The sequence below is a fragment of the Athene noctua genome, chromosome 12 (genome assembly GCF_965140245.1).
Source record: "Athene noctua chromosome 12, bAthNoc1.hap1.1, whole genome shotgun sequence".
Taxonomy (NCBI): domain Eukaryota; kingdom Metazoa; phylum Chordata; class Aves; order Strigiformes; family Strigidae; genus Athene; species Athene noctua.
Genome location: NC_134048.1, coordinates 3,477,279 through 3,615,378, shown reverse-complemented (window position 1 = coordinate 3,615,378; position 138,100 = coordinate 3,477,279). Strand labels below are relative to the sequence as shown.

The 138,100-nt window shown below is 53.4% G+C and overlaps 9 protein-coding genes across 15 annotated transcripts; 3 read left to right on the top strand and 6 right to left on the bottom strand.

The window, feature by feature from the left end:
* Positions 1-8,726: 8,726 nt before the first annotated feature.
* LOC141964947 (protocadherin alpha-6-like) lies at positions 8,727-11,500 on the bottom strand. Its single transcript, XM_074915890.1, has one exon. The coding sequence runs from the start codon at positions 11,442-11,444 to the stop codon at positions 8,832-8,834; it is 2,613 nt and encodes an 870-aa protein (XP_074771991.1). The 5' UTR covers positions 11,445-11,500; the 3' UTR covers positions 8,727-8,831.
* Positions 11,501-24,244: 12,744 nt separating this feature from the next.
* On the bottom strand, positions 24,245-27,236 carry LOC141965182 (protocadherin alpha-2-like). The gene has a single exon (XM_074916369.1). It carries the CDS (start codon positions 27,178-27,180, stop codon positions 24,577-24,579), a length of 2,604 nt encoding a protein of 867 aa, XP_074772470.1. The 5' UTR covers positions 27,181-27,236; the 3' UTR covers positions 24,245-24,576.
* An 8,870-nt stretch (positions 27,237-36,106) lies between these two features.
* On the bottom strand, positions 36,107-39,005 carry LOC141965179 (protocadherin alpha-6-like). The gene has a single exon (XM_074916367.1). It carries the CDS (start codon positions 38,947-38,949, stop codon positions 36,346-36,348), a length of 2,604 nt encoding a protein of 867 aa, XP_074772468.1. The 5' UTR covers positions 38,950-39,005; the 3' UTR covers positions 36,107-36,345.
* Positions 39,006-51,974: 12,969 nt separating this feature from the next.
* LOC141965111 (protocadherin alpha-3-like) lies at positions 51,975-54,740 on the bottom strand. The gene has a single exon (XM_074916238.1). The coding sequence runs from the start codon at positions 54,682-54,684 to the stop codon at positions 52,072-52,074; it is 2,613 nt and encodes an 870-aa protein (XP_074772339.1). The 5' UTR covers positions 54,685-54,740; the 3' UTR covers positions 51,975-52,071.
* A 12,799-nt stretch (positions 54,741-67,539) lies between these two features.
* Positions 67,540-92,388, bottom strand: LOC141965112 (protocadherin-10-like). 3 transcript variants are annotated; one of them, XR_012634422.1, is made up of 5 exons: positions 88,370-91,435; positions 87,104-87,162; positions 86,911-86,999; positions 75,767-75,914; positions 67,540-67,662 (listed from the first exon to the last, which is right to left on the bottom strand). XR_012634422.1 is itself a non-coding variant. In XM_074916239.1 (5 exons), the coding sequence occupies exons 2-5, from the start codon at positions 90,854-90,856 to the stop codon at positions 86,402-86,404; spliced, it is 2,895 nt and encodes a 964-aa protein (XP_074772340.1). In that variant the 5' UTR covers positions 90,857-91,105; positions 91,764-92,388; the 3' UTR covers positions 85,212-86,401. The 3 variants fall into 3 exon arrangements, 1 of the variants encoding a protein (XP_074772340.1); XR_012634423.1 differs by lacking the exon at positions 67,540-67,662 and adding an exon at positions 73,938-74,034; XM_074916239.1 differs by lacking the exons at positions 67,540-67,662; positions 75,767-75,914 and adding exons at positions 85,212-86,661; positions 91,764-92,388 and having other exon boundaries at positions 88,370-91,105.
* Positions 92,389-101,061: 8,673 nt separating this feature from the next.
* On the bottom strand, positions 101,062-111,284 carry ZMAT2 (zinc finger matrin-type 2). Its single transcript, XM_074916354.1, has 6 exons — positions 111,173-111,284; positions 108,118-108,211; positions 107,509-107,632; positions 106,292-106,365; positions 103,430-103,575; positions 101,062-101,905 (listed from the first exon to the last, which is right to left on the bottom strand). The coding sequence occupies exons 1-6, from the start codon at positions 111,188-111,190 to the stop codon at positions 101,762-101,764; spliced, it is 600 nt and encodes a 199-aa protein (XP_074772455.1). The 5' UTR covers positions 111,191-111,284; the 3' UTR covers positions 101,062-101,761.
* A 67-nt stretch (positions 111,285-111,351) lies between these two features.
* On the top strand, positions 111,352-117,008 carry LOC141965057 (histidine--tRNA ligase, cytoplasmic-like). Of its 2 annotated transcripts, XM_074916146.1 has the most exons (13): positions 111,353-111,423; positions 111,496-111,561; positions 111,656-111,775; positions 112,247-112,342; positions 113,065-113,190; positions 113,348-113,455; positions 113,632-113,730; positions 114,051-114,144; positions 114,300-114,427; positions 114,505-114,747; positions 115,535-115,651; positions 115,938-116,084; positions 116,333-117,008. In XM_074916146.1, exons 1-13 carry the CDS (start codon positions 111,367-111,369, stop codon positions 116,387-116,389), a joined length of 1,458 nt encoding a protein of 485 aa, XP_074772247.1. In that variant the 5' UTR covers positions 111,353-111,366; the 3' UTR covers positions 116,390-117,008. The 2 variants fall into 2 exon arrangements, with proteins under 2 accessions (XP_074772246.1, XP_074772247.1); XM_074916145.1 differs by having other exon boundaries at positions 111,352-111,561.
* Positions 117,009-117,147: 139 nt separating this feature from the next.
* Positions 117,148-132,703, top strand: HARS1 (histidyl-tRNA synthetase 1). 4 transcript variants are annotated; one of them, XM_074915834.1, is made up of 13 exons: positions 117,148-117,247; positions 118,117-118,206; positions 120,084-120,203; positions 120,398-120,490; positions 121,054-121,179; positions 123,214-123,321; positions 124,837-124,935; positions 127,511-127,604; positions 127,760-127,887; positions 127,988-128,230; positions 129,532-129,648; positions 131,000-131,146; positions 132,191-132,703. In XM_074915834.1, the coding sequence occupies exons 1-13, from the start codon at positions 117,170-117,172 to the stop codon at positions 132,248-132,250; spliced, it is 1,503 nt and encodes a 500-aa protein (XP_074771935.1). In that variant the 5' UTR covers positions 117,148-117,169; the 3' UTR covers positions 132,251-132,703. The 4 variants fall into 4 exon arrangements, with proteins under 4 accessions (XP_074771935.1, XP_074771934.1, XP_074771937.1 ...); XM_074915833.1 differs by having other exon boundaries at positions 120,395-120,490; positions 132,191-132,702; XM_074915836.1 differs by lacking the exon at positions 123,214-123,321 and having other exon boundaries at positions 120,395-120,490.
* A 1,630-nt stretch (positions 132,704-134,333) lies between these two features.
* DND1 (DND microRNA-mediated repression inhibitor 1) lies at positions 134,334-137,136 on the top strand. The gene is made up of 4 exons (XM_074915837.1): positions 134,334-134,686; positions 134,839-135,300; positions 136,003-136,401; positions 136,499-137,136. Exons 1-4 carry the CDS (start codon positions 134,602-134,604, stop codon positions 136,513-136,515), a joined length of 963 nt encoding a protein of 320 aa, XP_074771938.1. The 5' UTR covers positions 134,334-134,601; the 3' UTR covers positions 136,516-137,136.
* Positions 137,137-138,100: the final 964 nt, after the last annotated feature.

Below are 138,100 nucleotides of genomic sequence, written 5' to 3'. Positions count from 1 at the left end.
CTTTTTCTCGCCCTTTTTCTCTCTTTCCCTTCCCTTTCCTTCTTTCCCCTGTCACAGTTTCGCCTACCCTCCTCTTCTCTTTCCATCCTGGTCTCTTCTGTGCTTCTTCTTTACCAACATCTTCCCCAAATACCTACGCCATGCTCGCAATAAACCATGGACAAGTCCCGTGGAAAGAGCTCTCCTTCCTCTTCCTCACCACCCTTCATCAAGCCTTGCCGAGCGCCCCGCAGTACCGAGGATGCCGAGTTCCTCAACTCCATTCTCCATCTCGAGATAACATCAGTGCACGCTGGGAATCTTCCTCAGTCATCTCTTCTTGCTTGCTTGCTTGCAAGGAATCCTTCCTTTCCTTCCTTATATTGCTCCTCCTTTTTTTCTTTCTTCTTTCCTCTCTTCCGTTCTCTCTCTTTTTCTTTTTGCCCTGCTATAACATTTCTTTCTCTGCCCTTCTCTTCTGCTTCCATTCTTGTCTCTTCGTTTCTTCTTCAGCAAAATGTGTTTAAAAATAGCTGCACCATGCTCGCCATGAAGGAGGTACACGCCCTTTCGCAAGATCTCTCCTTCCTCTTCCCCAGCACCTTCCTACTGTCCATGCACCTGCAGCTTCCCCTCCCCTCACGATGAAGGCCACACTCCTCAGCCTCCAGCCCTCTCCGGGACCCGGCAGAAAACACACCAAGGCAATCCCATGGCAAAGAACAGCTCCGCGACATCAGAACGCAAACCAACACCCTCTGAAACACAAGCCCAAGCCCCAGGTACTTCAACATCCAATAAAACAGGATCCAAACAGTCCCAACAGCCCAGGGCAGTCTCTCCGTCGGGAACTCAAACCCATCTCAGCCCAGCACGACAACCCTCCAGGAAGGCTCACAAAGCACGGGGCAGCCACAGCTCCCCAGCACTCCTCATGTACCTTGGGGAAGAACTGTTCTGCCTGACTCATTTCCCACCTGCGCAAGGAACGTCCAGCTCTTGCTTCCCCTTGCAGGCAGGCAGGCTCTGCCGGGACAACACGGCAAGAACCCCCGTTCCCAGGGGCGTTGGTCCCACGGAATACCTCTCAGCATTAGCATGAGCCACGCATCACACAGCCAAACAAACGCCACCCAGGAAACACCGCGGCTTCTTCAGTGGGAACATCTTCTGGATGCCCAACACATCCACGCCCAGAAACGCATTAAGGTCCCTCCTCCACCTGTCCCGGCTGCCGCCTGCTCCCACCGTGCCTGGAAGCAGCAGCAGAGGAACGAGAGCAGGCAGTGGTGCTTTGCTGCTCCAACCCGACAGGCATTACAACCCAGGCAGCCTTCGCTCGATCCAACAGGAAAATGCCGCAGCTGAGCAGGAACAAAAGCACAGCTGTCTCTCAAACACATCCACTGTAGGTGTGAGCCACTTACCTGGAGCGTCTCTGGGTGCTTCTTCAGAAACGAAATATTTTCAGCGGAAGAGAAATTGGTGTTAAGGGACATTCTTCCTTAAATTTATCATCAATTTCAGGGGATGCTGGACACAAAAAAATGACTCATCTTCTGCAAATGCTTTGAAAACCCTGGACAGTGTGCACTGCTCCCTCATGCTCTGCTATCACAGGGGAAGCAGGAGGGACACTTGAAACCTAAGGACGTTCTCTCAGCATCAACCTCAGCTCAGGAGACTTGAAAAGCCATTCCACACACTGATGGAAAACTGCCCAAACATCTGCAACCTGACAGCTGCCAGAATTCCATCCTCTGCATCTCTTCCAACACATCGCCAGTGTGAGAGAAGAAAAAACAAACTGGTCGGGTTCTCACTAAGAACAGAGAATAAAAGCAAAGGAACCCCTTCCACTGTACTGAAACGCCAGGTCTGCCAACATCTGGAACACAGAGACGTCTTCTCCCCCTCCCTAGCAAGACTACGGCCAGAGAGATGGCTGAGGAGGCGTTCAGAGAAGGCTGCCAGAGTGATAGAAATTTCAAAGAGCTTCTCTTGGACCAACAACATTCCCTGTCAAAAACAAGGCATTAAAAATGCGTACGGTAGTCATCTGCAAAAGCAGTAATACCACAGACAACAACAGGGTGTGAGGATACGTCTAAATTCTGGACGTCCTGGGAGGATCCCAGTCACGAAGACCCCTGCCCCGGGGCTTTTCTCAAGGTTTCCTCGTGGCATCCTCTATCCTGCGCCGTGGGAAATGGCATCTCCACAGCGTAAGCAAACGTTCCCCAGCCCTTCCCCAGCGACACAGACTCTGTTCTATTCAGCAGCTCCATTTCCCGCAGGCAAGACTCTGGCACACTCCAAGTTACCGTGCCAGTGACACCTGCCCAGGCCCTACTTGTAGCCAGTTGCATGATCATTGCCAAAATGCTCAGATAGTGCTCAGCCCCAAAAACATGCTCATCTCTAAACCTCATTCTATATCTGGCCCAGGCCTTTGCACACCCTCACCTACCCCCGGACGCACAGAGAACACAAGGAGGGATACAAAGCCACACAGCATTCAGAAGGCTCTTCCCAGCTGTGTAAAATTCCCCATCAGATGATTTTTGCCTTTTTAGCAATCTCAGATGGAAACACTACAGAGCTGCACGTTAGAGTTCTTAGGGATTCTATGATGAGGGTTGTGACAGCTCTGATCTCAGTCCACACAGATTTTCTTCTTCAGGAGAACCACTCCAAATGCTGAAACACAAGCACACTCACAATGTCAACTGGGAGGGAGAATTTGTAACACAGTACAACAGAGCTGGGTGCTGTGCAGGGTTTGGCGTGTATCTGCACATGTCAGAATGAGCCATGTGTGACAACAGGACACACCGTCTCTACCGAGGCTGCCTGTGCAAGTGCACAAGTAGGGGAAGTCGAGTGTACAAAGATTACACCCACCTCACCACGGGTCCTCACAAATCCTGCCTGAGGAGGAGCTAGGAAACACCATGACATCAACACATGTAGAAGCTGCTATGGATGCCCACCACTGCACAAGGACAGCGGGCTCAAGTGCTGCCTCCCACAACCCCTTTCCCAAAACAAGGTGTTCATCAGATGACATTCAGCAGTCAGCACCTCACCTCCTCTTACCAACACGTAGCCTACGTCAGGCAGGCACCAGCACAAGGGATTGTCTCAGGTGCGAGCTCTTTATGACCTCAAAAACTCTGTGGGCATTTCAATATCTCAAGATTTAGAAGGCCTCCAGCTTCAGACCCTGAGAGCCTGGGAGTCAATCCTGGCAAGAAGACTCTGTGTCCATCCTGCCTCATCCTTGCCTCCAGGCATCCTTCATTTCCAATCTGTGACATGCATTCTTAAGACAAGCACATCATCTCCCATTCTCGTCTTCTTATGACATGGCCCATGGTCCTCCACAGGATTTCCAGTTCCTGCAGACAAGTCCTCCCACTGCTCATTGTCACCTTTCCCATCAGCACATGGCCTGGCCCTACTCAGTGCCACTGCCGCATTCACCTGCGTGACATGTCACAGTTTCCTTTCACACCTCAGGGCTCACTCCAGCTCTTGTGGACCCTTCCCATAGATCAGAGCACCACAGAAAGACACAGAGATGGTATCACAGAGACAGTGTCCTCCAGACTCTCTGCAGTAAACCCTTCATGTGTGGCAATGCTTCAGCTATCTCAGGTGGAAATGTTATGCACTGGGGAGCAATAATCCTTCTAAAGGTGATGTCGGCACCGCTCTAAATGTCAATGGCACTGGTTTCCTTCTGTGAAATAACAACCCAAACTCTGATGAGAAAAGCACTGTAATGGATGATATCTACTGTGTGGGACAAATTGGTTTGTGGTTTGGTTTGTTTGGGTTTTTACGTGGTTTTTTAATCCATCAAAGGATTTCTCAGTTTTCCTATACCGCGATTAAGAGCTATACTTCCTGCCTCACTTTCCCCCTGCATGATGAATGGCAAGCCCTTGCTTTTCCTTCAGGAAGACATGTACTGCCAGAGCAATGTGGCAAGAACCTGCGTACCCAGGGCCATTGATCCCCACAGAGCACCTCTGCTTCATTAGCATGAGCCACCCAGCACCCATACAAACAAAAGCCTTGAAAGTAACACTACCGAATTTTCACTAAGACCATTCTCAGGGTCCTGAGGGCACTGGCTTCTGGAAAAGTCACAGCAGTCCGGGGAAGTCCCCAGTGACTGGAAGAAGGGAAGCATTGCAGCCATTTTTAAAAATGGTACCAAGGAGGACACGGGGAACTACCAGCCTGTCAGCGTCACCTCTGTGCCTGGAAGCTCATGGAACGGATCCTCCTGGAAGCTACACTCAGGCACCTGGAGGACAGGGAGGCGACTGGAGAAAGCCAGCATGACCTCACCAAAGGCAAGTCTTGCCTGAGCAACGTGGTGGCATTTTGTGCTGGAGTGACTGCGTCAGGGGACAAGGGAAGAGCTTCAGGTGCCACCTATCTGGGCTTCGGTAAGGACTTGGACATAGTCCCCCACAACATCCTCCTCTCTCAGTTGTAGAGATATGGATTTCACGGATGGACTGTTCAGTCCATGAGAATGGACTGATGAGATGAGAAATTGGCTGGATGGTCACAGCCAGAGGGTAGTGGTCAATGATGTCCAGGTGAAGATCAGTGACAAGTGGTGTCCCTCAGGGGTCCGTATGGGGACCAGTACTGTTTAACGTCTTCATCAGTGACATAGACAGTGGGATCAAGTTCACCCGCAGCAAGTTTGCCAATGACACCAAGCTGAGTGGTGCGGTTGACCTGCCTGAAGGATGGGATGCCATTCAGAGGGACCTGGACAAGCTCAGGAAGTGGGCCCATGCAAAATTCATGAAGTTCAACAAGGCCAAGGGCAAGGTCCCGTACCTGGGTCTGGGCAACGCCCAGTATCAATACAGGCTGTGGGATGAAGGGATTGAGAGCAGCCCGGACAAGAAGGACCTGGGGATACTGGTGGATGAAAAGCTGGACATGAGCCACCAGTGTGCACTTGCAGACCACAAAGCCAACTGTATCCTGGGCTGCATCAAAAGAAACGCAAACAGCAGGTCAAGGGAGGGGATTCTGCCCCTCTACTCCGCTCTGCTGAGACCCCACCTGCAGTGCTGTGTCCAGCTCTCGGGTCCTCAGCACAGGATAGACACAGACCTGCTGGAGTGAGTCCAGTGGAGGATCAAAAATGATCAGGGAATGGAACACCTCTCCTGTGATGACATGCTGAGAGAGTTGGGGTTCTTGACCCTAGAGAAGAGAAGGCTCCAGGCAGATCTTACTGCGGCTTTGCAGTACTTAAAGGGGGCTTATAAGACAGATTCAGAAAGACCTTTTAGTAGAGCCTGTTGCGATAGGACAAGGGGTAAGAGTTTTAAACGGAAAGAGGGCAGATTTAGACTGGGCATAAGGAAGACATTTTTTACAACGAGGATGATGAAACTCTGGAACAGGTGCCCCAGAAAGGTGGTGGCTGCCCCCTCCTTGGAAACATTCAAGGCCAGGTTGGATGGGGCCCTGAGCAATCTGATTTAGCTGACGATGCCCCTGCTCATTGCAAAGGGGTTGGACTAGATGAGCTTTAAAGGTCCCTTCCAACCCAAACTGTTCTTCCATTCCCTGGACACCTAACACATCCACTCCAAGGAAAACATCAGGGTCCTTCCTCTACCCACGCTTGCTGCCACCTGTCCCAGCTGTGCCTGGAAGCAGCAGGAAAGGAATGAGAGTGGGGAGTGGTGCTTTGCTGCTCCAACACAGTCAACATTCAGTCAGTCCAACATAATTACCAGTTACCTCGACTAAACTGGAAAGAGAGTACACCTGTCTCTCAAACACAGTCCCTTCAGGTACGAGCGACTTTCCCAAGTGACCATCACTGGTGGCTTCTTCAGAAAAGAGACCTTTTGAGGACAGGAGAGTTGCTTTCTGGGAAGCTGGACAGAGAAAAACCACTCATGTTTCCCAGACGCTTTGAAATTTCTGTACATGGTGTCATGCTCCCTTATGCACTTCTATCACAGGGGAAGCAGGTGGGGCACCCAAGAGCTAACGATATTCTCACAATGTCACCCTCAGCTCGGTACAGTGCAGAAAACCATCCCCCACACTGATGGCCAACCACCCAATCCTCGGCAACCCAAGAGATGACCAAATTCTGCCCTCTGCATCTCATCCACTGGTACCAACACACTGCCAATGTGAGAGAAGGAAAACCAAAAGAGTGGGAGTTTTGGGTAAGGGCAAAGAAGAAACCCAAGGGATCCCATTCAGTGTATTGAAGCACCAGCTCTGCCAACATCTCCGATATGCAGAGCACTTCTTCCCATCCCAGCAAGAGAGTGAGCAGAGAGATGACCAAGGAGAGCTTCAGAGAAGACTGGCAGCGTGGTGCAAATTTGGAAAAACTTCTGTTTGACCAACAACATTCCAGATCAAAAAGAAACGATCAAAGGCAAATATGGCAACTGTCATCACATCGGGCAGGAATATCGCAAAGAACAAGAGTGCCCTGAGAAATTCAGAACTTCTGGAGGGCCTGAGAGGATCCCAGGCAAGTACCACTGTGCTCGGGGACATTTCTCAAGGTTTTCTGCTGGCATCCTCTATTTCGTGACACGGGGAATAGAACAGCTGAGCAGCTGTTCTCCGATTCTTCCCCAGTGACACAGATCAGGTTCTCTCCAGCATCTCCCTTTCCCTCAGGCAACACTCTTCCCTGCTCAAGGCCACACTCCCCGTGATACATACCCAGGCCCGAGTCACTGCCACTCGGAGCCATCACTGCCACAATACCCACACATTGCTCCAACACAAGAACATGCCCCAGCTCTAAACCCCTCTTTGAGCATGACCCAGGCCTTTGCACATCCTCACCTTCCCTCACAATTGGCACAAGGAATATACGGAGCACTGCAAAGCCACTCTCTGACTCTTAGACTCTTCCCAGCTGCCTGGATGCTTTGTGCCTTCTCAGCAATTTCAAAGAGAAATTGAGTTCTTTCAGATTCTGTGATTAGAGGAGCTGCGACCGCTTCCCATCTCACTGCACCCAGCTCTTATTCTTCAAGAAGACCACACCAAAGGCTGAAGTGCAATTGCACTCAAGGTGTCAACTCAGTGGGAGAATTTGTACCACAGGAAACCAGAGCTGGGCCACTCTGGACGGTTTGGCTTGTCCATCCAGACATCTGAAAGAGCCACATGTGATAAGAGGACACAACATCTCTACCGAGGCCAAGTCTGCAAATGCACACCTCAGCGAAGATGAGTGAACAAAGACTGCACCCACCTCCTCGTGTGCCCTTAAAATCCTGCCTCAGGGTGACCAATGAACCATCATGGCAACATCGATGGCTGTGGAAGCTGCTATGGATGCCCATCACCACACGAGGACAGCAGGCTGAAGCGCTGCCGGAGCTCCCACCACCCCTCTCCCAGAACAAGAGGGAAAAGGTCCATCAGACGGTATTCAGCAGTCGCCATCTCACCAACCCTTATCCAGCACATTCGCTATGTCAGGCAGTCAGCAGCACAAGAGACTGTCTCTGATGCAAGTTCCTCATAACCTCAAAAGCCTCCGAAGGCATTTCAATACCACACACTGTCACAAGATTCAGAAGGCCTCCAAATCCAGACCCTTGGAGCCTGGGAAATGATCCTGGGCAGGAACACTCTGTGTCATTCCTGCCTCACGGTTTTCTCTGGGCAACTGCCACGCCCCACTCTGGCACACGCATTCTCAAGACAACCACATCATCTCCCGTTCTTGTCTTCTTACGACATGGCCCATGGCCTCCCCAAGGATTTCCAGTTCCCACACACAGATCTTCCCACTGCACAAGGTCACCCTTCGCATAAGGACAGGGCCAGGCCCTGCTCAGTGTCTCTGCCACATTCACCTCCACAACCTGCCACAGTTTCCTTTCCCACACGAAGGCTCAACCCGAATTTTGCTTGACCATTCCCGTCCATGACAGCAGCATGAAAAACCACAGAGATGGCATCTCATGGACAATGTCCAGCAAAGTCTCTGCAGCTGACCCTTCAGGTGTGACAATCCTTCAGAAATTTCAAAGGGAAAAATACTACAGCTCTGAGAGCAATACCCTTTGAAGAATTCCTGTCGGGAACACTCCGATGACAAAGGGCACTGATTTCATGCTGAGAGAAACCAACTCACATGTTGATGAGCACACGAGTATAGCGGATGGCATCGACTGTGTAGCTAAATTTGATTGAAGGGGTTTTTTTGTTGTTGAAAAAGGATTTTCAGGGAATTTGCTAATGCAAATATTGACAGAATATCAAAACAGTTCAGTGCACAACAAGCCACCTCGGCAGCCCGCAATGCAACTTCACAACATGGTCAGGGGAATGGGAGAAACAAAGACATTTGTCCTAAAAGACTCTTCTACAGAAGAACGAAAGAAGAAGAGGACAGAAAAGAAAATACAACTCATTACTCCAGAGTCACCAGTCAGAAAAGGTAAAAAAAAAGCAGTAGATAGTGCGTGGGGACCATCACCACCACAGCCGGCGTGTCCTGCTCTCCTTCAGCAAGCTCGGGGGCAAATGCCACACAGCAGCAAGCAGGAGCGTCCCCAGACCCCACGTCTTGGCACCTCTCCCCGCAAGCGGCAGTGACTTTACTGACCGGGACAGCAACTGCCCCCCGCAACAGCAAAGCCCAGCGGAGGGCGGGAACAGCTGCTGCTGGGGGCGGCAACACCTTCACTTCCCCCCGCAGCCCCAGCAAGAGCCCAGGGGCTCCGGGGAGGACGCGAGGGCAGATGCCAAGGTGCCACCACCACCCTTCAGCCCCCGCCACGCACCCACCGCCCGCAGGCCCCGCGGGCTCAGCCCGGCTCCCACCAGCGCCTGCCCACGGGACGCGCCAGAAGGGCGGCAGCGGGCAAGGGGCGTCGCGGGAAGGGCCGGCAGGCGAGAGAGGGAGGCACGGAGGGACAGAGGGACGGAGGAAGAGACGGAGGGAGGGGAGGGCCACTGACCGTGTCCAGCAGAGCGGGCGGCTGCGGCTGCGTCTCCTTCGCCGCGGGGCCGGGCGGCGGCGGCACGTTGGGGCTGAAAACCATCAGGTCGCTCTTGCCCGCGCCGTCCGCCACGCACAGGCTCCGGCTCTGCCGCTGCGAGTACGACCAGCTCCCCACTTCGCTGGCGCACACCAGCGTCGCCGGCCCGGGCCCCGACAGCACGGCCGCCCGCGGCGCCCACCGCGACGCCCCGTACAGCACCACCGCCAGCAGGAACAGGCTCGACACCGCGCAGATGGCCACCACCAGCCACACGTTCGTCGTCGCCGCCGCCGCCGCCGCCGCCGGGCCGCCCTCCGCCGCCCGCAGCCCCGGCCCCGACGCCGCCGAGGACGAGCCCGCGGCCGCCAGCGCCGCCTCGGCGCCCTCCACCAGCGACACGCTCAGCGTGGCCGTGGCCGAGCGCGCCGGCTCCCCGTGGTCCCGCACCACGATCACCAGCCTCTGCCGCGGGCCGTCCGCCTCCTCCAGCGCCCGCGCCGTGCTCACCTCGCCGCTGTACAGCCCCACGCGGAACGGGCCCTTCCCCCGCGGCTCCCACAGCTCGTAGCGCAGCCACGCGTTGTAGCCCGAGTCCGCGTCCACCGCGCGGATCTTCGCCACCACCTGCCCCGCCGGCGCCCCCCACGCCGCCCACGCCCACCACGCCCCCGAGCCCGGCCCCGACGCCGCCGAGCCCGCGGCCCCGGGCCCCGGCCCGCCGCCGGCTGCCGGCAGCAGCGCCGGCGCGTTGTCGTTCTCGTCCACCACGAAGAGCTGCACCGTGGCGTTGCCGCACAGCGGCGGCTCCCCCGCGTCCACCGCCCGCACCTCGAACTGCAGCACCTGCACCTCCTCGTAGTCCAGGGGCTGCAGCGCCCGCAGCCGCCCGCTCTCCGCGTCCACCGACACGTAGCTCGACGCCGCCCGCCACCCGCCGCCCGGGGCCGCGCCCCCGCCGCCGCCCTCCCACACCGAGTAGCTCACGCGCCCGTTGCCCGCCTCGTCCGGGTCCCGCGCCCACAGCCGCGCCAGCTCCGCGCCCGCCGCGTTGTTCTCCCGCGCCAGCACCGTGTACACGGCCTGCGCGAACGCCGGCGCGTTGTCGTTCACGTCCGACACCGGCACCCGCACCCCGCGGCTGGCGCGCAGCGGCGGCGCCCCGCCGTCCTCCGCACGCACCTCCACCTCGTACTCCGACACCCGCTCCCGGTCCAGCGCCTCCCGCAGCACCAGCGAGTACGAGCCCGCGAACGTCGCCACCAGCCCGAACGGCGCCGCCGGCCACACCGCGCAGCGCACCCGCCCGTTCGCCCCCGAGTCCCGGTCCGACACGCTCAGCAGCGCCACCACCGTCCCCACCGCCGCGTCCTCCGGCACCGGCACCGACAGCGACGTCACCCACACCTCGGGCGCGTTGTCGTTCACGTCCAGCACCTCCACCACCACCTTGCAGTGACCCGACAGCGGGGGGTTTCCCTGATCCGCTGCATCCACTTGCAGACGATAGAGACCAACTTCCTCAAAGTCCAAGTTACCCCTGAGAAGAATCTCTCCGCTGTTTCTGTCGATCCCGAAAACGTCTCTTCCCTCCTGAGGGAACAACTGCCCGAGAGAATAAGAGATATTCCCGTTCGTCCCCTCATCCAAATCCGTGGCGTTTACTCTGATCACAAAAGTGCCACGTCCCGTATTTTCCAGCAGCTGCACTTTATACACCGACTGGTTGAACTGGGGCGCGTTGTCGTTCACGTCCAGCACCGACACCACCAGCTCCATCGTGCCCGACAGCGACGGCCGGCCCCCGTCACTCGCCGTCAACACCAGACGGTGCACGGGCACCGACTCCCGGTCCAGCGCTTTCCCGAGCACAAGGAATAAGGACTCAACGTCCTCTTCGGTCTTCTGTAAATCCAGGGAGAAGTGCTCGCTGGGGCTGAGGCTGTAGGAGAGCTGCGCGTTGGCGCCGATATCCGCATCCGACGCGCCCTCCAGCGGGAACCGCGATCCCGGCAGCGTGGTGAATTCCGCGATGCTGAGGTTTCTGCGGGCGGCGGGGAAGAGCGGGGCGTTGTCGTTGATGTCGGTGACCTCCAGCTCCACGTGGAAGACGCGCAGCGGCCGCTCCACCAGCACCTCCAGGCGCAGGGCGCACGGCGCGCTCTTCCCGCACAGCTCCTCCCGGTCCAGCCGCGAGCTCACCACCAGCGCCCCGCTCGCCCCGCTCACCTCCACGCTCGCCCGCCGGCCCTGCGCCACCAGCCGCAGCCGCCGCGCCTCCGCCTCGCCCGCCTCCAGGCCCAGGTCCTGCGCCAGCCGGCCCACCACCGTCCCGGCCTTGGCTTCCTCCGGCACCGAGTAGCGCACCTGCCCGCCGCCCAGCGCCCAGGCCGCCGCCAGCACCAGCACCCGCACCGCGGGCCCCCCGCACACGCCCATCGCCGCCGCCGGCACCCGCCCGGGCCCCGCACGGCTCCCCGCCGCCGCCCGCACGCCCCGGCTCTCCTGCCCGCCCCGCGCCGCCCCCCCGCGCTCACAGCCGGGCTCTCCGCCGCACCGGGGCGGAGCCGCCCTGACCGAGCCGCCGTTTCTGAGCCTGCAGCGACACCGTGTGCTGCTCCGCCGCAGGTCGGTACGTGCCGGTCATCTCCTTTGCGCTTCCATTCTCATCCTCTGTGTCGTTGTCCGTCCTCCCTTCCTTCCTTCCTGGCTTGATTTTTACTTGCGCAGTGTCAGTCCTTCCTTTGGTTTTCCTTTTCTCCTCCATTTCCTTCTCACATTCTCTTTTTCTCGCCCTTTTTCTCTCTTTCCCTTCCCTTTCCTTCTTTCCTCTGTCACAGTTTCGTCTACCCTCCTCTTCTCTTTCCATCCTGGTCTCTTCTGTGCTTCTTCTTTACCAACATTTTCCCCAAATACCTACGCCATGCTCGCAATAAACCACGGACATGTCCCGCGGAAAGAGCTCTTCATCCTCTTCCTCACCACCCTTCATCAAGCCTTGCCGAGTGCCCCGCAGTACCGAGGATGCCGAGTTCCTCAACTCCATTCTCCATCTCGAGATAACATCAGTGCACGCTGGGAATCTTCCTCAGTCATCTCTTCTTGCTTGCTTGCTTGCAAGGAATCCTTCCTTTCCTTCCTTATATTGCTCCTCCTTTTTTTCGTTCTTCTTTCCTGTCTTCCGTTCTCTCTCTTTTTCTTTTTGCCCTGCTATAACATTTCTTTCTCTGCCCTTCTCTTCTGCTTCCATTCTTGTCTCTTCGTTTCTTCTTCAGCAAAATGTGTTTAAAAATAGCTGCACCATGCTCGCCATGAAGGAGGTACACGCCCTTTAGCAAGATCTCTCCTTCCTCTTCCCCAGCACCTTCCTACTGTCCATGCACCTGCAGCTTCCCCTCCCCTCACGATGAAGGCCACACTCCTCAGCCTCCAGCCCTCTCCGGGACCCGGCAGAAAACACACCAAGGCAATCCCATGGCAAAGAACAGCTCCGCGACATCAGAACGCAAACCAACACCCTCTGAAACACAAGCCCAAGCCCCAGGTACTTCAACATCCAGTAAAACAGGATCCAAACAGTCCCAACAGCCCAGGGCAGTCTCTCCGTCGGGAACTCAAACCCATCTCAGCCCAGCACGACAACCCTCCAGGAAGGCTCACAAAGCACGGGGCAGCCACAGCTCCCCAGCACTCCTCATGTACCTTGGGGAAGAACTGTTCTGCCTGACTCATTTCCCACCTGCGCAAGGAACGTCCAGCTCTTGCTTCCCCTTGCAGGCAGGCAGGCTCTGCCGGGACAACACGGCAAGAACCCCCGTTCCCAGGGGCGTTGGTCCCACGGAATACCTCTCAGCATTAGCATGAGCCACGCATCACACAGCCAAACAAACGCCACCCAGGAAACACCGCGGCTTCTTCAGTGGGAACATCTTCTGGATGCCCAACACATCCACGCCCAGAAACGCATTAAGGTCCCTCCTCCACCTGTCCCGGCTGCCGCCTGCTCCCACCGTGCCTGGAAGCAGCAGCAGAGGAACGAGAGCAGGCAGTGGTGCTTTGCTGCTCCAACCCGACAGGCATTACAACCCAGGCAGCCTTCGCTCGATCCAACAGGAAAATGCCGCAGCTGAGCAGGAACAAAAGCACAGCTGTCTCTCAAACACATCCACTGTAGGTGTGAGCCACTTACCTGGAGCGTCTCTGGGTGCTTCTTGGGAAATGAAATATTTTCAGCAGAAGAGAAATTGGTGTTAAGGGACATTCTTCCTTAAATTTATCATCAATTTCTGGGGATGCTGGACACAAAAAAATGACTCATCTTCTGCAAATGCTTTGAAAACCCTGGACAGTGTGCACTGCTCCCTCATGCTCTGCTATCACAGGGGACGAAGGAGGGACACTTGAAACCTAAGGACGTTCTCTCAACGTCAACCTCAGCTCAGGAGACTCGAAAAGCCATTCCACACACTGATGGAAAACTGCCCAAACATCTGCAACCTGACAGCTGCCAGAATTCCATCCTCTGCATCTCTTCCAACACATCGCCAGTGTGAGAGAAGAAAAAACAAACTGGTCGGGTTCTCACTAAGAACAGAGAATAAAAGCAAAGGAACCCCTTCCACTGTACTGAAACGCCAGGTCTGCCAACATCTGGAACACAGAGACGTCTTCTCCCCCTCCCTAGCAAGACTACGGCCAGAGAGATGGCTGAGGAGGCGTTCAGAGAAGGCTGCCAGAGTGGTACAAATTTCAAAGAGCTTCTCTTGGACCAATAACATTCCCTGTCAAAAACAAGGCATTAAAAATGCATACGGCAGTCATCTTCAAAAGCAGTAATACCACAGACAAAAACAGGGTTCGAGGATACGTGGAACTTCTGGATTTCCTGGGAGGATCCCAGGCATACAACCCCGTGCCCCGGGGCTTTTCTCAAGGTTTCCTGCTGGCATCCTCTATCCTGCGCCGTGGGAAATGGCATCTCCACAGCTTAAGCAGACATTCCCCAGCCCTTCCCCAGCGACACAGACTCTGTTCTACCCAGCAGGGTTAGAACATTTCCCTCAGGCAAGACTCTACCGCACTCTGTCACCGTCCCTGTGACACCTGCCCAGGCCCTACTTGGAGCCCCTCGCACGATCACTGCCAAAATACTCAGACAGTGCTCAGCCCCAACAACAGGCCCAGCTGTAAACGTCACCCTATAGCTGACCCAGGCCTTTGCACACCCTCACATTCCCCCTAGTTGCACAGAGAACATAAGGAGGGATACAAAGCCACACAGCATTCATCAGGCTCTGTCCAGCTGCGTAAAATTCCCCACCAAATGCTTTTTGAGTTTTCAGCAATCTCAGATGGAAAAAGCACAGAGCTGCACATTAGAGTTCAACTAAAGCACATCCTTCTCTCAGATACATCCACTGCAGTTGTGAGCGACTTACATGTAGCATCACTGGGTGCTTCTTCAGAAATGAAACATTTTCAGGGAAGGGGTACTGGACTTCAAGTATATTTTCCCTTAACATTATCAGTGCTTCTGGGGAATATGGAGAGCAGAAAATGATTCATGATCTGCAAAAAACTGGACAATGTCCAGTGCCCCTCACGCACTTCTGTCAAAGGGGAAGCAGGAGGGACACCTGAAAGCTAAGGACGTTCTCTCAACGTCAACCTCAGCTCAGAAGACGTGAAAAGCCATTCCCCACACTGATGGCCAACTGCCCAAAATTCTGCCACCCAACAGCAGTCTGCATTTCATCCACTTTAACAGTGTGAGGGAAGTGAAGAAAAATGGATGGAAGTTTTTCATAGGAGGAGAGAAGAAAAGCAAAGGATCCCATTCTGCTCTATTGAAACACAAGGTTTGCCAACTTCTTGCATACAGACAGCGCTTGTTCCTCTCCCTAGCAGGACTAAGAGCAGAGAGGTAACCAAGGAGAGGCTCGGAGAAGACTGGCCAAATGTGATTGAAATTTGGAAAATCCCCAGTTTGACCAACACCGTTCCCCATCCAAAGTGAGGGCTCCAAACGGAGTATGGCAGATGTCTGCTCGTCTGACAGGAACAGTGCGGAGAACACCAGGGCACGAGGACATGCAGCGCTGCTGGAGGTCCTGAGAGGATCCCGGGCAAGCAGCACTGTGCGCCGGGCGACTTCCCAAGGCTTTCTACTGCAATGCTCTATCCCAAGCCCTGGGAAATGGCATCTCCACAGCCAAGCACACATCCTCCAGTTCTTCCCCAGTGACACACTCCATGTTCTACACAGCATCTCCATTTCCTCAGGAAAGACTCTTCCCCACTCAAAGTCACCCTCCCTCTGATTGCCACAAGCCCTACTCCGTGCCACTCGGAGGATCACGGCCACAGTACCCAGACATTTCTCCACCACAACACGGAGCCCCAGCACCAAAGCCCACATGGAGCATGACCCAGGACTTTGCACGTCCTCACCTTCCCTCACGATTGGCACAAAGATCACATGGAGGGATGCAAAGCCACGCAGTGACTGGCAGGCCCTTCCCAGCTGCTTGAGCTCCACCACAAATGCCTTGTGCCTCTCCAGCGATCTCAGACGGGAACACCACAGAGCTGCACAGCAGAGATCTTAAATATTCTGTGACGAGAGTTGGGACAGCCTGTGCTGGGTTTCTGGATGTGGCAGCATTTTTGGTAGCAGGGGAGGGTGTAACAGCAGTCCCTGGGAGAAGTTTCTCAAAGCTCCCCTGGCTCCAAGTCGGACCCACCTCTGGCCCAGGCTGAGACAATTAGTGATGGTGGCTGTGCCTCTCTGATACCATATTAAAGAAAGGGAACATGTGATGAAGCTTGGAGTTGTGAGGAAGTGTTGTGAGAAGGACACTTATGCGAACACCAAGGTCAGAGGAAGAAAGGAGGATTAGGGGAGGTGCATCACTGCAGAGACAGCCCCCCTGTAACCTGAGATGAGATGCAGGGCCACCCCCCTGATACCCGTCGAGGTCCACGGTGGAGCAGAGGTATATCTGCAGCCTGGGAAGGACTCTGATTTGCAGAAACAGACTCAACAACTCAGAGTTATACAGCAGGTATGTTTACTCTGGTGCTGGGGTGCAAGGGGATTTCTCCACAAAGCTTGCACACGCTCAGCACATTTTACCAAAAACTGATCCAGTGTGGATATACATACTCATGGGATGACATAACACAAACATGCATATTCATGACTGAGGCTGGGTTAGCTCTAGAGGCTGGTGTCAGCAGGTTTTGTTCTCTCTGTGCCTGCCCATTGCCTCCTGGGGGGCGTCTCCGCGCTCTGTTGGAGGAAGGCTCCAGTCCTCCTCACACTGTACTTTTCCTCGGAGCATGCGTAGATTCTTGTAGCCAATTTCTTGAATAAGTGTGTTTTCAGGCAGTTTACTCATTCTATCTTATCTGAAAGTACCAGTGCATCCATCTCTACCATCCATACATGGCTATCTAGTCATTACCAAGACTAAACTAGTTAGAGCACATCTGCTTGCCAAGGTCAAGAAGCATATTTTTGCTGAACACAGGAATTCTTGGTAAGTTTCCACAGAAAACCGCTTTGTTTTGATGAACACAGTAGCCCTTGGTAAGCTCCCCCAGAACAGTCAGGGCAAGCAGGATTACTGAGCAATATTCAGAAATCATTACAAGTTGCTATGAAGGAATGACTTGTAAAGTAAGAGACCATTTCCTTGTACCAACTCATGTCGGAGAAAGGTTGTGGAAAACTGTCTGCCGTGACAGAGACACCACACACGAGCAGGGGAATGTGAGAAAGGGGAAGCGCCATACTGGCTGTAACACCCCCCCCACCCCCCCATATTCCTTGCCCCCTGTACCACTGGTGGGGAGGAGGTAAAGTGGTTGGGAACAAAACTGAGCCCAAGAAGAAGGGAGGTGTGGGGGAGGTGTTTTTCAAGATGTGTTAATGCTTTTCACTGTCCCACTCTCTCTGTGAGGTGTTGTCACTGTTAGTGTTTGAATTCAAGTGATGGTTTTTCTTCCCCCAACGAGTCTGCCTTTTGCCAGTAACCATAATGGGTGAGTCAGCCCTCCCTGTCCTTATCTCAGTTCCTGAGACTTATACTTTATTTCCTCCTTCCCATATCTGAAGGGGGAAGGGCTGAGTGAACAGCTGCCTGGCGCTCAGTTTTCCTCTGGGCTCAAACCATGACACAGCTCTGATCCCAGTCCACACGGATTTCATTCCTCGGGAGAACCACACCAAACGCTGAAGCACAAGCACAGCCACGATGTCAACTGGGTGGGAGAATTTGTACCACAGAAAACCAGAGCGGGGCTGCTGTGAAGGATTTGGCACAAACGTGCACATACTTGAGTTAAGCATGACAAGGGGACACACCATCTGTGCCGAGGCCGACTGTGCAAGTGCAGAAGGAGGGGAAATCAAGCACACACAGATTACACCCACCTCCTCCTCCATCCGCTTACAAATCCTGCCCGAGGAGGAGCAAGGAACCATCGTGGCAACATCAACGCATGTGGAAGCTACTATGGATGCCCACTAGTGCACAAGGACAGAGGGCTGAAGCGCTGCCTCCCACCACACTCTTCTCAACACCAGCGGGAAATGGTTCATCAGACAACGTCCAGCACTCTGCATCTCATCTCCTCTTACCAGCACATTCCCTACGGCAACCACGTAGCAGCACAAGGGACTGTCTCTGGTGGCAGATCTTCATAACCTCAAAGGACATTGTGGCCATTTCAATACCATGTAACTCTCTCAAGATCCAGGAGGCCTCCAACTCTGCACATCAGAGCCTGGGAAACAATCTTGCAAAAGAACACTCTGTGCCCATCCTGCCTCATGCTTTCCTCCAGGCATCCTCCATTCCACAGTCTGACACTCATCCTCAACACAAGCACATCATCTCTCATTCTTGGTTTATGACATGGCCTATGCTCTTCCCAAACGTTTCCACTTCCCTCAGGGAACTCTTCCCACTGCTCCAGGTCACTCTTCACATCAGGAGATGCCCAGGCCCCACTCACGGCCACTGACACATTCACCTCCATGAACATGCCACCTTTTTCCTTCAGTCCAGCTTTTGTGCCCCTTTCATCAATGATGGCCCCATGGAAATACATACAGCTGGTATCGCATGGACGGTGTCCAACAGACTCTCCGCAGCTCACCCTTCCTCTTTGGCAATGCTTCAGTAACCTTAGATGGAAATCTCACACACCTGGGAGCAATACGATTTCCAGAGATTATCATAAAATCAGAGAAACATTTATGTTGGTAAAGACCTTTGAGAGCATCCGATCCAACCATTAACCTAACACTGCCAAGTCCACCACTGTACCATGCCCCACCTAAGCACTACATCTGTTAAATACCTCCAGGGATGGTGAGTCAACCAGTTCCCTGGGAAGCCTCTTCCAATGCTTGACAACCGTTTTCAATTAAGAAATTTTTTCTCATATTGAGACCTTCCCTGAAGAAACTTGAGGATTTTCTCCTCATTCTTTCACTTATTACTTGGGAAAAGAGACCCACACCCTTCTCGTTACAACTTCCTTTCAGGTGGTTGTGGAGGTCTCCCCTCAGCCTCATTTTCTCCAGAACAAACAACCCCAGTTCCCACAACAACTCCTCGCAGAGAGGACTAAACCCTTCACCAGCTGCGCTGCTCTTCTTTGGACACACTCACACATGTCAATGTATTTCCTGTAGTGACGGGCCCAAAACTGTACACAGTATTCAAGGTGGGGCCTCACCAGTGATCAGTACAAAGGAATGATCTCTTCCCTAGTCCTGCCGGCCACACTCTTTCTGATACAAGCCCCGATGCTACTGGCCTTGTTGAACCTCATACAATTGGCCTCATCCCATCCAGCCTGTCCAGATCCCTCTGCAGAGCCTTCCAACCCTCAACCCATCAACACTCATGCCCAGCTTGGTGGCATCTGCAAACTTACTGAGGGTACATTCAATCCCCCCACCCTGATCACTGATAAAGTCATTAAACAGAACTGGGCCCAATACTGAGCCCTGCAGAACACCACTTGTGACTGGCCACCAACTGGACGTAACTCCACTCACCACAGCTCTTTGGGCCTGGCCAGCCAGCCAGGGAACAGTACATCCATCCACGCCAGCAGCAGCCCGTTTCTACAGGGGAATGCTCTGGGAAATGGTGTCAAAGGCTCTACTAAAGTCCAGCTAAACAACACCCACAGCCTTTGCCTCATCTACTAAGTGCGTCACATTCTCAGAGAAAGTGGTCAAATTAGTCAAGCAGGACCTGCCTTTCCTAAATCCATGGCATTGGGACAGCTCTAATGGCAATGGGCAGTTGTTTTCACGCTGCGAGAGAGCGACCCAAATGCTAATGAGCAAAGTACTGTAGGGTATGATATCAAATGTGTAGGACAGTTGGGGGATGAGGGCTTTTATGTTTGTCGCTGCTGGTCCAAATATCAAAAGGACATCAAAACAGGCCAGCTGATGACACGACACTTCATTGGCCAGGAATGCAGTCACATCTTGGGGGACAGGCGGAGCAGGAGAAGAAAATTCCCACCTGCCATGGATCACAATCCTCTCTCTGAACACTTTATGATACCGATCCGAGCAACAAGATACTTGGAGAAGGAACATAGGAAAAGTCCGCATTGACTTCCCTACTTTCATAATGCCTCCAGTGGGCCAATCAAAATGGAGAACTAACACTATGGGGAGAGAAAGCCCCACAGTTCCAATCATCACCTTGAATCACGTCTTTTGCAAAGGAGAATCAAACAGGAGGAGGACTGAGTTTTGAACAGGAAATGTTTTGGAAGCAATAGCGTCTCAAAGGCTGATATGGTGGCACCTCTCATCACAAGGGAAGATCAGGTTGGAGCCCATCTAATGAACCTGAAGGTGCACAGGTCCATGGGACCTGATGAGATGCATCAGAAGGTCCTGAGAAAAATGGCAGATGAAGATGCTAAGCCCCTAATCCTCATATTTGAAAAGTCCTGTCATACTGATGAAGTTCTCTGTGACTGCAAAAGGGGAAACATAACCCCATTTTTAGAAAGGGATAAAAGGAAGACCTGGGGAACTCCAACCTCACCTCTGTGCCCAGCAATATCACGGAGTAGATCCTCCTGGAAACTATGCTGACGCACACGGAAAACAGAGGTGATAGGTGACAGCCAATGTGGCTTCATTAACGGCAATCACCCTTCTCAGATTTGGTGCTTCTATGACAGGGTTACAACGTTGGTGGAGAAGGGAAGATGACTGACATCATCTGCCTGGACTTGTGAAAAACATCTGATACTGTCTCACACAACATCCTTGTCTCTGAAACGGAGAGATGAGGATTTGATGGGTGGACCCTTTGGTGGATAAGGAATTGGCTGCATGGTCACACTCAAAGATTTGTGATCAACGGCTCCATGTCTGGGTGCAGATCAGTGACAAGCGGGGTCCCTCAGGAGGCCCTATCGGGACCAGTATTATTTAACACCTTTGCCGGGGATGTGGCCAGTAGGATTGAGTGGCCCCTCAGCAAGTCTGCCCATGACACCAAGCTGAGTGGTGCGGTCGATACTCTAGCAGGAAGCATGTGCCATCCAGAGGGACCTGGACAGGACTGAGAGGTGGGCCCGTGCAGGCCTCACAGAGTTCAACAAGGCCAAGTGCAAGGGCCTGCAAGCGGGTTGAGTCAATCCCAAACACGGACACAGGCCTGGCAATGAGTGCACCGGGAGCAGCCCTGCAGAGATGGACTCTGTGCTACTGGCGGATGAAAAACTGAATATGAGCTGCTAATGTGCGCTCCCAACCCAGAAAGCCAGTCATGGCCTGGGCTGCAACAAAAGAAGTGTTGCTAGCAGCTAGAGGGAGGGGATTTTCGCCCTTTACCTGGCTCTTGTGACACCCCACCTGGATTGCTGGGTTTTGCTCTGGGACACACAGCACAACAAAGGCATGGATGTGTCCAGAGGAAGGACACAAAGATGATCAAAGGGCTGGAGCACCTCCCCTATGAGGACAGGCTGAGGGGGTTGGGGTTGCTTAGCCAGGAGAAGGGACGGCTCTGAGGAGACCTGAGAGTGGCCTGTCAGTACTTAAATGGGACCTACAGGAAAGATGGGGAGAGACTCTTTATCGCGGAGTGTAGGGATAGGACGAGGACTAACGCTTCTAAACTGAAAGAGAGAAGTTTCAGATTAGTTGCAAGGAAGAAATGCTCTGCTGTGAGGGTGGTGAGGATCTGCAACACGTTGTCCAGAGAAGATATGCATGGCCCATCATGGAAGTCTTCAAGGCCAGATTGGAGGAAGCTTTGAGCAGCCTGGTCTATTGGAAGATGTGCCCACTCACTGCAGAGGGAGCTGGAAGTAGACCATATTTAAGATCCCCTCTAAATCAATCCATTCCATGATTCTGTGATCAAAAGCTGGGAAAGCTGCTAGAGATGCCCATCACTACACAAGAACACCAGATTGAAGCACAACCCTCCCACAACGCCCTCCCAAAATGGGAGCAAAAAGGTCCCTCAGACAGTTTTCAGCAGTCTCCGTCTCACCCCTCACACCAACACAAGGCCTACATCAGGCAGGCAGCAATACGAGGGACTGTCTCTGTGGCAGATCTGCACACATCGTTGTGGGAAGTTCAATATCACACACTCACAAGATCCAGAAGGCCTCCAACTCCAGAGCAACTTCCATAATACTCAGACCTTGCTCAATACCAACAACATGCCCAGCTGTCAACCCTGCTCAGAGCATGACCCAGGCCTTTGCACATCCTCACTTATCCCACGACCAGCACAAATAACATACGGAGGGATGCAAAGCCACACAGCATCTGGCAGGCACTTCCCAGATGCTTGAACTTCACCATTCACCAATGCTTTGTGCCTTTTCGGCAATCTAAGATGGAAACACCACAGAGCTGCACATCACAGGGTCTGTGGTTAGAGCTATGACAGGCTGATCCCAGGCCACATGGATTTTGTTCTTGCAGAAGAATATGTATAATGCCAAATGCAAGTGGTCTCACAATGTCAGTGGGGTAAGAGAACTTCTACGATAGAAAACCAGAGCTGCAATGCTGTGCTGGGTTGGGTGTGTATGTGCAGATATCTGAATGAGTTAATAGTGAGAAGACAACACAACATCTCCACTGCAGCCACCAGGATTACACCCACCTCCTCATGTGTCCTTACAAATCCTGCCTGATGAGGTTGCCATCATGGCAACACCAAGGGCTGCGGAAGCTCCTCCAGATGCCCGCCACAACACAAGGACAGCAGATGGAAGCACTACCCTCCCACAGTGCAGTTCCCAAAACCTCAGCAAAGATGTTCATCAGACAGTATTCAGCAGGCTGCATGTCCCCCCCCTTACCCACACACTGCCTGCAGCAGGCAGCACCAGCACAAGGGACTGTCAGGGATGCGAGACACTCATAAAAGACATCGTGGGCATTTCAGCCCCACACACTACGTTCAGATCTAGCAGGCCTCATAGTCCAGACCCTCGGAGCCTGGGAGTCGATCCCGGGCAGGAACCCTCTGTGACCATCCTGCCTCAAGCTTTCCTCTGGGCATCCTCCACTCCCCACTTGGGGACACACGTTCTCAAGACAAGCACATCAGCTCCCATAACTGACTTCTTATGACACGGCCCATAGTCTTCCCAAGGATTTCCAGTTCCTGCAGACAAGTCCGCCCACTCCTCAAGGTCACCCGTCACATCAGGCAATGGCCGGGCCCTACTCAGTGTCACATTCACTTCTGTGACATGTCACAGTCTCCTTTCACACCTCAAGGCTCAAGCCGACCTCCCATCCATGAGAGCACAATAGAAAACCACCCAGAGGTATCACATACACGGTGCCCAGCAGACTCTCTGCTCCTGAACTGTCATCTCTGGCGACGCTTCAGCTATCTCAGATGGAAATGCTGAAGACCTGACAGCAATACTCTTGCTGAAGCAGATGTGGAGACAGCTCTGAATGGCAATGGCATTGAAATCATCTGCGGGAGAACAACCCAACTGTTGATGCTCATCTCTCTGTAATGGATGATATTGAATTGTGTAGAGAATTCTGTGTAGGTTTTGTTTTGGTGGGTTGGTTTGCTTTACTTTTGCTTCTTTGCTTGTTTTTCCAAAAAGATTGGCAGGGTTTCTATTGTACAGGTGTAGCTGCTGATGCAACTTTTGAAAGAACAAAACAGGGTAGCGTACATCACCCCACTTCTCTGGCCAAGAACACAAGTACACGGCCTGGGAGATGAGGGGAGTAAGAAGAGAAAAATTCCATTTCCAACAGCTACCTTGGAGGAGACTCCTCAGCCCGAAGACCTTATAGGACTGAGTGCAGCTGACACATGCTTGGGGAAAAAGAAGGCTGTATCGCCTTCCCTACTTCCCCAAAGGCTCTGGTGAGACAAGTGAAATGGAGGAAATGCACCACAGGGAGAGAACTCCCTCAAGTCCCAGTTGTCATCTTACATCACATCCCTTCAAAGGACAATCATCCTTGAATGAACCCAAAGTGACAACGGCTCACATTTCATGGCCACAGCGGTGAAACACTGGACACGAGGGCAATGTATTAAGAGCGTGATCAAACACACACAGATTACACCGGTCCCCTAAGCCCATCCACTTACAAATCCCACCTGAGGAGAAGTAACAAACTCTCATGGCCACATCCATGCATGTGGAAGCTGCTATGGATGCCCATCACCACACAAGGACAGAGGACTGAAGCGCTACCCTCCCACAGCCCCTTTCTCAAAACAAGAAGGAAAAGGTCAATCACAGTGTTCAGAAGTTGCATGTCACTGCCCTTACCAACACATTTCCTAACCAGGCAGGCAGCAGCACAAGGGAGTGGATCTGGTGCAAGATATTCATAACATCGAAAGACTCTGTGGGCATTTCAGTACCACACACTAGCTCAAGATCCAGAAGGCCTCCAGCTCCTGAACCTTGGGCCCTGGGAAAGGATCCTGGGCAGGAAAACTCTGTGCCCTTCCTGCCTCAGGCTTTCCTCTGGGCATCCTCCACTCCCCACTCTGGGACACACGTTCTCAAGACAGACACATCGTCTCCCATTCTTGTCTTCTGCTGATATGCAGAGGGAACCCAACAATGAGATGAGAGACGAGGAGAGGGAACAACAGGAAACCAAATCTGATACCAGCCCACTCAGCAGCGGTAAGAAGAGAGTACATAGTGCCTGGGGACCATCACCACCACAGCCGGCGTGTCCCGCTCTCCTTCAGCAAGCTCGGGGGCAAATGCCACACAGCAGCAAGCAGGAGCGTCCCCAGACCCCACGTCGTGGCACCTCTCCCCGCAAGCGGCAGTGACTTTACTGACCGGGACAGCAACTGCCCCCCGCAACAGCAAAGCCCAGCGGAGGGCGGGAACAGCTGCTGCTGGGGGCGGCAACACCTTCACTTCCCCCCGCAGCCCCAGCAAGAGCCCAGGGGCTCCGGGGAGGACGCGAGGGCAGATGCCAAGGTGCCACCACCACCCTTCAGCCCCCGCCACGCACCCACCGCCCGCAGGCCCCGCGGGCTCAGCCCGGCTCCCACCAGCGCCTGCCCACGGGACGCGCCAGAAGGGCGGCAGCGGGCAAGGGGCGTCGCGGGAAGGGCCGGCAGGCGAGAGAGGGAGGCACGGAGGGACAGAGGGACGGAGGAAGAGACGGAGGGAGGGGAGGGCCACTGACCGTGTCCAGCAGAGCGGGCGGCTGCGGCTGCGTCTCCTTCGCCGCGGGGCCGGGCGGCGGCGGCACGTTGGGGCTGAAAACCATCAGGTCGCTCTTGCCCGCGCCGTCCGCCACGCACAGGCTCCGGCTCTGCCGCTGCGAGTACGACCAGCTCCCCACTTCGCTGGCGCACACCAGCGTCGCCGGCCCGGGCCCCGACAGCACGGCCGCCCGCGGCGCCCACCGCGACGCCCCGTACAGCACCACCGCCAGCAGGAACAGGCTCGACACCGCGCAGATAGCCACCACCAGCCACACGTTCGTCGTCGCCGCCGCCGCCGGGCCGCCCTCCGCCGCCCGCAGCCCCGGCCCCGACGCCGCCGAGGACGAGCCCGCGGCCGCCAGCGCCGCCTCGGCGCCCTCCACCAGCGACACGCTCAGCGTGGCCGTGGCCGAGCGCGCCGGCTCCCCGTGGTCCCGCACCACGATCACCAGCCTCTGCCGCGGGCCGTCCGCCTCCTCCAGCGCCCGCGCCGTGCTCACCTCGCCGCTGTACAGCCCCACGCGGAACGGGCCCTTCCCCCGCGGCTCCCACAGCTCGTAGCGCAGCCACGCGTTGTAGCCCGAGTCCGCGTCCACCGCGCGGATCTTCGCCACCACCTGCCCCGCCGGCGCCCCCCACGCCGCCCACGCCCACCACGCCCCCGAGCCCGGCCCCGACGCCGCCGAGCCCGCGGCCCCGGGCCCCGGCCCGCCGCCGGCTGCCGGCAGCAGCGCCGGCGCGTTGTCGTTCTCGTCCACCACGAAGAGCTGCACCGTGGCGTTGCCGCACAGCGGCGGCTCCCCCGCGTCCACCGCCCGCACCTCGAACTGCAGCACCTGCACCTCCTCGTAGTCCAGGGGCTGCAGCGCCCGCAGCCGCCCGCTCTCCGCGTCCACCGACACGTAGCTCGACGCCGCCCGCCACCCGCCGCCCGGGGCCGCGCCCCCGCCGCCGCCCTCCCACACCGAGTAGCTCACGCGCCCGTTGCCCGCCTCGTCCGGGTCCCGCGCCCACAGCCGCGCCAGCTCCGCGCCCGCCGCGTTGTTCTCCCGCGCCAGCACCGTGTACACGGCCTGCGCGAACGCCGGCGCGTTGTCGTTCACGTCCGACACCGGCACCCGCACCCCGCGGCTGGCGCGCAGCGGCGGCGCCCCGCCGTCCTCCGCACGCACCTCCACCTCGTACTCCGACACCCGCTCCCGGTCCAGCGCCTCCCGCAGCACCAGCGAGTACGAGCCCGCGAACGTCGCCACCAGCCCGAACGGCGCCGCCGGCCACACCGCGCAGCGCACCCGCCCGTTCGCCCCCGAGTCCCGGTCCGACACGCTCAGCAGCGCCACCACCGTCCCCACCGCCGCGTCCTCCGGCACCGGCACCGACAGCGACGTCACCCACACCTCGGGCGCGTTGTCGTTCACGTCCAGCACCTCCACCACCACCTTGCAGTGACCCGACAGCGGCGGCGTCCCCTTGTCTGTCGCTTCGATTTGTATCTCGTATGACCGGGCGTCTTCATAGTCCAGAGCGCCCGTCAGACGGATCTCCCCAGTCTTCGGATTTAACAGGAAAATGTTTAATCCCTTTTCAGGAAAAGTACTGATCACACTGAACGTCATTTCGCCGTTGCTACCCACGTCCGGATCCGTGACGTTCACCGAGGCCACCAGCGTCCCCTCTGCAGCGCTCTCCGGCAGCTGCACTTTATACACCGACTGGTTGAACTGGGGCGCGTTGTCGTTGGCGTCCAGCACCGACACCACCAGCTCCATCGTGCCCGACAGCGACGGCCGGCCCCCGTCACTCGCCGTCAACACCAGACGGTGCACGGGCACCGACTCCCGGTCAAGTGGTTTCGCGAGCACCAGAAACAGGGATTCGCGGTATTCTACACTGCGCTGCAAATCCAGGGAGAAGTGCTCGCTGGGGCTGAGGCTGTAGGAGAGCTGCGCGTTGGCGCCGATATCCGCATCCGACGCGCCCTCCAGCGGGAACCGCGATCCCGGCAGCGTGGTGAATTCCGCGATGCTGAGGTTTCTGCGGGCGGCGGGGAAGAGCGGGGCGTTGTCGTTGATGTCGGTGACCTCCAGCTCCACGTGGAAGACGCGCAGCGGCCGCTCCACCAGCACCTCCAGGCGCAGGGCGCACGGCGCGCTCTTCCCGCACAGCTCCTCCCGGTCCAGCCGCGAGCTCACCACCAGCGCCCCGCTCGCCCCGCTCACCTCCACGCTCGCCCGCCGGCCCTGCGCCACCAGCCGCAGCCGCCGCGCCTCCGCCTCGCCCGCCTCCAGGCCCAGGTCCTGCGCCAGCCGGCCCACCACCGTCCCGGCCTTGGCTTCCTCCGGCACCGAGTAGCGCACCTGCCCGCCGCCCAGCGCCCAGGCCGCCGCCAGCACCAGCACCCGCACCGCGGGCCCCCCGCACACGCCCATCGCCGCCGCCGGCACCCGCCCGGGCCCCGCACGGCTCCCCGCCGCCGCCCGCACGCCCCGGCTCTCCTGCCCGCCCCGCGCCGCCCCCCCGCGCTCACAGCCGGGCTCTCCGCCGCACCGGGGCGGAGCCGCCCTGACCGAGCCGCCGTTTCTGAGCCTGCAGCGACACCGTGTGCTGCTCCGCCGCAGGTCGGTACGTGCCGGTCATCTCCTTTGCGCTTCCATTCTCATCCTCTGTGTCGTTGTCCGTCCTCCCTTCCTTCCTTCCTGACTTGATTTTTACTTGCGCAGTGTCAGTCCTTCCTTTGGTTTTCCTTTTCTCCTCCATTTCCTTCTCACATTCTCTTTTTCTCGCCCTTTTTCTCTCTTTCCCTTCCCTTTCCTTCTTTCCCCTGTCACAGTTTCGTCTACCCTCCTCTTTCCATCCTGGTCTCTTCTGTGCTTCTTCTTTACCAACATTTTCCCCAAATACCTACGCCATGCTCGCAATAAACCATGGACAAGTCCCGCGGAAAGAGCTCTCCTTCCTCTTCCTCACCACCCTTCATCAAGCCTTGCCGAGTGCCCCGCAGTACCGAGGATGCCGAGTTCCTCAACTCCATTCTCCATCTCGAGATAACATCAGTGCACGCTGGGAATCTTCCTCAGTCATCTCTTCTTGCTTGCTTGCTTGCAAGGAATCCTTCCTTTCCTTCCTTATATTGCTCCTCCTTTTTTTCTTTCTTCTTTCCTCTCTTCCGTTCTCTCTCTTTTTCTTTTTGCCCTGCTATAACATTTCTTTCTCTGCCCTTCTCTTCTGCTTCCATTCTTGTCTCTTCGTTTCTTCTTCAGCAAAATGTGTTTAAAAATAGCTGCACCATGCTCGCCATGAAGGAGGTACACGCCCTTTAGCAAGATCTCTCCTTCCTCTTCCCCAGCACCTTCCTACTGTCCATGCACCTGCAGCTTCCCCTCCCCTCACGATGAAGGCCACACTCCTCAGCCTCCAGCCCTCTCCGGGACCCGGCAGAAAACACACCAAGGCAATCCCATGGCAAAGAACAGCTCCGCGACATCAGAACGCAAACCAACACCCTCTGAAACACAAGCCCAAGCCCCAGGTACTTCAACATCCAGTAAAACAGGATCCAAACAGTCCCAACAGCCCAGGGCAGTCTCTCCGTCGGGAACTCAAACCCATCTCAGCCCAGCACGACAACCCTCCAGGAAGGCTCACAAAGCACGGGGCAGCCACAGCTCCCCAGCACTCCTCATGTACCTTGGGGAAGAACTGTTCTGCCTGACTCATTTCCCACCTGCGCAAGGAACGTCCAGCTCTTGCTTCCCCTTGCAGGCAGGCAGGCTCTGCCGGGACAACACGGCAAGAACCCCCGTTCCCAGGGGCGTTGGTCCCACGGAATACCTCTCAGCATTAGCATGAGCCACGCATCACACAGCCAAACAAACGCCACCCAGGAAACACCGCGGCTTCTTCAGTGGGAACATCTTCTGGATGCCCAACACATCCACGCCCAGAAACGCATTAAGGTCCCTCCTCCACCTGTCCCGGCTGCCGCCTGCTCCCACCGTGCCTGGAAGCAGCAGCAGAGGAACGAGAGCAGGCAGTGGTGCTTTGCTGCTCCAACCCGACAGGCATTACAACCCAGGCAGCCTTCGCTCGATCCAACAGGAAAATGCCGCAGCTGAGCAGGAACAAAAGCACAGCTGTCTCTCAAACACATCCACTGTAGGTGTGAGCCACTTACCTGGAGCGTCACTGGGTGCTCCTTCAGAAGCAAAATATATTCAGGGGAGGTAAATTGGTTTTAAGGGACATTTTCCCTTTACTTTATCATCAATTTCAGGGGATGCTGGACACAAAAAAATGACTCATCTTCTGCAAATGCTTTGAAAACCCTGGACAGTGTGCACTGCTCCCTCATGCTCTGCTATCACAGGGGAAGCAGGAGGGACACTTGAAACCTAAGGACGTTCTCTCAGCATCAACCTCAGCTCAGGAGACTTGAAAAGCCATTCCACACACTGATGGAAAACTGCCCAAACATCTGCAACCTGACAGCTGCCAGAATTCCATCCTCTGCATCTCTTCCAACACATCGCCAGTGTGAGAGAAGAAAAAACAAACTGGTCGGGTTCTCACTAAGAACAGAGAATAAAAGCAAAGGAACCCCTTCCACTGTACTGAAACGCCAGGTCTGCCAACATCTGGAACACAGAGACGTCTTCTCCCCCTCCCTAGCAAGACTACGGCCAGAGAGATGGCTGAGGAGGCGTTCAGAGAAGGCTGCCAGAGTGATAGAAATTTCAAAGAGCTTCTCTTTGACCAATAACATTCCCCGTCAAAAACAAGGCATTAAAAATGCGTACGGTAGTCATCTGCAAAAGCAGTAATACCACAGACAACAACAGGGTGTGAGGATACGTCTAAATTCTGGACGTCCTGGGAGGATCCCAGTCACGAAGACCCCTGCCCCGGGGCTTTTCTCAAGGTTTCCTCGTGGCATCCTCTATCCTGCGCCGTGGGAAATGGCATCTCCACAGCGTAAGCAAACGTTCCCCAGCCCTTCCCCAGCGACACAGACTCTGTTCTATTCAGCAGCTCCATTTCCCGCAGGCAAGACTCTGGCACACTCCAAGTTACCGTGCCAGTGACACCTGCCCAGGCCCTACTTGTAGCCAGTTGCATGATCATTGCCAAAATGCTCAGATAGTGCTCAGCCCTAAAAACATGCTCATCTCTAAACCTCATTCTATATCTGGCCCAGGCCTTTGCACACCCTCACCTACCCCCGGACGCACAGAGAACACAAGGAGGGATACAAAGCCACACAGCATTCAGAAGGCTCTTCCCAGCTGTGTAAAATTCCCCATCAGATGATTTTTGCCTTTTTAGCAATCTCAGATGGAAACACTACAGAGCTGCACGTTAGAGTTCTTAGGGATTCTATGATGAGGGTTGTGACAGCTCTGATCTCAGTCCACACAGATTTTCTTCTTCAGGAGAACCACTCCAAATGCTGAAACACAAGCACACTCACAATGTCAACTGGGAGGGAGAATTTGTAACACAGTACAACAGAGCTGGGTGCTGTGCAGGGTTTGGCGTGTATCTGCACATGTCAGAATGAGCCATGTGTGACAACAGGACACACCGTCTCTACCGAGGCTGCCTGTGCAAGTGCACAAGTAGGGGAAGTCGAGTGTACAAAGATTACACCCACCTCACCACGGGTCCTCACAAATCCTGCCTGAGGAGGAGCTAGGAAACACCATGACATCAACACATGTAGAAGCTGCTATGGATGCCCACCACTGCACAAGGACAGCGGGCTCAAGTGCTGCCTCCCACAACCCCTTTCCCAAAACAAGGTGTTCATCAGATGACATTCAGCAGTCAGCACCTCACCTCCTCTTACCAACACGTAGCCTACGTCAGGCAGGCACCAGCACAAGGGATTGTCTCAGGTGCGAGCTCTTTATGACCTCAAAAACTCTGTGGGCATTTCAATATCTCAAGATTTAGAAGGCCTCCAGCTTCAGACCCTGAGAGCCTGGGAGTCAATCCTGGCAAGAAGACTCTGTGTCCATCCTGCCTCATCCTTGCCTCCAGGCATCCTTCATTTCCAATCTGTGACATGCATTCTTAAGACAAGCACATCATCTCCCATTCTCGTCTTCTTATGACATGGCCCATGGTCCTCCACAGGATTTCCAGTTCCTGCAGACAAGTCCTCCCACTGCTCATTGTCACCTTTCCCATCAGCACATGGCCTGGCCCTACTCAGTGCCACTGCCGCATTCACCTGCGTGACATGTCACAGTTTCCTTTCACACCTCAGGGCTCACTCCAGCTCTTGTGGACCCTTCCCATAGATCAGAGCACCACAGAAAGACACAGAGATGGTATCACAGAGACAGTGTCCTCCAGACTCTCTGCAGTAAACCCTTCATGTGTGGCAATGCTTCAGCTATCTCAGGTGGAAATGTTATGCACTGGGGAGCAATAATCCTTCTAAAGGTGATGTCGGCACCGCTCTAAATGTCAATGGCACTGGTTTCCTTCTGTGAAATAACAACCCAAACTCTGATGAGAAAAGCACTGTAATGGATGATATCTACTGTGTGGGACAAATTGGTTTGTGGTTTGGTTTGTTTGGGTTTTTACGTGGTTTTTTAATCCATCAAAGGATTTCTCAGTTTTCCTATACCGCGATTAAGAGCTATACTTCCTGCCTCACTTTCCCCCTGCATGATGAATGGCAAGCCCTTGCTTTTCCTTCAGGAAGACATGTACTGCCAGAGCAATGTGGCAAGAACCTGCGTACCCAGGGCCATTGATCCCCACAGAGCACCTCTGCTTCATTAGCATGAGCCACCCAGCACCCATACAAACAAAAGCCTTGAAAGTAACACTACCGAATTTTCACTAAGACCATTCTCAGGGTCCTGAGGGCACTGGCTTCTGGAAAAGTCACAGCAGTCCGGGGAAGTCCCCAGTGACTGGAAGAAGGGAAGCATTGCAGCCATTTTTAAAAATGGTACCAAGGAGGACACGGGGAACTACCAGCCTGTCAGCGTCACCTCTGTGCCTGGAAGCTCATGGAACGGATCCTCCTGGAAGCTACACTCAGGCACCTGGAGGACAGGGAGGCGACTGGAGAAAGCCAGCATGACCTCACCAAAGGCAAGTCTTGCCTGAGCAACGTGGTGGCCCTCTGTGCTGGAGTGACTGCGTCAGGGGACAAGGGAAGAGCTTCAGGTGCCACCTATCTGGGCTTCGGTAAGGACTTGGACATAGTCCCCCACAACATCCTCCTCTCTCAGTTGTAGAGATATGGATTTCACGGATGGACTGTTCAGTCCATGAGAATGGACTGATGAGATGAGAAATTGGCTGGATGGTCACAGCCAGAGGGTAGTGGTCAATGATGTCCAGGTGAAGATCAGTGACAAGTGGTGTCCCTCAGGGGTCCGTATGGGGACCAGTACTGTTTAACGTCTTCATCAGTGACATAGACAGTGGGATCAAGTTCACCCGCAGCAAGTTTGCCAATGACACCAAGCTGAGTGGTGCGGTTGACCTGCCTGAAGGATGGGATGCCATTCAGAGGGACCTGGACAAGCTCAGGAAGTGGGCCCATGCAAAATTCATGAAGTTCAACAAGGCCAAGGGCAAGGTCCCGTACCTGGGTCTGGGCAACGCCCAGTATCAATACAGGCTGTGGGATGAAGGGATTGAGAGCAGCCCGGACAAGAAGGACCTGGGGATACTGGTGGATGAAAAGCTGGACATGAGCCACCAGTGTGCACTTGCAGACCACAAAGCCAACTGTATCCTGGGCTGCATCAAAAGAAACGCAAACAGCAGGTCAAGGGAGGGGATTCTGCCCCTCTACTCCGCTCTGCTGAGACCCCACCTGCAGTGCTGTGTCCAGCTCTCGGGTCCTCAGCACAGGATAGACACAGACCTGCTGGAGTGAGTCCAGTGGAGGATCAAAAATGATCAGGGAATGGAACACCTCTCCTGTGATGACATGCTGAGAGAGTTGGAGTTCTTGACCCTAGAGAAGAGAAGGCTCCAGGCAGATCTTACTGCGGCTTTGCAGTACTTAAAGGGGGCTTATAAGACAGATTCAGAAAGACCTTTTAGTAGAGCCTGTTGCGATAGGACAAGGGGTAAGAGTTTTAAACGGAAAGAGGGCAGATTTAGACTGGGCATAAGGAAGACATTTTTTACAACGAGGATGATGAAACTCTGGAACAGGTGCCCCATAAAGGTGGCGGCTGCCCCCTCCTTGGAAACATTCAAGGTCAGGTTGGATGGGGCCCTGAGCAATCTGATTTAGCTGACGATGCCCCTGCTCATTGCAAAGGGGTTGGACTAGATGAGCTTTAAAGGTCCCTTCCAACCCAAACTGTTCTTCCATTCCCTGGACACCCAACACATCCACTCCAAGGAAAACATCAGGGTCCTTCCTCTACCCGCGCTTGCTGCCACCTGTCCCAGCTGTGCCTGGAAGCAGCAGGAAAGGAATGAGAGTGGGGAGTGGTGCTTTGCTGCTCCAACACAGTCAACATTCAGTCAGTCCAACATAATTACCAGTTACCTCGACTAAACTGGAAAGAGAGTACACCTGTCTCTCAAACACAGTCCCTTCAGGTACGAGCGACTTTCCCAAGTGACCATCACTGGTGGCTTCTTCAGAAAAGAGACCTTTTGAGGACAGGAGAGTTGCTTTCTGGGAAGCTGGACAGAGAAAAACCACTCATGTTTCCCAGACGCTTTGAAATTTCTGTACATGGTGTCATGCTCCCTTATGCACTTCTATCACAGGGGAAGCAGGTGGGGCACCCAAGAGCTAACGATATTCTCACAATGTCACCCTCAGCTCGGTACAGTGCAGAAAACCATCCCCCACACTGATGGCCAACCACCCAATCCTCGGCAACCCAAGAGATGACCAAATTCTGCCCTCTGCATCTCATCCACTAGTACCAACACACTGCCAATGTGAGAGAAGGAAAACCAAAAGAGTGGGAGTTTTGGGTAAGGGCAAAGAAGAAACCCAAGGGATCCCATTCAGTGTATTGAAGCACCAGCTCTGCCAACATCTCCGATATGCAGAGCACTTCTTCCCATCCCAGCAAGAGAGTGAGCAGAGAGATGACCAAGGAGAGCTTCAGAGAAGACTGGCAGCGTGGTGCAAATTTGGAAAAACTTCTGTTTGACCAACAACATTCCAGATCAAAAAGAAACGATCAAAGGCAAATATGGCAACTGTCATCACATCGGGCAGGAATATCGCAAAGAACAAGAGTGCCCTGAGAAATTCAGAACTTCTGGAGGGCCTGAGAGGATCCCAGGCAAGTACCACTGTGCTCGGGGACATTTCTCAAGGTTTTCTGCTGGCATCCTCTATTTCGTGACACGGGGAATAGAACAGCTGAGCAGCTGTTCTCCGATTCTTCCCCAGTGACACAGATCAGGTTCTCTCCAGCATCTCCCTTTCCCTCAGGCAACACTCTTCCCTGCTCAAGGCCACACTCCCCGTGATACATACCCAGGCCCGAGTCACTGCCACTCGGAGCCATCACTGCCACAATACCCACACATTGCTCCAACACAAGAACATGCCCCAGCTCTAAACCCCTCTTTGAGCATGACCCAGGCCTTTGCACATCCTCACCTTCCCTCACAATTGGCACAAGGAATATACGGAGCACTGCAAAGCCACTCTCTGACTCTTAGACTCTTCCCAGCTGCCTGGATGCTTTGTGCCTTCTCAGCAATTTCAAAGAGAAATTGAGTTCTTTCAGATTCTGTGATTAGAGGAGCTGCGACCGCTTCCCATCTCACTGCACCCAGCTCTTATTCTTCAAGAAGACCACACCAAAGGCTGAAGTGCAATTGCACTCAAGGTGTCAACTCAGTGGAAGAATTTGTACCACAGGAAACCAGAGCTGGGCCACTCTGGACGGTTTGGCTTGTCCATCCAGACATCTGAAAGAGCCACATGTGATAAGAGGACACAACATCTCTACCGAGGCCAAGTCTGCAAATGCACACCTCAGCGAAGATGAGTGAACAAAGACTGCACCCACCTCCTCGTGTGCCCTTAAAATCCTGCCTCAGGGTGACCAATGAACCATCATGGCAACATCGATGGCTGTGGAAGCTGCTATGGATGCCCATCACCACACGAGGACAGCAGGCTGAAGCGCTGCCGGAGCTCCCACCACCCCTCTCCCAGAACAAGAGGGAAAAGGTCCATCAGACGGTATTCAGCAGTCGCCATCTCACCAACCCTTATCCAGCACATTCGCTATGTCAGGCAGTCAGCAGCACAAGAGACTGTCTCTGATGCAAGTTCCTCATAACCTCAAAAGCCTCCGAAGGCATTTCAATACCACACACTGTCACAAGATTCAGAAGGCCTCCAAATCCAGACCCTTGGAGCCTGGGAAATGATCCTGGGCAGGAACACTCTGTGTCATTCCTGCCTCACGGTTTTCTCTGGGCAACTGCCACGCCCCACTCTGGCACACGCATTCTCAAGACAACCACATCATCTCCCGTTCTTGTCTTCTTACGACATGGCCCATGGCCTCCCCAAGGATTTCCAGTTCCCACACACAGATTTTCCCACTGCACAAGGTCACCCTTCGCATAAGGACAGGGCCAGGCCCTGCTCAGTGTCTCTGCCACATTCACCTCCACAACCTGCCACAGTTTCCTTTCCCACACGAAGGCTCAACCCGAATTTTGCTTGACCATTCCCGTCCATGACAGCAGCATGAAAAACCACAGAGATGGCATCTCATGGACAATGTCCAGCAAAGTCTCTGCAGCTGACCCTTCAGGTGTGACAATCCTTCAGAAATTTCAAAGGGAAAAATACTACAGCTCTGAGAGCAATACCCTTTGAAGAATTCCTGTCGGGAACACTCCAATGACAAAGCGCACTGATTTCATGCTGAGAGAAACCAACTCACATGTTGATGAGCACACGAGTACAGCGGATGGCATCGACTGTGTAGCTAAATTTGATTGAAGGGGTTTTTTTGTTGTTGAAAAAGGATTTTCAGGGAGTTTTCTAATGCAAATATTGACAGAATATCTGAACACTTCAGTGCACAACAAGCCACCTTGGCAGCCAGCAATGCAACTTCACAACATGGTCAGGGGAATGGGAGAAACAAATATATTTGTCAAAAAGACTCCTATACAGACGAATGAAAGAAGAGGACAGAGAAGGAATCTACAACTCGTAACCACTTCTGTCACCAGTCAGCAAAAGTACAACAGCAGTATATAGTGCCTAGAGAACTATCACCACCACAGCTGGCGTGTCCTGCTCTCCTTCAGCAAGCTCGGGGGCAAATGCCACACAGCAGCAAGCAGGAGCGTCCCCAGACCCCACGTCGTGGCACCTCTCCCCGCAAGCGGCAGTGACTTTACTGACCGGGACAGCAACTGCCCCCCGCAACAGCAAAGCCCAGCGGAGGGCGGGAACAGCTGCTGCTGGGGGCGGCAACACCTTCACTTCCCCCCGCAGCCCCAGCAAGAGCCCAGGGGCTCCGGGGAGGACGCGAGGGCAGATGCCAAGGTGCCACCACCACCCTTCAGCCCCCGCCACGCACCCACCGCCCGCAGGCCCCGCGGGCTCAGCCCGGCTCCCACCAGCGCCTGCCCACGGGACGCGCCAGAAGGGCGGCAGCGGGCAAGGGGCGTCGCGGGAAGGGCCGGCAGGCGAGAGAGGGAGGCACGGAGGGACAGAGGGACGGAGGAAGAGACGGAGGGAGGGGAGGGCCACTGACCGTGTCCAGCAGAGCGGGCGGCTGCGGCTGCGTCTCCTTCGCCGCGGGGCCGGGCGGCGGCGGCACGTTGGGGCTGAAAACCATCAGGTCGCTCTTGCCCGCGCCGTCCGCCACGCACAGGCTCCGGCTCTGCCGCTGCGAGTACGACCAGCTCCCCACTTCGCTGGCGCACACCAGCGTCGCCGGCCCGGGCCCCGACAGCACGGCCGCCCGCGGCGCCCACCGCGACGCCCCGTACAGCACCACCGCCAGCAGGAACAGGCTCGACACCGCGCAGATAGCCACCACCAGCCACACGTTCGTCGTCGCCGCCGCCGCCGGGCCGCCCTCCGCCGCCCGCAGCCCCGGCCCCGACGCCGCCGAGGACGAGCCCGCGGCCGCCAGCGCCGCCTCGGCGCCCTCCACCAGCGACACGCTCAGCGTGGCCGTGGCCGAGCGCGCCGGCTCCCCGTGGTCCCGCACCACGATCACCAGCCTCTGCCGCGGGCCGTCCGCCTCCTCCAGCGCCCGCGCCGTGCTCACCTCGCCGCTGTACAGCCCCACGCGGAACGGGCCCTTCCCCCGCGGCTCCCACAGCTCGTAGCGCAGCCACGCGTTGTAGCCCGAGTCCGCGTCCACCGCGCGGATCTTCGCCACCACCTGCCCCGCCGGCGCCCCCCACGCCGCCCACGCCCACCACGCCCCCGAGCCCGGCCCCGACGCCGCCGAGCCCGCGGCCCCGGGCCCCGGCCCGCCGCCGGCTGCCGGCAGCAGCGCCGGCGCGTTGTCGTTCTCGTCCACCACGAAGAGCTGCACCGTGGCGTTGCCGCACAGCGGCGGCTCCCCCGCGTCCACCGCCCGCACCTCGAACTGCAGCACCTGCACCTCCTCGTAGTCCAGGGGCTGCAGCGCCCGCAGCCGCCCGCTCTCCGCGTCCACCGACACGTAGCTCGACGCCGCCCGCCACCCGCCGCCCGGGGCCGCGCCCCCGCCGCCGCCCTCCCACACCGAGTAGCTCACGCGCCCGTTGCCCGCCTCGTCCGGGTCCCGCGCCCACAGCCGCGCCAGCTCCGCGCCCGCCGCGTTGTTCTCCCGCGCCAGCACCGTGTACACGGCCTGCGCGAACGCCGGCGCGTTGTCGTTCACGTCCGACACCGGCACCCGCACCCCGCGGCTGGCGCGCAGCGGCGGCGCCCCGCCGTCCTCCGCACGCACCTCCACCTCGTACTCCGACACCCGCTCCCGGTCCAGCGCCTCCCGCAGCACCAGCGAGTACGAGCCCGCGAACGTCGCCACCAGCCCGAACGGCGCCGCCGGCCACACCGCGCAGCGCACCCGCCCGTTCGCCCCCGAGTCCCGGTCCGACACGCTCAGCAGCGCCACCACCGTCCCCACCGCCGCGTCCTCCGGCACCGGCACCGACAGCGACGTCACCCACACCTCGGGCGCGTTGTCGTTCACGTCCAGCACCTCCACCACCACCTTGCAGTGACCCGACAGCGGCGGCGTCCCCTTGTCTGTCGCCTTAACGTGTAAGTCGTAGAAATTCACTGTCTCAAAATCCAGCGCGCCCGTCAGACGGATCTCCCCGTTTTTCCCATCGATGCTGAATACGTCTGAGGCCGAAGGAGGAACAAAAGTTTCTATTTCATAAATGACTTCTCTATTACTTCCAACGTCCATGTCCGTGGCGTTAACCCACGTCACCAGTGTCCCCTCAAAGGCGTCTTCGGGCAACAACACGTTATACACCGACTGGTTGAACTGGGGCGCGTTGTCGTTGGCGTCCAGCACCGACACCACCAGCTCCATCGTGCCCGTCAGCGACGGCCGGCCCCCGTCACTCGCCGTCAACACCAGACGGTGCACGGGCACCGACTCCCGGTCAAGTGGTTTCGCGAGCACCAGAAAAAGGGATTTACTGCGCGACTTAGTGTTTTCTTCCTCTATTCTAAACTGCTCGCTGGGGCTGAGGCTGTAGGAGAGCTGCGCGTTGGCGCCGATATCCGCATCCGACGCGCCCTCCAGCGGGAACCGCGATCCCGGCAGCGTGGTGAATTCCGCGATGCTGAGGTTTCTGCGGGCGGCGGGGAAGAGCGGGGCGTTGTCGTTGATGTCGGTGACCTCCAGCTCCACGTGGAAGACGCGCAGCGGCCGCTCCACCAGCACCTCCAGGCGCAGGGCGCACGGCGCGCTCTTCCCGCACAGCTCCTCCCGGTCCAGCCGCGAGCTCACCACCAGCGCCCCGCTCGCCCCGCTCACCTCCACGCTCGCCCGCCGGCCCTGCGCCACCAGCCGCAGCCGCCGCGCCTCCGCCTCGCCCGCCTCCAGGCCCAGGTCCTGCGCCAGCCGGCCCACCACCGTCCCGGCCTTGGCTTCCTCCGGCACCGAGTAGCGCACCTGCCCGCCGCCCAGCGCCCAGGCCGCCGCCAGCACCAGCACCCGCACCGCGGGCCCCCCGCACACGCCCATCGCCGCCGCCGGCACCCGCCCGGGCCCCGCACGGCTCCCCGCCGCCGCCCGCACGCCCCGGCTCTCCTGCCCGCCCCGCGCCGCCCCCCCGCGCTCACAGCCGGGCTCTCCGCCGCACCGGGGCGGAGCCGCCCTGACCGAGCCGCCGTTTCTGAGCCTGCAGCGACACCGTGTGCTGCTCCGCCGCAGGTCGGTACGTGCCGGTCATCTCCTTTGCGCTTCCATTCTCATCCTCTGTGTCGTTGTCCGTCCTCCCTTCCTTCCTTCCTGGCTTGATTTTTACTTGCGCAGTGTCAGTCCTTCCTTTGGTTTTCCTTTTCTCCTCCATTTCCTTCTCACATTCTCTTTTTCTCGCCCTTTTTCTCTCTTTCCCTTCCCTTTCCTTCTTTCCCCTGTCACAGTTTCGCCTACCCTCCTCTTCTCTTTCCATCCTGGTCTCTTCTGTGCTTCTTCTTTACCAACATTTTCCCCAAATACCTACGCCATGCTCGCAATAAACCATGGACATGTCCCGCGGAAAGAGCTCTTCATCCTCTTCCTCACCACCCTTCATCAAGCCTTGCCGAGTGCCCCGCAGTACCGAGGATGCCGAGTTCCTCAACTCCATTCTCCATCTCGAGATAACATCAGTGCACGCTGGGAATCTTCCTCAGTCATCTCTTCTTGCTTGCAAGGAATCCTTCCTTTCCTTCCTTATATTGCTCCTCCTTTTTTTCGTTCTTCTTTCCTGTCTTCCGTTCTCTCTCTTTTTCTTTTTGCCCTGCTATAACATTTCTTTTTCTGCCCTTCTCTTCTGCTTCCATTCTTGTCTCTTCATTTCTTCTTCAGCAAAATGTGTTTAAAAATAGCTGCACCATGCTCGCCATGAAGGAGGTACACGCCCTTTCGCAAGATCTCTCCTTCCTCTTCCCCAGCATCTTCCTACTGTCCATGCACCTGCAGCTTCCCCTCCCCTCACGATGAAGGCCACACTCCTCAGCCTCCAGCCCTCTCCGGGACCCGGCAGAAAACACACCAAGGCAATCCCACGGCAAAGAACAGCTCCGCGACATCAGAACGCAAACCAACACCCTCTGAAACACAAGCCCAAGCCCCAGGTACTTCAACATCCAGTAAAACAGGATCCAAACAGTCCCAACAGCCCAGGGCAGTCTCTCCGTCGGGAACTCAAACCCATCTCAGCCCAGCACGACAACCCTCCAGGAAGGCTCACAAAGCACGGGGCAGCCACAGCTCCCCAGCACTCCTCATGTACCTTGGGGAAGAACTGTTCTGCCTGACTCATTTCCCACCTGCGCAAGGAACGTCCAGCTCTTGCTTCCCCTTGCAGGCAGGCAGGCTCTGCCGGGACAACACGGCAAGAACCCCCGTTCCCAGGGGCGTTGGTCCCACGGAATACCTCTCAGCATTAGCATGAGCCACGCATCACACAGCCAAACAAACGCCACCCAGGAAACACCGCGGCTTCTTCAGTGGGAACATCTTCTGGATGCCCAACACATCCACGCCCAGAAACGCATTAAGGTCCCTCCTCCACCTGTCCCGGCTGCCGCCTGCTCCCACCGTGCCTGGAAGCAGCAGCAGAGGAACGAGAGCAGGCAGTGGTGCTTTGCTGCTCCAACCCGACAGGCATTACAACCCAGGCAGCCTTCGCTCGATCCAACAGGAAAATGCCGCAGCCGAGCAGGAACAAAAGCACAGCTGTCTCTCAAACACATCCACTGTAGGTGTGAGCCACTTACCTGGAGCATCACTGGGTGCTTCTTTGGAAATGAAATATTTTCATCAGAAGAGAAATTGGTGTTAAGGGACATTCTTCCTTAAATTTATCATCAATTTCTGGGGATGCTGGACACAAAAAAATGACTCATCTTCTGTAAAAGATTTGGAAACCCTGGACAGTGTGCACTGCTCCCTCATGCTCTGCTATCACAAGGGACGAAGGAGGGACACTTGAAACCTAAGGACGTTCTCTCAACGTCAACCTCAGCTCAGGAGACTCGAAAAGCCATTCCACACACTGATGGAAAACTGCCCAAACATCTGCAACCTGACAGCTGCCAGAATTCCATCCTCTGCATCTCTTCCAACACATCGCCAGTGTGAGAGAAGAAAAAACAAACTGGTCGGGTTCTCACTAAGAACAGAGAATAAAAGCAAAGGAACCCCTTCCACTGTACTGAAACGCCAGGTCTGCCAACATCTGGAACACAGAGACGTCTTCTCCCCCTCCCTAGCAAGACTACGGCCAGAGAGATGGCTGAGGAGGCGTTCAGAGAAGGCTGCCAGAGTGATAGAAATTTCAAAGAGCTTCTCTTTGACCAATAACATTCCCCGTCAAAAACAAGGCATTAAAAATGCATACGGCAGTCATCTGCAAAAGCAGTAATACCACAGACAACAACAGGGTGTGAGGATACATGGAAATTCTAGACGTCCTGGGAGGACGCACCGGGGCTTTTCTCAAGGTTTCCTCCTGGCATCCTCTATCCTGCGCCGTGGGAAATGGCATGTCCACAGCATAAGCAGACATTCCCCAGCCCTTCCCCAGTGATACAGACTCTGTTCTACTCAGCAGGGTTAGAACATTTCCCTCAGGCAAGACTCTACCGCACTCTGTCACCGTCCCTGTGACACCTGCCCAGGCCCTACTTGGAGCCCCTCGCACGATCACTGCCAAAATACTCAGACAGTGCTCAGCCCCAACAACAGGCCCAGCTGTAAACGTCACCCTATAGCTGACCCAGGCCTTTGCACACCCTCACATTCCCCCTAGTTGCACAGAGAACATAAGGAGGGATACAAAGCCACACACCGTTCATTAGGCTCTGTCCAGCTGCGTAAAATTCCCCACCAAATGCTTTTTGAGTTTTCAGCAATCTCAGATGGAAAAAGCACAGAGCTGCACATTAGAGTTCAACTAAAGCACATCCTTCTCTCAGATACATCCACTGCAGTTGTGAGCGACTTACATGTAGCATCCCTGGGTGCTTCTTCAGAAATGAAACATTTTCAGGGAAGGCGTACTGGACTTCAAGTATATTTTCCCTTAACATTATCAGTGCTTCTGGGGAATATGGAGAGCAGAAAATGATTCATGATCTGCAAAAAACTGGACAATGCCCAGTGCCCCTCACGCACTTCTGTCAAAGGGGAAGCAGGAGGGACACCTGAAAGCTAAGGACGTTCTCTCAACGTCAACCTCAGCTCAGAAGACGTGAAAAGCCATTCCCCACACTGATGGCCAACTGCCCAAAATTCTGCCATCCAACAGCTGCCAAAATTCTGCAGTCTGCATTTCATCCACTTTAACAGTGTGAGGGAAGTGAAGAAAAATGGATGGAAGTTTTTCATAGGAGGAGAGAAGACAAGTAAAGGATCCCATTCTGCTCTATTGAAACACAAGGTTTGCCAACTTCTTGCATACAGACAGCGCTTGTTCCTCTCCCTAGCAGGACTAAGAGCAGAGAGGTAACCAAGGAGAGGCTCGGAGAAGACTGGCCAAATGTGATTGAAATTTGGAAAATCCCCAGTTTGACCAACACCGTTCCCCATCCAAAGTGAGGGCTCCAAGCGGAGTATGGCAGATGTCTGCTCGTCTGACAGGAACAGCGCGGAGAACACCAGGGCACGAGGACATGCAGCGCTGCTGGAGGTCCTGAGAGGATCCCGGGCAAGCAGCACTGTGCGCCGGGCGACTTCCCAAGGCTTTCTACTGCAATGCTCTATCCCAAGCCCTGGGAAATGGCATCTCCACAGCCAAGCACACATCCTCCAGTTCTTCCCCAGTGACACACTCCATGTTCTACACAGCATCTCCATTTCCTCAGGAAAGACTCTTCCCCACTCAAAGTCACCCTCCCTCTGATTGCCACAAGCCCTACTCCGTGCCACTCGGAGGATCACGGCCACAGTACCCAGACATTTCTCCACCACAACACCGAGCCCCAGCACCAAAGCCCACATGGAGCATGACCCAGGACTTTGCACGTCCTCACCTTCCCTCACGATTGGCACAAAGATCACATGGAGGGATGCAAAGCCACGCAGTGACTGGCAGGCCCTTCCCAGCTGCTTGAGCTCCACCACAAATGCCTTGTGCCTCTCCAGCGATCTCAGATGGGAACACCACAGAGCTGCACAGCAGAGATCTTAAATATTCTGTGACGAGAGTTGGGACAGCCTGTGCTGGGTTTCTGGGTGTGGCAGCATTTTTGGTAGCAGGGGAGGGTGTAACAGCAGTCCCTGGGAGAAGTTTCTCAAAGCTCCCCTGGCTCCAAGTTGGACCCACCTCTGGCCCAGGCTGAGACAATTAGTGATGGTGGCTGTGCCTCTCTGATACCATATTAAAGAAAGGGAACATGTGATGAAGCTTGGAGATGTGAGGAAGTGTTGTGAGAAGGACACTTATGCGAACATCAAGGTCAGAGGAAGAAAGGAGGATTAGGGGAGGTGCATCACTGCAGAGACAGCCCCCCTGTAACCTGAGATGAGATGCAGGGCCACCCCCCTGATACCCGTCGAGGTCCACGGTGGGGCAGAGGTATATCTGCAGCCTGGGAAGGACTCTGATTTGCAGAAACAGACTCAACAACTCAGAGTTATACAGCAGGTATGTTTACTCTGGTGCTGGGGTGCAAGGGGATTTCTCCACAAAGCTTGCACACGCTCAGCACATTTTACCATAAACTGATCCAGTGTGGATATACATACTCATGGGATGACATAACACAAACATGCATATTCATGACTGAGGCTGGGTTAGCTCTAGAGGCTGGTGTCAGCAGGTTTTGTTCTCTCTGTGCCTGCCCATTGCCTCCTGGGGGGCGTCTCCGGGCTCTGTTGGAGGAAGGCTCCAGTCCTCCTCACACTGTACTTTTCCTCGGAGCATGCGTAGATTCTCGTAGCCAATTTCTTGAACAAGTGTGTTTTCAGGCAGTTTACTCATTCCATCTTATCTGAAAGTACCAGTGCATCCATCTCTACCATCCATACATGGCTATCTAGTCATTACCAAGACTAAACTAGTTAGAGCACATCTGCTTGCCAAGGTCAAGAAGCATATTTTTGCTGAACACAGGAATTCTTGGTAAGTTTCCACAGAAAACCGCTTTGTTTTGATGAACACAGTAGCCCTTGGTAAGCTTCCCCAGAACAGTCAGGGCAAGCAGGATTACTGAGCAATATTCAGAAATCATTACAAGTTGCTATGAAGGAATGACTTGTAAAGTAAGAGACCATTTCCTTGTACCAACTCATGTCGGAGAAAGGTTGTGGAAAACTGTCTGCCGTGACAGAGACACCACACACGAGCAGGGGAATGTGAGAAAGGGGAAGCGCCATACTGGCTGTAACACCCCCCCCCGCCCCCCCATATTCCTTGCCCCCTGTACCACTGGAGGGGAGGAGGTAAAGTGGTTGGGAACAAAACTGAGCCCAAGAAGAAGGGAGGTGTGGGGAAGGTGTTTTTCAAGATGTGTTAATGCTTTTCACTGTCCCACTCTCTCTGTGAGGTGTTGTCACTGTTAGTGTTTGAATTCAAGTGATGGTTTTTCTTCCCCCAACGAGTCTGCCTTTTGCCAGTAACCATAATGGGTGAGTCAGCCCTCTCTGTCCTTATCTCAGTTCCTGAGACTTATACTTTATTTCCTCCTTCCCATATCTGAAGGGGGAAGGGCTGAGTGAACAGCTGCCTGGCGCTCAGTTTCCCTCTGGGCTCAAACCATGACACAGCTCTGATCCCAGTCCACACGGATTTCATTCCTCGGGAGAACCACACCAAACGCTGAAGCACAAGCACAGCCACGATGTCAACTGGGTGGGAGAATTTGTACCACAGAAAACCAGAGCGGGGCTGCTGTGAAGGATTTGGCACAAACGTGCACATACTTGAGTTAAGCATGACAAGGGGACACACCATCTGTGCCGAGGCCGACTGTGCAAGTGCAGAAGGAGGGGAAATCAAGCACACACAGATTACACCCACCTCCTCCTCCATCCGCTTACAAATCCTGCCCGAGGAGGAGCAAGGAACCATCGTGGCAACATCAACGCATGTGGAAGCTACTATGGATGCCCACCAGTGCACAAGGACAGAGGGCTGAAGCGCTGCCTCCCACCACACTCTTCTCAACACCAGCGGGAAATGGTTCATCAGACAACGTCCAGCACTCTGCATCTCATCTCCTCTTACCAGCACATTCCCTACGGCAACCACGTAGCAGCACAAGGGACTGTTTCTGGTGGCAGATCTTCATAACCTCAAAGGACATTGTGGCCATTTCAATACCATGTAACTCTCTCAAGATCCAGAAGGCCTCCAACTCTGCACATCAGAGCCTGGGAAACAATCTTGCAAAAGAACACTCTGTGCCCATCCTGCCTCATGCTTTCCTCCAGGCATCCTCCATTCCACAGTCTGACACTCATCCTCAACACAAGCACATCATCTCTCAATCTTGGTTTATGACATGGCCTATTCTCTTCCCAAACGTTTCCACTTCCCTCAGGGAACTCTTCCCACTGCTCCAGGTCACTCTTCACATCAGGAGATGCCCAGGCCCCACTCACGGCCACTGACACATTCACCTCCATGAACATGCCACCTTTTTCCTTCAGTCCAGCTTTTGTGCCCCTTTCATCAATGATGGCCCCATGGAAATACATACAGCTGGTATTGCATGGACGGTGTCCAACAGACTCTCCGCAGCTCACCCTTCCTCTTTGGCAATGCTTCAGTAACCTTAGATGGAAATCTCACACACCTGGGAGCAATACGATTTCCAGAGATTATCATAAAATCAGAGAAACATTTATGTTGGTAAAGACCTTTGAGAGCATCCGATCCAACCATTAACCTAACACTGCCAAGTCCACCACTGTACCATGCCCCACCTAAGCACTACATCTGTTAAATACCTCCAGGGATGGTGAGTCAACCAGTTCCCTGGGAAGCCTCTTCCAATGCTTGACAACCGTTTTCAATTAAGAAATTTTTTCTCATATTGAGACCTTCCCTGAAGAAACTTGAGGATTTTCTCCTCATTCTTTCACTTATTACTTGGGAAAAGAGACCCACACCCTTCTCGTTACAACTTCCTTTCAGGTGGTTGTGGAGGTCTCCCCTCAGCCTCATTTTCTCCAGAACAAACAACCCCAGTTCCCACAACAACTCCTCGCAGAGAGGACTAAACCCTTCACCAGCTGCGCTGCTCTTCTTTGGACACACTCACACATGTCAATGTATTTCCTGTAGTGACGGGCCCAAAACTGTACACAGTATTCAAGGTGGGGCCTCACCAGTGATCAGTACAAAGGAATGATCTCTTCCCTAGTCCTGCCGGCCACACTCTTTCTGATACAAGCCCCGATGCTACTGGCCTTGTTGAACCTCATACAATTGGCCTCATCCCATCCAGCCTGTCCAGATCCCTCTGCAGAGCCTTCCAACCCTCAACCCATCAACACTCATGCCCAGCTTGGTGGCATCTGCAAACTTACTGAGGGTACATTCAATCCCCCCACCCTGATCACTGATAAAGTCATTAAACAGAACTGGGCCCAATACTGAGCCCTGCAGAACACCACTTGTGACTGGCCACCAACTGGACGTAACTCCACTCACCACAGCTCTTTGGGCCTGGCCAGCCAGCCAGGGAACAGTACATCCATCCACGCCAGCAGCAGCCCGTTTCTACAGGGGAATGCTCTGGGAAATGGTGTCAAAGGCTCTACTAAAGTCCAGCTAAACAACACCCACAGCCTTTGCCTCATCCACTAAGTGCGTCACATTCTCAGAGAAAGTGGTCAAATTAGTCAAGCAGGACCTGCCTTTCCTAAATCCATGGCATTGGGACAGCTCTAATGGCAATGGGCAGTTGTTTTCACGCTGCGAGAGAGCGACCCAAATGCTAATGAGCAAAGTACTGTAGGGTATGATATCAAATGTGTAGGACAGTTGGGGGATGAGGGCTTTTATGTTTGTCGCTGCTGGTCCAAATATCAAAAGGACATCAAAACAGGCCAGCTGATGACACGACACTTCATTGGCCAGGAATGCAGTCACATCTTGGGGGACAGGCGGAGCAGGAGAAGAAAATTCCCACCTGCCATGGATCACAATCCTCTCTCTGAACACTTTATGATACCGATCCGAGCAACAAGATACTTGGAGAAGGAACATAGGAAAAGTCCGCATTGACTTCCCTACTTTCATAATGCCTCCAGTGGGCCAATCAAAATGGAGAACTAACACTATGGGGAGAGAAAGCCCCACAGTTCCAATCATCACCTTGAATCACGTCTTTTGCAAAGGAGAATCAAACAGGAGGAGGACTGAGTTTTGAACAGGAAATGTTTTGGAAGCAATAGCGTCTCAAAGGCTGATATGGTGGCACCTCTCATCACAAGGGAAGATCAGGTTGGAGCCCATCTAATGAACCTGAAGGTGCACAGGTCCATGGGACCTGATGAGATGCATCAGAAGGTCCTGAGAAAAATGGCAGATGAAGATGCTAAGCCCCTAATCCTCATATTTGAAAAGTCCTGTCATACTGATGAAGTTCTCTGTGACTGCAAAAGGGGAAACATAACCCCATTTTTAGAAAGGGATAAAAGGAAGACCTGGGGAACTCCAACCTCACCTCTGTGCCCAGCAATATCACGGAGTAGATCCTCCTGGAAACTATGCTGACGCACACGGAAAACAGAGGTGATAGGTGACAGCCAATGTGGCTTCATTAACGGCAATCACCCTTCTCAGATTTGGTGCTTCTATGACAGGGTTACAACGTTGGTGGAGAAGGGAAGATGACTGACATCATCTGCCTGGACTTGTGAAAAACATCTGATACTGTCTCACACAACATCCTTGTCTCTGAAACGGAGAGATGAGGATTTGATGGGTGGACCCTTTGGTGGATAAGGAATTGGCTGCATGGTCACACTCAAAGATTTGTGATCAACGGCTCCATGTCTGGGTGCAGATCAGTGACAAGCGGGGTCCCTCAGGAGGCCCTATCGGGACCAGTATTATTTAACACCTTTGCCGGGGATGTGGCCAGTAGGATTGAGTGGCCCCTCAGCAAGTCTGCCCATGACACCAAGCTGAGTGGTGCGGTCGATACTCTAGCAGGAAGCATGTGCCATCCAGAGGGACCTGGACAGGACTGAGAGGTGGGCCCGTGCAGGCCTCACAGAGTTCAACAAGGCCAAGTGCAAGGGCCTGCAAGCGGGTTGAGTCAATCCCAAACACGGACACAGGCCTGGCAATGAGTGCACCGGGAGCAGCCCTGCAGAGATGGACTCTGTGCTACTGGCGGATGAAAAACTGAATATGAGCTGCTAATGTGCGCTCCCAACCCAGAAAGCCAGTCATGGCCTGGGCTGCAACAAAAGAAGTGTTGCTAGCAGCTAGAGGGAGGGGATTTTCGCCCTTTACCTGGCTCTTGTGACACCCCACCTGGATTGCTGGGTTTTGCTCTGGGACACACAGCACAACAAAGGCATGGATGTGTCCAGAGGAAGGACACAAAGATGATCAAAGGGCTGGAGCACCTCCCCTATGAGGACAGGCTGAGGGGGTTGGGGTTGCTTAGCCAGGAGAAGGGACGGCTCTGAGGAGACCTGAGAGTGGCCTGTCAGTACTTAAATGGGACCTACAGGAAAGATGGGGAGAGACTCTTTATCGCGGAGTGTAGGGATAGGACGAGGACTAACGCTTCTAAACTGAAAGAGAGAAGTTTCAGATTAGTTGCAAGGAAGAAATGCTCTGCTGTGAGGGTGGTGAGGATCTGCAACACGTTGTCCAGAGAAGATATGCATGGCCCATCATGGAAGTCTTCAAGGCCAGATTGGAGGAAGCTTTGAGCAGCCTGGTCTATTGGAAGATGTGCCCACTCACTGCAGAGGGAGCTGGAAGTAGACCATATTTAAGATCCCCTCTAAATCAATCCATTCCATGATTCTGTGATCAAAAGCTGGGAAAGCTGCTAGAGATGCCCATCACTACACAAGAACACCAGATTGAAGCACAACCCTCCCACAACGCCCTCCCAAAATGGGAGCAAAAAGGTCCCTCAGACAGTTTTCAGCAGTCTCCGTCTCACCCCTCACACCAACACAAGGCCTACATCAGGCAGGCAGCAATACGAGGGACTGTCTCTGTGGCAGATCTGCACACATCGTTGTGGGAATTTCAATATCACACACTCACAAGATCCAGAAGGCCTCCAACTCCAGAGCAACTTCCATAATACTCAGACCTTGCTCAATACCAACAACATGCCCAGCTGTCAACCCTGCTCAGAGCATGACCCAGGCCTTTGCACATCCTCACTTATCCCACGACCAGCACAAATAACATAAGGAGGGATGCAAAGCCACACAGCATCTGGCAGGCACTTCCCAGATGCTTGAACTTCACCATTCACCAATGCTTTGTGCCTTTTCGGCAATCTAAGATGGAAACACGACAGAGCTGCACATCACAGGGTCTGTGGTTAGCGCTGTGACAGGCTGATCCCAGGCCACATGGATTTTGTTCTTGCAGAAGAATATGTATAATGCCAAATGCAAGTGGTCTCACTATGTCAACGGGGTAAGAGAACTTCTGCGATAGAAAACCAGAGCTGCAATGCTGTGCTGGGTTGGGTGTGTATGTGCAGATATCTGAATGAGTTAATAGTGAGAAGACAACACAACATCTCCACTGCAGCCACCAGGATTACACCCACCTCCTCATGTGTCCTTACAAATCCTGCCTGATGAGGTTGCCATCATGGCAACACCAAGGGCTGCGGAAGCTCCTCCAGATGCCCACCACAACACAAGGACAGCAGATGGAAGCACTACTCTCCCACAGTGCAGCTCCCAAAACCTCAGCGAAGATGTTCATCAGACAGTATTCAGCAGGCTGCATGTCCCCCCCCTTACCCACACACTGCCTGCAGCAGGCAGCACCAGCACAAGGGACTGTCAGGGATGCGAGACACTCATAAAAGACATCGTGGGCATTTCAGCCCCGCATACTACGTTCAGATCTAGCAGGCCTCATAGTCCAGACCCTCGGAGCCTGGGAGTCAATCCCGGGCAGGAACCCTCTGTGACCATCCTGCCTCAAGCTTTCCTCTGGGCATCCTCCACTCCCCACTCGGGGACACACGTTCTCAAGACAAGCACATCAGCTCCCATAACTGACTTCTTATGACACGGCCCATGGTCTTCCCAAGGATTTCCAGTTCCTGCAGACAAGTCCGCCCACTCCTCAAGGTCACCCGTCACATCAGGCAATGGCCGGGCCCTACTCAGTGTTACATTCACTTCTGTGACATGTCACAGTCTCCTTTCACACCTCAAGGCTCAAGCCGACCTCCCATCCATGAGAGCACAATAGAAAACCACCCGGAGGTATCACATACACGGTGCCCAGCAGACTCTCTGCTCCTGAACTGTCATCTCTGGCGACGCTTCAGCTATCTCAGATGGAAATGCTGAAGACCTGACAGCAATACTCTTGCTGAAGCAGATGTGGAGACAGCTCTGAATGGCAATGGCATTGAAATCATCTGCGGGAGAACAACCCAACTGTCGATGCTCACCTCTCTGTAATGGATGATATTGAATTGTGTAGAAAATTCTGTGTAGGTTTTGTTTTGGTGGGTTGGTTTGGTTTACTTTTGCTTCTTTGCTTGTTTTTCCAAAAAGATTTCCAGAGTTTCTATTGTACAGGTGTAGCTGCTGATGCAAATTTTGAAAGAACAAAACAGGGTAGCGTACATCACCCCACTTCTCTGGCCAAGAACACAAGTACACGGCCTGGGAGATGAGGGGAGTAAGAAGAGAAAAATTCCATTTCCAACAGCTACCTTGGAGGAGACTCCTCAGCCCGAAGACCTTATAGGACTGAGTGCAGCTGACACATGCTTGGGGAAAAAGAAGGCTGTATCGCCTTCCCTACTTCCCCAAAGGCTCTGGTGAGACAAGTGAAATGGAGGAAATGCACCACAGGGAGAGAACTCCCTCAAGTCCCAGTTGTCATCTTACATCACATCCCTTCAAAGGACAATCATCCTTGAATGAACCCAAAGTGACAACGGCTCACATTTCATGGCCACAGCGGTGAAACACTGGACACGAGGGCAATGTATTAAGAGCGTGATCAAACACACACAGATTACACCGGTCCCCTAAGCCCATCCACTTACAAATCCCACCTGAGGAGAAGTAACAAACTCTCATGGCCACATCCATGCATGTGGAAGCTGCTATGGATGCCCATCACCACACAAGGACAGAGGACTGAAGCGCTACCCTCCCACAGCCCCTTTCTCAAAACAAGAAGGAAAAGGTCAATCACACAGTGTTCAGAAGTTGCATGTCACTGCCCTTACCAACACATTTCCTAACCAGGCAGGCAGCAGCACAAGGGAGTGGATCCGGTGCAAGATATTCACAACATCGAAAGACGCTGTGGGCATTTCAGTACCACACACTAGCTCAAGATCCAGAAGGCCTCCAGCTCCTGAACCTTGGGCCCTGGGAAAGGATCCTGGGCAGGAAAACTCTGTGCCCTTCCTGCCTCAGGCTTTCCTCTGGGCATCCTCCACTCCCCACTCTGGGACACACGTTCTCAAGACAAACACATCGTCTCCCATTCTTGTCTTCTGCTGATATGCAGAGGGAACCCAACAATGAGATGAGAGACGAGGAGAGGGAACAACAGGAAACCAAATCTGATACCAGCCCACTCAGCAGCGGTAAGAAGAGAGTACATAGTGCCTGGGGACCATCACCACCACAGCCGGCGTGTCCTGCTCTCCTTCAGCAAGCTCGGGGGCAAATGCCACACAGCAGCAAGCAGGAGCGTCCCCAGACCCCACGTCGTGGCACCTCTCCCCGCAAGCGGCAGTGACTTTACTGACCGGGACAGCAACTGCCCCCCGCAACAGCAAAGCCCAGCGGAGGGCGGGAACAGCTGCTGCTGGGGGCGGCAACACCTTCACTTCCCCCCGCAGCCCCAGCAAGAGCCCAGGGGCTCCGGGGAGGACGCGAGGGCAGATGCCAAGGTGCCACCACCACCCTTCAGCCCCCGCCACGCACCCACCGCCCGCAGGCCCCGCGGGCTCAGCCCGGCTCCCACCAGCGCCTGCCCACGGGACGCGCCAGAAGGGCGGCAGCGGGCAAGGGGCGTCGCGGGAAGGGCCGGCAGGCGAGAGAGGGAGGCACGGAGGGACAGAGGGACGGAGGAAGAGACGGAGGGAGGGGAGGGCCACTGACCGTGTCCAGCAGAGCGGGCGGCTGCGGCTGCGTCTCCTTCGCCGCGGGGCCGGGCGGCGGCGGCACGTTGGGGCTGAAAACCATCAGGTCGCTCTTGCCCGCGCCGTCCGCCACGCACAGGCTCCGGCTCTGCCGCTGCGAGTACGACCAGCTCCCCACTTCGCTGGCGCACACCAGCGTCGCCGGCCCGGGCCCCGACAGCACGGCCGCCCGCGGCGCCCACCGCGACGCCCCGTACAGCACCACCGCCAGCAGGAACAGGCTCGACACCGCGCAGATGGCCACCACCAGCCACACGTTCGTCGCCGCCGCCGCCGCCGCCGCCGCCGGGCCGCCCTCCGCCGCCCGCAGCCCCGGCCCCGACGCCGCCGAGGACGAGCCCGCGGCCGCCAGCGCCGCCTCGGCGCCCTCCACCAGCGACACGCTCAGCGTGGCCGTGGCCGAGCGCGCCGGCTCCCCGTGGTCCCGCACCACGATCACCAGCCTCTGCCGCGGGCCGTCCGCCTCCTCCAGCGCCCGCGCCGTGCTCACCTCGCCGCTGTACAGCCCCACGCGGAACGGGCCCTTCCCCCGCGGCTCCCACAGCTCGTAGCGCAGCCACGCGTTGTAGCCCGAGTCCGCGTCCACCGCGCGGATCTTCGCCACCACCTGCCCCGCCGGCGCCCCCCACGCCGCCCACGCCCACCACGCCCCCGAGCCCGGCCCCGACGCCGCCGAGCCCGCGGCCCCGGGCCCCGGCCCGCCGCCGGCTGCCGGCAGCAGCGCCGGCGCGTTGTCGTTCTCGTCCACCACGAAGAGCTGCACCGTGGCGTTGCCGCACAGCGGCGGCTCCCCCGCGTCCACCGCCCGCACCTCGAACTGCAGCACCTGCACCTCCTCGTAGTCCAGGGGCTGCAGCGCCCGCAGCCGCCCGCTCTCCGCGTCCACCGACACGTAGCTCGACGCCGCCCGCCACCCGCCGCCCGGGGCCGCGCCCCCGCCGCCGCCCTCCCACACCGAGTAGCTCACGCGCCCGTTGCCCGCCTCGTCCGGGTCCCGCGCCCACAGCCGCGCCAGCTCCGCGCCCGCCGCGTTGTTCTCCCGCGCCAGCACCGTGTACACGGCCTGCGCGAACGCCGGCGCGTTGTCGTTCACGTCCGACACCGGCACCCGCACCCCGCGGCTGGCGCGCAGCGGCGGCGCCCCGCCGTCCTCCGCACGCACCTCCACCTCGTACTCCGACACCCGCTCCCGGTCCAGCGCCTCCCGCAGCACCAGCGAGTACGAGCCCGCGAACGTCGCCACCAGCCCGAACGGCGCCGCCGGCCACACCGCGCAGCGCACCCGCCCGTTCGCCCCCGAGTCCCGGTCCGACACGCTCAGCAGCGCCACCACCGTCCCCACCGCCGCGTCCTCCGGCACCGGCACCGACAGCGACGTCACCCACACCTCGGGCGCGTTGTCGTTCACGTCCAGCACCGCCAGCTCCACGCTGCAGTGACCCGACAGCGGGGGGGAGCCTCTGTCTCTCGCTTCGATTTGCAACTCGTGTAGACGGACTTCTTCGAAGTCCAAGACGCCCGTCAGTCTGATCTCGCCCGTCTTGGGGTCAATGCCGAAGAGATTTCTCCTACCATCAGGAAACGAACTGACGATACTGTAGGAAAACTCCCGATTGACACCCTCATCCGGATCCGTGGCGTTCACCGAGGCCACCAGCGTCCCCTCTGCAGCGCTCTCCGGCAGCTGCACTTTATACACCGACTGGTTGAACTGGGGCGCGTTGTCGTTGGCGTCCAGCACCGACACCACCAGCTCCATCGTGCCCGACAGCGACGGCCGGCCCCCGTCACTCGCCGTCAACACCAGACGGTGCACGGGCACCGACTCCCGGTCCAGCGCTTTCCCGAGCACCAGAAACAGGGATTTTCTATTTTCATCAGGGGATTTAACATCGAGGGTAAAGTGCTCGCTGGGGCTGAGGCTGTAGGAGAGCTGCGCGTTGGCGCCGATATCCGCATCCGACGCGCCCTCCAGCGGGAACCGCGATCCCGGCAGCGTGGTGAATTCCGCGATGCTGAGGTTTCTGCGGGCGGCGGGGAAGAGCGGGGCGTTGTCGTTGATGTCGGTGACCTCCAGCTCCACGTGGAAGACGCGCAGCGGCCGCTCCACCAGCACCTCCAGGCGCAGGGCGCACGGCGCGCTCTTCCCGCACAGCTCCTCCCGGTCCAGCCGCGAGCTCACCACCAGCGCCCCGCTCGCCCCGCTCACCTCCACGCTCGCCCGCCGGCCCTGCGCCACCAGCCGCAGCCGCCGCGCCTCCGCCTCGCCCGCCTCCAGGCCCAGGTCCTGCGCCAGCCGGCCCACCACCGTCCCGGCCTTGGCTTCCTCCGGCACCGAGTAGCGCACCTGCCCGCCGCCCAGCGCCCAGGCCGCCGCCAGCACCAGCACCCGCACCGCGGGCCCCCCGCACACGCCCATCGCCGCCGCCGGCACCCGCCCGGGCCCCGCACGGCTCCCCGCCGCCGCCCGCACGCCCCGGCTCTCCTGCCCGCCCCGCGCCGCCCCCCCGCGCTCACAGCCGGGCTCTCCGCCGCACCGGGGCGGAGCCGCCCTGACCGAGCCGCCGTTTCTGAGCCTGCAGCGACACCGTGTGCTGCTCCGCCGCAGGTCGGTACGTGCCGGTCATCTCCTTTGCGCTTCCATTCTCATCCTCTGTGTCGTTGTCCGTCCTCCCTTCCTTCCTTCCTGGCTTGATTTTTACTTGCGCAGTGTCAGTCCTTCCTTTGGTTTTCCTTTTCTCCTCCATTTCCTTCTCACATTCTCTTTTTCTCGCCCTTTTTCTCTCTTTCCCTTCCCTTTCCTTCTTTCCTCTGTCACAGTTTCGTCTACCCTCCTCTTCTCTTTCCATCCTGGTCTCTTCTGTGCTTCTTCTTTACCAACATTTTCCCCAAATACCTACGCCATGCTCGCAATAAACCATGGACATGTCCCGCGGAAAGAGCTCTTCATCCTCTTCCTCACCACCCTTCATCAAGCCTTGCCGAGTGCCCCGCAGTACCGAGGATGCCGAGTTCCTCAACTCCATTCTCCATCTCGAGATAACATCAGTGCACGCTGGGAATCTTCCTCAGTCATCTCTTCTTGCTTGCTTGCTTGCAAGGAATCCTTCCTTTCCTTCCTTATATTGCTCCTCCTTTTTTTCTTTCTTCTTTCCTCTCTTCCGTTCTCTCTCTTTTTCTTTTTGCCCTGCTATAACATTTCTTTCTCTGCCCTTCTCTTCTGCTTCCATTCTTGTCTCTTCATTTCTTCTTCAGCAAAATGTGTTTAAAAATAGCTGCACCATGCTCGCCATGAAGGAGGTACACGCCCTTTAGCAAGATCTCTCCTTCCTCTTCCCCAGCACCTTCCTACTGTCCATGCACCTGCAGCTTCCCCTCCCCTCACGATGAAGGCCACACTCCTCAGCCTCCAGCCCTCTCCGGGACCCGGCAGAAAACACACCAAGGCAATCCCATGGCAAAGAACAGCTCCGCGACATCAGAACGCAAACCAACACCCTCTGAAACACAAGCCCAAGCCCCAGGTACTTCAACATCCAGTAAAACAGGATCCAAACAGTCCCAACAGCCCAGGGCAGTCTCTCCGTCGGGAACTCAAACCCATCTCAGCCCAGCACGACAACCCTCCAGGAAGGCTCACAAAGCACGGGGCAGCCACAGCTCCCCAGCACTCCTCATGTACCTTGGGGAAGAACCGTTCTTCCTGACTCATTTCCCACCTGCGCAAGGAACGTCCAGCTCTTGCTTCCCCTTGCAGGCAGGCAGGCTCTGCCGGGACAACACGGCAAGAACCCCCGTTCCCAGGGGCGTTGGTCCCACGGAATACCTCTCAGCATTAGCATGAGCCACGCATCACACAGCCAAACAAACGCCACCCAGGAAACACCGCGGCTTCTTCAGTGGGAACATCTTCTGGATGCCCAACACATCCACGCCCAGAAACGCATTAAGGTCCCTCCTCCACCTGTCCCGGCTGCCGCCTGCTCCCACCGTGCCTGGAAGCAGCAGCAGAGGAACGAGAGCAGGCAGTGGCGCTTTGCTGCTCCAACCCGACAGGCATTACAACCCAGGCAGCCTTCGCTCGATCCAACAGGAAAATGCCGCAGCTGAGCAGGAACAAAAGCACAGCTGTCTCTCAAACACATCCACTGTAGGTGTGAGCCACTTACCTGGAGCGTCACTGGGTGCTTCTTCAGAAGCAAAATATATTCAGGGGGGGTAAATTGGTTTTAAGGGACATTGTCCCTTTACTTTATCATCAATTTCAGGGGATGCTGGACACAAAAAAATGACTCATCTTCTCCAAATGCTTTGAAAACCCTGGACAGTGTGCACTGCTCCCTCATGCTCTGCTATCACAGGGGAAGCAGGAGGGACACTTGAAACCTAAGGACGTTCTCTCAGCATCAACCTCAGCTCAGGAGACTCGAAAAGCCATTCCACACACTGATGGAAAACTGCCCAAACATCTGCAACCTGACAGCTGCCAGAATTCCATCCTCTGCATCTCTTCCAACACATCGCCAGTGTGAGAGTAGGAAAACCAAACAGGTGGGGTTCTCACTAAGACCAGGGAAGAAAACCAAAGGAACCCCTTCCACTGTACTGAAACGCCAGGTCTGCCAACATCTGGAACACAGAGACGTCTTCTCCCCCTCCCTAGCAAGACTACGGCCAGAGAGATGGCTGAGGAGGCGTTCAGAGAAGGCTGCCAGAGTGGTACAAATTTCAAAGAGCTTCTCTTGGACCAACAACATTCCCTGTCAAAAACAAGGCATTAAAAATGCGTACGGTAGTCATCTGCAAAAGCAGTAATACCACAGACAACAACAGGGTGTGAGGATACGTGGAACTTCTGGATTTCCTGGGAGGATCCCAGGCATACAGCTCCGTGCCCCGGGGCTTTTCTCAAGGTTTCCTCCTGGCATCCTCTATCCTGCGCCGTGGGAAATGGCATCTCCACAGCTTAAGCAGACATTCCCCAGCCCTTCCCCAGCGACACAGACTCTGTTCTACTCAGCAGGGTAGAATATTTCCCGCAGGCAAGACTCTACCGCACTCCGTCACCTTCCTGCTTACACCTGCCCAGGCCCTACTTGGATCCCCTCGCACGATCACTGCCAAAATACTCAGACAGTGCTCAGCCCCAACAACAGGCCCAGCTGTAAACATCACCCTATAGCTGACCCAGGCCTTTGCACACCCTCACATTCCCCCTAGTTGCACAGAGAACATAAGGAGGGATACAAAGCCACACACTGTTCATTAGGCTCTGTCCAGCTGCGTAAAATTCCCCACCAAATGCTTTTTGAGTTTTCAGCAATCTCAGATGGAAAAAGCACAGAGCTGCACATTAGAGTTCAACTAAAGCACATCCTTCTCTCAGATACATCCACTGCAGTTGTGAGCGACTTACATGTAGCATCACTGGGTGCTTCTTCAGAAATGAAACGTTTTCAGGGAAGGGGTATTGGACTTCAAGTATATTTTCCCTTAACATTATCAGTGCTTCTGGGGAATATGGAGAGCAGAAAATGATTCATGATCTGCAAAAAACTGGACAATGCCCAGTGCCCCTCACGCACTTCTGTCAAAGGGGAAGCAGGAGGGACACCTGAAAGCTAAGGACGTTCTCTCAACGTCAACCTCAGCTCAGAAGACGTGAAAAGCCATTCCCCACACTGATGGCCAACTGCCCAAAATTCTGCCACCCAACAGCAGTCTGCATTTCATCCATTTTAACAATGTGAGGGAAGTGAAGAAAAATGGATGGAAGTTTTTCATAGGAGGAGAGAAGACAAGTAAAGGATCCCATTCTGCTCTATTGAAACACAAGGTTTGCCAACTTCTTGCATACAGACAGCACTTGTTCCTCTCCCTAGCAGGACTAAGAGCAGAGAGGTAACCAAGGAGAGGCTCGGAGAAGACTGGCCAAATGTGATTGAAATTTGGAAAATCCCCAGTTTGACCAACACCGTTCCCCATCCAAAGTGAGGGCTCCAAGCGGAGTATGGCAGATGTCTGCTCGTCTGACAGGAACAGCGCGGAGAACACCAGGGCACGAGGACATGCAGCGCTGCTGGAGGTCCTGAGAGGATCCCGGGCAAGCAGCACTGTGCGCCGGGTGACTTCCCAAGGCTTTCTACTGCAATGCTCTATCCCAAGCCCTGGGAAATGGCATCTCCACAGCCAAGCACACATCCTCCAGTTCCTCCCCAGTGACACACTCCATGTTCTACACAGCATCTCCATTTCCTCAGGAAAGACTCTTCCCCACTCAAAGTCACCCTCCCTCTGATTGCCACAAGCCCTACTCCGTGCCACTCGGAGGATCACGGCCACAGTACCCAGACATTTCTCCACCACAACACCGAGCCCCAGCACCAAAGCCCACATGGAGCATGACCCAGGACTTTGCATGTCCTCACCTTCCCTCACGATTGGCACAAAGATCACATGGAGGGATGCAAAGCCACGCAGTGACTGGCAGGCCCTTCCCAGCTGCTTGAGCTCCACCACAAACACCTTGTGCCTCTCCAGCGATCTCAGATGGGAACACCACAGAGCTGCACAGCAGAGATCTTAAATATTCTGTGACGAGAGTTGGGACAGCCTGTGCTGGGTTTGTGTGTGTGGTGGGGTTTTTTATAGACAGGGAGGCTGCAAAAGTGGTGACCCCTGTGAGAAGCCTCTCAAATCTCCCCTGGCTCCAAGTCAGAACCACTTCTGGCCAAGGCTGAGGCAAATCGCGATGGTGGCTGTGCCTCTCTGATAATGTATTTTTAAAAGTGAACATGTGAGAAAAAGTAGGTGTTGAGGAAGAGTTTTGAGAAGGACACTTATGCGAACACCGAGTTCAGAGGAAGAAAGGAGAAGAAAGGGGGAGGTGTGTCAGTACAGAGACACCCCCTCTGTGTCCCGCAGTGAGGTGCAGGGTCACCCCTCTGCCAGCCATGGATTTCCATGGTGGAGCAGAGACTCACCTGCAGGCTGGGAAGACTCATGTCAGAGAAAGGTTCTTGAACACTGTGTTTTCTGAGAGAGACACCACACATGAGCACAGAATGTGAGGTTTCTGCACTCTGAGGAGGGGGGAGCTGCGGACTGGCTGTAACCTCCCCATTCCCTTACCCTGTGCCACTGGTGGGGAGGAGGTAGAGAAGTGGGGAACAAAACTGAGCCCAAGAAGAAGGGAGGTGTGGGGGAGGTGTTTTTCAAGATGTGTTAATGCTTTTCACTGTCCCACTCTCTCTGTGAGGTGTTGTCACTGTTAGTGTTTGAATTCAAGTGATGGTTTTTCTTCCCCCAACAAGTCTGCCTTTTGCCAGTAACCATAATGGGTGAGTCAGCCCTCTCTGTCCTTATCTCAGTTCCTGAGACTTATACTTTATTTCCTCCTTCCCATATCTGAAGGGGGAAGGGCTGAGTGAACAGCTGCCTGGCGCTCCGTTTCCCTCTGGGCTCAAACCATGACACAGCTCTGATCCCAGTCCACACGGATTTCATTCCTCGGGAGAACCACACCAAACGCTGAAGCACAAGCACAGCCACGATGTCAACTGGGTGGGAGAATTTGTACCACAGAAAACCAGAGCGGGGCTGCTGTGAAGGATTTGGCACAAACGTGCACATACTTGAGTTAAGCATGACAAGGGGACACACCATCTGTGCCGAGGCCGACTGTGCAAGTGCAGAAGGAGGGGAAATCAAGCACACACAGATTACACCCACCTCCTCCTCCATCCGCTTACAAATCCTGCCCGAGGAGGAGCAAGGAACCATCGTGGCAACATCAGCGCATGTGGAAGCTACTATGGATGCCCACCAGTGCACAAGGACAGAGGGCTGAAGCGCTGCCTCCCACCACACTCTTCTCAACACCAGCGGGAAATGGTTCATCAGACAACGTCCAGCACTCTGCATCTCATCTCCTCTTACCAGCACATTCCCTACGGCAACCACGTAGCAGCACAAGGGACTGTCTCTGGTGGCAGATCTTCATAACCTCAAAGAACATTGCAATACCATGTAACTCTCTCAAGATCCAGGAGGCCTCCAACTCTGCAACTTAGAGCCTCAGCACCAGCACCTGCACCGTGGGCCCCCTGCACTGCTATGGTGGTCCAGAAATCGCCATCGCAGCCAGCAATTCTATTTTCTCCTCGCTGTGTTGTTACAAATCTTTGTATCGAGTCGCTTTTAGCTGTGCCCTCTGTAGTAATCTTTTCTCAGGCGCTGCACATCCTTCTCTGTGTTGCTTTTATTCTCAACCCCGTTCTTTTTCTATGTGTACCAGAATGTGTTTTCCTGCCCTACCCCCGCTTTTCCATACGTTTATTAGGTTAGAGGCATCATGTGGCAGTCTGCTGGAATTGCCTCTTACAATATCGCGCTGGTTTGCTTCATCTTGGTCATTTTCCGGTTTTGCACTTCAGTTCTTTCTTACTTTGTTTCCCAATACTTATGCCCAGCATTTTCATTGTATTGGGTTAGGAGAAGTTCATATGATTCTCCTCAGCCTCTTCGTAGAGCACCCTTCTGGCAGTTTGTCTGAAACAAGGTGCTTTTCATTAATTGCAACGTATTTGGGGGCCTGAATTTTGTTCTTCCGTTCAAACAGGCAGGAAAATCCCATTGAACTTTTATTTCTTCTCTGAGATGCTTTGTTTTCTTTTGGACTGATGTTTACTGTCACCTCTACTCATGATTTGTAGCCCGTCATCAGTTCAAGTAGCCGAAGACTAATTTTTCACACTTGTTTCTCCTAGTGAAATTGTTTTGCCATAAATTATATTGAACATATTTTTCAATTAATGGGACAGGTACCAAGATGACGCTGATTGGGTTCCTTTGTTAGAACTCCTGAGGTTTATTTAAGTGTTTCTAAAAACATGCGTGTTCCACATACAGTTGATACACTTCTTGCAACAAAATATATCTGGAAGTGTTTCATAACTGGAGTGAGGGCGTTCAGATGTGGTGCTGTGAGCAAGTCTTGTAAGGATTGAGGGTAGAAGGCAAAGGGAAAATCGGGAAACAGATCCGTTTCTCGCCGTCGCTGTGTAGTCGTCCCCCAGCATCCCTATGAGCAAACAGGAGGGTCAAACGGCTCGGCGGTAATTGCTTCACAGAAGATACTCCCTGTTACCCATCAGCTCTGCTGACAGCGCGAGTGACCACCCCGCTATGAAACGCGGAGTGGAAAGAGACGTGGGAGGAGAGCAGACTGCGAAACGCAGGTTACTCCACATTTCCCTCTTCTCGGAGCCGAAGGTGACACGGGGGGAGACGCGGTCAGCTTGGGAGGAAGCAGAAGAGAGCCATGTGACGGGCGAGATCTTTCCTTTAAAGGAGACAGGGCTGAGTTTTTCCGCTGTCTGTGCTCTCCATTCGAGCCCGAGGTTCGTCTGTGTCGCAGGATACTGGAATAAATCTTACCGTCCTCCGCTCCCCCGCCTCGGCAAAGCTGGGTGCACGGCTGTGGGAGGATTTTCGACCACCATTTGAAGCTTTATGGCAAAATCCACCGCCTGCCCACACAGCTCTGGTCCGCTCCCGTTCACAGTGCCCATCGGCTGCCCCCGCAGGCGGCCGGGCTGCGGCACCCCGGCCCCGCAGCTGCCGCACCTCCCGCACCCGGAGTCAGGATGAGAGCAACTTCTGCTGTTACCTCTGCGTCTCACGTACACAGACCACAGCTCAAAACATTATTGAACACGATTGTGCCTGCTGACCTTTTTGTATTCCTGCCCCACTGATCTCCACAGCACCGCCGGTTTTTAAGGAAATGCACCGCTGCAGCTAGTCAGGCTTTCCGTGGACAGCAATGATGTCTTGATTCCAGATCCGCCCCTAATGCCATTTCTGTCATCAAAAAGCAAAGACGAACTCTTATTCCTACTGCGTTTCCTTATCACAACCAGTGACAGAGTTTTCTCTCCGAGGAAGGCATTCAGGCAAGAGCCCGTTTCATATCCCAAGCCCTTGTGGAAGTTCAGCCTTTGAAGATGAAGAGTGGTCTCTCCCTCCAGCGCGGTTTTGAGCGAAGCAGCCCACGGGAAACGGCAAAAGGGACCTCTGGCAGACACTGCCGCTGCTGAGGACTCGGATTTAAGCCCATTTCCACCTCCCTATGGCATTCATAACGCCCATACGGGTTTCGCAATTCTTTTCCACTGTTGAGATCTACACAGGGATTTTCTGCAGTCTCACACTGTCATTACCATAGACCACAGGTAAACAGAGACAAATCTATCCTATCAAGTAGAACAGCATTTGTTAACTTTTTCCAGGTGCAGGTGACAGAACTGATCTTTTTGATGACAGAGGACCAATGAGTAAGGTTCAACAAGGCACGATTTTTGCCAAGTTAATCTGGAGACATGCTCCTGATCTCCGAATCTCCTGGAGTTTTCTGGAAGTTTAATTCGTGTAGCGAAAGGAAATAAAGGTAGAGAACACTGTCTTGACTCGTGGATAGGAAGAGATGCTGGGACAGATCTTCTATCAACAAAGTCATCACACTCACTCCATGTGAGTCCAGGATGAGTGGTGTTTAATCAGGATAGTTTAGATTTGTTTTCCCTGCTTGTCCACTTGCTAAATTATACCACTTACCTGGAATAAGTAGATCTTCTCTGCAGGAACATTTCATGCCATATTCTTAGGGATGAAAATATGCCTATGTCAGCAAAAAGCACCATTTTATTTTCAAGTATCTTAGAGCCATGGTAGTGTCTGAGTTAAGCTTGCTGTAAAATGTAGTAGGATGCTTTAAATCCGTAAAACAGCTGTTAATGAGATGATAGGCACTGACATCAAGGATAGAGGACATGGTGTTCCTTTTCCTGTGGTCTGAACACTTATCTGCATCGTTTCTATATCCACCAAGCAGCAGCTTGAATAAATGGTCCCACATTGCCAGAGATCTGAGCTTAGCTGGGGATAAAAGTGTTTCTATATACAGAGAAACGGTTAAAGAATCCAGGATAACCTACATGTTGGAAGAGTCGTTTCTTGCTTACTCAAATCCAGCCCATGTGAGATTCTCACGTTCTGATGAAATCCAGCTACTACCTGAGTAGCAGCAGGGTAGTCAGTGACATTGGTAAATCCTTAAGCATTGTAGCACTGCACTACTACCACAGATGTACAACTAAGCTGTCTTTTATACCACGTGCATCTACAATGAGAAGCCACGGAGGTCGTAAGAAAAAGCTGAGATGATCCTGCAAAAATCACCCAAGTTAGTGGAAGGCTTAGTTTAGCTACTCCAACACTGGTTAGTCTCGGAAGTGTGCCCTGTGCCTCTGACCAAACAGCAAGACGTGAGCAGTGGTGATCCACATCAAGGAAGAACCTGTACAGAAAAATCAGTAAAATCTACTCACCTTTACACCCCGAAAGCCCACCAAGTGCCCGGACGTTACTCTGCGTCTCCTCCATTTGATAGGAAGGGGTGAAAGCCTAGTTAAACTGCTGCAAGTAATAACCACGAGTTTCGACATCCCGAATCCAGTTCGTCCGTCAGAGCTCACGGAGTGGAGGCTGGGTTCTTAGAAAAGCAAGTACAGCCCAATGGCAAACACTTCTAGTAGCTCCGGCCAGCCGAAAGGTTTGTCTCCTGTCCTTCTTCAGACAGTGGAGAGACAGACAGACTTCCAGGGATATTTGGAAGGCTCTAGTTAGACCCTCTCTGAATTCAAAACATGTCTTCAGTTACACTTTGAGACAAGAAATGGAGAATCGGCAAGAGGGATGAAAGCAGCAGCTCCGGCAGAACCGCTGCCGTGACACGGGACACTTCCAGCTTTACCATCCCGGGAAGTGCCGCAGAGCAGCTCCAGATCAGTCGCCCCAGGGCGACTATCGCCCTCGAGGGGATCCGCAAGGACGAGCCTGTCCCCTCCTGCGGGGGGGGGTGTGTCTTCCTGCGAAGCGGGTCCTTCACGCCTCTTCAACGCCGTTTAGCGGTTAGAGCACGGCATAGAAAAGCCGGAGTCTGGTTTCAAAGCCGTCCCGAGACCTGAAGCGTTTAAAGCGTCTCCCACCTTTCAAAAGCTCCCTAATCACTGAGAAAGGGGCCGCCCGTGCGGGGCCTCACCGGTCCTTGAGCGGGGCAGGCGGGAGAGGCCGGGGAGGGGACTCAGCGCCTGGAGCACTCACCGCCGCGGGGTTTAGTCCTCGCTTCTGCACATCACCTTCAGCCACCGCCGAACGTAACGGGAACCGGACACCAAACCCGTCCCTCTCCACCTCTGGCTTCAGGACGGTGGCAGAGCTGGAGCCTCCCTCCCCCGGCGCGGCTCGGGAAGCTGCCGGCAGTGCCCACCGCTGTGCCCCCGCTCTGCCTGGCACCCGGCCGGTGACAGCACCCGCCGCAGGGTCACCCCTTCCTTCAGGCGCCACGTTACCGGCCCCGGGCCGCTCCGCTCTCCCCCGGCACAGTACCCGCCTGGGCCGGGCTCCCCCGCCGCCATCCGCGGGAACCGAACAGCGGACCCGCTCGGAAAGGGCCTTACAAAACCAAAACAAAGAAACAAAAACCCCCAACCACTTCCAAACTGCCCCTGAGCCAGCGCGTCCCTCCTCGGGAGGGCACGGAGCCGCCTCCCGCCCCCCGCGAGGCGCCCGGAGGAGCGGGCGGAGCCCAGCCCCCCCGCCTCCCCGCCGCCCCTCCCGCCGCTCCGCCGGAAGCTCCCGGCAGCCTTTGCTCCCGCCGCGGCGCTGCGGACCGGGGCCGGGGTCCACCGGGCAAGAGGGATGCGGCGGGCGCCCAGCGGCCACCCCCGCCTGGGCGGCAGCTCCGGGCCGGGCTCCCCGGCGGGAGCCTCGGGGGGTGCCGCCGCCCCGAGTCGCTGTGGGCTCCCGCTCGTCCGCCGGGAAGCGAGAGGGGACGGTGTCACCCGCGGGCAGCGGGGCAGAGCTGTCCGGCCCCAGCCCCCCGCGCCGCAGCAGCGGCTGTGCCTGTTGCTGTCGCTGGAGGTTTCATCCTTTAGTTAGTTCCTCCGAGCGGGGTTTATGGGAGGCCCAGTTTTCCACGTGTCAAGTGTTTTAGAGGCACGGTGACCGCGGGCTGCCCGGTCCTGGGTTCTTCCTGCTATATATACATAGATATATATATATACACCTGCTAACAGAGCCCGCCGGCCGCCGTCAGGCGGAGATACCCTCCAGCAATAGGCATTTAGGCTGTTCAATCCGCCATGAGAGCCCGTGTCATAACCCCTCCACGCCCCCAGCCTTCCAGATTTTACATAACTGACATCCAGGCGTTCGTAGCACCCCACCAGTCCCCCCTTTTCGCGAGGGCCCCGAGACCGGGCCGCAGGTTTCCCCGCGCCGGTGTTAGAGCCAGCCCGCCCCTTCGGCTGCCCAGCCCGGGCCCAGCTCAGCTGGAAACCCGCGCCTCCTGCTAAGAAAATATATCAGGTACCGGTAGAGGGGAAAGATACAACGTGAAGAAGAACATTTATGGGCGGCAAATAGCACTGACGGAGAGGAAAGGCGGGGGGAGATCGGCTTCCCCGCCCGGGGGACACACACAAGGGCAGCCCCTGGGAGCGGGGCTCTCCCTGGCCCGGGACACTTTGATGACTGGAAAGGCTCTCGAAGGGAGGGCGAGTTCCCCGGGGGCTGGCCGAGCCTGCGAGGCTGGGCAGGTGATGCCCACGCTAGTCCAGTTCTCTGCGCATCTGTGCGGGATCCTGCGCCGGGGGTAGGGCCGCCCCCCCCGCGCCGTGTTGTCCCAGCCTGGAAAAGCTGTGCGGCCACCAGGCACCCCGGAGCCCGGCTGGCCGGTCCCATCGCCTTTCATTTGCTAAATTAATTCCCCAGACACCATTAGAGCTACCGCGGGAGCAGATGGTTCCCCTCTGTCCCGAGGATCATCTCGGACAGATTGCATACAATTTATTAATAACCCAACAGATGCTCGGGCACTTTCTAGCTCAGATTATATTTCCTGATTACTCAAATCCTGGCCCGGGAGAGCTGTTCATTTATCTTCTGCCGCTCCTTTCTGTGCCTTACCAGCACCGACCTGCCAAGGAGGGAAAGGGTGAAATTTGTGTCCTCCCCGCCCCGATCCTGCGTATAAGCGTCCGGGAACGGAGCAGGGTCTGATGTTAGCCTTGGTTTGTCCCTCCCAGCCCCCGTGTCCCGGAGGGAACCACCGCTGCGTGCTGCCGGGGCCGCCCCGCTCCCCGCCGGCACCGTCGGGGCCCCCCGGTGCTGCTCTCCGCGGCCGGGCTGGGAGCCGAGGCGCCCGTTAGCAGCTCCTCGCCGACGCCTGGGCAGGGAGCGACATGTCGTGATTCCCAGTAAAACAGCAGAAGTCGAGAATTTTACTTCCCAGGGTTATGCTAATTGGGTAGTGGAGAGCCAGGTTGCCCTTCCTGGAGCTGCTTTCCAAACCGTGGGGATCGCTGTATCGAGCTGAAATTAAAAACAGCCCCATGAAGAAAACCGATGCTGCCCTCGACACGAACTCCCCCAGCCCTGGGCAGTCCAGGCAGCGAGACAGGCAGAGCTGAGGGCCGGTGACCCTGTCTCCCTCCTGAACACAGGGTCTTAGGAGAGGAGGGGGATGTATGGGAAGAAACTGCTTACACCCGCCGAGACCCCTCCCAGAACTAGATAAAATACTCTGAGTTGCAGAAAAAGCCATCACAGACCTTTCAGCAAAGCTACGTTCAATTTTAATGTATAAAACGGGCTTTTCGTGACTCCGTAGGGAGAAGCACAAAAGCAGCAGGTTGTTTATACTACTGAATAAACTAAATGCAGGTCTCTGAGGCATCTTATGCAAACCACTTACCTTGAAACACAACCCCACGGGAAAAGTGAGCTATGGAGAGATGCATGGTTAATGTTTTACATCTTCAGAGCAGCATCCAAGTGGCTGGCTCAGCACCAGTTGGCATTAGGTATCATGGAAGGTAGGGGCTGTGGTTATAATTCAGGATGTAGAAGTCACTTGTGAGGTATAAGTAGCAGGACATTTGGGGTTGAAGTTTACAGGAGCGTGATGTAGAAGTTAATCCTAAAGGCTGAGGGCTTACATTAAGTCTTGAAGCTGAGGGTTAACTGCTAAAGTGAGAGTTTGAAGGGAAAGTGCATTTATTATTAGGGTGCACGCCATAGTGTAGTTATAAAATAAAAATAGGAAGCATGGCAATCTTTTCTGCTCACTGGCAGCTGCACTCGGTAAAAGGCACTTCCCCTTCTGTGAATGCAGGTGAGAGACACTCTCAGCAATAACAGCAGAAGACTATTGAAGTCTGTTACATTTTTCATGGCTTCTGACATTTGCAGTATAATTCCACTTCCTTGCCTTCGCCATGCACCCCATGTCCAACAGATGTAGTGCAGAGGTGAGTTGTCTTCGTTTCAGCCTCTGTAAATAAAGCAAGAGAATTACACATTTGCAGTGAAAAGAATTCCTTCCTCCTTGCTCTACAGCAATAGGGAAGAACTGCCTGAAATGCTGCAGCCAGGCTTGCCGTGGAAAGCAGAATCAGGATGTAAGAGTTGGGGAAGTTGTGTTAAGATGGCCAGTGAACATGAGGTGTAGGGGGGTTGTGGGTTATCGGAGACTGAGCTCTTTGCAGTTTCAGGTGGAAAGCATGTAATACCTTGCACCCTGCTTACACAGCCATTTTCTTTCCTGTCCATAGGTTTCCCTAATACCGCAGATTTCCTGAAATCATAAAGCAGATGGAGGGAAATTCCAATGCTGGTACAGGATTCCTGGTCAGTTAGTGGCTATTTTATCCAGTTTTCAATGTTCTGCCCATCTTCCTTCTTTCTGTAACAATCACAAATATTATCCCATGGCAGAAATTCTCATAAGGTGTTAAATTAGACAAATCTTCCACCATAATTTTTTTCTTTCACTTTCCTTTGCTGCACACCATCTGTGCAAGTCCTGAGTGTCATCTCCTTTTTTCTTCCCCAGACCTTCCAAATACATACATCCTTAATGAGTTTCCTAGGCCAGGTCACAATAAAGCAGAGAATGAGCAAACCCAACAACAACAACACAAGTGTTTTCTGGGTTGATAAACGTTCTTCAATCACTCGCCACTTTGTGCCTCTGACAAATTGTCACCACATTGTGTAAATCTTTTAAAATAACATACTCATTTTAAAGGAATATATGTCATATATATATTAATATATATATGGGATAAAAACTTATTGACACCAATGTGATGCAGATAAGCAGACACTTCTTTATTGACAGCCAGACATGTAGGGGAGTGCTCTCACCAACAAGTGCCAGGCACCAGAATCATGCACCTTATCTAGAACTTATTCATCCATATTCATTAAGTATTCATACGTAAACATACAACTTCCAAGAAATCATTAACATATTCTCCTCCTATTTCCGATTCTGCGCAGTAAAGGTTAGAAATGTCTAGAGATGGCTCTGGGGTGTAATGTGAGTAGGTGGTCCATGAGTCGGTGGTCGCGATCTCCCCCTGCCGGAATTACCTTCTGCTTAAGGACAGTTTTCTTGGTAGGTATTTGCAAGCCGTTACGGTCACTGCCCTCAGTTCCCATTAATCCTGGACCTTGACAGCTACTTGCATTCTTCTAGTCCTATCTATGTATTATAAATCAATTTACAAACCATCTTGTGTTTTGTTACCTAGGTTCTAACCGTTCCTACTAAACAATTATGACCAGTCCCTTAGACCTTGGTACAGGGCTGTACAGGGGATTTTAGAGTAGCAGTCGGTTGCTAGATTCAAAATACAATAAATGTAAAATAAATGATTTTTACTGAAATATCTCTTAATTCTATACTTATATTAAAATCAAACACAATTTAATTTCAGTTGATAATAAAATCAGTAACATTTCCCCCCTTTGAAAGTGTTGAAAATCATTTCAATACTTTCATCCTTTTATTCATTTTCATCTTTGAAGCCAGTTTCTCTTGCTGGATGGTGGTGGTCACGGGCTGTAGTCTGGTGGCATAGTAGGTACTTCTCTAATAATTCTATGATGTATTGCAAGCCTATTAGTAAACTGTCTTTTAAGACAGGCATACACCAACATAATCATCAAAAGGACAATTAGTAGTGGAAACAGAATTTTGATTAAGGATTTCAGCCAAGAGCTCAAGTTCCATCCTAATCCATTAAAAATTTTTCCTAGCCAATCTTCTGACATATCTTCTTGAATTGTTTCTGTTTCTTTTTTGATTTTGCCTAACAGATCTAAATCATGTTCTACATCCCGTGTAACATTCGGAGTATGAATGCAGCAACGATCCAATCTATCTTTGAGATACCCACACACTCCATGTTCCTTTAACAGAAGCATGTCTAACGCCATCTGGTTTTGAAGTGTCATTCAGGAAGTTACCTGTAATTAGATGTTTAATTCTTTAAATCCTTTTCTTGTAACATTGGCCAATTTTTCTACTTGTCCTGTTAAGTGATAAAGCCATTCTCTATTCCTATAGGACGCTATTGGGTTCAAAAGAGACTCTAAAGCCCAGCCAATTTTTACTCCTGTTGATGGTTCATTCCAGGTGTCATCATCTGTTTCAGACCTTTTAATTCGTTGTAATTCTAAATTTTCCAGGGATCCCTTGAATGGTGATTTCTCCCAAATCAGACACAATGTTGGCAGGCCTAAAGTAATTTGTTTCACCTTTCCATCTAATGGTGAGTTGTCCAGGTTCCATCACTTAATGCCCAAACTAAATGTCCTGGACTCTGAATAGTAGATTTTCTACAACAGAACAAGGTCCCTTTTCTAGGTGTAAATGTGCTGGTTAAATTGAGATTATTTTTAAGACCTTGGCAAAAAAATCCGAATTTCAAAGCAGAAGACAAAGGAGGAATTCTTTGAGTTATTAAATCTGCATTGCTGCAGTCATATACTTTTTCACATTTCTACCAAGACACTATATTTTCTTTTCTAGTCGGGTAGTGCCTTTATCTACTATTGAGGGAAGGATTGCAAACACTCTATTAATCCAGGTACCATCCCCAGTAAAACACCAAGGGGTTCTGGCCATGTACTGAAATCATGAGAATATGGATATAGACCATACAGAGTCCCACTGCACCTGTTTTGGGGTACTTTGCCCCTTTTTGTTACACTGCCATTCCATGATGCTCCTGCTCACATTGTTTGTAATTTGTTCATCATATGAACACCATCCTAGATTAGGGTTTGGGCCTCCTGGGAGGAAAACTCGATCCAAAGCATTAGGTTGAGACCCTGTTACAAAGTCATAATTTAGTAGTTTCTCACAGTCTGATTTTTTTCCCAGTGATTTCCATTGTTTCCTAATAACCTTCACTTGTTTATATCATCGAGTCACTGACTTTTGTTTGCAATAAATAGTCTTGTTTTCATGTTCCAAACTGGTCAAATTCATAGTTAAGATTCCCCAAGGAATAGATTCACCTACTGCTCTTGGTATTGGTAAACAGGCAGTAATTTACGTAATGTTCTGCAAGATGGCAAATTCCTTAATCAATACTAACATCAAATTTTCTTTAGGTATTCCTTTAGGGATGTTAATTATTTGTTCTGTATCCAATTGCCTTTTGTTCCTAGCCACCAAATCAACCCATGATCTCACCAGCATCACCTTCCAAGCCAATATAAGGACAACAATCACAAACGGATATGAAATATTAGACATGTTTCAAAGTCAGTTTCAAAGTCTTTGGATCACATCTTATAATTTTCCATGGAGTAGGTGCTTTCTTCACTCGGGTATAGTGTATCCAAGCATCTGATTCTGCAATCTTGATAGCTGTGAAGGTGGTTCACAGTATATGGAAAGGTCCCTTCCAGCGTTCCTGCAGAGGAAACCCTTTAGAAATCCACGTTTTCACATAGACTTAATCTCCTGGTTGAAAATCATGCACTGGTGTTTCTAGGGATAATGGTTTATTCCACACCACTGCACTCCGAATTGCAGTCAATTTTTTCCTAAAGAAAGCAAATAGTTATATACATCTTGTTTTCCTTTTACATGTATGTTTGGGTTTGGTTCTGGGGACTCATAAGGTTCTCCATACAGTAATTCATAAGGACTGACTGAGGTTCCACTCTTTGCTTGTACTCTGATTTGTAATAATGCCAGTGGAAGTGCTTGAGGCCATTTTAAATTGGTCTCTTGACAGATCTTACTTATTTGCCTTTTTAAAGTCTGGTTCATTCTTTCTACTTTTCCACTGGATTGTGGCCTCCATGGAGTATGCAGATCCCAAGTGATACCCAGATTTTTGCTAATGTTTTGGATTATTTCTGCAACAAAGTGTGGACCTCTGTCAGATGAAATTCCAATAGGAACTTCAAATCTTGGAATTATTTCTTGTAGTAACCACTTTACTACTTCATTGGCTTGTGTGGTGCGACAGGGAAAAGCTTCTGGCCATCCTGTAAAAGTATCAACCTCCACCAGGATGTATTGGTACCCATTTTGCCTAGGTAATTCTGAAAAATCTACTTGCCAATAATCTCTAGGCTCTGTACCAGATTTTAATCTACCCATTTGAACTCTTTTCTTGATTACTGGATTATTTTTCAAACATACTTCACATCTTGCAGTTATTAATTTAGCCATGTCCACCATTTTAACAGTTATAACTTGTTTTTGTAAAGAAGTTACTTGTTGGGATTCAAGAGGACTTTCTGCGAGAGAATGGACTTGTGAGCAATCCTGCATGAGAATAAGACTGATAAGAGCCTCAGCCAAGCAAGAATGTGATAAGGATGTGACCCTGAATGAGGGGGGAGAAACTCGACGAGACAAACAACCCCCGGCAGGGGTTGGGACGGAAGAGGAAGTTCCACAAGGCAGGAAGCCTGGCAAGGCTGATGTGGCACTTTTTATCCAATCATAAGAAGGTTTAAAGCGCGGGCTAAGTTAACTGTCCAGTCTTGAGGACTTGTACTGCATGTACATACTCACGTGTGCGGGAGAACATTACAAAAGGGCTTTCTTAGTTGTAATAAACAGGCATTGCTTGATCACATTGGTCGTGTGCGTGCTCAGCTCTCCCGCAGTTACTAAAGCTTCTGCTGCCCAATGACATTCTTGATGTTTGGTTTGCATTATTTCTCTCATTAATAAAGGTGGAACTACTACTCGTCCATGAAGAGTTATCCATCATCCAGCTAAATTTTTCTTAGCATTCAAAAACTGACCTAATTTTTCATCTTCCACAGAATATTTCGGCCTCTCCCTCGGAAGAGTTACTGTTTTGGAGGGAATTAATGCCATTTAGAATACTTGTTTTCTTGCCGTTTGGTCAGCCAAATTATTTCCAGCAATTTCTTTTGTGTTCCCAATTCCATGTGCTTTACAGTGCATGATTGCTACCTGATCTGGTTTTTTGAACTGCTTGTAATAATTGTAAGAATTTAATTTTGATGCTTAATATTTGACCCCTGAGAGGACAATAATCCTCTTTCTTTCCACAAAGCTCCATGGACATGTACCACCCCAAGAGCATACTCTGAGTCTCTCCAAATATTTACTTTCTTCTTTTCACTTAGTTCTAAGGCTCAAATCAAAGCAATGAGCTCTGATTTCTGAGCTGATGTGGTATTCATCAGTGCCTTTGCTTCTGTAACTGTGGTGTCTGTTGTTACCACATATCCAGTGTATTGAACTCCTCGCTCCATAAAGCTGTTGCCATTTGTATACAATTCCCAGTCTGGTCTCTCCAATGGCACATCCTTCAGATCTTCTCGACTGGAATAAACATACTCGATAGTAGCCAGACAGTCATATTCTAGTTGTCCTTCTTCCTTTGTAGAGCTTAAAAACACTGCAGGATTTACCAGGTTAGTTGTTTTTAGAATCACATAATCTTGTTCAGTCAGTACTACCTGGTACTTCATTATTCAGCTCAGAGATAGCCAATGTCCCCCCTTCTGTTCTAAAACAGTTATCACCATGTGTGGGACACAGACTGTTACTGTTCTTCCCAAAGTCAGTTTCTGAGTATCCTGTATGAGCATCACTGTTGCAGCCACAGTTCGAAGGCAGTTTGGCCCCCCTTTACTCACCGTGTCCAGTTGTTTAGAGAAGTATCCAACAGGTCGTTTCCAGCTTCCCATCTTCTGAGTCAGCACACCCAGTGCCAGGCGTTGTCTTTCGTGACTAACAGCTGAAAGTCTTTGGTGATGTCCAGAAGTCCTAAGGCAGGTGCAGACATTAAAGCGTTTCAATTCTGTGACAGCCCGTTGTTGCTGTGGGCCCCATGTCAAAGGAGAGTTCTTTGGGCCCCATATAGCAGTTTAGCTGTTAGACCATAACTCATGATCCAGAGGCGGCACCACCCTGTCATTCCTAAGAATGCTCTGAGTTCATGACTATTTTTTGGCTCAAATGGCTTCTTAGCGTTCTGTTCCTAATTGCCGCTGCCCTTTTGAAATCTCAAAGTCCAAATATATCACAGTCTGACATGCTATTTGGGCTTTTTTTTTTCCCTGGGTACCTTGTACCCATTCAGTGCCAGAAAATTAAAAAGATCTATTGTTACCTGTATGCAGGTAAATCTTTCTTCTGTAGCAATCAGTGTGTCATCCACGTATTGTAAAAGCAAATGTCCAGGTTTTGGTTTGTTCTGTTTCCGTGTTTCAAGCTCCTTTGCCAGCTGATTTTAAAAAGTTGTCGGGCTATTTTTAAATCCTTGGGGGAGGCTTGTCCATGTCTGCTGCATCTTTGTCCTGTTTGTGGATTTTCCCACTCAAAAGCAAACATTTTTCTGTTTTCCTTCTCCAAGGTACACAAAAGAAAGCATCTTTTAAATCAAGCACTGTAAACCACTGATAAGTCTCCTTTAAAGCTGTTAACAGCGTGTAGGGATTTGCTGCTACAGGATATATATCCTTAACTATTTGATTCACTGCTCTTAAGTCTTGCACTATCCTATATTCACCCGATGGTTTTCTGTCTGGTAGAATGAGAGTTTTATACTCAGATTCACACTCCTCCAAGATTTTATACTTCAAAAATTTATCAATCAGTTTCTTTCATCTATCTGGTACCGATTGTCCTATAAAAATCAAAGCCAATTATAACTGAGCTGCCTCAGTTTCTACTCTCAAATCAGTATTTTTTCTGGCAGCTTCTTTCAGTCTTTCCAGAAATGCTGAGGGAGATTCATTCTTATCTTGTCTCACCTCATATAATTTAGAACAGTTCAGAAATTTAGGCATGCCATGCTGCCTGCTTTCAAGCCATCAAATCCGTCACTGAAAGGGCACTTTCACATACACTGGCCCATCATTGCCAACTCCCTGCTGCAGGGGAGCTATTGTTTGTGCCAGCTGTCGAGTTCTTTGAGAAAAGGGGGTATGAATTACAACCTCAGACGGCCCTTCATCCCCATCCTCTATTCCACTACTCTCAGGTTCCTCTACGTGTTCTCTATATTCTCGCCCCCGATGCCGTTCTCTCTGTGGAGGGGATATGTGTAATTCAGTCCCTTTATCTTTTTCAGTAGAAGCAATTCTTTCCTTTAAACAATCTTTTCCAAGTTCACATGTTGAACAACACTTTTTCACCTTTTTATTGTCAGAAGATATAGCCATTACTAAATTATCCCTACTAATCAACTTACATTCCTTCTGCCAATCCTTCCTTTGTCTTAAATAGAAAAATAACATATGGCCATCATTTCCCTTCTCTTCTACAAAACAGCATTAACTGCAAAATAGTATTAAAATTCAGTGTCCCATTCATGGGCCATTTTTCCTGATCATCCAAAGTATACAGAGGCCACCAGTGATTACAATATTCAATCATCTGACTCTTTCACAAATCATCATGCAAATCTCCCCGATGTGCTAACAAACATCCTAACAGAGAAGTTTTCAGAACTTTGTCATTTGCAGCCACATTACCCATACTTTTACTTTTAAACAAATGAGTCAGCTTAGATGCCATGGTTCAGTTACTTTGCAACACAATATACAATCACTTAGGCTTTCCACTTCGTTCTTCTCCGGCTGCACCCCTCATGGGATAACAGAATTGAGGATCCGAACTCCACACTCGCTTTGTGCTCAATTGCACGTCTCACGCTTACAAACACACTCACACCTTTCTACAATTACTATTACAAACAAAGGTATATAACACAATACAACACAGTTCTTAATTACTACACAATATTCAATCGACAAAACAATCAATACCACAATTGAGTGCATAAAAACTTTTAACTTCCCATCAAATGCACTACTTTGAGAACTCTATAGCATATAGGTTCTCTTATTCCCGATCCACAATTGTCCGACCCTGCAATAGATAGCTTTCGCTTATGTCTTACAGGCAGACACCTAGGCTTCCAATACTCGAGGATCCTCTAGCCCAACCCTGCGCAGCTTTTGCCACGTCTGACAGGCAGACTTATACAGTGGGACTCTAACACACTTTCCCAATACCAATTTTCAAGGGTGGGACTTTAACCCACTTATCCCAATACCAAAGAGAAGCGTCTTACCAAATCCAGGGGACGTCGCGAAGAGCCTTATGGATCGGGGATCGATGGGTGTCCCCGAGAAATCCTCAATGCCAGCTGGAACCAATCAGGTCCCTGACTCCTCCGGTCTCTCTCAGAGAGGTCCCATCTGGGTCGCCAGAAACTGTCACTGAAAACCGGGATAAAAACTTATTGACACCAATGTGATGCAGATAAGCAGACACTTCTTTATTGACAGCCAGACATGTAGGGGAGTGCTCTCACCAACAAGTGCCAGGCACCAGAATCATGCACCTTATCTAGAACTTATTCATACATATTCATTAAGTATTCATACGTAAACATACAACTTCCAAGAAATCATTAACATATTCTCCTCCTATTTCCGATTCTGCGCAGTAAAGGTTAGAAATGTCTAGAGATGGCTCTGGGGTGTAATGTGAGTAGGTGGTCCATGAGTCGGTGGTCGCGATCTCCCCCTGCCGGAATTACCTTCTGCTTAAGGACAGTTTTCTTGGTAGGTATTTGCAAGCCGTTACGGTCACTGCCCTCAGTTCCCATTAATCCTGGACCTTGACAGCTACTTGCATTCTTCTAGTCCTATCTATGTATTATAAATCAATTTACAAACCATCTTGTGTTTTGTTACCTAGGTTCTAACCGTTCCTACTAAACAATTATGGCCAATCCGTTCGACCTCGGTACAGGGCTGTACAGGGGATTTTAGAGTAGCAGTCGGTTGCTAGATTCAAAGTACAATAAATGTAAAATAAATGATTTTTACTGAAATATCTCTTAATTCTATACTTATATTAAAATCAAACACAATTTAATTTCAGTTGATAATAAAATCAGTAACATACATAGTTATGTTATTTGCTAATTTTTCAGTCCCAACCCCTTCATTGCTGAATGCAAAAAAGTGGAAATATGAGGCATACCCAAAATAACAAAATTTGCAAAGTAGAACCTTGTAACAAAACAAACAGACAAAAGTCAGAAAGATTAACTCCCTGAATTTTCCCTTTTTTTCCCATAAAAATTTCCTTGAGAGTGAAAGGATCAGCCATACCCTTCATCACTTGGAGGACAGACATCCGAATAAAGACAAAATGGAAGTGTGCTCTGATGCTCAGCCAGCATATACATGCAGAAGAAGTTCCCTGGGGAACTTCAGCTCTCCCCAGAGCAAGGGCATGTGGAAATGTTTGGGGAAGAAAGCAACCGATGGAAAAGCAGGGGTCATGGGGCAGTTATTCAAAGTAGGAAAAAATGTTCAATGCCTGCAGACTCTGCTTCTGCCTGTACTGATTTCTAAACAGGTACCAGTAGTGATGAGGGTTCAGGGTCAGGCCCTGGGGGTTGTCCTTGTACAGTCTGTCAGGAAGGCACAAGCCTGCCCTTGCACAAGTTTTCTCTAAGGTACAAATCTGGTACAAACCTCTGCTCTTATTGCAGGCAGAAAGGGTTAAATTAGCATCACTCACTCCAGGGCAGTTTGGAAAACTTCTAGGACCACCTGGTCCTCTTCCACCCCTCCTAGGTTCCTTAGCTAAAACCTATTTTCTTCTCAACGGCTTGTATTCCCCAAACTTTCAGTGTTTAAGCTTAGGTGAATGATCGTGGGCATTTGTTATGGAAAGACGCCAGCTTCTGCTCAAGCAGTTTCAAAATTATAAGGTCGCCTATCATTTGAGGTGGGATGCCAAAAAGTCAGGGCAGTCAGCAGAGCCTGGCTGGTGTGCGACAGGCAGCAAGGCATGGCTGATACAGGGAACACCCAGGCTCTGCGAGGCTCCTGAAATGTGTGGCTACAAATGAGGGAAACAGAAACTGGTTTGCTTGATAGCTACTGCACTGAGCTGTATGTTGTAGGCAAATGTGGTGGTGAAATGCTGGGGTTTCAACCCCAAGCCCCAAATTAAGGTTGACATATGGGTGATTCCCACAGCCCTTCACAAAAGGGGGGTGAGTTTGCCTTTAGGCTTCCCTCCAGGGTGGTGCCGGCCTGGCAGACAGAGCCGTTGGGTAAAGGAGCCCCAGGGGTCCCGCAGTGAGTAACCCAAGGTCAGGTGTCCCGCTTGGGGATAAAAGCTGGGACCCCTTGCAGGCAGGGGCAGTGTCTGTCTGTGGGGTGGATGCCCTGTGCAGAGTTCCCTGTTGGGGAGGGACCTCCCACCTCCCTGGGACTGGGCTCCAGTCAGGCCTGATAATTGGCAAAACAGGTGGAAATATGGAAATGTCTGAATTGTTGCCTTTCTTGCTGTGACCACAGAAACACGTCCATCTCTTTTGTGTTAAGGAAAGGAAAAAGCTGTGATTACAGAATTACGGAGTAGTTGTGTTTGGATGAGATGTCTGGACAACATCTCCCCTTCTCTCTGCTCAAGGCAGATCACCCAGGACTGAGTCCAACCTGTGGTTTTATTCTCTGTGTTGGTTTCCTTGGGATCAGCTTTCAGCATTTGGAAGCTGAAAAAGTGGATTTGCCTGAAGAATTTTTCTTGGTTTGTTTTGTTAGAGATATGCCTGCATCATTCTCATTTTGGAGGTCTTTCTGTGCACATGAGCTTAAAAATGTTCTCTGTCTTTATCAAGCCTGCTGTTCTCTACTCATCTTTAAGGCAACAACCAGCTCTATGCATGCCAAAAGATTTTACTAAAAAAAACCCCATAAAGCAGCAAGCAATCCATTTAAGCCAATGAATGACAGCCCCACAACCCCAACCTAGAAAACACTGAAAGCTGCATCTAGATTGATACTTAATTTACCACCAAAATAAATAAATAAATCAAGCCTTAAGCACCATGACATTTATCAGGCAAACAAAAGCTAGCGCAGATTAGCAGCCTCCTCACTTGGAACTGAGGGGGAAGAAAATTAAAATAACTCAGTCTCAGCCCTTGTAACAAATCTACATAGCAAGGTCCACTATGTTTTGTAAACTGCAGGATGCAAGGGACTGCAAATTTCCATCAGCCACTGTGGTTAGACTTGCAGCATGGACACCTGTCCCTGGTCTCTAACCTTTTTTGCTTTCCTCAACCTTTTGGTCTCTTGGGCAGAAGCAAGCTCAGGCCTGCCCCACACGAAAACACACACTTACAAAAAGATCTACTGCCTCTGGTTCCCGCCCAAGACCTTAGTTTGGCCAAATTGCTCACTAGAAACCTGTAGCTTGAAGGATTCTGCAGCTGCCTTATTTGTTTTCATGGACATCAGGCAATGCTGTTCTCCCAATTTTTTGCTAATACAAACTCTTTAGTCCACTGCCTTGTTTACCACTTCTTGGCTTTTCCACTGAATCCCAGAAAGAAACCAGACACAAAATCCTAATGAAAAGCTCGGCATGTAAAGGGAGAATTTGTATTTCACTTCTTGCCTTTGCTATTGGTTTTACAAGTGATTGCTCATCAGAAACCAATTACCCCAGAAGGACTTGGGTTTGGGTCCCTACTGATGTTAGCAGGATGAATAGCCTCATTTACAATCTCTCAACTGGAAAACAAAAAGTAATAATAATAATAATAAAAAAAGTATTTTCTAATTCTCTCTGCCTCTGTTGTAATTCACAAGAAAATTAAACTAATAAGTCTCTCTGTAAATGTGTTATGCAGATGCCAGGAGTCAGGGATAAATGCATGAAACTATCCCAGGCAGAGTCCCTGGGGAAGGAACCTCTAAGCAGACAACTGTTATGCCTTGCAAGATTCAGAGCTTCTCCAGCAATGCAATCTATGCAGAGAGGAGGCTCTTTAATTTTTCTTTCCTCCCCCCCCCTCCCCCTTTTTCACTTGAATTCCACCTGCAGGCAGCAAAAAATTCCATGATTTTTTGCTGGGCTCATTTCCCGCTCCATCTCCATTTTCCATTTGCATATAGAGGTCCTTTGTGAAGAAAATTCTCCAAGCCAACAGAATCAAGCTTTTCACAAGTGGCTCCCAGAGTGGCATTCCTTCCTCATTCCTTCAGCAGACAGACAGTGCTTTACTACACAGGAAGGCTTGGGGGAAGACACATTTTGTTCCCAAACTCTGCGCTTTGATTTGTCCCTGCAGCTCAGATCCAATTATTTTAATTTTTTTTTCTCTTTTTAAAGAAGATAAAACATTAAAACAAGGTCTGTAATTTGCTCCTGCTGGTCTCCAAGATAAGAGGAGCAGAAATGATCTCCTAACTCCTCCCTTGCAGCGTTGGAAGTGTCTTGTGGGTCAAGTGTGATACCCCACATAGATCCACCCCAGTTTTCAGCCACCACAGCACTGCACACAAGATGGCTCAGTAGGCACAAGCACAGCAGATAGGATGGTTTTGTCCCAGCTGCATGCTGGTGATGTTGTGCATCACGTGGGTAACATGGAGGGAGCACGGTTTTGCTGAGATTTGGCACTTTGCAGTATGGGATCTTCACAGATTCACTTGATGACTGAGACTGAAAGGGATGCCTGGAAGTTATTGGCTCGGCCTTCAGCTCAAAGCACGGTCAGTTTTGATCCAACATCACTAGGAAACTATAGCAGATACAAAACTCGAGCCAAAAGAGAGGCAGAAAATAGGGCATGAGGGTGGACTCCACATGCTGAAGTCTGTTCAGATATCAAAGGAATATGACCATCACGGTGAGCACCATCTGACGGGCATTGAGGGAGTCAAATGGCTCATGTCATGTGGCACAACCAGCCAAGAGGACTCTTGGGGAACATGGGAAAAGGATTCAACCCCAGCTGTAGATCTTCTTACATACTGGGGCAGCCATCAGGGGAAAACTAAGAAGAAAAGAGGCTTTAGGTAAGCAAACTGAATACAACATTGCATTTCCTGGCAACACAGAAAAAAACCCTTTAGTTTTAGGAGTTGATTTCAGGATTATGTTCCTGAAGTCTGGTCTTCTAGGGGCAACTCAAAGCAAATAGCAAATTTGTTCCTCCAATCTCTGATAAAATGCCGTTGACAGACAGGTGCTGGGCACGTAGGACTTTTGGTAAATGATGTTAAAGGCAGATCAGGGAGGAGACTGGGGACGAGAGGGATCCCACAGGTGGGATTCAGCCTCAGGTCAGACTCTTTATGTTTCGATACCTGGGTGGATATGTTCCATTTGTACTCAGGGGAGCTTTGGAGGTTTAGTCGATACAGACTGAACAATTGCAGAGCGAGAGCAGTCATAAACTGAGTGCAAAGGAGCAGCAGCTCTTTGACAGAAAAATTAAGCCTAGAGCCCTCACCCCTCACCCTTGGCAGTATGAAAAAACTTTCTGTTAGTTAAAACACCAAGAAATATGGTCATGGGCTTAAGAGGACACTCATCAAACCAGTCAGGCTTCCCTGTGATGCTAGAGTTTAAATTAACCTCTGGATTTCAAATAGATTTGGGCTGAAAAAATCCCTGTGTAGAGATCTGCGTTATTGTTTGCTCCATGATGAACTCCAGTGCTTTTTAAGGGAAGAAATTACACAGAAATTCAGTGACTCATTGCAATAGAACAGAACAAATTCAGACAGCACATCTTCTCTCTGGGTTCACATAGCAATTTAGACCCCAATTTTCTATTTCACATGCAGCCTGCTATCACAGAGTCTCTGCATCCTGGCCTATCAGAAATCCGACTAATAATAATTTTCTTGATTGATGGTTGCTTTTTCTGCTTCTGTTTCCTTCGTGTAAGTATGATTTATTTTCTGTGCTGACAAAATGTATGATAAGACATTTCTGGAGCTATTTAATGATATTTGCTGTTGTAGACATTATTGAAACAAATGGATTTGATGTGAAGACCCCAGTGACCTTTCTGGGAATCTTTGTTCTCTCTTCATCTCTTCTGATGCATTTTTTCACCTGTTGTTGCAGATATTCCTAGCAATGAATTAAAATAAATATCTCATCACAAATGCCTGCAGATCATCTGGATGTATTTCTGAAGGTTGACTGCACAAATGTTTTATTTTTCAATCCGTTTAACATGAACTTGTTTGCCCTGCTTCCTGCCATTAGAGAAACACTTTGAATTCCGAGTGCTGAAATAGAAATCACTGCTATTGTTTAAAACATGCAAAAATGTATCATTTATTCAAATGTAAGATCTGTAAATCATTGAATTTCATGGGAGATGAATCATTAGTCAAAGTGCAGACTGCACTAGAGGTCATATTTAATTTATTTTCAGAGCCTTCATTCGTGCTTTTTGGTCCAGTATGTCATAAGTTATTCAATACACAAAGGTGTCTACTTCTGTCTCACAATAATTAAGCTGGTTAAGTCATATTATCACTAACAAGAAGCATTAATTCCACTTGAGTGAACGCAGCAAACAGAGTCAGTGACATTTCCACCACTTAGATTGAAAACGCATTACAGGCAAACTGGGGAGGCAAAGGCTTCCCTTAGCCCAGGCCTGTTTCCTCTGTGGAGGAGTTGGCAAATGATGTTTTCAGAGCAGTAAAAAAATAGGAAAGGTGCAAAGGAGCAGAGAAAATCAGCATGTGACAATCATGCAGACCATTTTTCAGTGTGGCAGAGGCTAAATTATTATGACAAAAGCTAAAGGATATTTATTTCTACAAAACATCTGCTGAGATCAAAAGAGGAGGAGGGGATCCAGCCAGGAACAGCAGGCTGTTCTGTAGGGTGAATCCAGGGAGATATTTAAGACACTGAGGCAATTTGAAAAGAAATCAGGATGGACCTTGACCCAGTCTAGGCTAAATTAAGATGTGTTCAGTCCAGCACCATCTTCAAGTGAGAAGAGAACAAAGTCCTAGCATCTTTGGAGACGGTAGTTAACCACTGAGCGCCGCAGACTTTGGGCTGGCTCCAGAACCCTCCAAGGTCAATGCGCAGACTCCCACTGGTCCCCATGGATTTTTGCTCTGTCCTGCCAATACAGACCCCTCTGGGGACCTGAGACTGCCATTATTCATGGCTCTACCCAGCCTAACCTGGCTGCATGCAGAGTGCTGTGTCCCTGCTAAGGTCTCCTGGGGGCTTCACTCGCTGCTGCTTGACTCCACGCGTGGCAGAGCAGAGTAGAGCTGAGCACCAGCCCCTCTGGGTCTTTCTCTCTGGCCTCTTTTCTCTCTAGCTCTGGATTCATTTTTTCTCTCTTGTATATACTTTCAAGTCATTTCAGAGATATAAGTAATGTTTCCATCCAAAGAGTCTATTCAGCAATAGCAAGAGCACAACGCCCCCCCTATTTGTGCTGGTGCCCAGAAGCACTATGTGCCTGTCAAGCATGGCCTGCAGCATTTTGCAACCAACTGCACCACATGGCAGCTTTCCCGCTGTTGTAGAGGCAGATCTCAAGCTGACTGTCAGGTCCCTGAAAGCCAGATTTGCCTCTGAATCTCAGAGAGAGCTGGAATGTATGAGAGGGGCATATAGAGAGCTTTCTGTTGAGTATGTCTGCAAAGTGGCTCTCATGCCCAGTGCATTATCAGACTACAGAAACCAGCTAATGCTCATGAACTGTGCACGAGTCTAAGCACAGTGAGAGTTGTAAAAATAACTGGTTGTAGGGCAAGACCGTGCATTTTTAATGACACTCTGTCCCTGTGGGAGATCTTCAAAGGAGATCTCATCTATTAGATGGACAATTCTGACCAGGCATGCCCTTTGAAGAAGGCGTGGTAGTGTGGATGAAGTAGGTTTAAGTAAGTGCTCTCTCCCCTGAAGCAAGTCCCTTTTATCAATACGTTGATCAAGAGAAAGATTGAGACTGAGCTTTTGTCAGTGCAGGATTTTATTCAACTAAGCAAAAGGAGATTCTTAGGGAGTGTGGGATGTTGGGGCCTGGGCTGGGCCCTGTGTTGACCCTCAAATCCCTTTTGGAAGAGGCCTGACCTGAATGTGCAAACCTGGGGATCAGCAAGAATTGCAGACATGTGTGTGTATCTAATCTCATCTCCTGGACTGAGGATGGGGAGGAGAAATGGAGAGGAGAAGGAGGTAATATACTGGGCATTACTTGAGCTTTAGTAATTGGGGTTAAAAAATGCCAAGAAAATACTCTGGAGAGTGACAGGCTCATGGGGAGGTGGCAAAATCTGGCCATGTGATTGCTCAACCCCATGAATTTCCAAAGACAGGGATGCAAAGTCGCACTTTCAAATAGCTATGATTTTGGGAATCAATTTTGAGATCAATTTCCCTTCAAAAAGCCACACCTGGGAATCTGATAGAAAGCACTAGCTCTGTGCGTTCATTTAGATCCTGGATACCCTGATACATGTTCTGGGTGCTTTTTTTGTGTGAGCTAAAACACAGCTAACAGCTTGGCCCTGCTGCAGAGGGGCTGTGGCTGAGCCCCTGTAGTCCTCTCCTAATGCCTGACTAGCACCACCTAAAAATGGCAGGGAGGGTATTGCCAGAGCTGATCTGGGAGAGGGAGATGTTTGCTGCTCGGCAAGGAGTCAGATCCATTTAGAACATTTATTACTTCTTGAGGCTGTTATTCATTTTCCTGTATCACTTTACATAGTTCTTTTGAAGCAGTGAAAGAGGCTAATGCTGTACAGAGGTCTCAGGCAGTGGCTGTTTGGGTTTTTTTACCCTTAACACCCTGTAGAGACCATTGAAGAATGCAGTCAGCAGCATAAAATCCTTCACCTGACCATCTAATTGGGACAGGGAATATTTCAGCTACTCACAGACAGGCAGATGTGAGCTGGGACTGAAGTCATCAGAAGCAGCCCGGTCCCTTTCACTTCCAAAGCACTGTCCTCCTGGGTCCCTTACTTCCCCGGGGCCCCTTGGAGTGACCCCTGCCCCCTGCTTCCACTAAAGAGCACATTACCCACTTGTAAACAAGGACATTTCTGGGTTAATCCCAAAAGCCACATTGCAGCCTCCTCAAGCCAGTCACTACGCAAGCGGAGGATAAGAGAAGGACCACCACGGCATGGCTATATCAGGACTCCATCCAGAGGTGAACCGCTTCCCACATTGAGTCAAGAGTCATCCCACCAGCAGATACAGGCTTGCCTATTCGCAGGCAGCTGGTCCCTACACCTGGCACACATCCAGGCTATCTCTGTGATTCCCGAGGCAAGCTGGTGAGTGGTGAGCATCCAGGGGAAAGCTTAAATGAACCACAGAAAGCAATGCACAATAACACCGATAAGCCATTACTGCCAGATCCAGTCCCTCTCCCCAGCAGTTCAAAGCCCTTTATGCCCATGTCAAATCCCTGCAGAGACTCTGCCCAAGATGGAGCAAGGAGCTGCGTGACATCTGCAGCACACAGCTCCTCCTGGCCATGGCCACAAAGTGCTCCTGAGGCTAAGGAAGGAGGGAAGGGGACCTTAAGACGCAGCATCCAGTGAAGTGAATAAAATGATCTCTCCTGGGCTTCTTCAGCAACTATGGAGGCCAGAGGGACACACGTCTCCTGCAGCCGAGCTCTGCTCCAAGAGCTAAGCAGCAATTCCTGCTGTCACACAAAGCTCAGGGACAGCCAGAAGCCAGGGTGAGCTATTAAAATACAATTTATTGGTACAAATCAGACATTGTGAAACAAACCTGTTTTAGAGAGAGCTATCATGTTCTGCACAGATGGATTGGAAATGAACTGTCCCGTGACAGGAGCGATTGGCAATTGTGGCAGACAGACCAGGTGGACAGGTGTAGGGTGAGCAGGGAAGGGGAGAGACTGTTCTGGGGCTGGAATCCTGCCCTTGAAGGCTCCTGACAGCCAGCTAAAAGTCCTCAAAGAGAAGCAGGGCACAGTGGGAGATGTCTGTCCTATACAGGTGGGGCCCCCAGTGCTGGGGTTCCCAGGTGTTCAGGACCTGGCAAAAACAGAGGTGAGGGCAGGGGGAGGAAGGAAGAGGATGGTCACCTGTGCTGGGGGCCCTCCTATGGCTGGAAACTGTCTTCTGATCAGATGATGTTGCTTTGGGCTAAAGAGTTACCCAGCAGGGCCTCACCTTGTGCATCTCTCAGCTGCTTAAGCTAACAGCTCTTCTGGCCAGCCCATCTGTGTGTGCTCCAGCCCATGCTGCTCCTGGAGCAAAGACGGGCTGTGTCCTGGCCTTCGGGTCTCCAGCCTTGCAAGTGTTGGGTCAGGGTTTGAAGGGAAGAACCCATAATGGCTGGGTTTTGCACTTGCTCCCCAGACAATAATGGCTGCTCTGGACATGCAACACATCCCACTGGATCTCAGGGACAGAGGTCCCTGCCCCAGTACGTAGGATCAGACTTAACTGAACCAGGCTTTGTCTGCGTACATTTTCCATGCCTACTGGGACAGAAATACAGGCATGCAGCTCAGTACGTTCACACAGCCAGACAAGACAAATAAGTGACTATGTTTACAGAGATGGATGGTCCCTAAAGGGACGTGGGAATGAGTAAACTCAAGGCAGATTTGCTTAAATCTGGTCATATGGACCCAAACAGCACCTGCTGCCAACACAGCTCTGTGGAATGAAATGGGAGAAATGCCCATCCCCCCTCCTCCTGCCCACCCTTATCACTTTTCAGTCCCTTGCTCCTTAAATCCTTTCCCCACACTCTGGTGAACCACTATCCCAGCAGCCCCACGAAGTCCTGAGTGGTCTATGCATGGAGTTGTGTGTTGCAAGTGGACCCCGCAGCTGAAATAATGCAGGTGACTCCCAGGGCCTTGGGCAGAGCCATCCAGGCCTAGCACTGGTCACTATTTCAGGTCGTTGTTGATAATCACACTGTCATGCATGTCACAGTAAGTTGTCATCTTCTTCCTCTTGCCAAAGGTGGAGAAGCTGTTCTTGTTCTCCCTGCCCAGGAAGAGGGACCCGTCTTTGCTGGAAAGCAGAGTAGGGGTGCCGGGGATGTAGACATTGTGCTGATAATCCAGGGCTGGGATGTGACCTGGGTACAAGGGGCTGTACTGGGGTGTCCAGATGCTGTTGGTGCCTGCCGAAGCCTTCTGAAACTCTGGAGGAAAGATGAGCATGAGACTGGCTCAGGGGAGGTCACATCCATAGTTCAGTGGAACAATCACATCCATGTCCCAGGGTGCAAGCCCATGGCTATGTGTCACCAACCTCCCTTCTTCAGCCTGGACACCTCTTTCACCCCACAAAACTCTACCACTGCTAGGAACAGGGATGTGTCCTCCCCACTGCACCTCAACCAAGCTACAAGAGGGTCTGGTCTTCCCAGCCCCAGCACCCCAGTACTAACCAGAGACAGGGGTCACCAGCGTGCACAGCCTCTCATGCTCCTTCTGGAGAGCTCTGCGGATTTCCCCCACGTCCTCCAGGCTCTGGGAGCTAAAGAGAAGAGACCGGTTCAAAGCTGCATCAGAGATAGCTTCCCCATCCCCACATCCCCCTTCCACCCGCTCCCTCTGTTCCCGCAATGTCGGATTTGGTACCTTTTCAGGGCAGGTCGCTGCGTGCTTGGAGGCAGCCAGTCCATGTTGGGCTGCTTGATCTGAAAAACACAGGGAAGGGCAAGGCTGGTTATGGGGATGCTCTGTTAATCAGCCCTGGGACCCTCTGTTCATCAACCCAGTGCTGCCAGCACCAGGCTTCAGTAGTCAGGGATGCAGGACTCCATCTCCTCTCTTGCGGAGAAGCAAGTAGCACATTCCCATTTTAGGGAAACTGAGGCAGTGTTGAACCAGCCTGTTCTCTCCTGGACCTTCCCCACCCTCCTGAGACACTGGGGTTGTCAGGGGCTTGCTCTCTGTCTCTGGGAGTTTAATTGCCAAGATTTGTCCTTCTGGGGAGAGAGAGAGGCTTTTCTTATTTCTGTTCATTTTAAAAAGCCTTTTTTGCAGGTGGGATGGTGGCTTATCCCAGGTCTCAGTCACCAAAGGGTAAGAGGTGTAGAAACTGGCTGCATACCCACTGTCCCAGGGGGGTTGTAAACAATTAGGGGGAAATCCCATTAACGTATTAGAGAAGTGAGGCCAGTTGGACAAGGAGACGTGCGAGGAGAGCCTCTTGGCAGCCAGTCTTGGGCTCTCCTTGGAAGGGCTGTTTTATTAAAAGTCAAACGTAAGTGGATTAGACGCCTCATCACTCTCCATCCTTGTAATCGCGTTTCAGAAAGAGCCTTTCATTGGGAAAATTAGACATTCCTCATTTCAATACCTAACAAATGTTGACATCAAAATCCCGCCCTGAAGACCCCACTCCCTCCCTGCTGGGGCAGCTCAGTGGCAGCGCAGCAGCCAGGCCTGGGTGCCAGAACTGGGGACACGAGTGATGCCAGAGGGGCCAGGGCCAGCCCTGGATGTGGCAGCGGGACACTGCGGACCCTCGCCGGCATGGGGGAAGCAGAGTGGCAGCGATGCTCAGGCTGTCCCAGCGTGAATTGCTCACCCACATGAAGAAGATGCCACCTCCGCCATTCTACCTCCCCCAGGGCACTGGAGCATCTCTGTTGCCTCTAATGGGTGCAAAAGGCATCGGAACGGGATTTCATCTCACCTCAGCCAAGCCTGCCATTCCCCAGTAATTAGACCTCAGTGGGGAGGTTCCCATTGCCTGGTGGCTCATAATTTCCACACTGATCAAAGATGCTGGTTATTCTCTGGGAAAAGACGTGCCTGGTTTCTCTCACAGCAGAGGCTGAGGAAGGGGGTGGGGGGGAACCTGTGGAGCACTGGTAAGCACCCCAGGCATGGAATTACCTGCTTGGAGACCTGGAGATGCTGGCTTGGCCGGGACTGCTTCCCCGAGTCCTTCTCGTTGTTCCAGGGGGGGCTGCAGGGTTTGAGGAACATGAAGTCACTCTGGGCAGACTCAGGACCAAGGCAGACCTTGTAGCAGTAGCCTGGGGGACCACCCCCGGGCACATCGAGGCAGGTGGCAGCCATGGTCCCCGTGAGGGGCTGCGCTGTCAGGTTGGATGTCTTCAGGCTCTCGGAGGAGGGTCTGGAGCCAGGGCAGCAGTGGCAGCGGGGTGGTGAGCAGCCATCACCTCGGCACGAGCGCCGCTCTCCACGGCACCGAATGGCTGTGAGGATGAGGATGGCGAGGAGAAAAGTGAAGGAGATAGAGCCCAGGGAGACAAGGAGGTAGACAGTGAGTGGGGAGGATGAGGAGTCCTCTGGGGGGAGGCTGAACTCGCTGAAGTCGGAGAGAGTCTGAGGCATGGTCTCCACCACTGAAAGCAGGAGGGACACGGTGGCTGAGAGGGCTGGCTGCCCACCGTCACGCACCTGCACCACCAGCCGCTGCCGGGTTGCATCTTGCTCCAGAAAGGAGCGAAGGGTGCGCAGCTCACCCGTGTCAGGTGCTACGCTGAAGAGGGTGAAGTCAGTGGCCTGGAGGAGCTGGTAGGAGAGGCGAGAGTTCAGCCCCGTGTCTGCATCCACTGCCGACACCGTGCCCACAAGGTAGCCAGGCCCAGCTGATCGCGGCACCAACTCGGTGGCCACAGAGCCATTGCGTGGCATGGGGGAAACGATGACTGGGGCGTTGTCATTCTGGTCCAGCACAAAGATGTGGACAGTGACATTGGCGCTGAGTGGGGGGAAACCCGCATCCTGTGCTTGCACCTGAATCTGGAAGCTGCGGATCTGCTCATAGTCGAGGGACCGCAGGGCATACATGTGCCCGCTGTCCGAGTTGATGGACACATAGGTGCCCACAGGCATGCCATGGATGTGCCCGTCGGCAATGGAGTAGGATAGGTAAGCGTTTTGTTGGCAGTCAGGGTCCAACGCGCTGACGGAGCAGATGGAGGCACCTGGTGCGTTGTTCTCCATCACATAGACGCTGTAGGAGGGCTGGAGGAAGCGTGGGGCATTGTCGTTGACATCAGACACTGGGACGGTGAGGGTGCTGAGGGTCAGCAGGGCGGGGGACCCCATGTCCCGCGCTGTGATGCTTATGTTGTACTCAGGCACAACCTCCCGGTCCAGCGCCTGCGTGGTGACCAGCGTGTAGTAGTTGCGGAAGGAAGAGCGGAGCTCGAAGGGTACATCGGGGCTGACCTCGCAGCTCACACGCCCGTTATCCCCAGAGTCCCGGTCCAGAACGCTGATGACAGCAATGACAGTGCCTGGTGGGGCATCCTCCAGCACGGGTGTGGACACAGAGGTGAGGGTCACCTCTGGCGCATTGTCGTTCACGTCAAGGAGGTGCACGAGCACCCGGCAGTGCACAGCCACAGCTGAGGGTCCACGGTCTTTGGCTTGTACATAGAGCTCATGGAGGCTTGCCCGCTCGTAGTCCAGAGGGCCCTTCAGCAGCACCTGCCCACTCCGGGGCTCTACGTGGAAGAGCTCCCGGACACGGGGTGGTGCGTGCCCGCTGAAGGAGTACTCGATCTCCCCATTGGGGCCCTCGTCCAGGTCAGTGGCGTTGAGCTGGATGACCAGGGTGCCAGGAGGGGCATCCTCAGGAAGGCTCACACTGTACGAGGGCTGGTCAAAGACAGGCACGTTGTCATTCGCATCCAGCACCATGACGAGGATGTGAGCTGTGCCCGAGCGCTCAGGGACACCGCCATCAAGAGCGGTGAGCAGCACCCGGTGTGCGCGTTGCTGCTCGCGGTCAAGGGCGCGTTCCAGCACCAGCTCCGCAAACTTGCTGGTGTCACTGCGCGTCTGAACCTCGAGCGAAAAGAAACTGTTGGGGCTGAGGCGGTAGGTGTGCACTGAGTTGGTGCCCACGTCAGGATCCTGGGCGCTCTCCAGTGGGAAGCGGGCACCGAGCACGGCGGACTCGGCCACCTCCAGCACATACTCTTGCCAGGGGAAGGTGGGCGCGTGGTCGTTGATGTCCAGCACCTCCACCTCGACGCGGTAGAGCTCCAGCGGGCTCTCGACAAGGAGCTGCAGGTGGAGCAAGCAGGTCCCCCCGGCCGCGCACACCTCCTCCCGGTCAATCCGCTCGTTCACGAAAAGGATCCCGTTCTCCAGGTTCACCTCCAGGTGCTGCCTGGCCCCGGCCCGTGACACGATGCGGAACCGCCGCGCTGACAGGGTGGACACGTCGAGCCCCAGGTCCTCGCCCAGGTTGGCCACGAAGGCTCCGTGCTCCAGCTCCTCCGGCACGGCGTAGCGCAGCTGCCCGCTCGCCAGGCGCGGTGCCGGGGACCCGGTCAGCAGGAGGAAGAGTAGAGAGCGGAGGAAGAGCTGCTCCCGCCTGGAGCCTGCCCCGGCCCCCATGGCCCCGCAGCCCTCCGGACGCGGGGTCCCACTCGCGCCGCCGCGTCGCCCCTTCGCCTTTGCTCGCCCCTTGCACTTTCGAAGAGTTTCGGGCTCCCGGGGGCGGCGGGGGAGGGCCCTTCCCGGGGCTGGGGGGGACGAACCGCGACCACCGGCGGCCGCTTAACCCTTTCCCTGCTGACCCCGGGGAGGGGATGCAATCCGGACCCGGGTGCCACACCAGAATCGATCTACCGGAGCCGAACGCACCTGGGGAGGGGGTCAGCCCCGGGGACGTCCCGTTAACGGCGGTGGGAGCTCCGGCGATACCGATCGCTGCCCGGGGCACCGGTATTACCCCGCAGATGCTGCGCTCGTCCCCGCGGTAGATTAAGAGGAGCCCGAATCGCAGCGGCTGCCAAATCCCCCGGCCGCGGCCCCCGCCGTGCCGGTCCTAACCTTTACCAGATGGTTAAGCCCCTCCAGACTTGATTACATTTCCCTGCACACCGTTTTCCTTGTAATGCGGAGTTTTTAATTACCGGAGCAGGGGGGATTACAGCCCTGGATAAAGCTGAGCCCATCCGCGCGGAGGCACAGAGACACCCCCCCTCCCTCCTTCCCCGCTCCCACCCCCGACACCCCGTCTGCCCACAGCCCCGCGCCCCTAATCCCGGTCCCCCACCGGGGGCCCCAGCGCCAGCCCCCTCGGGCTCTCGGGGCACGATCCGGCCGGAGACCGGAGGACCTGCCCCCCTACCCCCCCTCCTCCCGCCGGTGGCTCCCCCCGCGGGCACAAACTTTCCGCCCCCCGCGGAAGGCGAAGGGGAAGGCGGGCGCGGACCGAGCCTCGGGTCCCCCACCGGCCCCCGGAGGGCGACAGACGGAGCCCGCTGCGACCCCTCCCCTCCGCTCCCCGCCCCGGTACCGGTCACGGTCCCTCCGCTGGCCGATCCGTTCTCCCCGCAGACCGGTCTCCAGCCGCCGCCGCACCCGGGCAGCTCCGCGCTGTCGCCTCCCGCCGGCCCCGGCCCCGGGACGGGGCGGCCGCCCCCCCGCCCCGCGGCGGTTTAGGGCACGGATAATCCCCTAACGATCTAGTTAAAGGCTCGGCGGGGCTCGGAGCGGCTTTAGCCGTGCAGTGATATTTCACCGCCTTTGTCTCCCGGTCCCCGGTGCGGAGGGAACCGCCGGCCCCAACCGGCCCCCCCGCTCCCCACGGGGACCCGCGTGGGAGTCAGGATCCAGGAACAACCGGGAGACCGGAGGAAGGAGGAGGCGGCGGGGCTGGAGGAGTTTGTTGGGCTGGGAAAAGGGGGTTTGGTCCCTGGGAGGGCAGCGGGACACACGCGGGACGTGGCGTGCTCGTGGGGCCGCCTGTTAGCGAGAGGCGCGGGCAAGGGCGGGGGGGAGCAGGTGGAAGGAGCGGAGCGGCTGGGTCACGCGTGGGCTCGGGCCGCTCGGAGGGGCATCGGGACGGTCCCCGGTAAGTGAAGCCCAGGCTGAGTGGGAAGCGCCGATCGCGGCCGGCCCGGCTCCCGCACCAGCTCCCACGCAGGGCTACCCTTGGCGTCGTCGTTGTCACCCCCCGCCCCGACCTGTCTCTTTCTCATCCCACGATCCTCCCCCCGCCTCCCCCTGCAATCCCTGATCTGCCCTCCCCTCCCCGCCCCGCATCACCGCCCCGGGCAGGGCTGGCACCCCGAGGCGGGACGCCTGCGGTAGGGCTGCTCCGGGACCCGCCGAGGGCTGCTCAGGACAGAGGAGGATTTGCGGGGGAGACACTGGACACGGCGGTTTTCGGGGGTCTCATTTCTCTCCCTCCCTCCAAACCTTCCTCGTCTCCGACCAAGTGCGTTCCGGGAAATCCTCGGAGCGGCTCTCGCCCTTTTGTTTGATTCAGAGGAAAATATTCATTTCCCCCCCCCCCCCCCCCCAAGGGTGCAACCCACTCCCAGTAGGATCCGTGCCCCCCCAGCCCCCCTGCACGGTCCTGCCTGCCCTTTTCCGGGTCTGCTCGGCGATTTTCCCCCCCCCGGCAGCTCTTCATCGCCGCTTCCCGGGGGGGGGGTGGGGGGGTGGGGGGGGTGGATCATGTGTGTGCCCTCTCCCCCGTCTTTGCTTCGCTCCCCTAAAGGCAGTCACGGGATAGTCCCATCCTGTTCTTTTTTGCTCACCTCCCCAAACCTTGGTTGTTTCTTTTCCTGCCTTCCCCAGCCACGATTCCAGGCAACCAAGGTCAAAAGTGGGGGGCTTGAGAGGGGGCACAAGCTTGTTGCGAAGGAAGGAAATGGCACAGGCTGGGGTGGCCAGGATGGGGGATCCCAAAAAGAGCCTTGTTTGCGGGAGCATAGCAAAGGAGGGTGAAGAGCAGGATAGGGGAGATGGCATGGGGACAGTCTAGCACCCCAGCTAACACCCCACTTCACGCCTTGTAGATTTTAAGCCCTCTTGTGATGCAGGGGACTGTTCAGCTGCCAGCCCTGTTCTCTCAGGGTAAGGAATCAGGACGCAGCTAGAAGCTTGTTTTTGGAAAACACTGGAAGCTAGAAGAGGGGGGGTGTCTCTGAGATGTCTTGGCACAGGCGAGCGGGTGGCCTCTTGCCGCAGGTCAGCGCTGATGTGCTTTGGCAAGGCCAGCCAGAGAGATCAGGGTGGGATGTAGCAGGAGATGCCGCAGGTTGAGCAGCACTGGAAAAACCACAGAGAGAGCAAAGGGTTGGAGAACCATCATCACCCAGCTGCCTGCAGGCAGCAAACCTTGTCCAGCCACCACCTTCACTCCATTTTCCTGTCCGTTGCGTTCTGGGGCAGCAGAAGGGTCTGCCAGAAAAGCTGTCCCTGCCAGAGCACGGATCCCTTCCCCCAGCTCCCCAAGGCACCCGTCTGCCCAGCCGTGCATGTGGGTTTGCTGCTCCCTTCTTGCTCGAAGCGAGAGCAGTTATAGTTTGCAGTGCCCAAGAGGGCAACCACAGTGGGAGTGGGGGGTGTGTGTTTTCTGACTGAGGATGAGAGCAGCCCTGGCCCCGCGGCTGGTAAGTCACTCCCAGGTTGCTTGTGCAGGGTCAGGCGCTGGGGGCTCGGTCTTTGAAGCCACAAAGCTCTGTGCAGCAGGATGCCCAGGATCAGTGCTCCTTTCCCTCTGAAGATTTGGCTCCCTGCCTTCCCTTGGGAAGAAAAACCAGTGCCCTGAAGGGGATAATGGCTGTCTCGGTGTGTTTACAAGGGCTGGTGGGGCACTCTGCCTGCCCCTGGGTGCTGGGATGCAAAAGACAAAGCCTGCCCAATCTGTTTTCAAAAGCACACATGGGCAGGTTGAGAAGCTGTAAGCACGAGCTGGAGAAGGGAAATTCTTATCAAGTATTAGGGAAAACATCTGGGTGGTAAAACACTGTCACAGGGACCAGACTGGGGCAGGAATTGCCATCCTTGGAGATCCTCCTGAGGAGCCTGATCTACCAGCACTGCTCTGAGCGGGGATGCACCAGGGACCTCCAGGGGTCCTGACTGATCAAAACCATTGCAGGGCTCAGAAAGCCCTGGTCTGTAGCAACCCTCACTGAGCAGAGGTGACGTGGTCACCGAGGCAAGGGAGAGCGCTGCCCAGAGAGCCTGGATTTTAGGATAGTGTGAGTCCTGGGTTTGTCAAGGAGGCATTTTTCACAGATGCCCTGCCCAGAGGTGGGGTATGGAGCAATGAAGGATGCTATGGCTCCATTCCCACTGGAAGTCCTAGTCCATGGGCTCTGTCCTACAAGGCGCTTGAGGTGCTCAGCAGCCTCATACTCCCTGGCAGTGGTGCAGGTGGACTTTTGCACCAGGCAGGTTTAGACCCAGGTGTGTGTAAAGTTTTCCTGAAGTTCCACGTGGTTTGTAGGTGAGAAGATGTAGCTGAGGTGACCAACTCAAGGGCCATTACTGGTAAAGTACACTGGATTCTCTTGGCCAGCAACACATAGGAACAACCCCCCAAGCCCTCTGTCTGGCATAGATGGAGGCTGAGACACAGGCTCAGCTGCGAGCAGACCCTCTGTAACTGTCATCTACTTCTGAGCATTTTCAGGACTCGGAGGGGGGCAGTCCCACAGAGCTTCTGGGTGAGCCAGTTCTGGCTCCCTGTAGGACACAGACTTCACTGGCAGCTCAGGAAGCCAATGTCTCTGCTCCTGCTTCAGAGCAGGGGATTTTCTTGTAAGCCCAAGCCTGCAAAGGGAGCTGCTTTCATGGCTGGTGTCTTGTTCCTCTTGAAGAAAGAGACCTTAGACTCAAATCAGAAGGCCTGTGTCCCTCCTGAGGGCTGGGACTCATACTGCCCTGGGCACCCTCTTAGAGCCTCTCCTCTAAAATGTCCTGTGGGAACATCTCTTCTCCTCTGGGAAAGACTGAAAAGAAAGGAGGGGTCGGTAGGCAGGAAAGTAAGAGTGGGAAATGGTGTGATACCTGCATGGGGGAAGAGCAGAGGCTTTCTGAGAGAGGAGGTAACACCTCCCCTCCGTTAGGCACCAGAGTGACAGATCTGGGAATACTGTGTGCAGCATCTGCACACGAAGTTTTGAAAGAAGATTAATAAACTGATTTAAGGCTTGGAAAAATACCTTACAGGGAGAAGTCTAAGTGAAACTGCCTGATCTCTGTGCCAAAAGAAGCCAGAAGAGGTTTGAAGGGAGGAAAAGCTGGGGGTGACAGGACAGTTAAAGGCATGCAGACCCACGACTTGAGCCAGACAGCTTCACACGTTGGACAGTGAGAGGGGATCGAGCTGTCGGAACTGTTGATGCTGTCTATGACTCTTGGAGACTGCAGATCTACGTGGAACAGAAGATGTGGGTTCATTAAGCCCGAGTTCCCCAGTGTGTCTTGATGAAATGGGAAGACCAGCCCCAGGGAGAGGGGTTCCAACTGACCTCACCTCCTCCAGCAGAGGAACCACTGCAGCTCTCCCCTCCATCTTGTGAGCCTACAAGAAATTAATCTGCTCAGTCCTGTGAGAAGAAGGTCCTGTAGCCACAAGAAAGTATCTTGTCAACTCCCAATGGGCTCCAGGGAAGAGGCTATAACCCTAACATAACACTAAAAACTTCCCTGGGCCTCTCCTCTCCTCTCCTGGGGCAATGTGCTAAATAGCAGCTGGAAATGTTGGAGTTGGGACCCCAATGAGGAGGCCAAGGGGCAGGAGTTGGGGTGAATGTTTCCTTCTCCTCTCCCCACACACGTCTCCTTGCATCAACACCCAAACAACAAACGAGTGCTTGCATTTCACTTTGAACTCCCAGATCCCTGGGCTAGGTTGGTAGTTTCACAAGAGAAAGGAAGAAAAAGGCACATACTCCTTTGTCCCCATTTCTGATTTTTAGCCATCTGCTTCTATGAAGCCATCCTGTATCTCTCTGGGGATGCATCTCTGAAGAAGAAACTCCCATTTCTAGTCCTGAACAGATACGGGGATGTTCCCTGCTTCCCCATCCCCCCTTCACTTAATTTTGCTGTCCCCATTCCCAGGACAGAGACCACCTCTACCCTCTCACTCTCCCCTCGCCCCTGCCAGGGACTGAGCGGCCCCCTGAGACACCCCCCACCATCCTCATCTGCTCCCAGGAGCTTTGCAGATCCTCCAGGTCTCCCTTTTCTCCCCCACCAGCCCTATTTCTTTCCTCTCTGTCTGAGAGATCAGTCATGGAGGGTGTCGACACGCGCGCACCCGACTCCCCTGGGAGGACGGGGAGCGTGAAGCTGGGGGTGGTGTTCTGCTGTAAGAAGGCAAAGCTGCCATCAGCGGGCGCTTTGATCTACAGACAATTACAGACGAGTGTAGGACCTCGCTCAGCTCAGCCAATAAATAATGGAATTTGTGTGTTGACACAGACAGATTTCCCCCAAACTGTCAGAGAAGGGGAGACAGAAAGTGAGCGAATGGGAGCCCGAGCGGCTGGAGGGAAGAGGAGAGGAGCGGGCAGGGGAAGGGACGAGGAAGGCCTGTGGGAAAACAGAGAGGGGGCAAGGGAGATAAAATAACAAGTTTGAAGAGGCAATGCTGATGAGGGGGAGCTGGGCAGGGAGGAGAAGGAGCCTAAGGAACACATCTTTGTAGAAGGGAAGGAAAATCAAGACAGGAACTGTGGGTGGAAAGGGGGGGGGGAGTGCTGCATACACAGCAGGCTGGGAGCAGAGGGAAAAAAATAATCTGAAGGTGGAAAAGAAAGAGAAGGAGGAACAAAGGCATGGCAGTGCCCCCAGGGCTCCCTGCCTGCCTGGCAGATCACACACTCTCCGAGCAGGGACCGTATTCCCGCAGCCCTCCCCAGAGCGGCCCTGACCCCCCCAGGCATTAAGCCCAAGAAGCCGGGAGCAGGGAGGCACGTGTGAGTCAGTGAAATGGTGCCACTGGCGCGCAGCCAACAGCAGAAATTTGCTCTGAGATCACAAGTCCCCAAAAAACCTCCTGTGGACGCTCCGTCTCCCCGCTCCTCTCCGTCACCCTCCCCATCTCACCCTCTCCCTGATCCTTCTCCAGCCTGGAGCTGTTTGTTCTCTGGCTGATGATGGTTTTTTACATTGCTTGTGACAAAGAAATATCTCCCCTCTGCTCGGAAGCCCCACCATTGAGCCCAGCAGAAATTATCCATCCTTCCAGCAACCCTCTAGCCCAACCTCGCTGCGGCAGCAGATCTGACAGGGATCAGGAGCCACCAGGCTGTCTCCTTCCTCCCAGTTTGGAGCACTCAAGCACCATTTGTTTTCCCTCAGCCCCATCTGTGAGCTGACCTGGCTCAGCCCTGAATATTGAGCGTGTGGAGATTGGCCCAACTTTCCAAGGTCTCCAGGCCAAGCATGACTTTGCTGTAGGTGTCCCTCGCTCCTCTCTTGGCTCTTTTTTAAAAAAATGGGTGAGTTTCCCATCCAACTCCAGATGGGAAGCGAACACCTCCCAGTCCAGGGACTCCCCCAGCAAGTCTTTACCTTTTCCTACCCTGGCCTCCCATCTCTTCCTGCTCCCTTCTGCAGAAACACCAGCTCCAAACAGGGGTTGGACCTTTGCTCTTGCACAGATCAGGCTCTGCCCTGGGGACCCTTTGTCCCCCCACCTGAGGAAAGCAGGACAGGTTACAGATAGGGCCCAGGGTTGGCTGATCAGGGTGGCACTTAGTAAACAGCGTATCCATAGAGCTGGGGGCAGCAATACTGGCTCCAGGGTTGTGTGGGATGGTGCCACAGCAGCAGGTTGTCTGACAGGGTGTGGGGGACCCTGGAGCCTTGCAGCCTGTCCACAGCAGAGCAGAGGATTGGTGGTACATCCTCTGCACCAGGTCAAAGCGAAGCAGGAGGGGGGGCTTCCAGGGATATTGCCTGTGGATGTTGTTTAGCTTAATGATGGCAAATGGCAAGAACGGCTGCCTAACTGGGGCAGCAGTAGCTTATGGCCTGAGCAGTGGGAGGACTGGAGCTCCTGCCAAGCTCTTAAACCTCTCTTTTGGGAGGGCAGGATGTAAAACTGGTGTGAACAGCTAAAAAGCTGTGTCTTTTTGCTCATAAAGTACTGAAGCAGGTAACGATTCGACTGGCCAAGGCCAAGGGGCCCCTTCTTCTCCAGAATCACCCCAGGTCCCTGATCCCAGTCATTTTACTGGGACGGTGGGAATGCTGGGCTGGATCTGGCTGCTGCTGCTCTAGTCCTGAGCAGGACCTGAAGAAAGGGAGGGGAAGGTGGGCCCAGGGTTGAGGGGGTGCCCAGCAGCCTTCCAGGTCCCTCTGAAGGAAGGGGAACAGCAGTGGGGTGTTGGTGCTGAGCCTCTCCACAGGACTTCAGCCCTCCCTCCCAGAATGAAGACAGGAAAAATTGCTGGGAGAGAAGAAGCAGTGGGGGCAAGATGGATTTGTGTTTTCTCTAGGGTCTGCTGTGATGCCTGAGTGCTCCTCCGAACACTGCCATCAATAGTTAATGGGATGGAGCCGCAGTAGTCCATCTCAGGCTGGGATGGGGAAAGGGGGGCAGGCAGGTCTGTCCTCCCCCACCTCCTCAGAGCTGTGTGCTGTGAGGAACTGCTCTGTGGCCAGGGCAGAACCTTGCACCCTCCGCTGAGAGCAAGCACCAAGCTGGCTCCAGGCACCTCAAAACACTTTCATGGTGAGACCAGGCAGGATCCCGCAGCCTGGATGTGACAACCAGGAAAAACACCCCTCCTTTCTCCACCAGATCCCAGTTTTAACTTGCAGAAGAGCTTTGTCCCCTTTTGGCAAGAGCAAAGTGAGAATCAGCAGGCACAGAGCACCCCAGCCCTGCTTGCCAGTGGGGGGAAACAGGAAGGAGAGCTGCCGAGCCAGGGCCTCCCTCCTTCCTATTAAAACCCCAACCCTGACCCACACAGGCAAATCCAGCGCCAGCAGCTTTACAATTCAGCATGGAGATGGCAAGTGCTAATCACAGAGAACCACTGCTCCAGCACAGGGGGTGGGGTGGCAATGGGTAAAGGGTTAACACCCCACAGCAGCACTAAGCAGCAGCGGGAGCGAAGGGTTAACGCGGTGGGTGCAGGGAACGTTATCTGTCTCTTCTCTAAATATTATTTCCTCCCGTGAAACCAGCTTTTCATCCTTGGCTAGAGACAGCTCCCGCTGCTGGGAATCCAGCAGGAGCTGGTATCTGCTGCCGCACACACCAGCGCTCCCAGCAAGCGGCCGAGACAAAGAGCCGCTCCCCCGGCGAGAGCAGCCCTGGTGCTGGGATCAGGCGGCTGCGCCCAGGTGATGGTGCCGGGCCTCGAGTCCAGAGGATGCAGATGGCCTTGGGATGGAGCTTGGGTATGACAGGCTTTTTCCCAAAGAGGAATTTTGTTAATGAAAGCCGCCATCCACCCCGCTGTACCACTGAGGGCATTTCTCCCCACCTTCCAGGGACCAAGAGCAGCGGGCAGAGACGGGCAGGGCACTGGGACAGGCTGGGGCTGGGAGGTCACACAACCCCAGCCAACTCCCTGGGAAGGTTTTTCCGCGGCTGCCCATTTCACACCTGACCCCTTGGGTGCACCAGGATGGACAAGAGCGGCAGGATACTCCATGGGGAAACCAAGGCAGCAGCTGCTGGCTCCAAAGTCACAACCTGGGGAAGAAGGATGGTGCAGGACAGCCTCTGCCCCTTCCCCAGAAGCACAAACCAAATTCAGGCTGCAGCGAGGGTCTGGTTGTCTGCAGAGCTGGTGGCTGGGATAAAATGGCTGCTGCTAAATCCTCTCTGAAACATCCTAAACTTTTAATGCATATGAAACCACGACAGCATCCCTTTTGCACCCCAGAGGGCACAAAGGCACCGAGCCACGTGCCGCAGTCTGAACAGCGCTCGGTACGTGGCTGGAATGAAAGTCGCCCCTCCAGCCCGTGTGCTCAGAGAGCATTTGCTGAAGTCAAAGGATTGCCAAGTTAAAAGGGTCAAACCTCCAAGGACGGTTGTTATCTGACTGGCTATATATCATTTCAATAGCATCTTCAACAGGGATTATAATCTGAATTGAAGCGGAAAGACCTGAGGCAATGAAGCTGTCAGCACTCTAAGATTAAGGAATTAAAACAGCAGCACAACATTACAGGATTTGTTCTAGATGTATTATAAAGAGCTGGCTAAATACACTGCAGCCTTCCTCAGGTCGGAAATTTCATACACATGCAGAGAAGGGCAAAAGCAAGGATTTCATCAATATACATAAAAAGAGAGGAGAGCGAGACAGAACTATGAAAACCCAGCCACGCAAACTATAAATCCTAACTGCAGATGGAAATGAGTCACACAAGGTTGGACTGAGGTAAATAAAAGCAGAAATGAAGTGGATTTAGGGGAGGGCAGAGTTGAAAAGACACTGATAGCCAGTAGACAGGAAAAAATGGCCCTTAATATACTAAGGTCGGTAAATTCTGGAACGCAGCCCAGCCTGCTCTTGGATTGCTTGATGGAAATGTAGGTCTCCAGTCCTGTCCTCCCTTACCCCTTCCCATGTTCTTACACCCATCTCCAGAATTACTTTTAAAAGCCAAGAATGACGGCATAGGGCTAAAAAGCCAAGAATGACGGCACAGGGCAGCTGAGCCAAGAGAGAGGGGGACACAAGCCTTGCCTTTGCCTCTGTCAAGGTCCCCAAGCGGCCACCACCAGCTCTGCACAGCTTGGGAGACAGCAGCAGCTCTTCTCGGTGGGAGGCAGCAGCTCTCAAAATAAAGAAGGAATCAAACTCCCACCAAAGGACCCATTAAAACGATCCATTTATTTCTGGCAAATTGCACACACCTTTCTTTCATTCGCTCGATCCTAGATCAGTTATGGGGAGGAATTTTTCCCCCTGTCTTAAAGATATCAAAGTTATGGGACGAAACACAAAGCAGGGAAATACCCCTTGCAGATAAAATACACAGGAAAGTTGTGGTGACCCAGACTCCATGCAGCCACCAGCTCTGCTCAGCACAAGCCATAAAGATACAGGTTGTACCGCTCAACACCGCTCGCTGCAGCACATCTCCTCAGTTTAAAAATGAAAGGGGATCACCCCCTACATCTCAAATACACAGCGCAGTTGACATAGAACAGCTACGGCCTGGAACAACAACACCTGGTTGACAACTAGATTAATCCTGAACCAGGCCATCTGTACAGAACTGCTGCGCTTTATTGACACAAAAACGTACCCAGCAGAACACTTCCCTGCACACACAAGGCCACAGAGCAGTGATGAGCAGCCAGATCTAGGACACAGAAGGAGATGGGAAGCTAATGACAGGCGGAGCTTGTTCTGCAGCACAGGTAGAGCATGGATCGCTTTTTGACTCCTCCAGCCAATTTCTACTGGGAGATTTACATACAGGTCCTCAATCAAGTCTTTTAAAAGTTATCCAGAGTCCCCTGGGTAAAAACAATCTGTTTCAAGAAAGAGGAGAGTCCAGAGCTGCTCAGTGATTCTTTTTGGTTGAGCCGAAACCAGAGAAACCCATCACAGCTGCCATTTCATCATCCTCTTCAAATGTCAGATCTTCCTCTGCCCGCCTTTTCTTCTCTCTCTGCTTCTCCTTCTTGTAGGCTTTGGCCTTCTCCTCCTGCAGCAAGGGACAGAACAGCAAAATAATCTGAACCTTCTGAGCTGAGTAAGCTTTTGAGATACCAGGCACTGCACAGTTAACCCAAGTCTTACCAACAGCACCCATAGTTGTGTCTGAGGAAATAAAACAACCAGCAGAAATCCCGGCTGCCTCCTCCTCCGAGGCTTACCCACTGTCTCCAAACCACCCCACCTACCACTCCAAGAGCAGAGTAAGACACACAAGATGTAGCCAAAAAGAAGTGTTACGAAACTCTCTCTTCTGAACAAACATCAGAAGTTTCATCTGGAGTCAATGCTGGGGCAAGAAGGAGCTGTTTTTAAAGCAGGAGGCCCTTCCCTCATATGATGCCCCGTTCCAGTGACTGGGATTGCTGAACGTTGCTGCCTGTTGGCTTTCAGCCTGGCAGAGTGACAGCTGCTCACTGAAGCAGAAGCTGAAGCTCTGAGCAGCTTTGGGGGGTTTTGGCATCAAAGAGTTTGCACTGTTCTAATCAAAGTGTTTTGCTCTGCAAGGATCACAAACTCTGGAATGGTGCCAGGTTTGTACCAGGCGACACAGAAGCATGGCTTCAGCTCCCAACTTAGCAACTGCTCCTGCCATTCCCATCACCGTCCACTGCGCCGCAGCTACTGAAGACAGCCGTGCCCTGAAGAAAGCTACACCAACAGTTGCTGCCAATTTCTTTGTCACCATACATTGACTGGCAGCAGCTTTTCAACGCACAGCACTCTCCACACTGCTGGGGCACCTGTCTCCTACCTCCTCCAAACAGATCAGGCTCGGCAGCACCAAAGCCTGCTCAAGAGCTGAGCACAGGACTGCTCCGTGTGCAGCCCAACAGAGCACCCCTACAGGGAAGCAAGGCTCAGGCGCAGGGAGACTCAAACAGGCAGCAATTTTTACTGTTTGGTTGTTATGTGACTGCTGATGGAGGTGAAGCATTCATAGAAGCTCAACTGTTAGAGCTTTGTCAGGTTTGCAAATAAACTTAATCTTCATGTCAGGGGACCGACACCTAAACCCAGGATTGAGAGGAATCTGCTCTTTCACTGGCTCCACACACATCTCATCCCACAGCACACCACTCAAAGCCCTTCCACGCTCGGGGAGGCCACACAGAAGCAATATGTCCCATGGAGAAGGATCCCAGCAACCCTAAGAACCATGGATAATAAGGGACAAAGACACAGATCTGCTAATCAGAGCACACAAGTTCAAACACTACTAATGGGAGACAAAAACTGGGTGTGTTGTCAGGTTTGTGCTGCTCTCAGTGGAAACCTGAAGCATCAAAAGTTACACAGAAAGAGGGGAAAAGGGTTTCCAGGGACAGCAGCAGCAAACTTTTTAGAAAGCAGACAAAAAAGAAACAAAACCCATTCATAGCAGCAGACACGAAGTCCATGCTACCAAGAACAAGGCTTCTGTGGAACAAGATTAGGAACCAGGATTGATTTCCTCACAAAACACATTTCTGGGAAGGGGGACTTTGCTTCATCAGTTGTTGCCCAGACTCACCTCCTCGCGGAGTTCCTTCATCCTCTCCTCAAAGTCATAGTCCTTCTGCTTCTCCTCCATCTTCTTCTTGTTCACCTCAAAGCGTTTCTTCACCTGGTCCAGCGTGGAGCGCTCCACTCGCATGGACATGCCCAGGTTTCTCTGGTCTAGAAAACAAGAGGGGAGTCAGCCATGTTCAGCAATACTCACAGCCTTTGACAGTCTACATATAGTCCCTGTCCCTGATCCCAATTTAAGTATTCCAGCACAGCAGCCTCCTCCTGCCTGTCACCGGTCCCCTCAAAGCAGCTTCCAGGGCCAGACTACACTCACACACAAGGCCATTCGCCCTCAAGGCTCAGTGCTTCAAGCTGAGGAAAGCGCAGGGACTCGCAGGCCACCCATGCCTCAAAGCACAGGCAGTGGCACTGCTCCCGTCTCCTGAGAGTCGGAGCCCGGTACAGCCCAGTCAGGGGCCCCTGCCACGCCACGTCTCACTGCGGCCGTGCCAGGTAACCCAGAGCCAGCCTGGGGAGGTGACACAGCAGTGACTCCTCCTGCAGAGAGGGACACGCTGTCTGTCCTCATCTGGTCCCGTAATTCCTACAGACTGGGATGCCTTAGAGTTGGGCTTGTTCAGGCTGGAAAAGAGAAGGTTCCTGGGAGACCTCATAGTGGCCTTCCAGTACCTGAAGGGTGCCCACAAGAAGGCTGGGAGGGACTTTTTACAAGGGACTGTAATGATAGGACGAGGGGTAACGGGTGAAAGCTGAGGGAGGGGAGGTTTAGATTAAATATAAGGAAGAAGTTTTTTACTGTGAGGGTGGTGAGGCACTGGAACAGGTTGCCCAAGGGGGTTGTGGATGCTCCATCCCTGGAAGTGTTCAGACCCAGGTTGGATGAAGCCTTGAGCAACCTGATCTAGTGGGAGGTGTCCCTGCCCAGGGCAGGGGGGTTGGAACCAGATGATCTTTGAGGTCCCTTGCAACTCAAAACATTCTATGATTCTATGATTCTCTGTCTGAGGGGATGAGCTGTAGGAGGTCATCATAACACAAATCAGGCAGTGACTATGACAATCTGTACATTACTTGTAACAAGAAAGAGGATACAGCCAATTCTTTTATGATTCCCTATTAGGATGCTCCCCATCACGTTGGTGTTCTGATGCTTCAGGAAACTGAACCTTGGAACAGTGATTTAAAAAAAAAAAAAGTTGGAGTGTTGAAAAAGGAGCCAGAAACTGACAGGCTTGCATGTCTCAGCTGTGGGAGAAGCTAAACAAGACATCAGTGGCACTCAGCTAGAGATCCTGATTACACAGGACATTTTTAGCTAAAGCAGAGACATGAAATATTAAGCCAGGCCCCTGATTCAGCAGCTCTTTAGAGCAGATTCCCAGGTTTCCACTCATGAGTAAGCCAATGTCTCCGACCCGCCCTGTCTGGTGGATCCAAACAGCCTGGTGACTCCAGCAGCCATGCACGGCATTGTCCCAGGGACGCAGCAGCACTTGGAAGCTCAAACTACACACCAGGAACTAGTAAGAGAGCTGTCAAGAACAAGCAGATTTCAGCCAGATTTATGGCCTGGATCAAAAGCTCCCAAACTTACTCTGTAAATCATATTGTACCGAAGAGCTGTGTGGCATCAGCCACTTCCAAGCCCCAGCTCAACCAACCCTTCATCTCAGGCCTATACACAAAGTCATGCCAGGATTTTTGTTTCCAGATTCTCTCACATGGACTTCTCACTAATCTCCCAACATGTCAAACGTGGCACTTCAGCATCCTCCTCTCACGCCCATAAAAGCACAGGGGTTTAACACACTGGGTTTTCTTTTCTTAGCTATAGAAAACTGGCCCTCAGCTCCTCTTCTGAACCCCCCATTCATCAAAGCTTCAAACACCAACTGCGCAGGTCTGGATCACATTCACTGCTGCCTTTTTGTAAAGGGGCCATTTGTCGACTTGTACAGGGAGCTAAAACCACCTCCAGGGGCAGAAGAACACGGTAAGAGCGTCTCAGCGTGTCCTGCTGCTCCTTTACTTTCTCCACTTTCCCCACTCTCTGAACACATCAAGAAGCAGCAATGCCCACAGCTGTGGAATGAGGAATTGTTCAACAAGGGTACAGTCCTCTTCTTCAAGTTAAACATAGTAAGGGAACAGACTGATAAATGGGGAATTCTTTTCTCTTGTCTTTATCTTGGCCTAAATTAACTACACCATTCGTTTACGGCAATGGAGAGAAGAACCAGAGATAGGTAGAGGACAATAAAACCACCACACTGCTGGACCCAACTCTGGGGTCAAACTGACCCACTCCTGTCTCCGCTCATCCTCAGCAAACCACAGCCTCCATCCGTGTAAACTCTGATCCATACTCTGCAGTTCAGGGATCAGCTAGTTTTGAGCTTCACACTCAACTTCTACAAAAAGAAGCTTCCGATCCAAAAAGGGGCTAGTCCATATCTTTTACTTATCTAAAAATTTATTTCAAGTATCGGTGCTGTGTAAAAAAGCTCCTCTCCAGATTTTTGGAGGAGACATTAGGATTTGCTGACCCTGGGCTTCTCGCAGAGTAGACACTCTGAGTGGGCAAAATACGTCCCCCTAACCAGAGGAAACTCATTACTATTTCTTCTGGGTTTATTCCATGAAAACAGTCCAGCACCCTGGAAGGTGCCAGCACATAAAGGCAGCACCTCCACAGCTCTCATGAGCAACCACTGCCTCCATCCTGATCTCTTAAGCACACTTTGATCCACGTGTAAGTGTTCAGCCCTCAGACAGTGGTGAGGCATGAAGGGAACAGCCCAGAGTTCTGCAGCAGCCCTTCAATTCAACGAACCCTCCAACAAGGCAGAAAAGTTATCCTTACGTTTTTTGCCATTGATGTGATCCAAGAAGTTAATGGAGTCTTTCACCACGCAGTCGCATACGTTACAGTAGTATCTGGCAGAAGAGAGAGAAATAATTCACTCCAAAGCATGAGACAAACTTCATATCACACAACAGCTGCTTAAGATAATCTATAATGTGAAATCTGCATATGTCACTTGGGATACGGGTCCTTTCTCCAGGGCAAGAGGGAAGCTGCTTCCATTGCAGAGCACCCTGGTGAAAAGAAGCGTGCAAGGGCACATCCCAGATCGACAGAGCTGCCCGGGTTAACACTGGAGGTACCGACCCTTACGCTGACACCACTCTGACAGATGACAAAAACTGAATTACGAGCTGATCTGTAACACCTCAGCCACAGCATCTTCCTCTTCCAGTCACAACCAGCAGGGTGGGATGAACACTGTGACACTGCAGGGCTCGGCTGCCCTCCCCCGAGGCAGGACTGGCCACGCAGCCCAGGTTTCCAGCCTGCAGCCTGCTGAAGGCTCTGACCTGGCTGCAAGATAAGTCCTCCCATCCCCATCACCTTGCAGCAGCAACTCCCTGTTCCATACAGCAGCACTTGCTGCCCACCTTAAGAGCTGTGGCAAAAACCCAGCCAGGGCCTGCACTTCCACCCCTGGATGCTGCTCGGGGCTGCGCATCCCCCTGGCACTGCTGGCTGTGATGGTGAGACACTAATAGACTTACTCTTACGATGGCACAAAGTTAATTTATTCTTTTCAACCTCTCAGTGGCTAAGGATGAACTAAGAATCCTTTCAGATCATTTGGCCAAACACGATCCACACAAACAGTGGTCAAATACTGTTCCGATGGACAGGTATTTGGATGTTTCTCACATTCTCAGTGCACAGAAACTCAAATCAAGAGCAGGTAGGGTCTCACTGCAAGCAGGTCTCCTGGCTAACAAAACCCAAGCGGGCAGCAGAGATCTGCCTCAGTTGTTTCTACAGGTGGGCAAAACAACACTGATATCAAATAATAATGTCAGAAAGGGCTCAGCCTGCTGCAACTCTTCCACATATCACCCCAGATGACCCAGTTTTGGTGTAATACAGTGCAGCACCACCACACCAGGCTCAAAACGCAGGAGCAAATCACCACCTGGTGCACCGTAAGGGCTCACTGCTGCATCAGCCCCCTGATCTCACCAGCACAACCCGGAGACTCCAACAAAGAGACCACAACCTACCCTCCCATCTCTGACTGCGGGGTAGTTTTGGTGATGACAATGGTTTTCCCCAGCTTCGATTCCAGATCCACTTTGTAGTCTCGGTGCCGCAGAAGTTCCCTTTTGACAGGCTGAGCTGGTTTGCCTAGGATATATGCAAAAACCCAAACTTTATCAGAAAAGGTCAAACTTGATGCACTGGATTTCACATTGCCCTTGATGAAGAGGGGCCTGTTGGGAACCTGGGAACTACCTGATTCATGCAGAAATTGCACCTTCTTTTTTAAAAAAATTTCCTCCTCACTACTTCGTGGTTCCTATTAGGACCAGGTATCTTCAGCTCTGACTTGGGTCATATTCTGAGATCTCCTTGTTTCTAGGGGCTGATTGTTCCTCTCCCTCCCCAAAGAACACACAGACAGAGGCAAAGGTTCTCAGTAATTACTTTTGTCAAAAAACCACATTCAGTGGCAAGCAAAGGAATAAGGATCGGAGCAAGCCAGCCTTGAATTACTGCTATTTCCCTCTGGGATCTCACTTCTAGCTGCTCTCTTCCTCTCAGACTCAAAGGGTTTGAGTGACTCACTGCCAAATGAGCAAAAGCTTGCCTGGAGTCAGTACACTACGCACCATCTTTCTTTTCTCTCTCTTCTGTGAGCCTCTTCTCTGCAAGTTTCTCATATTCATCTTTGTCCCACTTTCGGCGGAAGTCCAAGTTCTTAGTCTGAGAAGGAAACAAAGTGTATTAACATTTATTATACAGTTTGACTAGCTCTGAGGGGAGACTGGGGAAAGAAGTAGAATCACTTGGCCTGTGAGGCTACAGCAGTAAATTAGGGGCACTACATTTTATCCCCATGTCCTCTGTCTTCATATCTAGGAATTACGGATGTATCTTAAGATAATAACACTCAGCATGACTATATCTACTTCTTCTAGAAGGATTTCTGAGAAAAGTAGTGAGTTTATCTTAAGAGCTCCTGAGATGATCACTCAGGCTTTCGCTTTGAAAAACAGACACAAATGGGATTTAAACCCATTGATCTCAGACCTCAGAAGTGCCACCTGACAAACACAGCACAATCATTAGCAGGTTAAACATACTTCTTCCAAAAGTTAGTTAAATCCAAGTTGCAAATATCAGACGAGGAAGCTGTGAAACACAACACAAGCTATAAAGAGTTTGATTAAAATGCAGGAGTACGGACGGCTGTGTATACTTGCTCTCAAAGAGATGAGCAGTATGTCTGTGCATTACAGGAATCAAAGCACTGTTTGCTACGAAATCATAGGAATCCGTATGGGTTTTTCAAGCGAGACACATGTACAAGCAAACCAGAAAAAAATCCAAAACACCTATCTGTCAAAGAAGGGCGTGGAGACACCAGGGAAGCACCTGTACAAAATTCATAGTGAGCTGTCCCACTCCTGCAGCTTCACACTGCAGGGAAGGGAAGAAACACCTCTGAGGCAGACTGGCCCTTTGTCAGCTCCCCAGAGCACTCTACACTGACAGCAACCAGATAAGTTGCAGGAAGAAAAGCTGAATTCAGGTGAAGTTGGCACTGAAGAACATAAAACCTATTCTTTTTAGGGGGGATTTTTACCTAGTCACCAATGCTGAGGGCAGAAGTGACTGGACAAGAACCCCATTTCCATTCAACTCTACTCTCACCAGACCAGCACAGCCTCTTCCCAGTGTCTGTCCCGCGCGCAGTTAAGGCCCCTGCACCTGCTAACGGTCACGGCTTATAACTCAGACGCTTTGTTTTCTTGAGAGCTCTCGTTTGGTTAGAAAGATGCATTTCACTTGGTACAGCAGTGAGAGGCTCTCAGTTTCATATTAAAAAAAGGACGGATGTATTTTAAAACACCTCTGGGAGAGAAGGAACCCTACACACCCCACCGCCATCTCCGCTCAGCCAAATCAAGAATCCAATCACAATCCAAAGGAAATAAATCCCATTTGAAGCTATAGCAGCAGCATAGTCATTTAACGTTTTCTCCTCTGGCAATCCTTCAAATGGAACGAACAACTACTGATAGGAATGAAAATGCCTTAGGGAGGCGTAGAAAAATTCTCATTTATTCCCAGAGCTTCTTAAGCGGTTTAAGCATGTCATAACAGGTTTTATTAACCACCCTGAGCAAAAGAAAAGAAAATATCACCGAGTGTAAATTAACGTTTGGGGGTATTTTCCACAATCTAGACTCTCCTGCATACCAGCACATTATCACAAATCATAGCTGGTGGGAGCCCAGGGAGGAGGCGATTTATTTGCTGCTTCACTCTCCTGTTGTAATAAAAGGGAAGGAGTCTTTCGCAGCTCTTTTACTAATCTCCCTCATTCAGGCACCGAGAAAGAAATTAAACCCAACTGTGAAACAAGATCTTGGCTAGACATTATCTGAAGGAACTTTCCTTAATTTGTCTGGTGGAGGCAGGGGTGGCTGCAAACCCTAAAATATCTAAGAAGTGCTTTGAGAGACAATTTTTGAAATAAGTAACAACAGTTAAAAACCAGAACTGCCCCATAACCTCCTGATCCTTGTGGAGACAGACACTGAATGATCTGCCCAGTATCAGCATCAAAGCCTACAAAATACAGGAGTCTCAGGTCTGGCTCAACCTAACAGGAACACAACCGCCTGCAGTTGAGAATAAAGCACAGGCCCCATCTCACTCCTAGGCAGACATCCTGCTCTTAACCTCTCTCAGCAAGTAGCTTCAGGTGAAGGAAAGATCAGCCAAGAAAGCAGAAAAACGCAGCCCCTCTGGTGCTGACAGCTGTCTGGGGTATTACTGGAGGGGTTTAAACCAGTCTGGTTTCCCCATTCAGGCTACACCAATGACATCCACCTCACTCATCCAATCTCAGCATTCCCAACACCAAATCCTGCGGCAGAAAGACACTGCTGCCACGCTACACGAACCAAGCAACACCAATAAAATAATCAAGTTACACAGGAGTCATCAGAGACTCCAGAATCACTGTCACAGAAAGGCTGGTTTCTCCATGCAGGACAGATATCAGCAAGCAGGAACTTCAGCAGGACAGCATGACAGCCAACTGGGAAACAGGCAACCCTTTCCCAGAGGAGCTGAGAAGCAACAGGGCATGACAAGAGAGGGAACAGAAGGAGCGAGCTGCCTGCACTGCCACTGCCCAGTCCCAAGAGGCCCCTGGGATGGGCTGGTCTCCCCCGGGGAGCTGAAGGTGGGTGGGCACCCTCAGCGCAGGAGCTGGGGCAGGTTCGGATCTCCTCACACCGCCTAGTTGAAATAGGGCCTCCCACGGGGGAAGACTGGCCCTAGGAAGGGAATATGAGGGTGGGGTCCACCCCCTTTCTAGCCCTGAAAGCATCAGCGCCTCTCAAGCGACCCCAAATCTCCCACCACCCCCACACAGAGGGCACAGCGGTGTGCAAAGCAAGGATGGGCCTCCCCACGTGCCCCCACACACCGGGGCATCCCCGGCCCCACCACGTCCCCACCCAAGGAGTCCCTCCCACCGTGGCCTAGCAGCAGGCCCCGAGCGCGGCCTGGCCGCAGTGGGGCAGCCCTGCCTGCCGCTTCTCCCTCCAGAGCGGCCCCAGCCGTCACGGCCCTACCCCCAGCACAGCCCCGGGCCCACCGGGCCAAAGAGAAAGCGACGGGCGCGGGTCCACCGCCGCCAGCACTTACCCCGCTGCCCGACGCCATGTTGAGGGTGCGAGCGACAAGGGAACGGAAACTGTCGCACGGTGGCACCCGGGCCGTAAAGCGAGGCAGTCCGCCCGGGCACCACTGAGTGCCCGCCGCTCAGCCTAGAACGGCGCGAGGCAGCGGTGCCGGGCTATCACGTGATCTGGCCGCTTCCGGGCTCTCCGGGACCGGTCATGCTGCGGCTGCGTGCGCTCGCCGCCGCCGCCGGGTGCACGCTGCCCGCGGGCCCGGTGAGCCGCTCCCGGTCCTGGCTACCCTGTCCGCCGGGGCCGGCCGGTGACCGCGGCCTCCTGTCCCGGCAGGTGCGGGCAGCGGCGGGCTCGGCCGGCGGCGGCGGTGGGCATGTCCCGGCTCTGAAGACGCCCAAGGTAAGGGCAGGGAGCGGGGGCCGTGCCGGCCGTTACCGGGTGTTGTGCCTCCGCTCCGCCCTTGCGCTGACGAGCGCTCTCCGTCCCGGGCCAGGGCACCCGCGACCACTCCCCCGCCCACGTGGTGCTCCGTGATCGGCTCCTCGCCGCCGTGGTGGCCTGCTTCAAGCGGCACGGGGCGGCCGCCATCGACACCCCCGTGCTGGAGCTGCGGGTGAGGAGGCGGCGGGGGGGCCTCGGGGGACAGCGGGAGCCCCCACTTCTCCTTGGTGTGGGGGGTGACCCCCCACTGGGCCTGTGGGACCCCCGTCTGCTCCCCTGGGGGGGCTTTGGGGTCCCCTGCTGCCCCTGTGGGGCTGGGGAGCACCTTTCCCCAGGGCTGAGGGGCAGGTTTGGGGCAGGGCAGGGCTGGGCGATACCCCCGTGTGGGGCATGATGGGGGGGCAGCCGTGATAGTCCCTCTTGGGTCCCTGTTACGTGGGGGGATGGGAACCCTCTCTTCTGCCCCAGGTCAGAGGAGGCTGGAGGGGGGGATGCGTGTTGTGTCCTCCCCACTCTGCTTGACTGGTGGGGCATGGAGGAGGAGGGATGGGCTCTGTGCTCTGTCCCCCATCCCAGGGGGACGCTGCGCCTCAGAGTCACTCTGGTCCTTTGCTGCCCTGACAGCCCTCTTGCCTCTCTCCAGGAGATGCTGATAGGGAGGTACGGGGAGGGTGCGAAGCTCATCTATGAGCTGCAGGACCAGGGAGGGGAGCTGCTGGCCCTGCGCTACGACCTGACCGTATCCTGCACTCGCCCTGTGGCTGTTGCGGGGGGGACAGTGGCACACCGAGGTTGCTGCCACCTCCGCCTTGTTGGGTCACCCTTGCCCTGCCTACAGGTCCTATCAGGGTGATGGAAACCCCCTTTCCTGCTGAGCGGTGACACCCCAGTTGGTCTGGCTGTTGTCCGCATGCCCTCACCTCAAACCACCCCACAGCCAGTCCCTTTCTTCCATGGGCTGTAGACAGGCACCAGTATGCTCTACTGTACTGGTTTTACTTCTTCCCAGTTACAGTCCCCTGTGTGCTCCTGTCCTGCCTGTCCCACCTTTCGAGTGCCTCAGTAGTTGTTCTGGGAGAGCAGTAGACTTTGCTGCAGGTACAAAGCAGGTGTCCATCCCAGGCCTTCTCCCCCTCCACATCTCCAAAAAGCTCTCCTCTTCCACATCTGTATGTCTGTGCTGTTTGTTGAATTCTCTCTGATTGCACCATGGGAGGGCAAAATGACCTAGCGAAGGTCTGTGTTTGCGAGGTATTGATGCGCTGTGGTTCAGAAGGGGGTGATGGAGTTGTTCCGGTGTTGGAGGAGCTCAGTGTGGTTCATCGTACTTGTCGTCAGCCTGGGCTGATCTCCCTGGAGATTGGGAAGCAGCTGGCAAAGCAAAAGGGAGACAGTGCAGGCTTCAGCTTTCTGCAGCTCAGGAGATCTCCACGTTCCTGTCCTTAACTCCTCAGCCCCCAGGTGCCTTTTGCTCGCTATTTGGCGATGAACAAGATCACCCACATGAAGCGCTACCATGTTGCTAAGGTGTACAGGCGGGACAACCCGGCCACGACCAGGGGCCGCTACAGGGAGTTCTACCAGTGTGTGAGTGTTGTGGTGGCTGCCGCGCGCCGGGCAGGAGGGCGTGGGGGCCTGGCATGTGTTTTACTGCCTTCAGCTGCCACGGGGCTGTGTGGAGTGCCTTGTGGAACTGAAGCACCTCAGCTGTGCCAGGAGCCTCTGCTGCTTCTTTTGCCCCCAGGATTTTGACATCGCTGGCCAGTTTGACCCAATGATTCCTGATGCTGAGTGCCTGAAGATTGTGCACGAGATCCTGAGTGACCTGCAGCTCGGGGACTTCCTCATTAGGGTGAGATCAGGGCCAAGCGGTTTTCATACCTCTGTGCCTTCCCTTCCCATGGGATAGAGGCGCTGGTGAAAAGGCACGAGGAAATGCCAATAGCTGCAGCTTCCCACACCGCTGGGCAAGAAGAAATGGCAGTGAGGGGATCTCCCCTGAGCTAAGCCTGCCTATCCCGCCCCCAGGTCAGTCATCGACAGATTTTGAATGGTGTGTTCGCTGTCTGTGGCATCCCAGAGAGCAAGTTCATAACTACTTGTTCTACCGTGGACAAGCTGGACAAGGTAAGCATTGTGCTTGTGGGGAGGTTGCTTCCAGTCCTAGGGGGTGGATGTCTTGGGCTGGGCAGCTTCACAGCTGTTCTCATCAGAAAGAGGTTCACAACAGCTAAGTTGTTATTGTTTGTAAAGGGTTTGGGGAGCTCTTGAGCATGGTTAAGAATACAGCCTGGCGTTTACAGCAGTTTCTGTTAACAATTCCTGTGAGACGGATGCGGATCATTAGTGAGATTGCTGACTGCTGTCTTACTGCACGTGTTGTGGGTGCATGGGCTGGTGGATACAGAATGTCCTGCAGCAATGGATGTTATTCTCTCCCCTCGCAGATGCCGTGGGAAGAAGTGAGGAGTGAGATGGTAGGAGAGAAGGGGCTCTCTCCTGAGGCTGCAGATCGCATCGGGGAGTACGTCCAGCTCCACGGTGAGCGCTGCAGGGTCAAGCCCTTGGCCGTGCTCCTCCAGGCCAGGCGGGAGGGCCGGTGACGGAGGGGCACAGGGCAGCACACACGGCTGGCCGGGCCCGTTGTGACGGGGGCTGCTGCAGTGGCAGACCCGAGGCCTGGCTCGTTTCCGCAGGTGGCCTGGACCTGATTGAGCGGCTTCTCCAGGACCCAAAGCTGTCCCAGAACAAGCTGGCCAAGGAGGGGCTGGGGGACATGAAGCTGCTGTTTGAGTACCTCACCCTGTTTGGCATCACGGGGAAGGTGAGGAGGGGCAGAGGCAGGAGGGGGTGCTGCCCTCGTGGCCGGGCAGCCGACGGGGCTCCCCTTGTGTCCTACAGGTCTCTTTCGACTTGAGCCTGGCGCGGGGGCTGGACTATTACACGGGGGTCATCTACGAGGCTGTCCTGCTGCAGCAGGAGAACGACCATGTGGAGGATCCCGTCAGCGTGGGGAGCGTGGCTGGAGGTGGTCGCTATGACGGGCTGGTGGGGATGTTTGATCCCAAGGGACGGAAGGTGCCCTGTGTAGGGGTCAGCATTGGGATCGAGCGGATCTTCTCCATCCTAGAGCGGAGAGTGGCGGTAGGTGTTGCCAGTGGTGCATGGGAAAGGGTTCTAGGAAGCCAACTATCATTTATTACAGAGGTCTACAGCTCCATGGTGTTTTGAGGGGAAAGTATTTTGGGGGGAGGGGGTGGCTCCTCTCATGCCTGAATGTCCATGTGCAGAAGACAGAGCTCTCTTTTGTAGCCCATCAGGGGCAGCTGAGGGCAGTGTTTTGTAGCAGATGCCAAGGAAGTGTTAGAGATGAGTCCTGGCTCTGGACTTTGTGCCCCAGTCACTTTGCTTTTTTCTCTTGCCTGCAAAGTTTTCTGTCTTGGGGACTGTGAGTCGATGAATTCAGTAACATTTGTAGCACTTGCTCTCTGTAATGAGGACCCTGGGAAAGCCTGTCAGGAAATTCATTGCTTTGCATTTAGTTCTGAGTTTGCAACTCATAAAAATTACGAGGCAATGTGTTTGTACCTGAAGAATCAAAGGAGACATTGGAAGGCTGTCCAGGTCCCCTCCAGGAGGGCAGAAGGCCAAGGTCCCACAGGAACAACAGCACATGATTAAGTAGTGTGTTGCCATGCAGATTCTTTGGGGGGACTTATTAAACGTGCCCAGGTTGTCTTATCTGTGCACTCTTTTTGCTTCTGGAAAGTTAGGCCTGCTCAGTAACATTCCCTGAATAGTGATGGTTAGCTTTTAAGTATACTTGTTTTGAGGAGCTAAGTTAAGGTCTGAAGGTAAGGTGAGATGAGCTGTTGCAAGCTGCGGATTCCCTTTGAGCCAGTCACTGCCACAAGTGTGTCTGTCCCTGCAGGTTTCTGGGGAGAAAGTTCGAACGACCGAGACACAAGTGCTCGTGGCCACACCTCATAAACACTTAATCACTGCAAGACTGAAGCTCATCTCTGAGCTATGGGATGCAGGGATCAAGGTAAAGTAAGGACTTGGGCTTGGCAATAGTACGGGTGATGGAGGGAGAGCCTGAAGGGAGCTGTAGCACAGCAAGACCAACATCATTAATTGTATGTCTCTTCAAGATCTGGACCTGACTCAGATCTAGCAAGCAGAGAAGAACAGTCGATAGCACTAAAGGCAACTGCTTGCTGCAAGAATAGTGAGGCAGAGTTTTCTCTGGGGTTTTGGTACTGGCTGTTTTGCTCCAAGATCCATCAGAGCAAATTTTGCATTAATGATTCGCCTTTTCCACTCCCTCCTAGGCAGAGATGCTGTACAAGAAGGATCCTAAACTGCTGAAGCAGCTGCAGTATTGTGAAGACACGGGGATCCCCCTTGCTGCCATTGTAGGAGAGCAAGAGCTGACAGATGGAGTTGTCAAGCTGCGAGATGTCGCAACAAGAGAGGAGGTGAGAATGTCTTTTTACACCAGGTTTCAAAAATATTTCCAAAATCTAGAGATTACTGAAAGGCTTTGGGTTTTTCCTCAGTGATGTTGTTCTTCTGGGGAGCTGTAGCACAGATCTGTCAGGTGACTGCTCCAGAAAACTAGTCACAAACGGCGTTGGTATCAACAGCAAGTCCTTAGGGACAGTTTGAACTGTGCTCTGTTCAGGTTTCCAATGCTGCTACCTCTTCTTCTGTGTTTGCTTTATAGGTTGATATCCCAAGAGAAAAGCTTGTTGATGAGATCAGAAGGCGGCTGGAGCCCTAGGACTCTTCTGGCTAGAGCTGCTTGGCTGAACTGCTGTACAGCTGGAATCCTCCAGTGCCCTTAGCCACTCACTTCCCGCTGAAGTCTGCTCACCATCTGCTAGCCTGAGGCTCAGCTGCCAGGGCTAAGGCAGTGTCAGCACAGGGCAAGGAGCAAGCGGCTATGGACAGTGAATCTGCCAGGTTAACCTTCTGGTTAACTGCTCGGAAGGATGGGTCAAGCCTGTGGATTGCTGATAATGCAGTACCTGTCACTGTACAGCCATTTCCATCCACTGTAGGCGGTCACGGTGGTGGCACAGGCAGATGGATGTGGTGCAGCTCAAGCAGGATCTGGCTGAGCTCCGGAGTGGGGGGGGCAATCTGTGACAGGTTCAGGATATAGGGAGAGGGTGGCAGTGGAAGGCCACCCCCACCCCTCGGAGGGGACCGCGAGGGCCAGTCCTAGTCTGCAGCCAGGCTCTTGCTTCAGGCCTGGGGCCTGGCGGGCTCGGGGCTGCTGGCAGGGGAGCCTGTGCCCGCGGGGAGGGACGCAAGGGGCTGGCGCAGCTGTGAGGGCAGGGTCCGGCAGGGGCGAGCGTGGAGGAGCTCTGTATTTTTATATATTAAAAAACCCCAAACGAAACGAATCACAAAACCTTCCTCTCGGGCATTACTTGAGCTTCGCAGGGCCTGAGGCGCCGCAGTGCGCAGGCGCAGCCCCGCTGCTATGGCAACGCGCGGGGGCGCAGTGCGCAGGCGCAGGCTCCGGCCCGCGGCAGTGCGCAGGCGCGGGCCGGCCATGGCGGAGGAGGCGGCGGTGCGGGCGCAGGCCGAGGCGGTGCGGCGGCTGAAGCAGGACAAGGCCGATCCCGACGAGGTGCTGCTGGTCCCGGCGCCCGCCCGAGGGGCTGGGAAGGGGTTGGGGGGGCTTTGGGTATGGGGCTGCGGAGGGGCGGGCTTGAGGGTTGCTGGGAATGGGGTGCTGGGGGAGGACCAGTATGACTGGGAGCGGGGTGCTGGGAGACTAGTGTGACTGGGAGGGGAGGAGCTGCCCTGGGGAGAGGGGAGTTGGGACGCTGTGGGTGTTGGCATGGGGAAGAGTGTGTCGAGGGGAACTGGAGGCACTGGGCCCGAGAGAGGGCTGCTGAGTTCACTGGGATGTGGTTGAGGTTGCTGGGCTTAGGGGGAGGGTGCTGTGTGGAACTGGGAGTACTGGTGTAGGTGTTGCTGGGTTAGGGGTGGTGGCATTGGGGGAGATGGGAGTACTGGTGTGGGCTGGAGAGTGGAGGGGCTGAGGTGCCTGGGGAGAGGGAGAATGGGAACTGGCAGTAATGGTGTTAGGTTGGAGAGAAGGATGCTGAGGTGTGTTAGGATTAGGAGGATGCTGCTGGGGACTGCCAGTGCTGGGGTGCACATAGCAGGAGCTGGTGGTGCTGGGCTGGAGGGTGGTACAGAGACTGGTAGGATGGGAGGTGTGGGAGGCAGGTGTTGAAGGTAATGGAGGCCGTGGGGGTCAGAGAATGGTGGGGGTGCTGAGATTGGGGTGCTCGCAGTAGAAGCAGGGACTACTGGAGAGGAGCAGGGAGTGCCCCTCTGGTTACTGCGGGAGACTGGGAATAGTGGATATATTGAGGTTGGGGAGTCTGGGTGTAGTGGGAATGCTGGGGCTGAAACTACTGGGGAAAGCCTGTGGGTTGGGCCTGGCAGGTGGGCTTACCCCCAGCTCCCTCCTTGTTTCCTCTCCAGATTGCAAAGGAGGTGACAAAACTGCTGGAGATGAAGGCGCGTCTGGGGGGAGATGAGGGGAAACACAAGTTTGTGCTGAAGACCCCAAAGGTAACTTCCCCCAGCACGTGCACTCGCACACCTCTCTGTATGCACAACCTGCTCCTGTGCGCACACACACCCCACGCACCTGTGTGTGCAAAAGTATCAGCACGGACTTGCCTGCCTTTGTTCTCATTTCTGTTTCCATTTTAGCAGTAGGGGAGAGAGGGGTGAAAATATCCCTGACAGCATCTAAATTAGCACTACTAAATTAAAGACTTTCTGGTGCTTCTGTGACAAGCCAACCCCTAGTTGGCGTGGTCAGGAAATTAAATTAAATTCCCTTTTGGTCAAGCTTTATCGTAGCCACCCAGTGTGAGCCGTCTCATATCTGTTTGAATGGCGCTATCTGAAGTAAAGTCATGACTTGCATTGCCTTGATGAGTTTAGCGTTAGGACTCTTCAGCTCTTGTAGCAGCAACTCCACTAGTACCTGCAGATATTGGCTCTCATGGATCAAGGCTCCTCAGGCTGGTCCTGTTCCCTGTTAACCTGGACAGAGTGGATGAAGGTGCAGGGAGGCTGCGTGTGGTAGGTGGGAGTGCTGTGAATTGCAGCTCTGCTGGTGTGAGGGTCATTGTGGAAAAGCTGCAAAGCATAAGCCAGCCAAAGAAACCCAGGCAGCGTTTGCCAGGAACGTTCAGCACATGTTGAAATGTGGGGGGCAAGAAAAGTCTCATGGCTTTTGATCTTGCCTTAGTCTGTGGGGGGTTGGTAATTCCGTTTCCTGAGCAGATCTGGCTAGCTGCTGACATTTGTGTGTCCTCTTGCAGAAGGACCCTTCCTTCAGGGGTAGTTTTTCAGTCTCCAGGCCCCTGAGAATAGTGTCAATAATGCAGTTTATGCTGAAATTTTTTGTAACCTGAATGTTTCATCACTAGCAGCTGACCAGAGACCAACTGCACTTCCGTGCTGTGGCAGGGAAGGTTACAAATGTTGCTCACAAATAAAACAGTTTATGTTAATGCTACTGAATTAGCAAATGTCTCAAAACTGCCTCCCTTGTCCATTTCCTTTATTTTATGTTTTGGTAAATGTAATTGTGGTGTGAGACCTGGAAAGTGGAATGGTGTTTCACTGTTTAAAGATGGGGAGAGAGGATTTTGCAGCTCTGGGAATGCTAAGGAACCACAGCTTGGGTTTCCAGCCTTTCAGCCACGTCAGTGTACTGCTGAAAGATGCTCTTCACTGTGCGACCTGCAGGTGGGGTGTTACAAAGTGCCTGCTCTGCTCCCGCCTGCCTAAGTGCCAGTCCCTAGACAGTGAAAGTGGGAGGTCTAGTTAATTAACAGTGATTTATGTGTTGCCGAGAGCCTAGGTCATCGGAGTAATTCAGTGAATTTTAAGAGAAAAGAAATTAAAAGGGAGCAGAACCTCGCGAGCAGTAGATGGGCACTTCACAGGTATTGCACAGGAGATCATTTTTCTGTATGTGTGTTTGGAAATTGTAGAGCTGCTGGTTGTTCCATGGCTTCAAAGCATGCCTGTCCTCTGATTCCACCTCCCAGGGTGGCTCATTGTGCAGGGGTTTGGCTAGTATGTCTGAATCGGAGCTGTGGACAGATCCTAGCTGCACTGTCGTGCTCGAACGTACCGAACTCTGACTGTTGGATCTGTGTTAGCTCCTTTGTTTCCTGCATTGTGAAACTCCTGATGTAGATTTAGCTCTGCAGACCATGGCAGACTGTGTCTGAGCTGTGTCCTGATGTTTTCTAGTGGTTTTAGTGCTGTGTTTTACCACCCTGCCCAATATCTGCTGTCTGCACCTGATCTCTCTGGTTTTGTTAGCAGTGTGATAGCTTCTTCACATTGCCTCTCACGTCTGTCTCCACTGCATGCCTCTAACCCAATGTCTCCTTTGCTCTTCTTTCCCTACCTCGCCCCAGGGCACACGGGACTACAGCCCCAAGCAAATGGCCATTCGTGAGAGAGTCTTCAATGCGATCATCACCTGCTTCAAGCGCCATGGAGCGGAAGTCATTGACACGCCGGTGTTTGAACTGAAGGTGAGTGAGGACACAGGGGCTTGGCTGAGCTGATGAGGATCCTGTAGTTGAAATCTTGCAATGTGTTGAGGGCCGAGTTTTCGTCTTCCATTTCCTAGGTGTCCTCCCTTTCTCTCCTTGTTTTCTGTGTGTTCTAGGGCTGATCCCCTCTCACTGAAGATGCTGTTTGTTCCTGTGTCCTTTTGTTGTAGGAGACACTGACAGGGAAATATGGTGAAGACTCGAAGCTCATCTACGATCTGAAAGATCAAGGAGGAGAGCTGCTGTCCCTGCGCTACGACCTGACAGTATCCTGCCACAGCCAGTGCTGCGGGGTCTTGTCACCTCTGCTGCCCTGCTTTTGGGGCAGTGGGGCAGTACTGCCCAGAGAGGGGAGGACAGTCTCTTGGCTCTGACCCTGTACCCACAGGGAGAGAGTGAGCAGGCATGTGGTTCAGCGGGTGCAGAACCCTTTCTCAGTTATTAACTGTATGTTGCTTCTGTTTGGCAAAGTAACGCTCGTATGTAGAGGTAAGGATAATCTGTACTAAGTGGGGTTTCTCCTGCAGCAGGGTACCCAGTCTAGGCTGCTGCGGAACACAGCCTGCATGAGACTGAGATCTAGCCTAAAGTGGTGCTGGAAGACGCCTACAGGGACACTTACTGGCAGCGTGTGTGGGCCATGTCTTGGACAGTTGTGAAGACTTGGGGAGCTGTGGCAAGTCCAGCATCTCTTAACAGTTGCTTTGGCCCGTGGGCATATGCCACGCTGCTGGGTGTCAGGGAGATAGTGAGGCCTCAGCGCTGCCTGCAACTGATAACTGGGCGGGGTCATCCCTCCTTGTTCCCATCCTTAACCCTACCCTCTCAGGTGCCTTTTGCTCGCTATTTGGCGATGAACAAGATCACCAACATCAAGCGCTATCACATTGCTAAGGTGTACAGGCGGGACAACCCGGCCATGACCAGGGGCCGCTACAGGGAGTTCTACCAGTGTGTGAGTTTGGCCGTTGACAGGGGTGCTGCTGAGTGAGGCTGGGCAGCAGTTGTGGGGATATAGCACTGTAAGAAATTTAGAACCAAAGGCTGTGTTACCCTGCAGCAGCCTTCCCTGTGGCTGTGCAAAGCTCAGGTCAATCCACTAATGATCTCCTTAGTGTACCCTTGTGGGTGTGAAAAACAGTTTGAGAGGGGGAGAGTGAGGACGATGGCTGTGACATGGGGTGCTCGTGTGTCAGAGAGCTTTGTAATACAGCCTCCACGTATCTGGTTGGCTTTGCACTGTGAATGAGGGCATCTCCTTGCTCCATCCCAGGAGCTTGCCAGCCTGGTGGAGGGTAAGAATCTCCTGATCCCAAATCTGGCAACAGCTGCACTCGTGGGTGTGTTAGCAGGACACACGAATCAGGCAAGTAACTCGGCTGTAGCATATGCTACTTCTGTCCTCAGCTTGGCCAATCTTTATTTCAAAGGAAGGGAAAAACCCAGAGGACAAATTATAGAACAGGTAAGAAAGCAATTTCCTTTGTGGCTTTCTCAGACGAGTGTGGTAGCCCCAAGGAATGGCTTTGTTCCACTGTACAAATTCCTGTTTAAGAATATTCCTGTTCGTACAACCCCTGTGAATACCTTCCAACTCCAGCTTGCTGAGTTCCCATTTTCAGACAACTTGGGGTCTTTGCCTGCTGTCCGTTCTGAAAGACTGTTCCAAGATCCCACTCCTAGTATAGCTAGAAATAGTCTTTAATATCCAGGCTAAACTTGTTTTCCCTTGTGCCAGTGCAGCTCTTTAAATGGTAGCTGTCATCGCGTGATATGGATTCTTCTCCTTTCCCAGACAAAGATTTGGGAAATGTTTAGAGAAATTTTCCCTTCCTTAGGCCACCTAAATCAAGTTCTGTTACCTTTTCTCCCTGGAGATGCTTTGCTTCTTTGCTCAGCCTAGTAGCTTTTTCTGCATCTTTTCTTAAATACAATTCACCAATCCTTAGTTGGGTTTTTTTCAGTGACGTTTCACCTATGCCACGTACAGTGGCAGCGGCACTTTCCTCACTACCAGACTTTGCCCAGCTTCTACGGGGATTGCATCAGCCTTTCCTGCACTCAGCTAACTGGGGATTAACTGATGTGATCTCTTTTTTCCTCCATTGCCCCGATTTATTTTGTAAGCTTGGTGATGCCATGTTGAAATTTACCCACTTAATTAAAATTATTCCTGTACTCAAAATCTAACTGAAGACTTTGCCTTTGGGGATTCATAAATGGGAGTCAGATAATAGATCTCTTGTTGCTTCTGTGTTTTATTCGTCTCTGAACACTGCTGTTGTCTTTGCTGTCTTCCAATTGTGGGGTACCAGCCTATTAAAACGTCTTGCTGCCAGGCTTTAGCTCTGCGTGCTAGTTCATCTGGTAATCTCTAGTGGAGACCACTTGCGCTTTCTGATTTATTTTTCTGTATTGGCAGTTGAAACTAGTTTTGCCTCAGTTGAGATTGCTTCTTTTATCATCTTTCCTGATCATTAATTTGATTGGCATCCTAAGAATCAAGGCAAAGCATCTGACATTTAGGTCATACCACGTAATAAGTAGTTTTCTTCTCCCCTTCCTGTTTCCTTTGTTCTATTTATTTACTGCTGATGATTGCTCTGATGTCTCCTTTCTGTTGTTTTTCAAGGATCTCTGTTTCAAAGGGTATCACACAGTAAACTGCTGTGTCAGAGGCAGGGAGCAGGTCACACGCCTCCAGAAGCAGAAGGCAGAGGGAAGCAGAATTCTTGCAAACTGTCTGCACTGGCCACAACGTAGTATACAAACTCTCTGCAGTGCAGTGGACACGAGAGCACTGATGTTTGAAAGAGGGTCATACCCACATTCTGTCCCTTCTGGATCCTATTGGCGAGGGCTAGTGCTCCCTTATATCCCATTTCTGTTACTTCCTGTAATCAAACTGCTGTTAACAGCAGAGTTGGAGCTGTATTGCTGCAGCCACACTAGTGTGCTGAATTGTTCACTGCTTTTTCCTGTGCCCCAGGATTTTGACATCGCTGGCCAGTTTGACCCAATGATTCCTGATGCCGAGTGTCTGAAGATCGTACATGAGATTCTGAGTGACCTGCAGCTCGGGGACTTCCTCATTAAGGTGAGACCAGGCAGGTTTCTCTGCCATGGTGGGAAGCAGTGGCATTGTTCCAGTGCCTTTATGTAGCAGCACCTGTTCCCACTCTGATGCCCACTGAGGCCTGATCCTGAACTTCATCCTGCCTCTGCCTCCTCATGCTGTACAAGCTAAAAGGCTGGGCCTCAGCTCAGACTTGCCTTTAGCTGGGAATGCAAGGAGGTTTCCTGAGGCTGCAGTTAACAGAGTTTTCTCCAGCACTAACCACATTTCCCTGCAAAACATCCAGCAGCCAATGAACCAGGTGACTGTCACATTCACTACCTGCAGTAAAACACAGGCTCTGCCCAGGATCCCTGCCTTTGTCCCCACTCCCAGTGTCCCCTTCATAGGGACATCAGCTTGGTGTGTGCACTGTGTTCTCTGCAGACTCCTGCCTTCCCACCAAGTCCTTTCTGGGGCTGAGGCCTCTTCCAGAAGAGTCGTGCCCTAGTGTAGGTTGAGCTTGCTGTTTGCTTTGAAACACCTCTGTTATCTTGGTGTGGCAGAAAATGGTGGTGGGTGTGCAGGTCAGGCAGGATGGGGAAGGGTGTAGAGCAGCAGGAGAGCGATGGGTAGGAGTGTGTGATGTGCAGTAGAGTGGTGGGATCTCTGAGAGGGACCTGGAGCTGGGTTGTGGCTGGGCTCTGCAGGGGTGAGCAGTGAGGGCTGGGCGTTGTGCTCCTGTGTGCAGCTCCCCCCCACCACTGGGTAGGGGAGCATTTACCTGCCCTTGAACCTGTCTGGGATGAGCTGAAGAGCTGTGCACACGAACTGCCTGTCCAGCTACTGTGTGTCTGGGCAGGGGTTAAAGCAGATGCCTTTGAGGATGAGAAGGCATCCCTGCAATGGGGAACAGTAAAATAACCTGCCTGCAGTTATTCTTGCCTTCCATGAGCCACTGTCTGGTTCATGTTGATGCTGGAGGATCAACAGACTTTTTTTCTGTCTAATTTAATTGTAGATGTTCTCTCTGCCTATGGAAATTCTGAATCCAGCTGAGCCTTTGGCCTCAACTACATACTGTTACAGAGCACAGTTAAACTATGGAATTCACTATACTATCAAAAGAAAAAAATTCCTTAGTGAGGTTTTAACATAATCATCTGATTGTTGTCCCTTTGTTCTTACACTGAGAGCAGGGTAGTACATTGAATTAATCTCCTTAGTCCACAGTCTGTTCCTGAGCTGGTTTTATGTGTCCACATGAGAGGACTCATAGACCTTATTGATTTTTCTTCTCTGTGTGGCTCTAGAAGGAGAATGTGATAGCTCTGCCCAGACTTGGGAGGAGTCAGTTGTGCTAGCTGGCCTGCTGTGGGCAGAGAGGCAGCTTAGCTCCCTGGGAATGGGAGAGAGACAAAAATTGCAAACAGCAAAAAATCTTGGCAGACATCTGCTAGTTTTTTCTTCCATGCTTAAAATAGAGAGGAGAGAAACTGGCCACAGCTGAAGCATCTGTTTGAGTTCATAGTTAATGACTTGCTCCCTCTCTCCCAGGTCAACGATCGGCGCATCCTTGATGGGATGTTTGCAGTTTGTGGTGTCCCAGACAGCAAGTTCCGAACGATCTGCTCCACTGTTGACAAACTGGATAAGGTACGGGCTGGAGCCCTGGGCTGCAACTGCTGCTGCTGGAGTTTCAGTGAGTCTCTGTCCCTCTGGGCTGCTCTTACCATGGTCCATGAGAACTGGCTGCAGAATTTTGATAAACATCAAGTTGTTCCCCACTTTCTCTGGAAAGAAGGCATGCAGGGCAGAGAGTCACATAGGAAAACTGGATCCTAAGCTTTCTTCTCCAGTATCCCATGAGGTCTTGACAAATGGAAAGGATGGAGGGAAAAATGCTCTTCACATGGAAGGTTCAGCATCTCAAATGTTGGCCTTCTTAAGGTGCTGCTGCTTATGAACCAGGATGAAGAAGACCTGCCCCCGGACTTGGCCAGGGCACTGAAAAGCCTTTTCAAATACATCAGGTTTGGCTGGGTGGTGTGAGGAATCGCAGTTGTGTCTTGGAATCATAGAATAGCCAAGATTGGAAGGGATCTTGAAAGGTCATCTGTTCCAACCTTTACTAAAATTTCAGACATCAGTTCCAAGGCAAATGTGACATAAATGGTAAATCTCTGTGGTAATGCAGGAGTAGAGCAGTGCAGTCACAAGTTACAGTCTGTAACCATAGTCTGTTAGCAGCGAGCCTGCAGGTGACAGGGCCTAGTTAAATGGAAATCCCCAGGAGAACAGGCTGCCAGAGTTGCTGTGTTGTCCAGGACCCTATTCATAAATACTGTCCTGCAAGCTGGTGCTGCTCTTGGTTGGTGATGGGATGTCTGGCATCCCTCTGAGGACACCGAGTCTGCAGTGTGTGTGTGTGTGTTGCTGACCAGGCTGTTTCAGTATGATCAGGGCTCCACTGGACAGTGTGTGCCTCTGACTATTTGTTGGACCCTCAAGAGGTAGTGAGGAGCAGCAAGGAGAAGCGAGGTGGACGTGCATGGACAAGGTTTCTATATTTTACCTGGAAGCAGAGAAAAGGATTTGGAGTGAGAAGGAGTAAGAGATTAGAAACACAGACCTGAAAAATAATCCAGCAGCACATTCCTGCCTCTTGGGCAGGAAAGGGCTGGTGTGTTTGGTGTTTTGCTGCACTGTGTGTCCCCACAGTGTGTCTTCACATTCATCTGTGGCTGCTCTCAGTGCAGGCATGTTTTGCTAGAAACAGAGCTCCTTGATGCTGTCCTGGACTGTGCAGCATTCTAGCAGGGCAGACACCATGACAAGGGACAACATGCTACTCGATGCCACAGTCTCTCTTCCCGGTGCTGTGAGGTTGTGGTAGCCCACCCTGTGTCTCCTGGTCACTTCATTCACACCTCTGCTGCTTTGGGCCTATAGCACAGGTACTTCTATAAAACACACTTTGTGTAGACATGACTTAACTCAGGTTTGGTGTGACACAGAACAGCTGCTCCTGTAAGACATAAGGCAGGAGGTATGTGTCTAGCAAGCTGCCTCAAGAGCACTGGCTGTTGTAACAGTTTCTAAGGGATTCAGGCCCTTATGTGGCCCTTTGGGAGGAGAGAAAGTTTCCATTGTACATACAACTTTTTATTTGCAGCCGATTGTCTTGACTGTAGGCCCTAGTCAGATATAAAGATGCTAGAGATCAGTCTATAAATGTGTATACAGCCCTTCACTAATAGCTAAGGAAGAGGAACCTTAAAATGAAGTGTAATCAGTTTTATTGGCTTGGGATCCAAAGTAGAATTTGGAGGCAAATTTCTGTCTGTGTGTTCAGAGTCATGCAGGTGATGCTGACTGCTTAAAGGAGTGCTCCTAACCTTCCTGTGAAAAGCTGCTAAACAAAGTGGCCTCGTATCTTGTCTCGATTATTCATGTTGCTTTGTTCAAGAATGAACTGTGTTTTCCTCTGAAGGCCTTGTCTGATGGTCAGATGAAGTCAACTAGAAGAAAGTTTTCTTAAAGTCCTGCTAGCAGTGAGATCTATTGCAAAGGCATGACCAGAATGCGGGTGTGTGCATGGAAAAGCAATAGTAAGGGAGGACTGGGCTTTTCTAGAATGGGTTAATTTCCTTGTTTTCATATTGAAATGCTGTGATTTATCTCAGTGCAGCTGGATGTGATCAAGACTCTGTTCTCCTTGATCCCATGACCAGTGGGAAAAGAGCATATTCTGCTTACATTGGGTTTTTGCATCACCCAGCCATCTTGCACCTTCCCAGGTGGTAGGCATAACCAGCAACACTTTCTTCAGTAGTATCTATGACCAAGTACCTAACCAGGGAAACCACGGCAGCAAGACATCTCTCAAACCTGGTGCGTTTAAAGTACTGATGCTTGATTCTGGCCAGAGATCAAAACCAAAGTAATTGTCCCAGGGCTTCAAGTTTTTGGGCAGCTTTGCTGACTGCAGGGCTGGGATACAAACAGACTCTGCAGAGGTACAAGAAAGGGAATTATGACCCCACGACCATGCTCTGACAGCATTTGATCTGCTGTTTCTCTTATGCACCTCTGCACCATGCTGTCACTGCTGGGGATCTGTTGAGGGCAGATATGTCTGTTCATCTGTATTGGGCAGGACCACCAGAGCCCTTCCCAGGAGAGACCATATCCCTGGGGCAACGCCTGATGTTACTTTCTCTGCTTGCAGATGCCATGGGAAGAAGTGAGGAGTGAGATGGTAGGAGAGAAGGGGCTCTCTCCTGAGGCTGCAGATCGCATCGGGGAGTACGTCCAGCTCCACGGTGAGCGCTGCAGGGTCGAGCCCTTGGCCTTGCTCCTCCAGGCCAGGCGGGAGGGCCGGTGACGGAGGGGCACAGGGCAGCACACACGGCTGGCCGGGCCCGTTGTGGCGGGGGCTGCTGCAGTGGCAGACCCGAGGCCTGGCTCGTTTCCGCAGGTGGCCTGGACCTGATTGAGCGGCTTCTCCAGGACCCAAAGCTGTCCCAGAACAAGCTGGCCAAGGAGGGGCTGGGGGACATGAAGCTGCTGTTTGAGTACCTCACCCTGTTTGGCATCACGGGGAAGGTGAGGAGGGGCAGAGGCAGGAGGGGGTGCTGCCCTCGTGGCCGGGCAGCCTGGGCCCCCCAAGTTCACCCAGCGACGGGGCTCCCCTTGTGTCCTACAGGTCTCTTTCGACTTGAGCCTGGCGCGGGGGCTGGACTATTACACGGGGGTCATCTACGAGGCTGTCCTGCTGCAGCAGGAGAACGACCATGTGGAGGATCCCGTCAGCGTGGGGAGCGTGGCTGGAGGTGGTCGCTACGACGGGCTGGTGGGGATGTTTGATCCCAAGGGACGGAAGGTGCCCTGTGTAGGGGTCAGCATTGGGATCGAGCGGATCTTCTCCATCCTAGAGCAGAGAGTGGAGGTAGGTGCCTCTGATGCTCAACTAAGCATAGAGAAAGAGCAAGGATTTAGATCTTCCCCATGTACACCTAGTCCAGCAGATGCTGAAGTGAGTCTTCCTTGCTGCAGTCTTCGGTGGAGAAGCCAGCCAGGCCTCTACTGTGCTCTACAGCAGGAGTTAGAACCAGGACACAATCTCCGATTTTCTCTTGCTTGGGAGATCTTCTGTGGGGCTCCCACTGCAGACAAGGCCCTTTTTCCACCAGCTCTCAGACATGCCTTGTTTAGCTGCAGCAGGAGGGGGCACTTTAATCCTCAGCAGTACCAGGTACCCGGGTCAGGTGCCTTAGTGTTCCCCACTGCGTTAGGCATCTGCATGACCCTGTGTCCTTGGCAGAGCAGCTCTGCTCTGCAGGGCTGTGGGAGACAGCAGCCTCACACGTCTGCTTGCCCTGCCCAAGGCACTACAGAGACCAGGCAGGGATCAGACATCCCGGGGCAGGGAGCGCAGTGCCTCTCTAGGTTTCCCAGATACCTTTTTTTTTTTATTCCCTCCTCCTCAGAGTTGCTGTACCAATGTATTGTCCTCCGTCCCATTTAATGGGTGTTACATAGGCCTTTGTAGGCTCCCAAAACACTGCCATACATTTTCCTCCCCCAGAGGCGTGTTGTGAGGAGTTCTCTATTGGCAGCCAGACACAATTGGGATTTCTAAGTGGAAGCTGAATTCTTCCCCCACCACCCCCAGTCTTGGTCAGGTTTGTTCCTCTGCAGGTGACCTTTTAAAGGCTTTTCCCTGCAGCAAAAGCAGCAGCAGGAAAATGCCACTTTGACTATCCAACATCAGTTATGAGAGCTCCTGACAGTGCTGGAGCATCTCCACTTGCTGCTGTTAATTTAACCCCTAGTTACCAGCTCAGCTGTAGAACAAGCAGCTGCTTCTGTCCAGCTTCTGTTGGGCTTGCTGCTCCCGAGCTGCTCGGAGCAGATCTCTGGGAGGCCCTTGTGTGTGGAGGAACAGTCTCTAGAAGTGTGTCTCTAGTCTCAGTCTCCAGTTTCTTGGGTGATGAGGAACAGTCTGCTCACACCTGCAGCACAGGAGAGAGGCTGTGTTATGCCCCCATCATGGAACAACCACAGAAGATGAGATTCTGCTCCAGAGAGGCCTCCCTGACTCTCCTGAGTTTATGCTCTTCACCCCAACTGAGCCTGATCCTCTTCATTGCTAAATTGATGGGCCTGGGGTGGTGACCTGTCTTGCCCATAGGGTCTTGGATATCTCTGTATGTTCATGAAATTTTTTGAGTCTTGTCCTCTCTCTAGGCCTCTGAAGAAAAGATCAGGACAACAGAGACACAGGTGCTGGTGGCCTCTGCTCAAAAGAAGCTCCTTGAAGAGCGGCTGAAACTAATCTCCGAGCTGTGGGATGCTGGAGTAAAGGTATGATCAGGTGATGGCAAAGTCAGGAGCTGCCTGGTCTGTTCTCTGTGCAAGGAATGGACCAGATCTGGCTTTGCTTTGGGAAGGAGCAGTCATAGGGAGAAGGTGAGCAGCAGACTGCCTTCCTGAATGGAGTTTGCCTCTTCTTGGTGTCCTGAATCAGGTTTTCTCAAGGAAGGGCAGGGCAGCACGACTTGGTTAGCCCTGTAACACTGCAGGGGCTGCTCTGTCTTTTACCTCAGGACAGATTCCCAAAGCAGGCCACACTCCAGCCTCTGCTGCATGGTAGCTGGGATACCATGCTGCTGCCAACAAAAAGTAAAAAAAATGCAGAGCTTTGCAAGAAAGGGAGAGTGAGGCCAGGGAGGAACCTGGGCTGTTTTCTGCAGGCCAAAGGCAAGCTGTGTGGCAGGGCCCCGCTCCCTGACTGCTGCGGGCAGGCTCCCTTGATGGCTGAGTGGAGGAGAACACGTGGGTGCTCTGCTGGGCTCCTGACCCTGTTGGGACACCACAGGTGTCACAGAATCATCTGGGTTGGAAAAGCCCCTGAAGCTCCTCCAGTCCAACTATGAACCTCACGCTAACCGTTCCCAACTGCACCAGATCCCTCAGCGCTGGCTCAGCCCGACTCTTCAACCCCTCCAGGGATACCGGGGACTCCCCCCCCTGCCCTGGGCAGCCCATTCCAACGCCCAACAGCCCCTTCTGCACAGAAATCCTTCCTCAGAGCCAGCCTGACCCTGCCCTGGGCAGCTTGAGGCCATTCCCTCGGGGCCTGGCGCTGGCTCCTTGGCTCAACAGACTCATCCCCCCTCTCTGCACCCTCCTGTCAGGGAGCTGTAGAGGGCCATGAGGTCTCCCCTCAGCCTCCTCTTCTCCAGACTAAACCCCCCCAGTTCCCTCAGCCGCTCCCCAGCAGACCTGTGCTCCAGACCCTGCACCAGCTGCGTTGCCCTTCTCTGGACAAGTCATTCAGTGGCATTTTTGGGGTGAGGGGCCCAAAACTGAACCCACTCATCAAGGTGTGGCCTCACCAGTGCCGAGTACGGGGGTCAGATCCCTTCCCTGTCCCTGCTGGCCACGCTAGTGCTGATACTTCAGCCCTGGTCTGACACAGACTGGAGCTAATGACCTGGTGCTTTCCCAGGGTATGCAGTGTCTTGTAACTCTGAGCTGTGCTGTGTTACTTGTTAGCTGTAATGCTCAGCCTTCTCCATTAGCCCATCATCTCCTGACACCCCCACACTTACCAGATAGCAATTAGCAGACTGGCCCAGCAACACCTGGTTGAGGCGGTGCAGAGAAGCAGGCCAGTGCTGATCCATGGTGGTGTGCTCTGGTTCTCTTCCAGGCAGAAGTGCTGTACAAGAAGAACCCCAAGCTGCTGAATCAGCTGCAGTACTGCGAGGACACGGGCATCCCTCTTGTTGCCATTGTGGGTGAGCAGGAGCTCAAGGATGGAGTCGTCAAGCTGCGGGTCGTGGCAACCAGGGAAGAGGTGAGGCCTGCAGTAGCACGGTGTGAGGGGGACTGGCCACTTCACCCTTCGTCCCAGCTCAGGCCAGCCCTCCAGACCCATCCGTACCCTGCTCTGCAGCAGTGCCGTCGGGCTGTACATAGCAAGGTGGCTTTGCTGGCCCACATTTTGAGTGTGGTGCCTAAAGGGGAGATGAGAGGAGTAAGGCACTTGCACCTGATGCGAAAAGCCTCCAAGGCCTAAAGCTGCTTAATGCAGGAGGTGCGGTGAGGGGAAGGCTCCCTGCATGCAGTAGGCAGAGGGTCACGAGCCAGGGCTGGCAGACTCGAGGTGAGGCCTGTGGACTGAGGCTGGTGGCCTTGGGGGTATGTTTTTGGAGACTGGGTGAGATGAGTTTCCTCAGCTTGTCTTGGCATGCTGTGGAGTGCGTGCCCTGGTCTCAGTTTGCCATCAAGCCCCCTATAACAGGGTCTCAGCATTTTACACATCAGCTTCCTCATTAGATCTTTTCAAGCAGTGGTCTCTCCAGCAACTCCTAACACCTCACATTCCAGTTCCTTGCCCCGTGCAGTTTCCTGAAGCACTTGTCCCCAGTTCTGGAGAATTTCCCATCAGGTGACCTTGAAGTTCCAGCTGTTCCTCAGTTCAGGAGCCTGGCACACGGAGGGGCGATGCGGTGGCCCTGTGGCTGCTTGTGCTTCCCATCCAGGCTGTGGGACCGTTGCAGAAGGTCCTGGAGGTGCCCCCTTGCAATGAGTGGGACCAGTGCTGACTGGTTTTGGCTTTGGAACCGGTAGGAAAGAGTGGGAAGAGCATCTTTCTTGTGATCATTGGGCAGGAGAGGGCTTGGCAGGGTTGCAGGCAGGTGCCTGCTCTCACAGGTTCAGCTCTGCATGTGCTGCAGCCCCCTCGATCCCCGCAGAGGGACTGGTGACAGCAGCTCGGTGTGATCTCCCCAGACACAGGGTGCATGCAGTGTGGGCCATCCCTCTGGGACTAGAGAAGGTCACGATACGTCAAGCTGCTTGTCTTGTATTGAAGCAACTTTGTGCTCCCCTTGTGTAGGTCAACGTTCGCAGGGAGAGCCTGGTTGAGGAGATCAGGATGCGAACGAGCCGGCCTTAACCCCCTTCCAGACATGTCTCCTCGTTCATTGGATTCTGGCTGACAGATTTCCTCCTGTAAATGCCTTTGGTGGGTCATGTAGCAGCGGCTGCAGGGTTGGGGGGGGGGGGCCTTTGAAGGCTGTATTTATTCTTGTCTTGCGCCCTCCCTTTCCCGGCGGGAGCAGAGAGGCTGCCCTGACTCCTACGACATGCCCTGGTCTTGGAGTATGGCGCTGTCAAGACGTTTTGCAAGTGGCTGTGCTGTCCCTGCCGTGACACACGCAGCCTGTGCTGGCAGCAGACCCCGGGGTCTTGGCTGCAGCTTCTTGTTCCTGTCGCTTTTAATAAACATCCCGCCCTGTCTCCCTGCTCAGGCTGCAGGGAGGTGACCTTATCCCAAGCAAAATGTAAAGGTGCAGCTCCCAGAGACATAATAAATCTGTCTGCCCTGCTCCCGTGACTCCTGTCCCTCCTTTCCGCTTGGGGCAGGGCTTTGCTCACCTGCCTCGCCGAGCCACGGCTGGGCCTTAAACGTCACGGGGGATGTTTCTCAGCATCGCGCTCAGCTTCGTGCCACGAGCCAGGTCGGTTTCTTTTCGGTTTTTTAACCCCGCGGCTTTCTGGCGTGGGAGCGGAGCGCCGGGGCGGGCTCTGCCGCGGGTCCCCGCTGCCCCGCCCGGGGCGGAGCGGCCGCGGCGCCATGGGCGGAGCTGGAACCTTCCAGATCCCGGCGCGGGCGGGCAGGAGGAGCGGCGGCGGCGATGGAGGCGGAGGTGGGCGCCGTCGCGGGGCGGCCCGGCGCTGCCGGGGGCGGGGGGGGGGCGCCGGTACGGAGCACGGCTCACCTCGCGGGGGGGTGGACGCGAGGGGGGGTCTCTCGGGGAGTCCCCGGGGCCGTCGGGCGGGGACAGGAGCCCCCGAGAGCCGTCTCGGTGCGTGGCGCAGCGGCGGGCGGCGCTGGGCCCCATCCCGGCCCGGAGCCGCCCCATCCCACCCCTTCTCCCCGCCGTGAGCAGGCGCTGGCGGCCCCGGTGCCTCGTGGAGACCGCGGGGATGTGGATGGGCCCCGGTAGCACTGAACCGGCGGCGGTTTAGCTGGGCTCTGCTGGGGAAGAGCTGGGTCCTGCCTCTCCCAAGAGCCCCGGCACCTCCCCGCACCCCCCGACCGGGAGCTGCAGCACCCCCAGCCGTGGGAGCTGCAGAGCCATGGCAGGAGGCTTTGTGGTGTGCGTGCCTGGTCTTTCTGCACCCTCCCAGCAGAGATTTCCTCTTTATGGGTCCCCACCATCATCAAAGGTGTTTTCTGGTCTTCAGGAAAGATAAAACCTCTTGGAGATGGAAAGGTGCCACCACCTGGTGATGCACCTGGAGCTGGATGAGGTGGAGCTGCAGCCAAACTGCCTTTAGCCTGAGTGGGGCTTAGTCCCACTCAGTGTACGGTTTCTGAGTCCCTAATGAGACTTCACAATACTTAATGAGTTAAAACCTGATAATACTGCCACATGGATGGTGTCTTCAGGTCCTCTATGATGTCCTCAGAAGCGTGAGGAGTCTCTGGTAGAAGAGAGTTGGGTGTTTTGGGGTCCCAGTCTGCCTGGGATCTTGTGACGTGACCAGCCACCCCAAGGTGGTGGCTCTTTGTGCTCCAGCCCCCTCTTGCAGCACCAGTGTCTTTCAGAGCCCTTGCAGGCACCCACAGGGGAGCTGTTGGTGTCCTTGTGCTCTGCCAGAGTTGCTGGAGTTAGTCATGTGGAGCAGGAATGGACAGTGGGCAGGGCAGGGCTTTGGGTGTGCGGGTGGAGTTGTTTAGTCTGGAGAAGAGGAGGCTGAGGGGAGACCTCCTGGCCCTCTGCAACTCCCTGCCAGGAGGGGGCAGAGAGGGGGGATGAGTCTCTTGAGCCAAGGAGCCAGCGCCAGGCCCCGAGGGAATGGCCTCAAGCTGCCCAGGGCAGGGTCAGGCTGGCTCTGAGGAAGGATTTCTGTGCAGAAGGGGCTGTTGGGCGTTGGAATGGGCTGCCCAGGGCAGGGGGGAGTCCCCGGGATCCCTGGGGGGGTTGAAGAGTCGGGCTGAGCCAGCGCTGAGGGATCTGGGGGAGTTGGGAACGGTCAGGGTGAGGGTCATGGTTGGGCTGGAGGAGCTGCAAGGGCTTTTCCAACCCAGATCATTCTGTGTTCAGAGGCTCCTCAGTTTCCTGAGGGCAGAGGGGTTCAGCATTTTTTCCCCTGCCTGCTGGCTGGTGCTAGGCCTTGTGGTTGCTTTGTGGAGTTGGGATACCTCCAGCTGGGAGGTTGTAAACTCTTTGCCCAGATGAGCACTAGTGTCATCTCCCTCCTCAGACGTGGACCAGCAGTATCAACCAGACCAATAAGATGGCCCTGCTTGCCTGGGCAAAAGAAACCCGCACTGACCTGGTGCAGATCAATGGGCAAAGGCGATACGGTGGCCCCCCCCCAGGTGGGTGAGAAGCACATCTCAGCGCCGGGGTGCCCTGGGAGCACAGTGCGGGGGCGCCGGGTGGGCCTCGCTCAGCATGCGCCAGCTGCTGGGGGGCGGGATGGGGTGATCCCGGAGGGCTGGCATCTCACCGTGTCGCTGTGTGCCTGCAGGCTGGGTGGGCGACCCCCCACCGGCCGGCACGGAGGTGTTCATCGGGAAGCTGCCGCAGGACATGTACGAGAACGTGTTGATCCCGCTCTTCCAGAGCGTGGGGAGGCTCTACGAGTTCCGTCTCATGATGACTTTCAGTGGCCTTAACCGGGGCTTTGCCTACGCCAAGTACAGCAGCCGGCGCGGAGCCAAGGAGGCCATCGCTGCCTTCAACAAATTCGAGGTGCGGGAGGGCTGCGCCATCGTGGTGTGCAAGAGCACCGAGAAGTGTGAGCTGAGTGTGGATGGCCTGGACGGCTCGGTGAGCCAGGGGGAGCTGGAGGCTTTGCTGCGGCGGGTCACGGTGGGGCTGCAGAGCGTCACCCTGTGCGCCAGCCCCTGCCGGAAACGGGCCCAGCTTGCTGTGCTGAAATACAGCTCGCACCAGGCTGCTGCCATGGCCAAGAAAACCCTGATGGAAGGTAGGTGGGAGGCCTGGGTGCTGTGGGATGCTGCTTGGGCTGGGATTTCTGGTGTCTCTGAGGAAGGGCGTATCCCACCTCCAGACTCAGCTGCAAGGTGACTTCAGCCTGGAGACAGCCCTTGTTCTCTCCCTGTGGGAGTCTGGCTGTCCTCAGTGGGGTTGATCCCCAGCAGACCTAGTGGGGGTGGGATAAAGGGGCTGCTGGAGCACTTCAGGCAGCTGCCTGCTCACAGCAGAAGCATCCCCAGTACCAGTGCTGGTGCATCCAGAGCTTTGACTGATTTATTAAACCCTCCTGATGGAGATTCCCTACTTCTCAGTGCCCTGCCCCATGGTTGCACAGCCCTCTGATGGGTCATGTTTCCCAGACATCCAGCGGGAACCTCCAAAGTCTTGATTTGTGCTTGTTTCTGCCCCAACTGAGAAACCTTTGGCTTTGACATCTTTGCAGCTGTCCCTAAAGGCAGACTGCTCCTAAAATCCCCCGAGCCCACCTTGGTAGCGAAAGGAGATGGAGAAGCAGCTGCCCTGTGTGGAGGCAGGGGAAAGGATCCTTTGCAGTTTGTACACTGGGTGTTGGTGCCGAAACACCTGTGGGGGTCACTGCGCCAGATGCTGGGGGACAGGATTAAGTGGGATGGGATGATACAGGAGGGCTGGTGTGTGATCATCTCTGCCAGCTGTTACCGGTCTCTCCCAGAGAACTTGAGTCTCAGCGGCATGGAGATGAGGGTGGCTTGGCTGAACCCTGATCTGAAGCAGAAACTGCAGTTGTGCAAGGAAAAGCCATCGTCCAGCCGGGTGCAAGGAGGCAAGAGCCCGGAGGGCCCCAAGCGGGTGCCCCTGTCTCCAGTGCTGCGCAACGCACTGGACCGCCTGAACACCCTGTGCCAGAAGCAGTACCTGGGGACACCCCTGTTCCTCACCAAGTGTGTTCAGGAAAACCCCAATGGATGGCTGCGGTTCTGGTGCTGCGTCGTGATCCCAGGGTTCCCCGTGCCCTTCAGTGGGTTCACGTGGGTCCGGCAGGACGGGCCAGGCAGGAGTGGGCACGAGGAGGCGAAGGTTGCAGTGGCGCTGCAGGTTCTCCGGGTGCTAGGTGAGTCCTCGCACGGCGTCAGTGCCAGCCCCTTTCCCAAAGTCTTGGAGCATCTCCTGGGAGTGTGAAGCTGTGATGCTTTTCCTCTCTGCTGCAGGATGCCAGCTGATGTAGGCAGCTGTTCTACCTGAACCACGAGTTGAACCTGAGCCACTGTCCTTGGTGCCACTGGCTGCAGGAGCAGCGTGCGAGCCCTGCTGGGCACCTCGTCCTGTTCCAGCTTTGTTTTGAGTTTGTTTGGGTTTGTTTTGAGAGCTGGCACTGGAGGATGGGGCTGCTGGCCTCGATCGTGACAGCTGCCCAGTCTTTGGCCGGTTGTTGGGGATAGTTCTGGTTTTTGAGGATGTAGGCTTACTTGCCCAGTTTGGCTTCTTTTAAGTTGGTTTGTGTTGCTCTGCTGCAGTGGAGGGACCTGGTGCAAGCCTTGGGGCAAGCAGCAGCTGCTTGGAGAGACTGCCAGCAGTGGCTGGGGATGTGGAGGGGACGCTGCAGGCTGCTTGGGCTCACCGGGGGACCGTTTATCCTCCGCTGCTATGCCTGATTCCTGAGGAACAGCCTCAGGTGAGGATGAGACTGTGCACATGCACCGTCCTGGTGAATAGGGGATGTTCCATGGGCTGGTGGAGCTGGTTTATTTTAAGGAGGGGAGTGTTTGAGGGCTCTGGGAGGTGCAGGGGAAGCAGCTGTGGGGTTACCAGCTGTCTATGAATGATTCCTTAAGGCCAGGAGGTCTGGCTGCATTTTGTTCACTTGGTATTAAAGTAGCCTGGAAAGCACTGGCTGTGTCATGTTGTCTTTTGCTTCCTCATTCTCAGCTCCCTGCCTGTCCAGTACCATCTTGGTGCTCACCCCCCACACCAGGAACCCTGTCTTCTCCAGTGGCAGAAGGGTGGGACTCGGATCCATCCTGTAGCCTCCAGGCTCCACATCTACAGCCTGCTGGGCCCCTGAAATCAGCTTTTGCTCCTGTGGGAAGCAACAGACCCTGGCACCCAGAGCTTTGCGTCCCAACTTTGCACCAAGGTCCTTCTGACTGCCTTTCGGTGTGTCCCAGGCTCCTCCGAGTACCTCTTGATGAACCCCCACTGGTCTTTGAGTGCCACCTCTGGGACATTGTAGCACCTCAGTGCTCTTCTCTGGGGCCTCAAGTGCCTTTCAGTGTGCCCGGTGGTCCAGAAGTGGTTTCTAATGAGCGCCGTGGTCTTTCAGGTGCATTTCAGGGTATAGGTGGGTGCCTGTGAGTACAGAGCTCTGCTGGTCTCTGCACAGCACCCAGGTGCCTGACTGTTATCCCCAGTGGCATCCAAAGGCCTTTCCATGCTCACTGTGATCCCGAGTGCCTTGTGGTGCACTTAAGGGGACCCCATGTGTCTTTCTGTGCTGCCCAGGTGCCTTGCAGTGCAGCACCAGAGGACTCTTGAAGTGCCTTCAGGTGTCCTCCAGCAGCCATTCTGTGCCCAGATGAACCCGTGCCTTTTGTAGAGCCCCAGAGGCCTCCCAGAGCTTTGGGATGTGGCCCATGGGCCTTCCAAGTCCATTTGGTGCACCTCGAATGGCCCTGCACACCTATCTGCTGCTGCTCTACCATCTGACACACATCTGCACCAACCAAGTCCCTTTGACAGCACCCAAGTACCATCCTTATTCCTTTTGGAGATCCTCCAGGAGCCTTTTGGTGCAGCCTCGGGTGCCACCAGTG

What these genes read in the sequence shown, in the direction of transcription:
- LOC141964947 (XM_074915890.1), bottom strand. Translation starts at nt 11,444, where the DNA reads ATGGGCGTGTGCGGGGGGCCCGCGGTGCGGGTGCTGGTGCTGGCGGCG.
- LOC141965182 (XM_074916369.1), bottom strand. Translation starts at nt 27,180, where the DNA reads ATGGGCGTGTGCGGGGGGCCCGCGGTGCGGGTGCTGGTGCTGGCGGCG.
- LOC141965179 (XM_074916367.1), bottom strand. Translation starts at nt 38,949, where the DNA reads ATGGGCGTGTGCGGGGGGCCCGCGGTGCGGGTGCTGGTGCTGGCGGCG.
- LOC141965111 (XM_074916238.1), bottom strand. Translation starts at nt 54,684, where the DNA reads ATGGGCGTGTGCGGGGGGCCCGCGGTGCGGGTGCTGGTGCTGGCGGCG.
- LOC141965112 (XM_074916239.1), bottom strand. Translation starts at nt 90,856, where the DNA reads ATGGGGGCCGGGGCAGGCTCCAGGCGGGAGCAGCTCTTCCTCCGCTCT. An exon ending in ATCTCCAGGTCTCCAAGCAG is followed by an intron (nt 87,163 to 88,369) that starts GTAATTCCATGC and finishes TGTGTTTTTCAG; the next exon opens with ATCAAGCAGCCCAACATGGA. An exon ending in GCTGGTGACCCCTGTCTCTG is followed by an intron (nt 86,662 to 86,910) that starts GTTAGTACTGGG and finishes TCTTTCCTCCAG; the next exon opens with AGTTTCAGAAGGCTTCGGCA.
- ZMAT2 (XM_074916354.1), bottom strand. An exon ending in AGAGAGAGAAAAGAAAGATG is followed by an intron (nt 107,633 to 108,117) that starts GTGCGTAGTGTA and finishes CATATATCCTAG; the next exon opens with GCAAACCAGCTCAGCCTGTC. An exon ending in CCGCAGTCAGAGATGGGAGG is followed by an intron (nt 106,366 to 107,508) that starts GTAGGTTGTGGT and finishes CTCTTCTGCCAG; the next exon opens with ATACTACTGTAACGTATGCG.
- LOC141965057 (XM_074916145.1), top strand. Translation starts at nt 111,367, where the DNA reads ATGCTGCGGCTGCGTGCGCTCGCCGCCGCCGCCGGGTGCACGCTGCCC. An exon ending in CGGCTCTGAAGACGCCCAAG is followed by an intron (nt 111,562 to 111,655) that starts GTAAGGGCAGGG and finishes GTCCCGGGCCAG; the next exon opens with GGCACCCGCGACCACTCCCC. An exon ending in TCGGGGACTTCCTCATTAGG is followed by an intron (nt 113,456 to 113,631) that starts GTGAGATCAGGG and finishes TCCCGCCCCCAG; the next exon opens with GTCAGTCATCGACAGATTTT.
- HARS1 (XM_074915833.1), top strand. Translation starts at nt 117,170, where the DNA reads ATGGCGGAGGAGGCGGCGGTGCGGGCGCAGGCCGAGGCGGTGCGGCGG. An exon ending in TTGTGCTGAAGACCCCAAAG is followed by an intron (nt 118,207 to 120,083) that starts GTAACTTCCCCC and finishes ACCTCGCCCCAG; the next exon opens with GGCACACGGGACTACAGCCC. An exon ending in TCCTAGAGCAGAGAGTGGAG is followed by an intron (nt 128,231 to 129,531) that starts GTAGGTGCCTCT and finishes TCCTCTCTCTAG; the next exon opens with GCCTCTGAAGAAAAGATCAG.
- DND1 (XM_074915837.1), top strand. Translation starts at nt 134,602, where the DNA reads ATGGCCCTGCTTGCCTGGGCAAAAGAAACCCGCACTGACCTGGTGCAG. An exon ending in ATACGGTGGCCCCCCCCCAG is followed by an intron (nt 134,687 to 134,838) that starts GTGGGTGAGAAG and finishes GTGTGCCTGCAG; the next exon opens with GCTGGGTGGGCGACCCCCCA. An exon ending in CAAGAAAACCCTGATGGAAG is followed by an intron (nt 135,301 to 136,002) that starts GTAGGTGGGAGG and finishes GGTCTCTCCCAG; the next exon opens with AGAACTTGAGTCTCAGCGGC.